Source organism: Tachypleus tridentatus, chromosome 3, assembly GCF_004210375.1.
Source record: "Tachypleus tridentatus isolate NWPU-2018 chromosome 3, ASM421037v1, whole genome shotgun sequence".
Lineage (NCBI taxonomy): Eukaryota > Metazoa > Arthropoda > Merostomata > Xiphosura > Limulidae > Tachypleus > Tachypleus tridentatus.
The window spans coordinates 8,812,892-8,919,787 of record NC_134827.1 but is presented as its reverse complement, the minus strand read 5'-3'; the positions used below and the strand labels follow the sequence as shown (position 1 = coordinate 8,919,787).

Here is a 106,896-nt window from a genome sequence, read left to right as displayed (position 1 = left end):
CATGGGCAATTGAAACTCGAGCCGTTGTGCCGAGATTTCTGGATAGAAGTTTATAACCGAGTTGTCAATCTTGTCAGATGTGATCATGTTCTCAAGTGCCAAATATTGCCTCAAGTCATTGTTGTCTGCATTGAATCTAGTGGTCAGATGTTCTATGACTGTGTTCACAAATTCAAAATATTAGCTTCTGTAGTAATCTCTAGCTGTTACAGAATGGTGTGCTGAGCCATCACTTGTGATCCTTCTGGGGGGTCTGTGAATGCGTGGTAGATCAATAGGCACCAGATCTAGGGAAGTTACCTTTTTCTCAGCTTCATCAAATATCTTGTTGTAATTTTCCTCTATTCGCAATACCCGCAATTGCTCAACTGTCATTGCAGATGCTTCAATCATGCAAGATACTGTCGCTGATTTTGCTTGGAATGCACGGTTTAGTTCCTCTAATGCAGCTAATGGACGCTGAGCCATCAACAATCCTAAAACTGTCTTTCCTTTGTCAAATCTGTCCAGCAGACCTCGTGCTTTCACTTCTACATCTGATTTTTATTTGCTAATTTAGACAAAGAATCAACAATGTCACTGTAGTGATCATTAGCACATGTGATTGCAGATAGGCGGCACAACCAGCGTGTTGGACACAGTGGGCGGATGTATTTAACTGGATCATTGTTGCTGTCTGACGATACAATATTTTCAAAGATTGTCTTGTATTCGCCTGACCTCTGAAGCAAGACACCAAGTTCATGTACCCACTGGATAGAATCTCGAACACATTCACAAGCTCCAACTGCATGTTGCATTATTAAATTAGCCTTGTGTGCTCCGCAGTGGAAAAACAAAGTTGACGGTTGCTTTTCTTTTATTTTTTTCTGGCATCCACAGTACGCACCACTCATGTTAACGGCTCCATCATAAGTTTGTGCTCTCAATCCTGACAGTGGTAAATTGAGTCTAGTCAGTACATGAAGTATAGTCGAGGATATTGTTTCACCAGTTGTATTGGAAACACTATACAAACCAAGAAGTATCTCATGGACATCAAGGTTCTCATCTACGTATCGTACACATATTGCTTCCTGTTCGGCACCTGGAACATCTTGAGTGCCATCAACCATTAACGCAAAGATTTGCTGCACTTCGTGTGCTATGTTCCTCAGTATTTGATGGCTGAACATCTCCATTATTTCATTCTGAGCCTGGGGTGATGTGAATGTGGTTTTCTTTGACAAGTAGGCGGTCAACTCAAGATCTTCCAGGAGCTTCATTAACTGCAGGAAGTTCCCCTCCAGATCAGTATGTTCACGTAATGCTAAACCTTGACGCAGTAAGAAACGTACACTTCTGAATATTTTGGCTAGACTTCTTTTGCTCCTTTTTTCCATCATCAGGCTGGACAGTCACTGGAGTTACATCAAGTGAACCTTCTGAAGATATAGCGAATCTGTGCTGAGAGGATGATTGGTGTTCGTTGAATTTCTGTTTTGCCTTTTTCCAGTTGCAAAAACTGATGGATATGAAGATATACTTCACTGGCCTCTCCAATTTCCTAAGGCCTCTATTTTCCGCCTTGGCACAATGAAAGCATATGACTTTTTGAGTCTGATTATTGAAGTGCAGTCATGGGAACTCATCAAACCACTTGCCCTGGAAGTTGATATTTTGAGATTTTTGCTTTCTGTTGTGGTATTAGTTGTGCGTCTGGATGATATGGCTTTTCACATTGTATCTGTGGAGTGTCAGATTTTTCATTACTGCACAAATTTGTTTCACAACTATCTGGTGGTTCATGATGTGCAATAGTTGCACAAGCATTTTCAGACTCGTTAGAAGATAGAACAGAATGGAAGTAGGACTGAACTGTACAATGTATTTGAGTCGAACGCGCGAACCTCGCAGTGACTACCGAACCGATTGATCGCCTGGGCATCGCTGGGACAATAATGTGTGCTAGTTACAACACAAGTAATTACAATTTTCTCGAAAAATACTTAAACAATCACAAATATATTATATTCCTGTTAAAGCTTATCAAAAGGCAAACACGTTGTGATATAATGTCTATAAGCATGTAGCTGCCCGCCAGTACAGTGGTATGTCTCCGCATTTACAACGCTAAAATCAGGGGTTCGATTCTTCTCGGTGGGCTGAGCAGATAGCCCTTTGTGACTTTGCTATACGAAACACACACACACACACACTATAAGCATGTATATGAAATAAATATACCTAAACAAAAACTACCAATACAATTCGAGTAGAGGCTTTAGGCCGCTGAAATCGCTCCTCATGTTTTCTAATTATACAATAAAATACAATATTTTTACTATCTATAATAAGAGAATATATTGTTCTTTTACCATAAAGCACCAGCACTTTATTAGAGGGCGGTGATAATCTGAAATTTCATGGATTAATGAGAGCCACAAACACAGGTCTAATGAGCCCTGTTGTAAAATTGAGGCTCAGACTAAAGGGAGCGGAGGGGGGTGATGTAGAGCTCGTCTGGATCCGAGCGGGCCGAACCTGTCATTAACTGTACACTAAACGTACACTATAGTCAGTGGCTTCAGTAGCTAAGGAGAGTAAGGCGTTCGACAATAAAACCAGCTAGACATGCTTAAGTACAAATGGCGCAGGAAAACCGCACAATATACACATAAGATTGATGCAGCTACAAGCTACAAATGGCCTGCCAAATCTAGATCACAGGAGTTTACGCTTGGGAGTAATATTTTCGAATTTCATGCTCTGTTCAACCTGTTGTGATGAAAATTTTACTTAATCTTTCACTACGTACAAGACGTAGGTGGATTCTGTGATTGTGCCTACTGACTGATACTTACGAACAATCGCTTAGATCGAAAAGCTTAGAAACTCTCCTTAATTAAAGATGTACATTTCGGCTACTGAAAGAGCCTACATCTAGGCCTAATTATGTAATTCGATTGGTGAGAACAAGAAAATCACAAGAACAAACACACAATTTGTAGGCCTGTGACGCAATAAAACAATTCAACAGACCAAACTGTAGGGGGGATGATTGTATCATATCCCCACCTAAAATGGAGGAGGGATGTATCCCCCATCCCCCAAGATCTACGCCCCTGCAGTCAAGGTATGTGTCCGTCATAAGTAGTTTTAGAACTTTTCGCAGACAATGCTGTCACAGAAGTATTTTTAGATCAGACATCTCTGGTAACGTTGCTATGTTGAAGTTTATAAATGATTAGAGTATAAATTATCTCTATTTTCATTTAGGACAACTAATAACGTTAACAGTGCTTTGAGAGATATTATGTTGTTCCTGTCTATATATTACCGTATTCTCTCACTCTGGAAGTCCTTCAGATTAAACTGGAGAATTCGAAGTCTCTTTCTATTATCTGAAAGCAATGTCCGATGTTTTGACCACTCGTCACACCAAACATGCTTGTTCTTTCAGCCGTGGGTGCATTATAATGTTACAGTCAATTTCACTATTCGTTGGTAAAAGAGTAGCCCGAGAGTTGGCGATGGGTAGTGATGACTAGATGCTTTCCCTTTAGTCTTCCACTGCTAAATTAGGGACAGCTAGCGCAGATAGCTTTGCGCGATTTCAAAACAAACAAACTCGTCTAATGTGACATGTAACTGATTTTCAGTTTTAACTTTATCATACATTTCCTAATCCAACTTTATTTGCAATGGTATTCTTACTTGTAAGGTAATTCGTGACCTTCAGCATACCTCAAAGTAAAGTAGTAAGGTTAAATTTAGAGCCATGATTACATGCTTTGTCACTGCAGAATTTTCTGATATTTATAAGTTTATTTTTCGAACCCCTGATTTTAGCGTTGTAAATCCGTAGACTTACCGCTGTACTAGCGGGGGCATTTTTTACTTTTTTGTAACATTTGTTTCATTATTTGGTAACATTTTTAAAAAATGAAAATTTCTACGTGATGATCTTGACCAAACGTGGAAAAATTTGACATTGATTGTAGATCATAATTCAAGGGAGAAATAAGTTCCAAAATAACTCTTCTTCTGTAAATAAACCTTTCGTTGGTGTTGAAAAGGGCTATATCTAAAACCCCGATTCAGACGAAAGCGGGAATAATAGTCATATAATGTAACCTCCACAGCTGCTAAACAGGTTTTCCTTTGAATATTATGCTCGAATTACCGAAGTTATAGATGGCTGAAGATCAGCGAAATGTTTTTTTGAACTGGAAGCCTCAGAGCAAGGTAATGTGTCTCTATAGAGTTCCTAGATGGTTTCCACTCAGTTCATTCTCACAGGTCACTGTCACTCAACACTATCGGAACAACATTAGAGGTGCTACATGACAGCGAATTCCACTAGTCAGAGCAGAACTAGCAGATGTAATAAAATATTGATGACAACAACAATGGATCATATAGGACCCTAGAGTTGCGTAGAAAGAGATCTCTACAGCAGCATCATTTTACGAGGGAATCCAAGACCCTAAATCAAATGTTTATCTTAGTGTAGAGGTCTCTCAGCATCAAATTAGCGCTGTGGCCCTAACGCCATGAGTGCCAGTCTAATGTTAACCAAGACATCACTAGATATGTCTTGTTTCCATGGTTACAAGTCCGTGAGCACATTTAAAGTAGATTTCATCTCTAGCATTCATGAGCATCGTCAAATAAGATCCGGACTGCTTGGAATGTTGAAACTGAAGGCTTTGTTTGTTTAAAGTTAAGCACAAAGTTACATAATAGGTTATCTCTGCCTTATCCACTAGGGTATCAAAACTTGGTTTCTAGTATTGTAAGTCTACAGATAAACAACTGTACCACTGGGAGTTTTGAACTGAAAAACAGATGGTACGATACTTATTGTCGATTCTCGATGAACCACTTCTTAATTCAGTTGAGTACTTACACATGAAAAAGTTCAGTACCTGAAATATTGTTGCAGTTAACTTGCACCAATTTTTGATCTGATGATATACTGAATTACCAATTGACCTGAGTATGAGCCTCGAAAGAGAATTTACTCAGAGAGATATCATCTAATAATGTTGACAACTTATATCACTTATTTGAAAAGATACATTCCAGCATGAAATCAGCAGCTCATAGGGATATACATAAGGAAAAGTTTTGTGGAATTACTTGAACGTTAAGAATATCAACATATATTATAGTCTCCAGAGCTGCTGAACAAATCCATCCGTTGGATATCATCCTGAATCACAGAAGTGATGGATTACTGAGGGTCAGCAAAATTATAAAGGGTTCCCTATAGAGTGGCTAGATGTAGTAACTGTGGCAACTAGATTTGAAGTGATAACTTTGAACAGGTTGCAGGAGGGAAGGAGTCTGTAGAAATGGCTTTAGTGGTGGCGCTTGCATCATTGTAAAATCGTGTTATATTATAGGATACCCAACTACAGATACATCCCAGTATTTCGTGATGACGAGAAACCCACCTGAAGTAAAAACATGCTCTCCCATTATAGCTGTTCCATAGCAAATGCCAGTAATTCCTTCCTTCATACATCACTGTTGAAGGAAGGACCAGCCGTGTCTGTTTTGTTTGTGTGCTAGTAGCGCACTGCAGAATAAATTGTCCAGATCTAGTCCAGACCCAGCTTATGTTAGGACTGCCCACTGGTTTGGGTTTCTCAATAGTCAGTTTTTATTAAAAGGTTCGATGGTCAGGCCAGTTCATTCAAGACTAGGCAATGCATAGTACGTGTCAACAAAGGTACAGAAGGTTGAAGTTAAGTTCTCGTTGGTACTAAAGCCACCAGAACCATGCTAAACACTGCTGTGTATCAGGTACTCAAATGAAATCACATCTCCAGCTAGTTGATACTGACTGTGTTCTTGTGAAAAATAAATAATTTGGGGTGAATGGAGGGCACATCTCTGGTAACATCTTCGTAATGTCTCCCATGATGCAAAGTAGTTGTTTCTGATTCTAGTTTAAGTATTGGAACCTTGGGAATAGACATACGATGTAAATACATTATTACAATAAATTATGAATTATTATTTTAATGTGTAATAATATTCAGTAAATAATAGTTTGAGTTCATCACAATATTTCACAATGAAAAATCTAATAAAATCTATGAAGAGTTCCAAGATTTGTTGTTTGCTGCTAAATTTCCTAAGCTATAAGTTACATTTCGCTGCTCTTTTTTGTGTGAGCTAGGTCTTGTTACTTCTCATGAAATCCTAAATTACTTCTCACACCAATTCATGCAATGTACATTGAAGTAAGTGTGTATAACCTGCTAAATTCAATACAATTTAAATTTTGCCTATAGTTCTTCTTCATTAATAATTGTTCCCACCATTTTATTGACTCATAGCATGTGATGTGAACAGAGAATGATAGTTTTTTAACAAATAGAAATCTATGCTTTGCGATCAACAGAAAATTCGAAAAAATAGATAAATGTACTGCTTACAGGCGAGATACCTTAGAGCTTTGCATAAATGTAACTTTCACCATGTTTTATATCTGCTTTGCGAATTAAACTAAATAAGGACCAGTGGTTAGGGTGCTCGACTCGTAATATAAGGGTCGCAGGTTTGAATCCTCTTCACACCAAACATGTTCGCCCTTTCAGCCGTGGGAGATTTATAATGTTTCGGTCAATCCCGCTATTTGTTGATAAAAGAGCAGCCCAAGAGTTGGCGGTAGGAGGTGATGACTTGCTCGTCTTACACTGCTAAATTAGGGCCGATGAGCGAAGGGACAACCTTGAGTAGCTTTGCGCGAAATTAAAAACAAAACAAACAAAAACAATACACTAAATAAGTGTTTCAGACGGCAAAATATCAATTCTAAAATATGTTTGAGTAAACCAATTGTTGAAATAATGTTGTAATAATTATGCTTTCAAATTTTAATATTTGGAATGCAGTTGTGCATTTGACATCTGAAAGGTGCTCACAAATTGTAGTACAGATAAATCTAATGCAATACCATCCTCTGTCACAGTCATAAAACCAATGTATGAAATACGAGGTCTGTTCAAAAAATACGCGGACTGACGTCATAAAACAAAATGTACTTTATTTAGAAGTTACAGGTCTGGGACCCCTTCAAAGTACTCTCCTTCCCAACGCACACACTTATCCCAACGGTGTTTCCACTTGTTGAAACAGTCCTGGTACGCTTCTTTTGTAATGACCTCCAGCTCCTTCGTCGCATTTGCCTTAATCTCGGGAATCGTCTCAAATCTTTTTCCTTTCAAGGGTCTTTTGAGTTTGGGGAACAAGAAAAAAATCGCAAGGAACAAGGTCAGGTGAGTAGGGGGGTGGGGAAGAACAGTGATCGAGTGTTTGGCCAAAACTCACGAGTTCTGAGGGTTGAATTTCGCAGCAACGCGGTGCATCTTCAATTTTTCGGTCAAAATCTCGTAACAAGATCCAACTGATATCCCACACTCTTCAGCAAGCTCCCTGACAGTCAGACGTCGATTTGTCCGCACCAGGGTGTTGATTTTCTCGACGTGTGGATCGTCAGTTGACGTGGAAGGGCGTCCAGGACGCTCATCATCTTCAATGGACTGTCGACCATTCTTAAAACGTTCATGCCACTTGAAACATGCCGTACGCTTCATAGCAACATCACCGTAAGCCGTGTTAAGCATAGCAAAAATTTCAGTCGCAGATTTTCCAAGTTTAACACAAAATTTCACAGCAAGTCATTGCTCCTTCATTCATTCGAATCCCAATCACACCAAGCATGCTCACCCTTTCAGCCGTGGGAGCGATATAATGTAACGATCAATCCCACTATTCGTTGGTAAAAGAGTAGCTCAAGAGTTGGCGGTGGGTAATGATGACTAGCTGCCTTCCATCTAATCTTACACTGCTAAATTAGGGACGACTAGAGCAGATAGCCCTCATGTAGCTTTGCGCATAATTAAAAACAAACTAAACTTTAATCTTTTTTTTTATTTTACAAATTTTCTGACATTATGCATGTATAATCAAACTGTTCAAAGTAACAACAGAAACAAAATAAGAATATTGATAATTAATAGGATAAAATTTTGCAAACCAAAACATAGAAAAGGAGATTTGTTTTTTTGTGTGTGGATTTCATCATTAATATATTTATTCCATTTTAAATTCTTGCATATATAAATGCGGCCCCTAAATTTAACTAAAATTTAATTTTATTGTACTGTTAGAAGATAGTCATGGCGGAGGTAAGACGTGTGATCTGTGATTTCCTGTATGAGTATTGCTAGGAATTGTTAAAATACTTACCTCGTTAAATTTATCGTGATAAATAATTCATCTTTTTATATTTCTTTATATTAATGTTTGTGTTCATAGTGTTTCAGGAACAACTGATTCATTTGCAATTACGAAATAATAACTTCTGATCAGAAGGAAAGTAAAAATCAATCTGCTTGATGTCATTATACGCTTAATATATTATAAATTACATCGAAGTTGTAAAAATTAGAATGTAGTATTGCATCTTTGTGTATGATATTTCTGCTTTTACTAGTTTTAAGTTTTACATCCTTATAAAGTGATACCGCCATTAGTTGGAAGGACCTGGTTCCTGTGCATCTTTCAAATAGCTTAAAACAAAAGTTGTTTAACATCTTACATTTTTAGTAATTACATATTTATGTACTTCGTATTTTAAAAGTTTGTTTGAAATTTATCATTTAAAAATTAAACGTTTCACCGACTATATGTAACAATGTCAAGATGTGTAGAATTTTCCTTTTCTTAGTGTTAGTAAACGGCTTACGGCAATAATTACGAAAGTAGTCCAACAGGTAGTAGTTAGATCTGTATAACTAGTATACAGTTCAATAAAGTAATTGGAATCTACTATTATACATTTTTGCAGATGCTTTGAGGCTTATACAAGATTATAGCACCATTTTGTTTGCAGTTATAATCATGATTATAGTAAACTGATATTTGTAGTTAGTCTTTTTTATTAACAGTTTCTCGCTGTACAACTATACTGCAGATGTCTATTATTTGCTCCATTTTTATATGTATTACACTGTGCTGATTAGGACTTAAACACAGGATTTCTACTGAAATTGGTGGTCTGATTTATGCAGCATTTTTTAACCTGCATATTATAACAGCATGCGGACAACAAAAGCCATTTCATCCTTCACGCTTATTCTTGAACAACTGCCATTGTAGAAAGTTAAAATTTAAATTAACACATTATTTTTAAACTTTATAAAGTGTTATCTCTACAATGGGTAACTACAACTCCTTCCACAAATAAATCACCCTGTTAGAAATACAAAACTGTCTTAACTGCAGCCTAGCTTTTTGTTTCTGAATTGTAAGCTTGTGGTGTCCTCTTATTCAGTTAATAATAGAGCATAAATCAATCTCTGCTTTTTTTCTTCTTTTTTAGTTGAAACATGTATCTTTAATTTTGATAGATAGTATTTTAATAATTTTCTGGATAACCTCTTGTAAGATTACATCTTATCCTCTTTTCTGACTTGTAATCTGAGGGTTGTGGGTTCAAATCCCAGTTGCACAAAACATGCTAACCCTTTCAGCCTTGGGAACATAAAAATGTGATGGTAATCCCACTAATCGTTGGTAAAAGAGTAGCCCAAGAGTTTGCGGTGGGTGGTGATGACTAGCTGCCTTCCCTCTAGTTTTATACTGCAAAATTAGGGACTTCTAGTGCAGATAGTCCTCATGTAGCTTTGTGAGAAATTCAAAAACAAACAATTCTCTTTTCTCTAGTGAAAATCATTGGAGAAATTTTACTGTCCCTGTACAGTAACTTCCATTCTTAAAATCAGGCAAGTATTTCTCCTTTGCCAAAATACTTTTAGATATTGAGTGCATTTCCATACATTTTAAATGTGTGATTTATATTCTGGTTATTTTCCATTTACTGTATGTAAAGGTAACTTGCAAAATATTTGATAACTTACCAATTGAACCAAGTCATTTTGTAATATGCCAACATTCTTAATATGACTGGAAATACATGCATTTAATGTCACCAGCAAACTTTATTAAGTTAATGATTATAATCCTATCAGTTTTGTTAATGTAAATAAGAAAGAGTAAAGGCCACTAGTCCCTGATAGGTAATACACTAGTATTAGTAATAAGGGTCCAGTTTGAGTAAATTTGATTCATCACAACCCTTTTGTCTAATGACCCTATAATCCAGTTTACTTGTCCTTCCCCAATCTATACAAATTTTATTTGCACAGCTAATTTTGTGTGCACCTCATCTAAAAGTGTGAGAATATAAGAAAACAAAGCATATAATATTATTTATATGAAGGTCTATAATCACGTGAGGTAGATATCAAATGTAAAATTATTAATTTTAGGTACTTGACATGTCAGAATTAAGGTTAGAATGAATAGCACAAACTTGTTTTATGCTTCAACCAGTGGCCCGGCATGGCCAAGCGTGTAAAGGTGTGGGACTCGTAATCTGAGGGTCGTGGGTTCGCATCTCGGGCGCGCCAAACATGCTCGCCCTTTCAACCGTGGAGGCGTTATAATGTAACAGTCAATCCCACTATTCGTTGGTAAAAGAGTAGCCCAAGAGTTGGCAGTGGGTGGTGATGACTAGCTGCCTTCCCTCTAGTCTTACACTGCTAAATTAGGGATGGCTAGCACAGATAGCCCTCGAGTAGCTTTGTGTGAAATTCCAAAAAAAAAAAAAAATGTTTCAACCATTAACTAATTTATTTATTTCAATTAACATTATTCTCTTGACAAAAAACTGGTAAACCAGCAGCTTGTTCCCAGTGTGTCAAACAACCACGACTTCAACACAAGCAAACTGTATTAATAATTCTAAGAACATAAGGGGTAAAAGCAAATAACAATACTTCAGTAACATGTTAATTACACTGTTAGCTGCTGTTATAATTTTTATGCCTTCAGCCCTTACAAGTTGTAGTTCATCTCTTGTATGAAAAGCTATCTCACCACTCTTGTCATGAAATATTTATTGCTATTAAATATTAAATAACCTTTAACTTTATAATAATTCTTGTCAATGATATTCCACAAATCAAAGAAAGTTTGGTAACTCCCATTATATTATATTTCAATTCAACTAGGCCCTGAACTTTTGTTTTGTTTCTCATATTCTGATGTTAATATATCAGCTGTGTCTTTTATTGATGCTATTGTTGTATTATTCTTTGAATTTTGTTTTTTCAATTGTTTCATTGCTGTAGCTTTGTTAACAGTTCCTCAAATCATCTAACTTGCTTTGTTAGAACCTATCTCTAGCATAAAATTCACCTTCATTCTGAAAACTACCTTGTTGCTTTATATCCCTAATAATCTTTCATTAAAGTATTGAATTCTGCTAAGTAATTCACTGTCTCATGTAGTATAAGGGAGCACGTTCTAAGGGTCGACATGTTTATTTCTGTCTAAATGTTTGAAGGAATTCTCTATATTCATTAAGCACCTCTACCAGTTTACAGTTTTTAACATCATTCGCTTCAAGCATGTTACAAAAAGAATGTTCTGTGGTACTAGCAACTAATGTATCAATATGTTTTATAATATGTGGTACTTTAGCACCTGGCAAGCAAATTCTTGTCCTACTCTTTTTGTGCTTCCTATTACAAAAAACTATCTGTAAACTTAAGAGAGTTCTCCACTATTCAGAACTCTTGTATTATCATGATAGGTTCTCAAGATAACTTATTAACATAAGCCATTATGCAGCAGTACTTCAGGAGAATCAATGATGGTAACTACCACAGTACCTCCAGAGTAACCATTCCAGAGATCTATAAAACTAGGTGCAGTCAATTGCTATAGGACTCTTGTCAGATGGGAGAGTGAATGTTTAAAGTACTAGTTTAAAACAGTCGCCCATGATGGATGAGTGGTAATTTTGAATTGGTAACACAAAGGTATTTATGTCGCTAAAGATGAGAAATGTGCATTTTCTCTCTTTGCTAAACAACAGCTGTTGAGCTTACATTGTTCTATCTGAATGTGGATGCACATTGCTAACTAAACTGTATGAGTGTAGAGGAATCTCAACTTTGTGCATATGAAATACAAAATAAGATCTGGTGTTTTCAGTAATTAAAGTTTTTTTATTAATTTTGAAGGCCAACTTCATTTCATCCCAACAGTGTGTACAGCTAAACTATGTGCTCTATGTGGATGTCTACAGTGCACAACAATGCTGTTTTTTTACCTGTAAATAGAAAAATAGCACAAACAAATTCATCAGATAATCAATTTTTTAAGAATTTATTCCTGATTTTTCTTGACAGTTGAGCTTACTTGTGTTTCTTAATTATGTTTCCCAGAAATTAATATAATTTTTAATATTCTTTTCTCAGGACAAATTTTGTATTCACATTTAAAAAAAAACCCAACAAAAAACAGTTATGGTAATGTTTTTGGAAACTTTTTTCTGGTTTTTATCCTAAGGCTAAATTACCTCAATGTTTGTATATCTGAATAACTATTTTTTTTTTTAAACAAGATCTGTTTTCCATTTCAGGAAATGAAGAAATACCTACACAAGATTATGTCTCAGTAAGTGTTTAGTTAGTGTTAGTAATTATACCAGTGTTGTTAATGAAATAGAAATAAGAGAGACGAGTGTAATGTCATTATTTTTTTTATTATTCACATTTGATGTGTCTGCTCAAATTAAGAATGTTCATAAGGTCACTTAGAATATACCACCAACAAGTAAATGAATGTGGTTTCATTCAAATGAACTTTAGTAAAATTATACAGGTGGTTGCACTAATTTTCATAAAACTGATCAGATGGAAGGAACTCTTAAAAGATAGAAAAATTGTTTTACATGTATCTAGGGTATGTACATCTTAATCCTTCTGCAATGGTCTCTGTTTTAAATACACAAGTTTGTCCACACACTTGCATACATTAAGTATTTGCATTAGAATGTTTGATACAGCATGTGTACCTTCACATAATTTGGTAGATTTTTAATTAATATTACATGCTTTTTGTACAAAAAAAAATCAGATGTTTCAATGAAATATTTTTACTGAGGATTTAATAATCAGAGATGTCGAGAAAACCCACTTGTAGAGAAATATATATGTAAAAATGGCTCGTTTGGATTGAGAAAATATTTTTACGTAGAGGGGTGAACAAATGTTTCGACCAAAGGTAAAAAAATTTTCTCAACCCAAACGAGCCATTTTTACATATATATGACTGAGGATTTGTTTGTGAAAATAGTATTTCATTGCTAATTTGAGTGCAAAGTGATTTTATGATATGATTAAGAAAACTATTCTTCATCCTAAGTCTCAAATATTTGCATTATCTGTGAAACCTCCTCAATACATTTCAAATGTTTTTTTTCAGTACGGCTATTTTCTATACTTTAACAATGTGGGGTCTGTCACTTGACCAACCTCATAATTTTTTTTTTTTTTATAAAAAAAGGAAATATAAATTGCTCTTTTCTATGATAGAATGAATACATATTGTAACTCAAAAATACAAGTGTTTAGTTCAATTAGTATAAGTCTTATAACATGTTAGCTGAGTATAACTAGAAGATCAATGTAATTTTATATATAAATTACATTGATCTTCTAGTTATACTCAGCTAACATTACATTAATTGATGCAGTTCATGCTATGTATTCAGTAATATAAAACTGACTGTTAGTCTTCTCTGTGTTGGCTGTGTTTTAGTAGACTAGTATTTTGTAATATAGTCACATTTCAATTGTTATACATTATATTTATGTAAATAATTATTATTTAGAAATAAATTATTTTTCTTAAAATACAGAACCTTTGAACTGGGTTGCTAATCCTTTTAAAATTTTGTATGTAGAGGATATCAAGCAATTTTTTTTCAAAGGTTTCATATGTACAGTTCAATAACCAAAAAATCTTGTATAACTATACTGAAACTATAAAATTTCTATAGTTAATTAAGCATACTAAGATTTGCCCTCTGTGTGGATTCCTGTATGTGGAAGGTTCTGTTCTTTCACTTCACTTCTTCCTCTGGGATCTAAACATCCTTCTATGTGTTTGTCTATGGGTTACCTATGCGTGGTAACCCATGAAGGGGAGGAGAGGATCCTGGTGGTTGAGGAACCCAACCTTAGCATACCACTTTGGCCTTCAATTCCTGTAGACAGGTAGCCTTTGGGTGGCTCTCCTTGGGTCAGTCAGCGGGTCCACTTCGGCTAATTTCAACAAAGTACCAGTGTTGGATGTTCTCAACAGGTGTTGTGGACATTATATCTGCTGGTGTTTGGATATAGTGCTCACAAAACCCTGGCTTTGTAGTGCGTCCCCTCTTTGGGCTCTATGGTGGGTGGTGTCAGGGGGCACCAAAAATATCTTTTATTATGGATCCTCCAAATAAAAACTTAAATAAAATAGTGAAAAAACAGCCCATAAATAAACGACCAGCAGCAATCATCAACATCTGTAGCACTTGTACTTCATTTTCTTATATTACATTCTCTTTTAGACAAACCTTTAGAGCAGATGTCTCCCTTTTTCATTTAGAAGGGACTAGAGGGACTTGCTAGCTTTGCTCTGGTGATGTATTAGTTAAAACATCCACATCTCAACACTGAACTTCTTTTACATTCAAAGGTGATTGGGGATACACCTATTAAAGTTATGCTTCTTGCTACTTTGAATTCGTCACGAGGAGTTATTTTTCAGAGGGATTTGAAGAACATTCATGAGTCTGTGATTCTCACTGGTTTCTCCACCCAAGGAATTTCTGCAGTGAGGTGTATCTCCACTTGCAAAGATGGAATTATGATGCCGACCATTGTCCTTGTTTTAACATTTACATCAACACGTTCACCTGCCACCATTAAGGCAAGTTATCTTAATTGCAAGATACAGCCATACATTCCAAACCCTCTCATATGTTTCTAGTGTCAACAGTTCGGTCACTCGAAGACATCATGTTGTGGTTCCATGATGTGCTTTTTGTGGTGGCAACAACCACAATGCCTTTGAATGTGAAACAGACTTGTTGCAATGGTTCTCACCCATCCTACTTTTGTTCTTGCCCTAAATCGTTGGAAGAAAAAGGAGTGCAGCATTTGAAGACAATTCAAAATATTACTTGCCCTAAGGCTCGTAAGTTGCTGTTTGCCACTTCGTCTCAGATATGTGCTGCTGCACTTCGTTCCACTACTACTGTTAGAGTGCAGACAGATCTCTGTGCCTCCAAAAGAATCGTTCTCAAACCAAATGAAAAGTATCCATAGTTAAAAGGTTGATGAATCAATTTCAACACCCATCTCTGTCCCTAACATTCATTCCAGCAAACCCCAGTGTCTACTTCCTTTGGTTCCAGGTACAGACATTTCTTTTAGTACATCTTCTCCCACCCCAAGATGCAAAATGATCATTCGTTCACATCCCTAGTCGCTGGAATCTCCTTCCAACAACAAAGACCTGCCCAATCGACCCACGGCAGGATCCGTGGAGGTTGACAGACCTCCCTTGAATAAAGACAAAAGACGTGGTCATAAACAAAGGGCTCTCCACCCAATTGGCCTCCACATAAATAAAAACTGCCACCTTGATACCTTGGAACTGTTGAGGTTTACGTTCTAATCTGGATGATATCAAAATACTGATTGCTTCCTACCATCCTGTATGTCTCTCCTTATAGGAAACATTTCTGAAACTTGCTGATACAGTCACCTTTCAGCAATTTCCTTTTTACAGAAATGACAGGCTGTATGATGGATGAGTGCATGGAGGGGTGGCTCTGTTGGTTGATCAGCATGTGCCCACCCTGTCTTTGGTACTCAACACACTCTTGGAGGCCGAGCCATCCATGTTTCCTTGAATCGTACCATCACTGTTTGTTCTTTCTACCTGGCACCTGGAGAGACATATGATCAATCAGCCCTTGAAGTTCTCATTGAACAGTTGCTGTCTCTTTTTAATCCTGAGGGACTTTAATGGACATCATCCACTCTAGGGAAGTGCTGATATTGATGGGAAGGATCACTCCATAGAGCGTATGCTCTCTGATCACAACCTTTCTCTTGTCAGTACTTGTTCTTATACTTATTTTCATACACCTAGTCAGTCCTTTACTGCCATTGATCTCTCAGTTTGCTCCCCTTTACTATTCTCCCATTTTTCATGGAGGGTTGACAGTAACCCACGAGGCAGTGATAATTTTCCTATAATTTTGAGGGAGACTGGCAGTGGTCAGTGTCACCTGACCCATGAGCCCCAATGGAAGCAAGATCAAGCAAACTGGCATACTTTCACTACTCTCTCAGAACTTGATCCTGCCATCATCTGTAAGCCATCAATAGATGACTGTGTGGCAGCAGTTACTGACTGTATTATACAGGCAGCTGCTCAAGGTATTCCTAAAATCTTGACATGTTTTCCATGATATCATTGTCTGTGGTGGAATCCTGCCTGCCACATGGCATGGACGGCTCAAAAACTTGCCTGGGATACTTTTCGTAGGTATCCTACACTCTTGCACTTCATCGCCTTCCAGCAAGCCTGTGCACATGCTCAGTGAGCAAGACGTCAAAGCCAGAAGAACTGTTGGATTAAGTTCACAACCAGCATATCTTCTATCAGCAGTTCCAAAGTCATATGGGACAAGATTCAAAAAGTCAGTGGGCAATATAATTCTGTCCACCTCTCGATCTAGCTCTGTGATGGCCAGGAAGTAGCTGATACCTACGACTATAATTGTCCCTTTACGCTGGTGAATTTCAAACTGGCTCTTCATCAGTCTGGCAGTACATTGGTTGGATTTGATGACATACACTATGAAATGCTGTGCCATCTATCTCTTGTTTCTCTTGCTATTTTTCTGATTTATTTTTAATCAGATCAGAAGAATGTTTTTCCTGATGCCTGGCACCAGGCTATTGTCCTATCTTTCTCTAAGCCTCAGAAGGATCCCAAGATTCCTTCAAACTACTGTCCAATTGCTTTGAGGAGCTGTCTCTGCAAGACCTTGGAGAGGACAGTTAATGTTTGTCTTGTTTGGTTCCTTGAATCAAGCAACCTCCTCTTGCCCACTCAGTGCGGATTCTGACGACAGGTTTTCTGGATACCAGGTTGCATTGGTATTTGCAATGTGTATTCAAGGCTCAGTTTCATGCCACTTGGCAGTCAACTTGTAGTGAGCAATGTGAAAACAAGCTTTTCCAAATATAACTCTATTTTGGGCTTTGGCTGTCTTGCTTCCATAAGGATCAGAAAGAGGAAGTTGTCCTAACTAATTACATATTGATCATTTTTTTAACTTATTGTTTTCTTTTATCTGGGACTGATGCATCAATGTGTTGTCTGTGTAACACTCAGATCACAATAAGCCATATTTTACTGTCTTGTTGTCATTATAACTATCAACAGTGGCACAATTTTAAATGTGTTTTATCCCAAGGTTTATCTATAATGTTAGACAATATTATTGGTGATGGTGACACTGTTCACCTTAGAAATGTTTTTAGTTTTTTAAAGACCATTAATCTTTAATGCTTTTGAGGTTGTTTTTTTAATTTTATATATTATATGTTTTTTTAATGTGATTCCATTTTAAGAATCAAAGTACATCTAGTTCAATTTGAAAATAGAAAATGGCCTTAACATTAAATAACTCAAAACCAGGACTGCAAAGGCCAACTTCAGGTGTCTGATGCTGATGTTTGAGCTACCTGTTAGTCATCCTGGCAAGTTATAATAATTACCATTATGCTACAGAAAGTCCTTTATAACTTGTATTACTGTAGTTTTTCTCTTACCACTGTAGATTAAATGTAAAAATCAGATTTAATGCTATTTGTTTTTGAATTCCAAAAATTAAACATTGTTTTGTTTTACATTAATTTCCTTTTGTGAATTTTAATAATTTTACTTTAATTATAACTTTTTACTGGATGTTTAGAGCATACAAGCAAGTTGCTTTGCACCATAAAACACAAAACTAAAATTTATTTAGATTTCATAGAATATGAAATTTTAAGAAGACTAAAGACACAACCTATCTCTTTGAAATTTTGGATTGAAAAAATGTGGAATCTTTTTTGAAGATTAAAATGGTGGGGAAAACCACTCTGGGGACATTCTAAACTGTTGATTGGTTATTCACATATATGCTGAACTACATGCATGTAAGAGGAATGTTTTGAAAAATGGAAATAGTTGAACTCAGTTATAAGCCATATCTCAGGAAAATAAAAAGATGAGGTTATTATTTTATATTCTAGCTTGTAAGTATTATTAATTTAATTCCAAACTTATTCACATAATTTCATAAAATAGTTCAATAAAATTTTGGATGCTGTCAAATGTTTGTAAAATGTATTAAGTGAGAATGTACATGTATAACATTTTTAGTGTTTGAGACATTAACTTTCAACTATTTGCTAAAAATATATTTTTATGGCTTTGTTTTTCATAAGAATTTTTCAATTTCTGATAAAAAATGGAAGAAAAAACAAATGATTATAAAAAAAAAAAATAATTAAAATTTAAAATGATTTAAACTTATAAACTACCTGTCCTGAAGAAACAATGTACCAGAAACATAGTATTCATAACTTTTAGACACATTTAGAGATGGTACAGTGTTCTTAAAGCTGCCATGGAAGGTGTTCAGCATGCTTTCTGTCTTAATATTCATATTATTTCTATCTCTAAACTAAGCAACTGTAAACACTAATCATTTTTAAGAGTGTCCTCTCATTTTCACAATATCCTAGAAACTGATTCGCATATTGTTCAAACCACCAATTTGGTATTGTTAAAATAATAGTTTGTAAGTAAAATATTTTGATGTACAGCATAATATAATTATAAAATGGCCCTATTTAATGGCTTGTAATCCCAAAGCTTATTCTGAATCCCAGAAATTGGGGTTGTGAGTGACTCAAATTTTGGCATTCAAAATGTTCTATTTGTTTAAATTTTATTTTGTATTAATGAAAAGTAATTAAATTATTTGTATTCCTTATCTAATTTAAATGGTGAAAAAATAGTGTGAAAATAAGAGATTGGTAAAACATTAAGCATTTGTACCAATATCTTTATTAATGAAACTTTTACCTCTATGAATGCTTGAATCAGTCCCCTTTTGTATGTATACCTGGGTGTGTAACATTCATTGAGCAAGAATTTTCAGCATTCAGTGTGTAAGTAATTAAATGTGAGTATAGGCAGCTTTTTAAGAGCTTTTACAGAACTTTAATAGAGAAACCATATTGGTTGAAATTACTTGTGTAATTTAAGTATCATCACTGGGAGGAGGAGACAGTTGAGACTGTGTCATCTCTGGTTCAGAAAGGATAAATAACACCTTTTGAAAATCTCAGGATTTAAGAAGCTCTCCTAGCATATGAGACGTGCATTGCAGTTAGTGATATTAATTTGCATCATTTACAGAGCAAATACTTGTATTGCACCTTAAGATATCAAAATAGTGTCTATAAAGTAAGTACTGTAAAAATTAAGATTTTGAATGAGGAACAATAGTCATCAGTAATTTAACATACATATTCTTACCTTATACTTTTACAGGTATATCATTTAATATGGCATTGGTTAAATATTTAGAAAAATTTCAGTTTGAAATTTACTTTATCACAAGAATACATATATATGTAAGTTCATTTTTGCTCTGCAGTGACTTATGATTGTTATTGGTTTTCTCATTTTTTTTAAAGATTATATTTTGTGTATCATTAGTAATATTTGTGCAAATGTTATTTTATTGATGCTTATGTTACAGTCTTGTGTATTATGTTTCCACAGTAAACTCTCTAACAGTTGTATTTATAGTAGCATATTGCAAATGTTTTTGGTGGATACAATTAAAGCATTAACTTTTAATGGATGGCTTAACATGAGAGTACAAATGCATGAATTGCTATGAAAACAGATGTCAACTCTTTCACTAAAATTTTTCTGATTTATTTTAAGTTTTAATTGTTTATTGTGCATTTATTTTTTTGAGACATAATTTGTGAATTTGTACACTTTGACTTAGTCTTGAAGTAATTTTGTTTACAGATGAAACATATATATTTTAATATAAACAAGCCCAAACAAAAAATCAAAGATGTTGCACAAATCAAAAGGATCCCTAGAGTACATGCTGTATTGTGGAATATAAAATGTACCCTAGGTTTAGTAGGTAACTTAGGGATTAGGACCCATGTTGTGGTGGGGATACACCGTCTGTTAGTCTTAGCCTCTGTTTGCCAGGCCCACATGAAGACATTTATAAAGATACTGTAAAATTGTGAAATTTAAATAATAATGAAATAAACTAAAGAAATAGAAATTAAGAGGGCGAGATATGTATGCTCAAGCCCACAACTTTCCTCACCTATATCACACTTTGCTGTTTGAAGACAGTTGTTGGACAGTGACTGCTATCCAGAGTAAAGACTGAGAAAATATAAGAGAAAAAAAAAAACATTAAAGAACACTAAAAAAGGTACTACTATGTGGGATAAGTAAAATAAACTTGCCTCCTGAAGTTGGCAGTCCAGCTCCTATTACAAAGTCAAGCATGAATTGGCAGCATGGTAGACTAATTATATTAGTATAAAATCCCAACCAAGTTATCTAAACAAATAGTACAACTCTCTACCACCATCTATTAAGCCCACTGTAACTACCAATTTTCAGACTAAACAAGCCTTTGCATATCATATGTTAAAGGTGTTCATCCATATAAAAGTAGTACCAAGTTGTCTAAATTACCTTATTAACAATAAAAAGTGTATTGGAAATTTCAATTAAAATCTCCTTCATTTTTACTTATAATTAATACATTCCTATATTTATCACAGAATATTTTAATTTTATTTACAGTTTCTTTAGTAAATCCATTAAATATTACATTTTGCATCAATATTTCAACATCAATAATAAAGTTGTGTAATTTATTATAAATATTACAAAATTTAAACTGAAGTTATAATGCTTAAAACAGAATAGTATGGTTCAATATTAGTAAGAGTGTAAACCGTATATTAGCAAAGAAAAAACATTCTTTTATCAAAAATGTTTAGATTGATATTATCAATTATTTTAATTTCTAGATCTAAATAATGTGCCTCTACATTAAAAATTGAAGTATTTTCAATTTTTAATTATACTGGATAAATAGTATTAATAAAATTTATCTTGGGACTGTTTATACTAATTAAGTCATCTATATATCTGTAAGCTAAATAAAAAGTGGGTTTATGTAATTTTCAGTAACCCTGTTATCATATAAATAAAGATGTATAAATTTGAGACAAAATAGTTCGCTTCAATTGAAACTCCTATTTGTTTAAATACCTGGTTATTAAAAAAACAAAAACTTGTAAATGCAGCAACTTAATATATATTGTGTTTTTGGGAGCTAAATTTTATTTCTTCCAGTACTATGAAAGGATAACCGAATTGTTCTTTTAGTGAATTTGTAATGGAAATTAAATTTTTATGAAATTGTGGTGCATTGTGTGGTAAAATCAAATGTTTTTGAATATTTTTTACTTGTTCAGTTTTTTCTAGACATTCTAAAATGAGTGAATTATTTTTTTATCCAAAATTTTTCTTATTATTAACACTTATTTTTTAATTTTATCAAGTATTAAATAATTAAGTTAATAAAATGGCTGGTGTATCCCCATTACAATATGGGTCCTACGTCTTCAGTCACCTTCAAAACATAAGGTACATTTTATATCTCTCAAAAACTGTGGGGATACTTTTGATTTGTGCAACATTTTTTATTTTTATTTGAGCTCTTTTATAGAATATTATTAGTTAGATTTGTATTTTGTTTTTAACACACTCCTTCCTTTTGATTTTGTTTCAGTTCAGTGTTAGTCGTGTGTGTGTGTGTATCAGACAAATGGCCCCAAACTAATTTTTTTTTTATTTTGAAATTACGTTAAAATTCCTGAAAGCTAACAAAAACTAACCATTATGTAAATACCATAGTTGTCAGATTTGTATGATTTGTTTTCCACAGTTTTGTTTGATTTGAAAAGAAATAAATGTGTTCATGACCACTAAAAAAATTTTTTTTTTACTTTTAGATAAATAAAAGTACTCAAATAAATATTTCTTTTGGTTAGATAACCGAATGTTGAATAATACTAGTAATTTTTAAACTTTTTTTATGGTATTTAATTGTCAGAATACATGGTGAAAGATTAACCTGGAATATTTGAGTCAAAATTTAAAATAATGCTCAGCATTTATAATAAAGAGAAAGTACTCTATTTTAGGTTTACAAGTGTAAAAATATCTTTATAGTTTTGGGAAATTTGTTTGTAATAAAGGATAAAGGAACAATGTTTAAAAGAAAAGTGTAATTTAATGTGTGAGAATGGTTTGTGTGTATTTCAGATGTAAAAATTTCTCATTTGTCAAACTCATTTAACAAGTTAATAATAAAATAGCATTAAAATGTTTTTCAATGTAACACATGTTTTGTAAGAAAATGTTTTTATTTTATCATTACATTTGTCTTTGCAGAATTGGTGGAATACATGCGGTTTTGATCACTGATCGGGATGGAGTTCCTGTATTAAAAGGTTATTTAATTAACTGCTGCCTTGAATATGTTTCTCAACAACAACCTGTTCTTATTCATTTGTCTGTGAATATAACTGTGAGAGATTGCAAGGGTGTTAACTAAAATTTTAGTTTCTTTTTTCTTTTTCTTTCTTATAATGATGGAATGTATAACTTTTTATCAGTGTTTGAAGCATTTTAGATTAGTGTATAATTTTGTTCCCTGTTGCAGTTGGGATATATATTTCCCAGTACTCCCACCCCTTCACACTGTGACTGGGCAAATGTTTTTCCATTGTCAATCCTGCTTATACCTTTCTCTGCTGGATCCAGGTTTATCATCTTGACTATCATCTTTAGATGAAGAACTAGCATCCTCTTGTCATTGCCTCTCCATCATGTATTTGACTCACTTTTTTTAAGTTATCTGAATAAGTATGATTACTAGTTGCCACTTTAGCAATGTGGGCATGGTAAGCACCAAGCTTTTGTACATTTCACTTAAGCATGTTGCTGGTTAATTGAAGTTTTGAATAGAAAACATTAAGTGAAATGCCAGTAAATACTTTCCAACTCATTTACTCCCATATATCATGTACTGTAATTTTGAATGACAATTGGAAGTGCTTCTCTTAGAGTGAAAGGGTGGAAGCACTGGTAAGTGTATGTTCTAACCACAGTGAAATATGAAAATACTCATTTAAATTACTTTTGCTTAACTCTGAGTTTGGCATGTAACTGAGTATTACGTAACTTTGTTATTTATGTTGGTAATCTGAACAGTTAAATTTTTTTTAATGGAAGTATTTAATATTTCGGGTAACTTAGGTACATCTATTACTTACTAAATTGTTTTTATAGTGCAGAAGAAAATCTATGGAATGCTTTCTTCATAAGAAAGTTAATTGAAATTAAAAATGATGCATCTAATATTTTGAAATTGATTCAATTTTTAAGTTTGATAAGATGCAGTTTCTTTAACTGCTTTTTATATATGAACAAATATAAATGGAATCTTTTTTTTTTCAGCTGCAACAGAAAATGCTCCAGAACTTGCAATGAGACCTAGCTTCTTAACAACAGTTGGCATGGCAACAGATCAAGCTGGAAAATTGGGCATGGGTAAAAGCCAAAGAATAGCTTGCATCTATGGCAAATATCAGGTAAAAATTAAGCAGTAGTTTTCTATTGTGGTTGTGAATAGTACATTTTAAAATATAGCAACAAAACTTAACCCTTTGTCGTAAAAAAGACCATTCTTGTAACCACTATAAAAAAAAAAAAGGAATTAAATATAAATTACTTTTATTTCTTTCTAGAATAACTGCAAATTATAACAAACACAAATGTTTGATAAAAATAGTTTAAATACAACAACATTATTCTTTTTTTATTATATTATACTTTTAGCCATTGCCTGCTAACCTGATAGTTACAATAACAGGGTGCATATGCACTCATTACTATATCCAGTAATATAAAACTGACCTTTACATAATGACCTGTCTTTGCTGTGTTTTAGTGGACTAATATTCTGTAAAATGCAGTCACATTTTAGCTGTGTGTGTATGTATATATTATTACTATTTACAAACAAGTTTTTCAACTTACTGTTCTATGTTTTAAGAAAAGTAAAGAAAACCAAACAGTTATTATTTGTAGGCAGTTACTGCTTGTCATTGGTTGCTAAGCCTCAAATTTTGCACATTGAGGATGTAAAAGGGGAAAACAAATTTTTTTATTTTTCATATATACAGTTGAATAACCAAAAAATAAATTACTATATCAATACTATAGAATTCCATCATAATTTATCAAGTTTAGTAAATGAGCTGTATTTGGATCTAAAAAAAAATTGAAATTTTGAACAAGCTAATTTTGAACTTATGAGCACAAGGGTTTGTTTACAAAAAAAAATTAAACAAAATATGCTGGCATCAATTGAAAAGATCCCAGGGTACAAGCTACAATGTGGGATTATAAAATGTACCCTAGGTTTTAGAGGTGATTGAAGAAGTAGGATCCACATTGCAATGGGGATGCACTGTCTGTCAGTATTAACCTCCACTTGCCAGTCTTATATAACAAATAAAGAGCAGTAATAGATATAGAATTAGAAATAGAAAGCAATGTGAGTGCTCAAGCTCACAATGTCTCACATCTATACCACCCTTCACTGCCTGCAGATAGTTGTGAGAAGGTTACTGCTCTCCCAAGTAAAGAATTAATTGAAATAAAAAAAGTATGGAAATAAGATGCTACTATTTGGGGTAAGTAAGATTAAAACGTTTCTCTTGATGTTCGTATTCCACTCCCCAAGATAGTATAAAGGCACTAACTGACAGCATGGCAAATGAACTATACCAGCATGAAGCATCCCATACAGGTGTCCAAACAATCTGGAATAGCTCCCATTCACAAAGTCAACTGTGACTGTCATGTTCTGAACAAGCCTTTATATGCAGCAAGTATATGCATGAAGTAGTACCAAGTTGTTAAATGACTATATTCTTAATTAAAAATAGTTGTTAGAGAAATTTTAAGCATTACTGATAAAATATTGTAATTTATTGTAAATTTTACAATATCTGAATAACTGAAGTTATGCTTATAACAGAAGGGTATGATAATTTTGAAATACTGATACAAAAATTAACAGTTAGTGGATTTAATAAAGAAACTTTAAATAAAATTATTAAATTATTCTGTAACAAATGCAAAAACAAATTTGTAGTTCTCCACAAAGTCGTTAATATCCATTTTAGAACTAAAAAAAGTACAAGACCCACCAGTATATGAAGTTTTAAGCCTTGACACAAGTTTGGGCATTTTCTAATTATTAGGTAACCATTAAAGCATACATACCATAATTTTATGTGCTATGTGTACCTTCACAAAATTTGGCAAACTTGTAGTAAACACTACATGTATCTTGTACACTTTCTATAGGATATGGGTAATGTATGATTAAACCAAAGACAAATCCTGAAAGTGAGTATTTGACTCTAACTGAACAAAATTTGAGGCTATAAATATTATGGTTTATCTGAGCAAGGCCTGGCATGGCCAAATGGTTAGGGCACTCAACTTGTAATCTGAGGTTCGTGGGTTCAATCCCCATCACACCAAACATGCTTGTCTTTTCAGCCATGGAGATGTTATAATGTGATGGTCAATCCCACTATTTGTCGGTAAAAGAGTAGCCCATGAGTTGGCAGTAGGTGGTGATGACTAGCTACCTTCCCTCTAGTCTTACACTGCTAAATTAGGAATGGCTAGTGCAGATAGCCCTTGTGTAGCTTTGCTCAAAATTCAAAAACTTATCTGAATATTGGTGGTTTTACATTTAATTTTATACTTTTTAGAGGTGTGGTGGTAAAAATAGAAAAGATAAGATGTTAGAGAAAATGTTATGTATCACACTAGGGAAAATCCAGGATTGTTTTTAATGTTAGGTACAACATAAACAAAAATTAGTTTAATAAAATTTTAAATATAAGATAATTATTGTAGTAAAGGTTACTTTGGGCAAAAGGGTTAATTAGTAATAGTACAGATTGCACATTGAGATTATAAAAAGCAGTATGAAAACATGGAGGAAAAATAGATAATAGAGTGGTAACTGGAACGTATTAGTTGATTAACAGTTTGAGTATATTAATTGATTATAGGTGCTCTGTAATAAAGCAATCTGTAAACTCTCATTGTAATTTTTTCATATGCAAGGAATATAGAATATCTAACAATGTATTAAAGCCTTGAAAACATAGGCTGCCAGTGTTATTTTGAAAAATATTATGTGCTGGAAATGTATTTCTTTCAAGTAGTAAGGGTGTTTTTTTTATGAGGATAAATGTTTTAATTTTACTGGAAGTTTAATCTTATTTTATAGCTGATTTAAAAAAAACAAACAAAAAAAAACTACTCAGATTTAGGAGTAAAGATATGGATGACCATCACAAGTTGAATGATATTTACCTACTTAAATTTTTGTTTTCAAGTAAAGTTCTCATTTATGTAGGTTGCTTTAATCCTATTTTGGTTGCAGGTCATCCACTTTAATAGATTTCCTCTTATGGTGAGCATGATTGCCAGCAGTTCTGCTAACACTGGTAAGTCAGCAAATATTTTTTCAGGTTGCAATAATGTGCAAATTTGATAGAACACTTCAACATTTGTCACCCTGTGAATTTTGTACAAAAATCATCAATAATATGCTAAATAAATTAACTTGTAATTATTGCAAGCATTGTTTAATATCTTGGATTCCTAACTGTAGGGAATACATTGAATTGTTGGAAAGGTTTCACAGGAGGGCTTCTAAGATGATACCTAAAATAGAAAGGTTGTCAGATTAAGACAAGTTACGATCTGAAGTAGCTTTTTCTTGCAAAAGAAGAGCAAGATGGGATGTGGCTGAGATATTTAAGATAATCAAGGGACAATCATAATTTTCCCTACTTAATATAGGGGGGATACATTTCAACAGGGCAGGAGTCATCTTCAGCTGCAAGTTTTATTTTTCTAACATGATGGTTGGTCTGTGGAATGTATTATGTTTTGATGTAGTGGTTCCATTAAATTGAGAGAATAAGGGAATACTTGATTGATTAAAATAGTAAGGACCATTTCCTTTATCCTCTAATATTGTTATATTATGTGCTAATCTTAGTGGAAACTTGTAAAATTAATTCACAGGCATAGTCTACGTTTTTAATGTTATTATTTAGTGTGGCCACATTTCGCATCAGTAATAGCTTTGCATCTTTGTTGCATTTTGATTTTGGATTTTCTTAACTTACCTGATGTAATTTGATTCTGAATTTTCCTGAAACTTTCTCAGTGACTTTCTTCAGTACAGTTGGAACTCTTATATATGCAAAAATGGCTCGTTTGGGTTGAGAAAATATTTTACATAGAAGGTCGATACGTTGTTCACTCTTCTATGTAAAATATTTTCTCAACCCAAACGAGCTGTTTTTGCATATATATTTCACTACAAGTGGGTTTTCTCAACATCACTGAGTTGGAATTCTTGTTAAGTGTATAGTCTCTAGCAAAGACAGACTTGTTCTATGGAGGTTAAACCTATGTACATGGGTCATTCAATTTGATTGACTTTGTAACGACCTGTAACTGTGAAACCATACACACTAACTTTGAACATAGTAAGCATATTTTCAATAAATATTGCAAAGTTTTCATCAAGGTAATGAATCAATTTTACACAAATAAGATATTTCAATGAATTATTGACCTGGTACTCTTCTGGCAATCTGATTGTCGTGGGTCCATATCCCCTGTTGCACCAAACATGCTTGCTTTTTCAACAGTGGGGGCATTATAAATTTCCCTACAAAAACAAATAAATGAATAGTGCCAACTATTTGTTGGCAAAAGAGTAGCCCAAGAGTTGGCAGTGAGTGGTGATGATTAGCTGCCTTCCCTCTAGTCTGGCACTGCTAAATTATGTATGGCTGGTTTAGATAGCCCTTGTATAGCTTTGCGCAAAATTCAAAACAAATTTTTGCTAAAGATTTGTCGGTAAATGTATGAAGCTTTCACTGAATCATTCAGAGTGAAAATGATTTTTACGTTAATAATTAAAATACTTTTTCAACTTAAATTTTATATTTCAATTTTAACTGCATCTAGAGCATGCATCTAACACATTATGTAATAAAGCTTATTGTTGAATAATGTCAAATGACCCTGTGGAAATGAACAATATATTTGTAGTTAGGATTTATTATTTAAACTATACTTGTCAATAATAGTTTGTTTTAGTGGAATGCTTCTGAAGAAGCTTTAAAGTAAAAGTTAGGTGTCCAACTAAAGAAAACTACTGAAATTAAATAATGAATTTGCATACTTCTTTTGCATAACTTCTAGAACCTTCTAAAGATCAAAAGCTTTTGGTGAAATTTTGTGCTTTATCTCATTTTTGCTACTGTAATACTAATTGCAGTAAAATTACAATTACAAATGTATATCCTAATAGTTTCTGACCTTTTACATTGCTTTTATTTAAGTTTATGGTTTTCTTGTCTTTCTCTAAGTAAAAATCACCAAACTTTAGTGTGAAAGCTTAAATAAACAGATAAAGCTATATCTTGTGACTTCAAAAACATGAATTGTGTGAGCTGAGTGAAATTTTAAATTCTGCCCAGTCAGCTTTTTATAAGTTATAGCATGATGGATTAAAAAACTCTTCCATCAGTTTTGTGAAGAGGGATAATACCACCCTTAAATATTGTGCTCTAAACCATCACAGAACCTCGTGCGTGCTTGACATATGACCCAAAATACACCCTCTGTCTCTCTCATTGATGCTTGCAAAGAGAAACATTTCATTTTGAACTAAATGGTTCAAATTTAGATTTGTGTATCCAGAGCAACTTGTGATACTCTTACAAAGGCAGGGTTCTGGTTCTCACAAAATCTAGTCTCTTTGCTGTATTATTTTTTGGCATTAAGGGATTTTTTTATTGCTACTGTTCCATAAAAGCTGCACTTCTGTAGCATCCTTGACATTTTTCATTTTGCAACTATCCGTGTATAACTTGTTAATGCCATCTGCAAGCTTTTTTCATGAGCTTCCTTCATGTTTTTATTAATTAGAAAATTGATTTTTAGATGATAATGAGGTGTTTTTTTTGTCTCCCAATTTGTCTAATAAGACTGAGTTTCCTTGTATATGTCCCTTGTGTATTTCACTGTATTTGATAAACAGCCAAAGTCTTGAAATGTTTTGTAAACTGCAACAAGCATCATGTAAAGATTTGACTATGAATAAAGGTGTTAATTCTTCCTGTTAGCATTTTAATGGAACAACACAACATTATATCTGCTGTATTAGACATTGCTTTTGAAAAAAACATCACAAACCCATTGTATACCTGTATGAAAAAGTGAAAATTCAAATATTTGTGACTGAGCAATTGGTACATGAACTAAAAGCTCTCATGTGCAACAGTATTGTTCCACTTTGAATTATGAGTAGACACCTCAAAGAATTATTAAAAAATTGACTTTCCAAAGTCATTTGTGACTAAAAGGATTTATAGTTTTGAATTAATTCAAAGTTAGGGGTAAAATGAGAAAAATCAGTAACTTGCCAATTTTGATATTTTTTGAAGTGGAATAGTTTTATTTCATATTTATAAGAAGTCAAAACTACAGTAGCAATTGGGTGTTCTAATAAATATTCACTTAACTCTAAATTTGTAACATAGAACTTACTAACTTAGAAAACCTAAAAATTTCATGCATTTCTATTTAGGATAATGCATTTTCTTTGTGGAATGGAAATTTTGTTTTAACTTGGATATTTCTTTAGTCTAATATAAAGCCTCTTCTGGACATGTTTGAGACATGGGCTAATTTTTTTTGGATGGTGGTAAACTTTGAGCTCCTATTTATTTTGCGTACGTTGACAAAATCTACCCTTGTAATTTTGTATAAATGGTTTTTAAATGATCATTAGGTATGAAGTTAATGCCTTGATGCCTCACTAAAGTAATTAGTAATGTAACATGATTTAGTTTTCACTGTTGATCATATCATATGCGAGTTATGTAAAACAGTACCATGTAAGAGGTTTGAGAAATGATCTGCAGGTAGAATAAAGCACAGAATAATGCTAGAAATTAATTATTTAGAAATATTGCACATAATGTTGAAATGAAAGAGTGCTGCATAGTTTCATTTCAGCAATGCCTGTTTAAAATATATCTACTTGTTGTTTGTAACTTTTATGTGAACTTGCACATTCTAGAGGATATTTATACATTTACCAGAGATTGTCACCAGTAAAAAGTTAGGCAGACAGTAAGTAAAAGTACTTGCTGTTTGTTATATGTACTGCATATATATAAGGAGGTTTAAAAGTTTTTGGATTCTTTAGTTAATGTATGCTTTCAGTCCTTTGCAGTTTAATTAAAAACAGAGAAAAAAAATAGGTTTGTGAACTTAATACATTCTTAAGTCAATTTTTAAGACAGATGAATTTTTCAGAATTAAGTTTTGTTTTAACACTTTGTTAAGAGCATTGTTTAACTTTGACTTTATTACTTGGATTAATACTGTTACTTTTTTTTTGTTGATATAGGAATGATTCTGGGATTAGAATCGGAATTGTCCAGTTTAATTCAAGACCTGAAAGCAGCAGTTGATGTAATTTAAGAGCAAATTGTTTGGAATATGGTATAGATAACCATGTATATATATATATCGAGTTGCTTAGGTTTTTGCCTTTCAATTACCAAGTCCAGTGGAGATCTTTACTGTTATCATATTTGTATTTGTTTTAATGTCAAGCTATAGTAAAAGCTGAAATTAAGTGAGATGGATATTGATGGTGTAAGGATCACGTAAATGTTATTAACAAAACCAAGGTTAAATAAGATGCTTTTGAAATAAGTACATGATTCTTGGAAAAATTGAATATTTGTTTAAAGTTGTGCAAATAAACTGAAGATCAACACTGTATTTTTTCTTATGTTTTTGTGGAATTGCTACATTCTCTTGTAAAAAATAAAAAATAAACTTGTATTCTATTTTTAGCACAATTTTTTTTATTTAAAACATTCTGAAAACAACATTGCAATTCCAGAATGTGTAGATTTGGTCCCCTTAGGTACCAAGATGGCATTTAGCAGTTACAACTGGAAAAGGAATAAAGCACTTGATGTAAGCAATAGGTAAATTTCAGTACTGGAGTTAGACATATTTTTCAGTTATGAATATACAAGAATACATAGTGTAACTTATTAAAAAAAAAAAAAAAGTGTGGTGAATATGCTAATGGTTACCTGATGCTAAGTGTTGTTACTGAAAAAAATAATTTGAAAATGTAGCCATTTGACATAAAACCATAATGAATATAAACTTCTTAAACATTAGCTTCACTATTTAGCAAAATAAAAAGGAACCAGCTTATCAAACATTTTGTATCAAGTATATATTAGCTAAAGTTATTTATTAACATGAATTAATCATAAGCTTATTATAATTGTCTAATAATCTGTAATAAAGTATCCATTTTTAACATAAGATTAATTTGAAAATAACTTGAGTAATGACAGGCTGGGTGAACATAATTGTGAATAAATCTTAAACAATTTCTTATCTTTTCAACAGTAATTGCATTTTTCTAAATATTATGCTTTAATTTTAGAACATAATTAGAAGAGAGAATCCAAGAAATGTGCTTGTTGTAAAGTATGTCTTAAAAGCTGTAGTAGTTTTTTTGTTGTGCATGTTTCTATGAAAGTCAAATAAACAGTATATTACTTCCAAAACTTCATTTTGTTTGTAATGACAAAATAGTTTCATAATAAACATTCACCTGTAATACTAAAAGAAAATAGTGAAGGTTATCAGAGCAGTCCTAATGATTCTTTAAGTTGGGTTTGATCAATGAAATATTTTAATTCCAGACTATCAATGAAAAAAGAAGGTATGACCTCAATCTTGTTAGCTGATAAATCTCAAATTCTAAGCCTAATTATTCTTCATTAATGCAAAATGAAATGTCATTCATGAGCTAAACTGAGTTTTTAATTAACAAGCTCAACATGGACAAGCAATTGCAAACAGTTGCCACTAAAAACAAAGGTTTGGTTTCTGGTCAGGTGTTTTTACAGACCTGATGCCTTTAGCAATACTTAGAAGTATAAGAATAAAGAATGTGACTTCTCTGAAGAAGTTCACTCTACTTCATCATGGATAAACTACATAGTAAATTGCATTTTGGTTATGTACAAGTCAATATAATTAAGCTTGAAGTTTGTATATTGAGGGAAAGCCATGTAAAATAGCTGCTTGATGAAATTAGATAGGTGATAGTGTGTGATACTTAAGTAGTCTTAACATAGGTTAAAGAACAAAAGTTGGCAACCTTTCTGAGGTTTTTTTCTTGCTAACACCAGAACAAACTTCTGTAGCATCAAAGATCTACCTACCCTCTAGCTGTTATATTTGGTATTTGAAGTCACTTCCACACTAATTTCCATTATTTTACATTCTAAGGTTACTGCAGCTGTGTATCAATAAATACAGGGTAGGCATTAAGCCTAGGCATCCCATTATTTAAAGCTTGTGATAATTCTCTATGTGGTTTTATCAAACAGATTGTAGCAAAGAAAAGATATGAAACAAAAACATTATTGAAAGTTTTGCTGAAGTTGATTCTAATACATCAAGGAGAATATCACATTGCACATGGAGATGTATCATCCTGTTATGAAAATGAAAACTACCATGAATCTTTTGTTAGTCTATCTGAAAACAAATCATTTCCTTCATGTGCACTATATTTGAGGGGAGGGCATCCAAACATTTTGCCTATCCTATACACACTGCTAAATCTTGTGAGTTTGTAAAATGCCAGAACTTGTTGGTCATATTCACTTGATGTGTGAATACTGCATTACTTGTCTTGGATATTGGCTGATTTGAGAAGTGAATGTTGTGTTTACATATGCAAATATATATCAATACAAAATTAAAAGATCTGTTTTTCAAGTTCATTTGATTTGTTCAGAATTGATATTAAACAATTATTGTTTAATAACTTGCTTTAGGTGTTTTTAAGTTGTCTTAAGTTAAAATATTTCTTGCCTGGAAGAGTTAGTGTAGAAATAAAATTACTTCTAAAGTTTATAGTGTAAGTATAAAGACATTTAACATATTCACTTGAATTATGTTTAGATAAGTAAATATGCAAGTTTTAATATCATAGTGGTTTTTTTTTTGTCCTTTTAAGACTCCTGGTAGGCCAATAAAAATGGATTTTTTTTTTAAATTTAAAGTCAGGTGTGTATTTTAAGGATAGCTTATGTAGATGAGTAATGTAGAACGATAATTACTTTATTATTTTATAATTTTTTTTTGTATGAATTAGTTTCCATTCTTGTAATTTTGTGGTTGCATAAGTCTACTAAGATGAGTAATAAATGTTATTAAATTTTAAATGAACAGTTTTGCACAATGTACTATTGTTTAAGTTGTTGACTATATAAATAATAGTAGTATGTGTTATAAATCATGTAGTTTTAAGTGCAGTACTTTGTATGATATTCGTATTTTTAGGAACTCCTTCCTTTTGTCCAAACTCGTTGGAGAACAGCTATAGAAAAATTTTTCTCAATCTGTTTTTAAACCCTAATTTGCATCCGAATGTAGTGCTTATTTTACATTTAGGTAAACTGTTTGTCAAAAACAATATTTCTGATCCTAAAGGCTTAGATACAATTTTAGTTTGATTTAAATTGTATATATTTCACACAATTATTTACAGCAAAAAATTATCTTATATTTTCTCATTATGTTTAATTATTTGGTATGATTATTATAGCTATGCAATAGGCTATCTCTGCTCTGCACCATTTACAATGTCATAAGTCTATACTATTGCTGCTGATCCCTTGGGAGAGGATGGGCATATGATTTAAATCAAAATGCATCATTGTTAATGACAGTGTGAACCTTTTCAAAACTTGCAATTTTTAATTTTGTGGAAAAAACAAAGCAAAGTTGAATATATATATATATATATAAAGAATATTTATGTATTAAACATTAAAATTTTAGATCTTAACAAATTGATGTGACACTTGTATTGCCTTTTATAATGTATTTTTATTTTAAAACACAAAATAATATTGATAAAATTTTAAAAAAAAGAAATTGGATTATGAAATATAGTTTAGCGTGAATCCGATAGATGGTAGCATAGGTAAATAACCACATTTAGGTTAGAAACTTTATTTTTCTATTTCAAAATGGGCCACCTTAGTGAGTTATCGGTTATTTTATAGAATTTCAAAACTCTCATATCCATAATTCGATTTCTTGTGTTGGTAAAAATGTAGATAACTTATTGTATAGCTCTGCACAAAAAAAAAGTTTAAAATTGTATCAAAGTGCTCATAAAAATGTTACATGAAATTAATTAATTAAAAGACATTTATATTTCTAATACTAGGATTTAAAATTTATTGAAGATATGTTTTGTTTTTTTACAATCCGTATGTTTCAATTTTTTTCGTTATGAGTAAAAACTTCAGAACACTAGAAGAAAGTTGTCTATTGTGTTATTATCCCATAAAGTTTAAAATTGTTTTATGAGCCTTTAAAATTCGATATATAGTTTGCAATTATAATATTTTTGCACTTTTAAGTCTTATTTGTATACGGTTAGTGGACCGATGTATGATTTAATTGGAGGCATATAATGCAGCCTGAAATTAGAAGAGTGTCCATAGTTTATGTGAAAATATATTTGTACATGTGTTGCAGATTTAGATATATTGTCGATTAAACCGTCAGTAATGAAATAGTTGTCGCAAAATATAGAAAAATCTTTATATTATGTAAATTTCAAGACTCTCCTTTCAGGTTATATTATACATTACCAATGTTTACTTCCCGCTCTGGTGGGGAGTAGCTGAAGTTAATATAATGGCTCAGGCGACGTTGCTGATTTCCTATGGTAGACTAGGTTAAGTCAGGCCATAGTGCTAGAGTTAGGCTTAACGTTAAACCAACAGGTTATTGCGTTTTTACTCTGTATGATTGTGTAGTTAGGAATTAGATTACACAAGACAGCGTAATTGGTTTTAATAATTTATGTTTCACAGGCAATGTTAATTGGAAGATCTTCACTTAGTAAGTTTTTACGAATTGTATATCACTATTTCTAGTTCTATTTCTCTCCCGGACTTATTTGTGCTAGTGTTATGGAAAATTAGGGTTAACTACAGTAGCATGTAAAGTACTCTCGAAAAAGTAGTGTTAATACTTGTGTTGTTATTGTTAACTTGGTTGTAAAACGCTTTCAACATTAATGAAGACTAAAGCTGGGATTTTGCTTTCCAGTTTTTCCAAAAGTTGAATACAATGAAAAATTATAGGTTTGATAAGTGGCAGAGTGTAGGTTTTCACACAAATGCTGTTTAATTCACTATTGTTGATTATTATAATTCCACTAAGCTATTGTCATATTCCTTTTACGTTTTAAAAAAAATCGAAGCCTTTCAACATCGTATGTAAATATCGCATATTGTCACACCTTTAATACTTTATTAAAATGGCCCCTACTTGTACAGCAGTAACAGAAGTTCTGAAATGACTTATATAGGCATAAGTCCAGTTATCACTCTGTACCATTTTTTCTTCTGTGTTCTAGTAGGTAGATCACATTCTAGAGCTAGCATATGGTATGGTTATGTGTGGGATATTTTATGTTTGAACAAATCTTAAAATGTGTTATGTTATTGGGAGGGAGAAGCAAATAATCTTTTGGGAGTTTGTGTTTTCTTTGATGTGGCCATTGTGATCTATTCAACAATGTAGACCTTCACATGGTTTGGTATATTTTTACTTGCAGAAGTAAAAGTGATAAAAAATATAATTCCTACATTTAAATATCAGTTTAATATTTAAAGTTAACATTATCAGGGGCAGCCAAATATGTTACATTTGGGAGTCAGGATACTAGTTTAGCCATTTGAGGACAAGGGAGGATTATGGTTGCCTGTTTTTAAAAAACAAATGTAACCAAATTTTCACTTTTATGCAAGTTGTGTATTTTAGACAAAATATTTACACATTGCATTTTCCATCCAGTTTAATGTTTATAGTCATGCAGTTTTTTGTATGCTGCAATGTAGAATTTGGAAAAACCTGCAGAAACCCAACAGTTGATCATATTTCATGAACTGAGACTTGATGGTGATCAAAACATTGAAAATCTAAAAGTGTTTTTAATGTATATATATTTTATAAAGACAACAAGAGATCTGTTGGTTTAGTGGATAGTCCTATCCATTAATCCAAAATAAAAATAAGATGGTCATAGTTAGCTTTTATCAAACAAATGTTCATCAGAAAAAAACTATCATAACTAAAGATGAATTCTATGCAGCCAATATTGAGAATTTTGTCCTATAATTCTACCATTTGCACTATCATTAAGTATAAAAAAACAAAAAGTAATGCATTGACACTAACAATTCCATTGACAAAATTAAACATTTCAGATGGCTTTTAACTTTTTTTTTCCAAGAGTAAAAAGTTTCAAAGTTGAAAACCATTCTATCCCAAATATCATTCCCTTTTTTTCCCAACAATTTAGTGTCCTTTTTGAGGTAAAGTATCCAAAACTAAGCATAAACCTTTTTAGAAAGGAGCAGTGCCCTTCTCACTCTCAGCAACACTCAAAGCCTTGGGTTCTTCAAGTAATGTAAATAATATATTGGCTGTTTCTTCATCTTTGTTGTTGATATAGATTGAAAAGAGCAAATATCCTCACACTATGCCTTGAAATACCCCAATTGTGATATCAGTCCAGTTTGACTGAACTCCATGTATAACAACCCTCTACTTTCTTCTATGCAACCATTTTTTCTGTTAATTGAGCCATTCTATCCCCTCCCCTCTCACATATACTTACTGATGTATTTTTGATAACAAGCTTTTATGTGGCACCTTGTCAAGTGCTTTCTGAAATTCCAGATACAAGAAATCCCAGTACACACATACGTAACTGGTAATCTCTTCAAAGAATGTCTGAGGCTCGAGGCAAGGTTTTTTTCTGGTGAAAGGCTATCCAACAACAAAGTTTTTATCAGGCGTATATTCATTAAGACATTATTGTATTTTAGTATTTTAAAACTTGCATGTTGTGCCAAATTTATTCTGTGATACATGATTATGTTGCAAGTATTATTGGACAAATAAAAAATGCATCTTGTTTTTAAGGAAAATGCATTGCAAGTTCCTAGACTACTGGTCACACGTTTAGGCATCATTTTTACCTGCCGTCTTAGGATGTTTCAAGCCCTTAACTTTATAATTTCATGTTTTCTAAATATATACATTTCCTTTAGACACATTAAGTTTGATTTGGTAACTATTAGTAGTTATGCAGTTATTTTAAAGAAGATTTAGAATTTAACATAAATTATCAAATGTAAAATACCTCCTCCACTCCAAAAACAAAACTAGTAGTAACTTGCACCAAATTTCTTTATGAGCAACATAATGTTAAGCACACTGGAATCAAAAGAATCAGTAAGTGCTTTAAAAATATTCTTGTTCTATTGTCAAAGGTTTAAAGTACTCATTCTACATTATTAAAAAAAGTATTGAGGGCTAAAGAATTTCATAGTGAAATATATACAAAACAAATATTCCTTTCTTTTTTTCTTTGGCAAAGTATGCAATATAAACTCATCTATTCCCAACACTGAAATTTAATACAACTTTTTATATGATAATGTGAAAATATTACCCTGTAAAAATGTTTTCACCTGTCCTTTGATATCTTTGCATTGTAAAAATATGGATATAATCTATTTCTAACTTTTTTTTGAGACAAAATGGAATAAGCTTATAAACTGTTTAATGGCTACTTAACTACATAGTTAAAAATAGTTTTGGGCTAGAAAAAAATGTTTAAATCTGAGCAGGAGTAACTTAAAATAGAATGTTTTTCTTTGTTATGAAAACTAATTCCTTAATCACCAGCTTCATTGTTTTATAAAATGGAGACAAAATATACAAAACATTTTGCTTTGTTTATTAGTGCATTTTAATTACTTTGTTGTTGTTTTTTGCAGGGTTTAAGAGTAAGCTTAGATCTTATATAAACTTTTGTTCATTAAGCATCTAAGATGATTATTTCAAGTTAAACAGGTTTGTTTTTTTTTTGCTGTTGATTTCATATGCTTGAGATAATCAAAAAATGTTATATAATAATTAATGTACAAGTTTTATGAGCAAAAATAAAAATGCAGTGCTTTATATACTTATCAAGTAAAATGTTGTGTAGTTGGTTAGGGTTTAAGTTGTTTTGATGAATGTAGATAAGAAATAATTATTAACATTTTTCCCTAGTAGTAGAATAAAATACATTTTTTGTACAGTATTAGTTTCAAACTGTATTTTAAATTTTTTTTTAAGTTTCAGACTTTGAAATATTCTAAGATGTCAAGACTAGGCACGAAGACTTACAGTCGAAAACAGGAATGCAAAACCAGTTTAAATTTTGATCAACTTCTTTCGGAAAAGTGTAACAAGCCTTCAACAGCCAAGGTATCAATGACATCAGTACATCGATGGGGAATGACTTCATTTACTTCACTTCGAAAGTCTCAGTTAAATGGCCGTTCTGAAAGTTCTTTAGAAGATAAAAATATTTTCAAAAAACCAAGAGTGGAATTAATGGGATCAAGTGGAAAGAGTGATTTAAATAGTTTCACTAAAGAAACAGATTTTTCTCCTTCTGTCTTTATTCCTGATGATGCAGTTGGTACAGTTTCTAGCAGTTTGTCAGTTGCAGATTCTAATATAACTGAGGAAAGAAAAAATATTGCAAAACCCAAAAAATTTTTTAAAAGTAGTGATCGCATTTTGAAAACGTATGGGTCTTTACCATTATCAAGGACAAATGAGATTTTAACTTCAAAACAACAGAGCAATTCAGAAAGTGGAGCTTTAAAACTAGATTCACTCTCTCTTCATACTGCCACTGCAAAAATAGTATCAGTTCAGAAAGTTGGTGACAATACCAACTTTTTAAATGAAGATGACAATAAGTGTGTGTCCAGTGAAATAACTAAAAATACTGAATTAGATCTCATAAAAAATGCATCACATCATAGTGCTTCCATCAATGTGTGTAATGACTTACCAAAACATAAGGATTTTGACAGGCTTATGGATGAAGAGTTCATTATAAAAAGAAAGATGGATGGAATAGACAGAAGTATCTTGTCTTGTACTCCTGATCAGGGTAATGATATTCCTGTTCCAGATTTTGATTCACAAGATCACCAAACATTCTCATCTAGTGATAATTTCATAAATTACAAATCAGAACAAGTGCCCCATGTTGTACAGACTTACTTTAAAAGAAAAGCAAAACAGGCAGTTGAAATGAATCAACTTCAACCAGTTTGTGGATACATTCATTCATCTAATTGTGAAGATGATACATCTCAGGGTAGCCAAAGATTGAAAACTGAAACATCTACTCTTTCAAGATGTAATTTATCTGAAGAAGAATATCATACAGATGAACTTACTGAAGCTAGAGATCTGAAGAAGGAGAATTCTGTAGATACAAATATGTTATTTGAATCCTTCAGACAAGATATTTCAAAAGAATCTATGCAGTCAAAACTTAGTCAACCACCTTTGCGCACAAAAAAGATCTTCAGCAGCCCAAAAAAGGTCTTTATCTTGTTTTCTTTTTCTTGATAATAGCAAGTTATTTTTGTTGCTTGAATAATTCTTTCTTTAGTTTTAATATATTAATTTAAATAATTAGTATTACTTACAGCTCAGTGGTACAGTATTTACTTTGCATTGATTACAATATTTTGAGTTTTTTATGTTTAAATGGATATAATTTTCAATTTATTCAAATGTGTTTTATGTAAGGAATACAATTTATATTTTTTACACACTTATAATAAATTTTGGGCCATTACTAGAATTTATAAAACTAAAAATCCAAATTATAGTTGGGAGGTGAGTTGAATTTGATAATCGTCTAATGGTAGGAGTTATTAATAGATCATATTGAACTAATTGATAATTCTCACATGAAATTTGAACAGTTATAATGATCCATTCTAATTTCATTTCTTATTTTCATGAATTGTGAAATTAATTGGTTAAAGTGAATAGTTTTACATTAGTCAAGAAGGATAATGAAAAATTATAATAGACATATTTTGATAACTTAGGTAGTTGGAATAATCAAACGGCATTAACTGGAAACTAATTTTGATTAGTTGATTATTTTATGTGACACTAATCAGTATAACTTGTATTCTTAGGTAACTGATTATATCAGGCTAATCACCATGTTACAAATCATACATGAAATAAAGTATTGATTAATGTAAACATTATTTCTAAAATTTGATTACTTTTATATTACAATGATTAAAGGATAAATAATTTGTGTGAATTTCTGTAAGCTTTTCATATTAGACCATTGGCAGTATGTGTAGCAAACTTGTTACTGGTTGAGTAAGATTAAGGTAACTTTAAGAGATTTGTTAGTTAAAAACATTTATCTTAAATATGCGAGTAAAACAGCTTCTTGAATATTTGCATATTTTTTAATAAAAAAAAATTGGGCTTTACAAACAAATTTGAATTAAAGATATTTTCTCCACATGCATTAACTCTATTGGACAGTTTTAACAAGAGAATTTACTCATTTGTGTATGATGATTGCAGTAAACCATAAAATGCCTGTTGATGTGATAGGATAAATTCTAATTATTGAAGTTACTCTTGATGGCCCTTTAAAGTTTTGTATAAAAATACAACTGGTATAGCAATTCTAATCATGCTGAAAAATGAAATAAATGGCAGTGGTATTTCAAAACATGGATTCAGAAAGTGTTATTAAAAACAGTCAAAGAATAAGTCATTCTACTACATAAACTTGTGAACAGAGAAGTTCATTGTTTTTTTTTAAGTAAATTGCAGAGTATTTTACCTTCATTATATTATTTCTCTTTCATTTATTCCATTTCAACACATTAGAATGCTACTTGTCATATGATTCATATTTTTTATTGGTTGTTTATTTTTCATTTATACTTTTAAAAGTTGTGGTTAATTTTATACCTGTATTTTTTATCATTAAAGTGAAGAGATTCAGAAAGATAAAAATAGAAGCATTTTTAAACGTGTGTGTGTTAAATACATTTACCATTATTTAATAGTAACATAAAATAGATTTAAGGGGGGGTACTGTTGTTTTGTTAAAATTAAATTTAGTACTGGGATGTGTTTTGATTATAAAAAAATTGTACATATAAAGGAAATTATTATGAAAATGATGAACATGTAAAAATATATTAGGAAATAGTATCTTAAACTTGGATATTGCTGTAGGAATTAAATGTTGTGATGAAGAGGTATTGAAAGAGAACAAATACAAAATAGTTTAAAAATATGTAAAATAGTTTTTGGTCATTATACATTAAAAAACATGAGCTTGTAAAAACTCAGCCAAAGATACACATGAAAATCTTGGTGTGTGTACCATGTGACATAAAATTGGTTTAAGAGACAGTTTTGAAGTTGATAATTTTCATGAATTTGGTAATGTTAGGGTGTCATATATGATTTAATTTTGTATTAATAATCATATTTTGCCACCTTTTAAACATTTGCATATGTATTCTTTTTAGCATAAAGCTGTATATAACCTCAGACACTGGCAGTCTTCTCAGGAAGCCCAGGAAATGACTGAGGTAAGTATTTTAAGTTACAGGGACTTGTAGCATCAAAATATTCAGATTTTGTAGTTAAGAGAGAAAAATCTGTCTTTGAAGCTTTAAAGGTATATGGGAAATATGAGGAATAAGATTGCTTTAGTATAAAGTTACTGTTATAATTTGCCACATCTTTGAAGTGGTTTTATTTACACACATTAACCCTTCTTGCTAGGCTCAAAGAAAATCTGTAATCCTTCAGTCTGTCAATAAAAGTAACTTAATAATTTATGAATGTAATGAAGACAAACTTATGTTTTGTTGAAACATATAAAAAACTTTCATTATTTATTACAAATTTTTATTGGTTTCTGTATTGTTGTATGAACGTGTTGTGGTTCCATACACAAGCAATAAAGGATCAGCTGTAACTGAAAACTACAAAATGCTTATTTAAAGTGTGGTACCTATTAACAATTTGTGCCAAGTTACCCCCCTTCCTCGCTAGTACAACGGTAAGTCGGTAAGTCTTTGGATTTACAACACTAAAATCGAGAGTTTGATTCGCCTCGGTAGGCTCAGCAGATAGCCCAATGTGACTTTGCTACGTAAAAAACACACCAAGTTACCTGTTGGCTGATCACATTTATTTCCATCCATTTGGGCTATTAATTGAGTACCAAAAGAAAACTAGGTCAGGTGGTGATTCCCACCCCACAATAAATTATATTTAGTTGAAGAATCTTTCAAAACGTATTTTGTGTAGAATAATGATTAATAGCTTTAAGCCCCAATAACTGAACTTTAAAGATTAATGTGTCATGTCTGATACTTAAAATTACACAAAAATTATGGGGGTGTGGGGGGAATAAGACTTCCTAAAGTCTTTTTTTAACTCCCATTTCAAGTAGCTGTTGTTAATATTAAGAACGGTACATGAGTTTTTAAATGTTCATAAAAACATTTGTACTTGAATGGCACAAGATTCTCTAATGATACTGTTGTGATGTAAGGTTGTGTGTTTTTTTTCAAAGTAGTTTTGATTTGATACATTTTTATAGTGGAAAGTTTTGAGAAACATATGTACTAGGTATTTTGTCATCTTTGTAAAATTTTGTTTTCATGAAAAAAAATGTTTTTGTGAAATGTTGTGAAATAACTTTGATTTGTCTTCATTTGTTAGGATGATACGTTTAAGAAGCCATCTGTAGCTGAAGAATTTGAAAATGAAGAGTTGTTAGAAACTACTTCACAGACAGTACTTTCAAGGCATGTTCAACAATCTACAAGACCATGGTATGATCCAGTGACCTCTGTTAAGTGCCCAAGGAAAGTAAAAGAGGTAAATTGAAATATTCTTTTTTTTTTAGTTATTATTATGGAAATAAATTAGACTTATCAAGAAATAGCCACATAATTATATTACCTTTTGTATTAAAGCTCTTGATATGGCTTCTAAGAACTGCATTAATTGTAAAGAAATATGTTTTGAAGAAAGGCTTTCTCTGTTTGTTACATAATGTAAAATCAGAATGTGTGGATCCTGTTACATCAGTTTTAAAGGTAGATTAGTGGGAAAAATATTCTATAAAAATATTTCATCAAGGGGTAGAGTGTTATTTAAATTTAGATGTGATGTATTAGTACTTAAGGTGGCTGTTTAAAAAAATATTAAAAATAAACTGAAATAAAACAGTGTGTTATCAGTATTTATATATTAAATGAAAATATAAATGAAATTGGTACATGAATCAAATGAAATTAGTGTATACATCTCTTGTACATGCAATATAAATAATACACTAGAATATTAATGGAATAAGTTGATTTTTTGTGTTAATATAATAAAATAATACTGATAATTGGAGATTGCATAACCTTTAAATATAAACAAGGTAATGTAGATGGTGAATTAGTAAAATGAACTTTGCCATTTCAGTCTTTATAATATAACAATTTTTTTTACCAATTTCACAAGGGGAAAGGTTTCAGTATATTACATGCTTTATCGATCGTGTACTATAGTTTTTATACATACGTAGTAGTTAAAGCAACTGCAAAGGACATGTGCAATACACAACAACATATTCAGCAGCCACAAGTGCTTTTTTGTTTTATAATTCTGAATGCAATTGAACATTATCCCTTTTAGAACTAGAGAGGTAGTAACTTATATCAATTTTTTCACTTCTCACAGTGGAAATATGTAACCAGAATGCTTGAAATTTAAAAAAGCTTACTAAGTAGTGTGGAATTTTTTGTTAAAAAATATATACAAATTGATTTGGCTTATCATTTGTTATGAGACACTTTTGAAAAAATAAAGAAGCTTCATTTTTTTATATTGTTGATCAGAAACTTTCATATTATATATTCAATGAACTTCAGTTTGAATTGTTTTCATTATTGTATTCTTTTAATGCTTTATTTTGTCAGTTACAGTATTCACTACTTTGAGCTATAAATTGTTAAAAATCCGACAAAGAATTTTCTGTAACCTAGTCAGGCCTTTCAAAATGCTATGTTAAGTTAGGTAACAGGATTTTGCTAATAATATTCTTGGTATATGTTGTATATTTAATATAATTTCTTTTTAATAAGTCATAAATTATTTTACTTACATTGTTCAAATGTGATAGACTTAAAAATAGTTCAGTAAATAAATGTTTGAGTCATTGGAATACTTTGCTATTGACAACTATACTTGTTAAATATAACCAATATTACCCAGGGTCTTGTTTGTAGCTTTTAAACAAATGTAGTTTAATATGAAAATATTTTCAGGAACAAAATTGTTTGTAATAGTTAAGCATATAGGCTGTAAGCCCATCAATGAATGAAAGTAGAAGCCTACACTAATGAAACCAGTAATGAGAAGTAAAAAAATATGTGAGGAATAAATGAGTAATTATGTTTTCAAGATATAACAATATCTTAGCTAATGTACATTCAACCTTTGGATGGATAGGAACATTATGAAAAAAAATTGATAAGTGCGTTGTGTACAAGTGTAACTACTCAGAGCTGTGTAAAATGAAAGTGAAAACTTAGTTGGTTTTCTCTTCAAATTGCACTATATAAATGTAACAAGATGACATATCAGTTCACAAATATTGAGCTGAAAACTGTTGAAATAGTTATTAGTTTGCTTAAATTTGGGAATTTATCAGACTTGCATTCAGTAGTGAATGATATTCTGGGGTTCACAAAGTATTCAAACCCAATGGCTCATGTAATGTTTTTATATGGTACAAACTTTGTTGACTATATTAGGAAGTAATGTATATAAGTATCCTTGAAGAAGATTAGAACAGTTGTAAACATTTTTGAAAAATATTAGTTAAAATTTATGAATGATCCATTAGAGGCTTGGATATAAAATTTTGTTCATTGTAAATTTATTTAAGAATTTTGTAAAAAAAATGCTCTCTAATTTTTTGGGATGATATCTTGTACTTTAATCAAATTAAATCTTCCATCCATTTTTTCTTCTTTGAATATTTAAAATGTTTTTGCAGTTAATATAATGTTACTTTGTTTGGTATTATATACATCTCATTCTACAAGTGTTAAATTTTAATGTTGTTTCTTGGGTTTTTTGCTAATGTCACAACATTTTATATAATTACTTCCAAAATTTGACCTAACTTTTTTGTTTGTATGTCAATACAGTTAGCATCAGAATGTAAGGTCTAGAATTAATTTTACATTGTATAGTTTAGTATCTTAGTTGCAAAAGTGTATATTTAAAACTTATAATAAATCTCCACTTTTATTGTCATGTAAGTTATGAGCACTCTGTTTTTTATTTACATAGTATGACTTTAAAATTGCAAACTTGCACTGTCTTATTTTAGATTTTATCACCTCATGGCACAGTTTTAATATTATATAAAGTTTAAGTTGCTAATTTTATAAAGAAATATTTTAAGAAATCCTCAGTCTTGCCTGTTACAAAATTTGTGGCATTTGCTCTCTAGGTCTACCCTTTTTATAGTTTGTTTACCAAATGTCTGAAATTTACAGAACTTAATGTAAGTTACCTATTACAATATAGAAACTTCTAAGGCAAAGTCTAATTTTTTTTATGGCCTTCAATCTTATTTTTTTTACAGAGCCTTAAACTAGAAAAATCAGACTCACCTACCTGTCACATCCCATTTTTCATAAATTGCCAGCAGTTATCTCTGATGTTTAATACTATATTATTTATAACTAACAGAAAGCCAAACTTTCAAAAAAAGTGTTACATTTTTTTGCTTTCAGTTTAATACTTTATTTAAATGGGAAACACCTTGACAAGCTTAGCTGAATTTTTATATGGCTCTTATTTTACAGTTAGAAAGCCAGAAAAATTATAATATTTATAGAGCATTGTTTGTTTTTACATGTTGTTATTCTATGTTCTTGGGTCATTATTTACTTAAATAAGAAATTTAGTAAAGCAGAACCGTTATACAAACCAGTATATAAACATAGGCTTAAGTTTCATGTACAGTCAGTAGCAAAAAAGAAGATGCAGTTAAATAACTATTTCTTGATTTACATTTATGATTTATATTTAGTATTATAAAAGTATAATCTAAAAATTAGAGACTTATTAGATTAGGTAATGTTAGATTATATATGATAATGAAAAACAAAAATTATTCACGAGGTATGATTTCAAGCAGTTGATGCATAACAATCCTGTATATTGACATGAGATGCCTTACATGATGGGACAATTAATTAGACACAGTATAAAGGGAAAAAAAAACAACAATAAAATTAACTACAAACCTGTGTAAATTGTTTTAAGTTTATGTTGTTTAGAATAAAACTATAATTTCATGCAGTCATTGTTGAAAGAGAAAAGGATAAGTTAGATTTATTTTGCTTTTTTTGTGGTGGTTACAAAGTTGATCAAATCGACTGAGTCAGTATAGAGTTAAAATACATAACGGAATGTTCATAGTTTTACTGAAAAAATCATTTTAATTTTGCTTAGGAGGTTTTAGATTTTATACAAATGAACTATGAAAACTTTTAAGGTGAAAAAATATTTTTAATCTTAACATGACAATTACCTTGTATTTGGACTAGTAAACACTTTGACTTCATATATTTGAAAGCAAATCTTTAGTAAAAATAATTCAAATTTTGATTTTTTATTTTGTATGTGTGTATGTACAAAAAGGTTGTCATATTTACTAAAAGTTTGCCAAATTTTATGAAGATACATGTGCTTTATTAGAACTTATAGTATGGATACTTTCATGGTTACCCGATTAACATTGGTTGTGATGACCTAGCTGGTTTTGAAAGAGTTAATTAAAATAAATATTTGAATGAGAAGTTAATTTTTCTGTCAACTAATACTTGGAGTGAATAAAAACTTCAGGCTGAGGTAACTATGAGTGCATGAGTCTAAAGCTGTGTATGTTTGTAATGTTCATAAAGAAGAATCATAGTGCCCTGTAAAACTGTGTGATTAAAGATAAAGTATGTAAAAAAGTAATCTTCAACAATTGTGAAAAGCATGAAGTCCTATGTTAAAGACATCAGTTATTAGTAAACAAAAGTAAATTTGTTTGATTTGATAATTCTCAAACTTTCAGCTTAACTATACATTGATGATTGAGCTACGGTTAGCATTAGGTAGAAGAAATAAACGTATAAAATATGAAGTTTTACCATAAAATATTTCTGATGTTAATTTAGGATGGTTCTACAAGCTATGTGAATTAAATATAGAAAGTGTTTTAATCACTTCACTTAGACTGGCCAGTCTGAGCCAGTCAGACTCTATAGATGTGCATAAAATATTTTAATAAAAATATTATAAATATGGCTTTTCTTGTATAACAGATGTGTAATCTTTTTTAAACATAAAAAAAATTGTCAAATTTTGTCAAAATTTTAAAGATAAACTTAGTGAATTTGTAATTATAGTATATGCTTTTATTTATTACTTCATGAGAATGGGATAATATTAAAGCCATCACCATTCCAATATAGTTAATGTATATAAATTGTGATTGCTCTGTTTGTCTAGTACAATCTTAACTGCATTGGCAGAAAATGCCTTACACTATAATGTAATAAGGTATATTTATGTAAATTTTGTTGCATTTGATTTGTGAAAATCTGTGTGTAATATTTTTTCAGATATGTTGTAAGACAAATTTTTCATGCTCTGTGTCAGTTCAATAAAACTTAATTTTACAAATGTCTAAAACCATACTAATTTGTATTTAAATCCAATACATTGCAATTATTTTTTATGAGAGTTTCTCTTGAGCGTGTAAATTTGTTTGATAATTATCAGATATGTTTTGCTAAGAACCCAGTTTAATAAAGCAACTTTATTCATATAGAAAAGGCAATTTATTATTCATTGGGTAGTGTAACACAAATTTGTATTCAAAAAATTGAAGTGTGGCAGAAGGTTCTAAAAGTAAAGTCTCTGTTCAAGTATCTATACATGATGTTTTTGAAGCTTTTCAGAACGTGATTTTTCCAAATATATTTAACCCTTTTGCGATGTTCGTATACAGGTCTGCACACATTAAGTGTTTGTACTATAACTTTTGATGTACTATGTGCAACTTCACAAAATTTGTTAGACATGTGGTGAAGGTTGAAAAATCAGATTTTTTAATGAAATATTTTTTACTAAAAATGTGTTTTTGAAGATACAGAGTCTGTTTTGTTACTAGTCCAAGTGCAAATATTTTTATGCTGTGATTAAAAAAGCTATTGTTCTTTCCCAAAATCTCAAATATTATTTGTGTAAGCTCTGAAACCTCCTAAATACATTTTAAACATCTGTTTTAAGTAACACTATATAGTTTGGCTGTTATTTTCTCCACCCTAACTTTGTGGGGTCTTTAAAATTGGCTGACCTCATGACCACTATAAAAAGATTAGGTAGTAATTATAAATTATGCCTCTTTTTTTTGAATGACTATAAATTATAAAATGAAAATACAAATATTTAATCTAAGTAGCTTAAGTCTCATGGTGTTATATACTTATTAGTTTGATTATATTGATCACCTAATCATAGGTGGCTAAAACTACAGAACATGCATTGATGTAGTGCAACTGCATATGTTACTGTATCTGGATAATATAAAACTGACCTTTAGTTTTTACAAAGTTACCTTCTCCTGGTTGTTTCAGGAGGTCTAGTATTTTGTCATATACTGTCGTATTTTAATTATTATGCATTATATATGTGTAATAATTATTACTATTGAGAAATAAGTTATAAAACTTGTTTTTCTTAAAATATAGAACAATAAAGAAGTAAAGCATACATTTATTTCTTCTAACTACGATTTTTAAACACAATTGCTGCTTCACTTAGCTTGCTAAGCCTTTTAAAATTTTTTAATGTGGGAGATATGAAACTTTTTTATTAGTTTTTATGTGTATAGTTAAATAACCCAAAAGTAATAAATTACAATATTGATACCTTAGAATTCCACTATAACATAATTAATTAAACTCAGCTGTGTTTAGATTTGAGGAAGAAAAAACAATTTTTGAGTAGACTAAAGACACAGCCTACCTCCTTGAAAGTTTGGTTCAAAAGAATGAGGTAGCCTTCTGACCAACTAACATGGCTGAGAAAACCACTATTCTAAGCTGTCAATTGGTTATTTACATGTCATATATTAAAAAAGTGCATATAAGGTACTGTTTCTAAAAAAAATGGGAAGAGGTTAGTGGGCCACTGTGTTTGATTTAGTACATACACCATACGCCATACGTTAGCAAAATAAAAAGATATGAGGTTTTTATTTTATATTCTAGCTTGTCAGTATTGGTAATTTGTATGAAACCACAGATTTAGTGTTTTGGCATCTAATTTGAACAACTGTTTCATTCAACATACTACATGGCTTATGAAAATAAATATTTAGGTGTATTCTTTTAATAATTACATTTAAGTCAAGAAATTAACTAATGTGTAATACATTAAATGTTGAATTAGGATCTACACTTTAATACCAAACGTACTGATGTAAATTCATAAAATAGTAATTGAACAAAATTTTGAATGCAAATCAACAAATGTGATAACATGGTCTTTGATCTGTGGCCCATTGTGATAGTTAATTTGTTTAACTATAAAACTTTGTTTAATTACTTTGTAATTATTTTTCTTTTATTTGCAAAGAAAATTATGTTCCTGAATAATTATTTTTTTATTTCATATTTATTTGGCCTACGTTTTGTCATCAAATGGAGCTGTTAAGTTGAAGTGGAATTTTCATTACTAGTGTAATAAAAGTAGTGTTTTAAAAATGTTCTCAGAGCAGTATATTTGTAATTAATGAAATTTTTAAATATCAATAGAAATTCACTTTGAAATTTTTAAAAAAACTTTATTTTTGCATTTTAGCTGTATACTGTGGTGAGAAATGTGAAACAAGCCCACCAGTGCCATGAATTTGGAGAAACACAGGAATTCAATGATGACATAGAATATCTCCTTGAAGGTGTACAGTCTTGTAATGGAATTGGAACAAGATGTTTAAGGTAAATCTATATCTTTAACAAGTGTTTCTGATGGTATAAATCTACAGCATTGTTAAGAAGTGAAAAATTAATGGACATTTCTGACTTTAATATAATTAACTTGAAAACTGAATTTGATAAGAAGTTACTTCCATTTTATTTTTATATATGGTGTTAATAGCTGTTCACCTTTGTAATAAAATATCTGAATTTGAACATTTTTAGTGGAAGGCTCTGGTGTATTATGTGCATAATACAACTATTTTTAACATCATTCACAATTTATTCAAGCAACTTTATTATAAATGTGAGTTTGTACTCTACACATGAAATTGTAGCTACCATTCGAATTTTTGTAGTATTATGCAAAATTTTCACTCCATTACTAGCTTTGAGATTTCCACTTAAAATCATGTTTCATGTGATATATGTGCTGTTTTATGCAAATGAGTATGTGACAATCCTCCACCAATAAAAGTGTGATGCATCCTTCTAATGTACCTGGTTCTCTCTACTGATTGTTAAGTCATTATTACTTAATTTGGCACTTGTTGATGTGTCTGTTTTTCACTCTTATGTGTGGAAGTATCAACAAAAACATTAGCTGTTGTGGAAATACTAAGTTTTCATTTTCCAACATTTCTACACCAACATATTTTTTTGTCTTTTTATTTCCACATTATTAATTTGCAAGTTAAGGTAACTTCTTTTCTGGTGTGGAACAAATAAAGGATTGTTCAAACAGATGTAACATTCTAAAATGGTGTTAGATTTGCCTGTTGGAGAAGTGATAGATATGGTGCAATGGGAAATGGAGTCTTTCATGTAGCCTGAACCTGATGCACTTTATCCAGTGTATTCCATTTGGAACTAAAGGGATTTTTACAGTTTTTATCACCACCTACCTTTTTCATATCTTCTACCCATGCTGTTGTGGAAGTGCAAAGGCCATTTCTGTAATTTTGGGACTAGATTTCTCAGGTTTTTTACTTTCACAATTTTTCTCCTTTCTTGTGTGATTTTTCTCCTTTACTTCTTAATTCATTTCCTATTTCCGACTTGTGTTTTTCCTCTCTCTTTAGATATTCCTGTTCATACTGAATAACTTTTATCTCAGCTTTGCTCTGGTACATGTGCTTGGGCTTAACATCAAACTATGTTCCCTTTCACTCCCTCCCTCATTCCTTTGCTCCCCTTTGTTCTTCCATTGTTTGTAGACTTTGGTGCCATCAGTCTCAGCAGTGATTGTCCTCTTGGCTCAGGAACTGCTTAGCTTGATTGCAGATCTGTGGAGTCTATTTTAAACCAAATGTTTGGTGTTGCATGTGTTATTAGATAGTATTACCCTTCATTTCTCTGGTTATCTTCCCTTTCTCCTGTTCCCATTCCTTTTCATCCTCTAATTTAACCAGTTTCTTACCAGCATCTGTCACTAATAGCATCATACAAAGTGACCAATGATGTTACTGAACTGGCTTTTGATTCTTTCTCTAGGATCTTGTTTCTGTCTCTTTGTTATTCCTGGAAAGATTAGGGATTGGCATTCAATCATAGATCTTTCACATCTCTCCTGTTTTCTTGATCTATATCAAATTACCATGGAGAGTTTTTTCAATCTCTAGTGGTTTTTGCTCCAATTACTTGGATGACCATGGCAGATGTGTTGAATGCTTATTTCCACATTCCTATCTCTCCTGCATGAAGACTTTACCTTCAGTACGTTCATCAAGGTTATGCATATTTGTTCTGGCCTGAGTTGGTTCTGTATGTTTTTTACTGAGTATTGAATGCTTTTGCTCATTACATTCATGGTTTGGGGTTGCAGTTCCACCATTATATAGATATTTGGCTTCTTTCAACAACCCAACTGAATTCATACAGCTATAATTTCCTCTTGGTTGATAATTCAAACTTGAGCAGTCTCATTTTACACATACTCAGTGTCTTGTTCATTTGATTCTCATCTTAGCAAGTCCTAGCTTTCTCCATTTAATTTTAGGGTCTTGGAATGATTGCTTTTAATTATTCATTTCTTTTCTTCTTTTTCTGTACTAGAGACTTTCTTTTTGGGGAACTTGGGCTTCTGTGGAATCCCTTATCCCCTTGGGTAGACTCTGCATAATCATTGTGACTCCACTCATTATCTTTTGTCTTCCCTCATTCATGTTTCCCTGGTGGCTCAACAAAATCCATTACCACTGAAGCTGCTTCTCATCCAAATCTCCATCTCTTTTCCAGGTGCTTCTCTGATGTGGTGGGGTTCTTCTGTCTACTCTGGAGATTTCAAATTGGTGATCTCCAGAGGAATCAACCCTTGTATCCATTAAAAATGACACATCAATCAAAGTGGTAGTATACTGGTAGTTTTTTGAGCTCTGGATCTTTTTCTTATGGTTGTATGTAGCTGTCTGTATGATTTGCATAGTAATTTGTGAATCAAAACAATTCCAGTTTTGAAGCACTTTCCTCTTTGCTCAGCTGCTATAATGTTGTGTGTGAGACCTTCAACCACACAGTGAAAGTGCCAAACATTTGATATGCCAATGCTGATATTTAATTTCTTCGAACTTCTTGCCAAATGGCATATACAGCATTTCCACATTTCATCATGCGCATATTACATGCACGTGTACTTTGCAGTAATCGTTCACTTTTGTAGTGCATCTGGTCAGTGCCTGCAGCCTAACCAACTAGGCTAGAGTACATACGTAAATACAGTACATGCACTGCTAATTTAGCATCGAGCTGGTTACAGACTTTTTATGGGCTTCATCCCAAGGGCTGACTATGTAACCATTTTTACTTGTATGTAGTTTTAATTCTCTTACTTGTAATACAGTATGTGTATTTTCACAAAATTTGCCAGATGTTTAGTAAATGTTATAGATTATTTGTGTTCATAAAAATCAATTTTTTAAAATATTGTTATGAAAGACTTGTACGTGAATTTGTCATCTTTCTTTGAGCAAGTCAAGTGCAAAATTATTTTCATGTTAAGATTAAAAGACTTTTCTTTATTTCAAAAATCTTCTAAATACATTTTAAATGTGTTTTTTTTCAGTAAAACTTTATTTTATTGCTGTTATTTTCTCTCTGCTAAATTTGTACAAAGTGGGTCAATATGACTGACTTTGTAACCACCAAAAAAGGAAATAAACCTTTTTTTCTTTCTGGAATGGCTTCAAATTATGACATGAAACTATATTTGTTGATTCTGTGTAGCTTTAAACTCATAACAGTATACATTTATTTGTACTTAAATTTTATTTTCTTACTGCTATTTGAACCATGTCTTAACTATTTGCACTATTATAAAATGTTAATGACTTGAGAATATGTGGTTGACTTTATGTTATTGAATTTCATTACCAATGATCTTATCCAAGTTGCTGATGTGCATGCCTCATGAAGAATTGTTACATTATTATTATTTGTCTTCTCTAATCAAACCTTAACTAGCCTAAAAAGTTTATTGTTTTTTGCATTTAAATTACTTTTATGATAATAAATAAAGAATACATACAGGGGTAGAAATATTCTAAATTTTCAGCAGGACATGTCCTGCTTTACAGTGAAACTTGCCGGACATTTGAAATTTTAGCAGGACACCTCAAAATTGTCACCAGACATTATCGAAAACAAGAAATTAAGTAGAGACAATTATTATATAAAACAGAATCATTTTATGTATGGCACTGAAACATCATTTCATAGCAAGTGGCAACAAGCCTTGTATCCATTAAAAATGACACATCAATCAAACTGGTAGATTTAGTCATCCAGCACTAAGACATCAGCTGATGTAGACTCAGTATCTCCATTGTCTCTACGTGTGTGAGTTCCATGTGGACTCACAAATCATCTGGTTTTTTTGCTGTCCTTCCACCAGGATTCTACAGACTTGCACAGTAATTCTGTGCTTGCAAGATCACAAGTCTTATTCTTAACTAATTTTATTGTCATCAAGTCATTAAGAGAATCATTTATTAGTTTGGACTGCCAGTCATCCTTAATAACTGCCATCTGCGAAAATCCACGTTCTGGTTCAGCAGATGACACAAAAATCACCTACATGAGACATACCAAGGCCAACACTGTTGATCCAGGGAAAGTTTTACCATCCTCAACAGTAATTTGACTTAACATGTGGGCCCACAATCCACTTGCACTACTAGTCAGGGACTCATCTGATTTGGTAAATCTTGTGGCTTTGAGCAGTGTCTCGTGTAACTCAGCTTGGCAAATATCAGCTGCATTGTTGAAACTTTTAGCTTCTAGCAGAGCACCAAAGTGGTCCAATAGTGTCTGGAGTTCATTATGGCCATAAGATGACAATGCTTTCTTGCTTTTAGGCCAGTTGCTTAGTTCAAAAATTTGAAAGGCACCAATAAAATCCTTATCAAATTCTTCAAATCTCTCATTCAGATATGTGACAGTTTTACCTATGAAGATTGCAGTTTCTTCAGCCACAGATTGAGCAACTGTCTCTTTTGTGGCACTTTTTGAGCCTCTGGCTCTTGTCTGACCACTAATAGCAATCACCTTTCCTCTGAGTAACCACTTGCCAGTTTATTCACATGTTGTGTGCTCTTGAACAATTTTCTGGGATCTCTCAGCATGATTCAGATTACCCAGCTTCTCTTTGCAAACAGCAAGTTTGTCAGAAACAATGTTCCCAGTAGCAGAATTGTCTTGCATTTTGAGACTAAGAGATGTCAAAACATGTGGAACTGTACATGTACATGATGAATTTAAGGCTTGTCAAAATACTGTATAATTCTGCAGCTTTACTTGATACAAATGCTCTGCTAAAGCTGGCCAGTTATGAGAAACTGACTCCAGAGCTCACTCTTTGAAGGCCACCCACCAGGTTTCTGTCCCTTTTGTTGGCTTTCTAACAACAATGTTGTTGGCTTTACCAGCTTCTTTGAGGCCAGCCCAGTTCTGTGGCAAATTGTCATAAAACTTCCATAGGTTTTCCTAAAAGGTTTGGATACTATCAAGGTAAGGGATGTCCTTGATGGTCTTCTTAATTGCAAGTTCCAGTCTGTGACTAACACAGTGGATTCCTATCAAATAAGGTTTTTGCACTTTCAATCTGTTGACAAGTCCTTTATTTGTTGCAAAATTGACAGTTTGCTTCATCAGCTGTCAGGCATATAATTGATTCAAGCCAGTCAGGAAACTTGCCATATATGGACAATGCTGCAAGTACAAAAAATTAGTACCTAATATTAATTACTTTCTCTACAAAAAAAATGTAAATTTGTATTTTGGAAAATTCAGTTGCTCCATTATCTATTACGCGAGTTGTGTTAGGTTAAGCTCCAATTCTGTCAGTGGTAAATACATGGTTCTTCTTGGTTTAAATCAATTGAAAAATGCTTGATTTTTCACTGATGTATATTAATAATGGAATGACTATGTAAACCTGAATTCAAACACAAATGTACATGAAATACTGTCCATTTTAATTTTTCTTAATTAGGAATTCAGGATAAATCGAGAAAATTCTCATCCCAGGTAATTAAGAAACCTTTACCTGAACTAAGTGCCTGTAGCAAGTGTTCAGAATCAGCCTTCTAAACTGACTGCAGACACAGGAAGTGGGTTACTGGGTAACAGTCACTGTCAAGTATCTTACATAGACTATCTCCTGCTCAATGTTGGTCATGTTTGTTGAGCCATCAGTCATAATGCCAAAGAATAATGAGGTGTGCTGCAGACGAGATCTGACGTTAATTTTAATTGTTTCTGCAATATACTTTGTAAAGATAACTGTTTGTTTGTCATTGACATAATGTTCTGTTACGTTCATACCAAAGTTGTGCTCCTGCAACAGCAAAAGCTGTTGAAACTTCCTGAATGGTTTGGCATTCAAAGCCATATAAAGGGCGGTCCTGAACAGCACAAGCAAACAGTCTTTCTCAGTCTGGTTAAGTTTGCTCAATTCTTTCATCATGGGAGTTAAATCAGGTGTTTCTTTTGCTGTCTTAGCTTGACAACTTAGACTGTGGGCGTGACTGTTTTCATGCTCCTTAACAGCACTTGCTCTCAGGTTGGAAGATCCTGTTATGAAGGTGTTCCTCTGCCTTCTGCTACTTTGGTTATATTCCTCACAAATTGATAAAACATCAGTCCAGTAGTATTATTATACTCCAGCCATTGTCGGCCTCTATTCCATTCATCCTGGAAACGACGAGTAGGCTTAGCGCCAGTACTAGTAGTAACAGATTTTGCTTTAACACTTGAGCTTGGGTTTTTTCATTCAGGGTTCCATAGTATTGTCTTCTGATTCATTAGTCTTGCTCGTGAAACCAAACTGAAATAGATCGTGAAACTTTTAGTTTTTTTTACTATCAGACACCATGGTCAGATCGTCGTGAATGTTTGGCAGTCATGCAACTATCCGGGACGGCATGGATAAGGCGACCAAAAAAGTGCATTTTGTGAGCATTCATGACTGTTTTTTTTAAATTTGCTTTTTTTTTGTCTTAAATTAAATCTTAAATTTTGTAAGTTATTTTCCACTCATTATAGAATATACGTTTAAGCAAAATCTTTGGGCTGTGCATACACAGCTTTTGCCTCACTTATTCTTGAGGGGACAATGTATTTGTGTCTGATATGTTAGGAATATGACCACCAGCCAAGATGTCCAGTGATAGATGGGAAAGTGCCAGTCAAACTTGACTTTTTAACGGACATGTCTGGCTTTAAATAGAAAATTTCGAACCCTGACATATGAAGAACAAGAAATAAAATACCTGTGCCTTCTTTTTATTTGCTGTTGACTGTTGTTATGTAACCTTACATTTTTATACTAATGGTAGTAGTGCACTAAATAACCTTTATTTAATCAAATGATGCACCAAAAAACACAGAATAATAACTTGCAAAAAGCAGACAATGTTCCATAACTGTCACAGTTTTTTTGGCTTTCTAACTATGTGAAAAGAGTTGTTACAAATTCATCCAAACTAGTCAGTGTGTTTCCTGTGGTAGTGAAACTTGTACTGATAAGAAAACAATGTAATATATGTAATTTGAGAGATTAAAACATTAGCTTTTTATTGGTAAAAAATAAATTGAAGGCAATGAAAATTATGCTGCATCTGAATAATGAAAACATTATAATAAGTAATTTACATTAAATTTCATTCTTGTAGGGATGATATATAAATTAGAGAAAAGGGGATGTCTATAGGAAATAAATCATATTTCTCACACTAGGGGAATTTAGAATTTTAAAAAAAATTCTTTTATAAAATAATTAAGAGCTTAAAAGTTGCTAATCAAATTCACTATTGATTAGCAGAAACTGATGATCAAATCAATGATATTCATATGGACTACTTGGCTGCGGTTTCTTATATCAATCATCAGTGAAACAATTGGCCTTTCAGTTTCTATTTTCACACCCTCATCCTTCTCTTTTGAACCCATTTCCTACAGGTATAAGTGGTATTGTATTTCAGGTGCCATAGATCATCTCTAAAGACCTGACAAGATTTTCACTGTGGTGTGGTCCCTTATTCCTGAGGTTTTCAAGTTGCTTTGCTCTTATGACTACTGTTCTTATAGATGCATTTACTACAATGCTGAACTTTCCTATCTGCATCCATCAAGCAGTAGATGCATTTAGTTAGAACTGGACTAACTTCTCTTTCAATGCTTATCCTCCTATTCCAATCACCAACACATTTTGGTTTGTGTAAAAGTGTCCCTGTAATACAATAACTCATTTGCTTCTTCCTCTCTTATATTTTGGATGAAGAGTATACACTAGTTGAGATGATATGCAGTCTCCCACAGATGTTTCCTAATAGAACCCATTGTTTTAGGTGCTTTCTGAAGGGAACTCATGTAGGTGACATACACTGGCCCCATCCACCTATTCAATATGTCATTCTAGGTTTTGTGCAAGTTATTGTCCCAGAACGTAACATTTTCTTAAGCTGAAGATGTATTTCCAATAGATGCGTTTTTATGCATTCCCATCTATTTTTTCCATTAATGGTGCACGTGTTTGGCTTGCCTAATTAATTAATTATGTTATCATGAATGAAATTCCATAGGTTAAGTTACTGCAAATTGATGCTGTGTTACCCTCCTATCGATGGAGAACTTTTGTCAGATCATAACGTCAAAGTGCACCAGTACAGTTCATATTAAAACACATGAAATTAGATGGAGGTTGCCTCAAGGCTTGTGACATGCAATTCTTTTGAACAGATGCCCAAGGAAAATAGCTTCTGTGTATTCTGAAATAAGTACTTATTGGAAATACATTTTTGGATTAAGAAAACAAAACTTTAATGACAATTTACAATAAACTAGAAATAAATTATACAAAATTACAAGTAATTATATAAAAATCAAACCTCATACCTTTTAATATCATGTTAAATATAATATGAACTTGTATATACTTCACAGTCAATATAATTATCAGCTATGCCTAAGAACAGTATAGCTACTAAGGGTTCTCACTTGATAAAGTGTGAGAGATGCCAGGAGAGTTTTATTTATAAACTCTGAGTTAAAATGTATTTTTTGGGAGGCTAGTGTTCAGGATATACAATTTATTTGCAGGGTTTACAGGTTAGAGAAGAAGTTGAAAGATATTTTGGGTAGAGTTGCAGAAGTGAAAACAGAAATATAAATGCTTTAAGTTGTAATGGGGCATAGTAAAGAACTTAAACTTCTATATGCAAAGGGTGCAGTTAGCAAACAGAATTTCAAGGGAGCTAAGAAAAGAAATAGGGCTAAAAGCTTGAAAAATAATGCATTTAGGGGCAAGGATAGGCTTTGGTTTAGTTTAAGCAACCTTTTCCAGGCACTTGTAATGAGAGGGGAGCAGGTGAGGGAAACAAATGGGGTCGCAAGGGATGATAATGTAAAGGATAGGGAAGCTATAGATGTAGATAGAGTAGTATTTGAACTAAATAGGAGCAAAATATTATGCTTATGTAATCCAGGAATAGGATTACAGGATATAACTAATAAAACAAGAGAGATGTTTAAGGGTGCTAGTACAATGTAGTTTTGTGGTATGTGTTGGAATTAGTGACATAAGGAAAGATGAATCTGAGTAGTTTATTGATAAGTATAAAAAACATACAAGAAAGTTTAATTAATGGAGACATAGCTTGATTTTGTCAGTGATATTGCCAAGAATAAATTGTGTTGTTGAGATACCAAATAGGCTTGATATCAGTATGTAGGGATGAGCAAATAGGCTGGTTCGATTTGTGGAATAATTCTAATGCACAAGTTGATTTTTTTGAAATGGGAAGCTTACACTTAAACAAGGCAGTAGCTAGCATGTTAGTAAGAGCTAATAATAATGCTTTTTGCATGGGTGTAGTCAGTTTCATCAACCATGTGACCTTGTACTAGATTAAAGTCATTATATATGTAATACTTCTAACTTTTAATATGATGTGTATATTTTCATAATATGCAACTTTCAGTTAATATTATAGTCTTTCACATGCAAAAAAAATCATATTTTTAGTGAAGTATTTTTAATAAACTAACATAAAGGTTTATCCATGAATATTTTGAGTATTTCTTTCATCTGTGTGCAAAGTGATTTTCATGTAAAGATTAAAAATACTTTTCTTTATCTCGGAATTCTTTAAATAATAAAACATCTTAAATATATTCCAAATGTTTGTTTTCAGTAAGTTTATTTTATCTGTTGTTGTTTCTTTCCCTTATCTGTATACTGGATCAGTAAGTTTGGCTGACCTCATAACTACAAAAAAAAAGAAAAAAGTAAATATATATTTCCCTTTTTTTCCTTTATAATGACTTCAAATTGTAACATGAAACTATATTTGTTTATCCTAAGTAGTTTAAGCTCGTAACAGTATCCATCTGTTTACAATTAAATTTTATTGCATTTTGAACTACTTTCCACACAGTTATAACTTGTAAATCACTCAGGGAACATAAAACTCGTGTTACACTATTGAATTACATTATGTATGAGCTATTTGTGTGTGCGACTTAAGAAACATTTTAAAGTTATTATTATTTATTTTACTTAATTTAATCTTAGCTAACTAAAAAGATTGCTATTTTTATTATAATAAAGAATAAACATTAAAAACCAAAACTAAAGTACTTACACACTCTTCTTTTTTCTTGTTAATGGCACTTAACTCTCTATTTCTTTATAAACTGATGGTAGTAATAAACTAAGTCCTTTTTATTTAATTAAATAATGCACCAAAGAATATGGAATAATAACATGCAAAAAGTAGACAATTTCTCCTAACTTTCAAAATATTTCTGGCTTTCTAACTATGCAACAAGTTTATTCATGCTAGTTATTAGTTTTGCATGGGAATGGAGCTTGTACTGTGACTGTTCACATTTATATTATATGTTCAGAACACAATGTTATACAATATATTGTTTAATAAATGAAATCTTTGGCATGTTGTTGGTTATAGGTAATATATAATTAAACATAAGAGAGAACTAGTAACAAATCCTGAAAGAGAAGATGTAACAGATGAGTGTGGCAGGAAGAGTTTTTCTGTTTAATAACTATGTAATTAAGCAATGATAATTTATAATGAGTAATTTATGTTTAATTCCGTACTTTGCCCGGCATGGCCAAGTGGGTTAAGACGTTCAACTCGTAATCTGAGGGTTGCAGGTTTGAATCCTGGTCACACTAAATATGCTCACTCTTTCAGCTGTGGAGGCATTATAATGTGATGGTAAATCCCACTATTCATTGGTAAAAGAGTAGCCCAAGAGTTGGTGGTGGGTGGTGATGAAGAGATCTGCCTTCCCTCTAGTCTTATACTGCAAAATTAGGGATGGCTATTGCAGATAGTTCTTGTGTAGCTTTGTGCAAAATTAAAAAAAAAAAGTACTTTTTGGAGAGGTGGTTGATAGAATAAAGATGCCTAGGGAAAATGTCACACTAAGGAAAATTATGGATTTTTTAAAATATTACATTGTAGAATTAAGAACCTAAGATTTCGTGCTATATTCATTGGTATAACAAAGAAAAAGTAGCTTAATAAAATTATGAATGTAAGACATTAAAACTTTGTGTTATGCAAAGTAAAGTTACCCATGGTAATATAGTGAACTCAGCTGTAGTGGTAGATTTACACTAACTTGAAAGAAGTAAAGGCTATGATATTAGTAAAATAGGAAATATTTAAAAGGTATAGAACATGGATACAATTTAAAATATAAGATAAATTGTTACTTTTGTAATGCTAGTAGTATTAGAAATAAAATTGATAAGTTCAAAACAGTTGTGGAAATTGAGGATTTTAATATTATGAATATCACAGATTAGATTTGAACAATTTTGATGTAAGATTTTTTTTTGTTAAATTCCAGGCTCAAGTTTATTTACTAGAGATAAGAGTACTGAGAAAAAGGAAAGGAATAGCTATATATATTTGAAGAGTGAATTGTATCATGTTAAGTTAGAACATATTAAAGAAAATAGCACTGAGGTGAAGTCAGTTTTGGTTAGTATTAGTGTATATAAAGGGAAACATCTTGTAACTGGGACCTTTCATAGGCCACCAGGTCAGAATGTGAATGTTAATGGGATCAGAATAGTAGCTGAAAAATATGTTTTCATTATGGGAGATTTTAATTTCAAGGGTATTGATTGGGAAAAATTTGAATCTGACAATGTTTGAAAATTGTTTGGGTACATGCAAGATAGGAAGCTATATTAGACTTAATATTAGCATCCGATATGAATATGACAGAGTTGTTGATGGGCATTTAAGTACAACTGGCCATTGTATGAGTTGGTTTGGGGTTTTGCTACATGTAAAATTGAGAAAGAAGGTTACTATGATTCCATATTTCAGGAAAGTCAATTTTGATGGAGTGAGATATGAACTATCTTCTGTAGACTGGACTGACAAGTTGGGAGGAGATCTTGAACAGATGAGAAGTATTTAGGAAAACTTTGACATACAAGCAGATCATACATATTCCCTACAGAAAACAAAAGGGGGAGAGGCAATGGAGCCATTAAGTATGGTTTAACAAAGATTTAAGAGATCATTTATGGGATAAACATAATAAATTTAAGACATTTAAACTTATTGGAAATAATGAGGACTTGGAGAACAGTAGAAGATCAAGAGAGCTGGTTGAAAAGGAAGTTAAAAGAGTAAAAACTGTATCTGAAAGAGGGTTGGCTAACAGAGCCTAAAACAAAAATAAGGATTTATTTAGGTGTATAATGGGTGAAGAAAATGTCAACACAGGGATTGGGCCTCTTAAAAATGATATTGGGGAGCTGATCTCAGAAGATTGAAATGTTCAGCTTATTAAATCATATGTTCTCTTCGGTTATTACAAAGGAGGATACAAGTATTGTGTCTCACACAAAGCACTTAATATATTGGGAAAATATTGATGTGAAAGATATTTTAAGTTCTGAAATTGTAAGAGAAAAGTTGATAAGTCTACTGGACCAGACAACTTTTATCCTCGGGTTTTAAAGGAACTTAAATATTTTATTTATGAATCACTTGCTAATATTTCTTGAGAGGTCACTGAGTAGTGGGAGGGTATTAGAAGATTGAAAGTTGGCTAATGTTAATCCAATATTTAAAGGAGGTGGTAAACATTTTCCAGACAGTTATAGGTCAGTTAGTCATAAGTGTTTGGAACGGTTTTGGAAAGTGTGATTAAAAGATGCATTGCGTAGTTTGATATATCAAAGAGGTAGCATAGTTTCATTAATTTGAAATCTTGTTTAACAAATCTTCCAACATTCTTTGAGGATGTTATTGCAAAAGTTGATGAAAGAAATACTTTGGATGTGGTTTACCTTGATTTTCAGGAAGCATTTAATAAGGTATCTCACAAAAGACTTTTTGCAAAAAATATTAAATTGGATAGAAAACTGGCTGAAGAGTAGAAAGCAGAGTAATAATAAATGGAGTTAGGTCTGACTAGACTGCAGTTACAAGTGGTGTGCTGGGCCCTCTGTTTGTGATTTAATATCAGTGATGCTGACTTGGGAGTGACTAAAAAAATATTTTGAAGTTTGTAGTTGACAGATTTTTGGATGTCTAACTGTATCAAAGATGCTGCAGGTTTACAGGGTGATACAGTGGGCAAATATGTGATAGGTGATGTTTAACTATCAAAAGTGTAAGGTGATGCCAGTAGGAATTTACAGTTCAAATTATTGTTATGATTTAAATGTGAGTACTGTGGTTAAAGAAAAAGATCTTGTTGGTCTTGTGATTGAAAAATCACTTTAGTCATCTAAACAGCATTGTAGCTAGCAGTAGGGCTAAGAGAAATAATGAATACAATACAAAGAATATTATTGTATTCATTATTTTGGCAGAGTAGGGGTCATCTGCAATTTAAACAGTATTAATTTTCAAACAGGGTTGTTGGCTTTTGGAATGAACTGCTTTCAAAAGTAATGGAGGCAGAAAATTTAACTGAGATCAAGAAAAGATTAGATGAATGCATGAATAATAAGAAATGGTTGTTGTTGGGAGCTGGCCTAAAAAGGTCCTTTTTGTCCCTTTCAAATTTATGAATTTGTTTTAGGAATTAATTTATTTGTTAAAATATGAATAAATGTGTCAAACCCACCAAAAGCCTCTCCTATCTCTAACATTAAACATTTGTTGATTATTAACTTTATATGTTTGATGGCCATGTTTATTACCAGTAGAAAAAATCAGATACTACTATATATAAGACTTGTGAACTTTTCCATTTGCTCAACAATAAAGCAATTGTTTGTTGGTGATCCTACTCTAAAAAATGTTCAAGTAATTTTTTTAACCTCTGTAACTTACTTTGAAAGCCAAATGAGTTATAATAGTGTTGAATCATTCTATTCTAGTGACTGAAATGTTTTTTTGTGTTCTAAAATGCATATATGAAAGCTACCTCAATTAATTTCTTTTGGAAGTCCAAATTTGTAAGAAACATGAGAAACAGTTACTAAACTACAAAACTGTTTGGATTTTATCTGAATACTAAATGTAATTTTGTGTGTATATTTTGTTAATGTTGTTTTAATAAAAGTATCTCAGATGAAAAGACGTTCCTTAGGTTAGGTAACAAAATGTAAAATAATAACCTATTTAAAATTTCATGAACTAAGTATATGGGAAAGGTGAGCTCATGATACTTGCATGGTGATAACCTGATTGTGTGTTTACATTACAGCTCCACAGAAAACAGTTAATGGGTTACTGCTGTGCTTTATTACTTGTCACTTGTACTTGTGGTAAATGGTCCAAATTACAGCAGTAAAACCATACAATTTAAAGAAAGCAGATGGAAAAATTTGAAGCTGTTAGGATAACTAACTTGTAATTGATGTTATTTTTGCAATCATTATAGACAAATATTTAGTATTTTCAACTCTTTCTTTCATCCTTGTATTAATGACTTTACCATAATTAATGATAGGGTTGAGAAAGGAAATAAAAAATAAAACTTAATGAAATATTTGATATTTGTTTGGAAGGCTTTAGGGATTATGCAAATTAAACATAAAAACTGTAGGATGAAAATAAGTATTATTATGCTTATTTATTACTCTTCACTCTGACTGAGTAAAGTCTAAGTTTATAGACATATATTTAATAAAAATACTTTATTAGAAAATTGATTTTTTGTGTGTACCATAGTACTGTAATGTTTACTTAAAGCTTGCTAAGTTTCATGAAGATGTACTTATTACATATTTTCTTGACTGTGTGGTTGGTTACAAGATCATTCAACAGGTCATTCATATGGGCTGTGTTACATATTCTGTATTGTACTACCTCAAACAGTGAGCTATTTATTCCTTGAATTACTGAATACTTGATCTGTTGCAAATAAATAGTCATTAAGTCTAGAGAAAAAATAAAGTTGATGTAAACATTCATTTAAGTTGAATAAACTAACTAGCATTTCTTGTTTTTCTCAAGGCAGTGGTGGTTGTATTTTTTGCTTTATTTTTATTATTTTTTTCGTTTTTGACTTTACAAAAGTAGTTAGAAATGCTTAACATACTGAGGAAAATACAAGAAATATCTAATAGAGTTGTGGACTGTGAAGGATAATTTCTTGAAGTTGCTAAATGAGACCTAGAATCTAAAAATTGTTTTATGTAAGTATAAATCTAAAAAATTAAATATTCTGTTTTGTTCTATATTAGTTACAAGAAGAGCTTCAGCCAATAATAAGAAATATCTGTAGTACATTAGAACTTCATCTGCTTCTGCTGTATTAGGTCAGAAGGCCATGTAATAGTTTCATTTCTCTTTTTATGTTTTGTTTACTATATGTAAAATAAACTTGTTTACAATTCAGAGAAAGTTTTCTTCATTAACAGGACAACTTGCTATTTTTATGGTATAAATTTAAATAATTTTGGTGTACATATCAAACTAAGTACAGCATAGAATATTGAATAAAAATAATATACTTTTGTCTTTCACGAAAAGCAAACTTTTAATATATAATGGTAATTGTTAATCTCATGTAATTTTTTTTTGTTTTTTGTACTGGAGTGTACAATTTTTTCAGAAACTGATAGTGTAAGAAGTTACCAAATGCTTTATAAGTTAGAGACAAAAAAATCCATAATATTTGTATCAGAAGATAATTATTGTTAATGAATCACTGCTTTTCTGTTTTGAAAAGCTTTTGTTTGATTGATCATAGTTCAAAAGCCTGTGTTTAAGATATTAAAACATTGTTTGAGGAATGAGTGATGTGAAATTAGTTTATTTGCTCTCAAATTGTTGACATCCTATGGTATTTCATTTGATCGTAAAACATAAATAGAATAAAAACTAGTTATCCAAAAAATTATAGTTGCTAATAACTGTTGAGTGAAAGTCATACCATATTTCCTGTATCCATTACTGATGGAGGACTCTTGCCTAGTACCAGGGCATTTCAAGGCAGTTGGTATAAGCATACCTGATAGTGGCTAAGACATTGTTCATGTTAGCAAACAGCTTGACAGTACCTTTTATGGTATAAACTGGATTAAGTTGGAAAAGTGTGATGTTATAATTTGGGATTTGATTCCTGTTATATGTACAACACAGATAATCCCTTATGTATTTTTGTGCTTAACATAAATATAAAAAAAAACTTTTATACAGAAAAAAATATACCATTTATAACTCTCATGTTTTGTATTAACTGTTAAATTGAATTAATTACATATTTTGTTTCAGGCTCTTGTCTTAACTTGTCTAATCAATAAGGATGCACAATTGGTGTTAATCCCAAACTTGATGTATAACTGATTTATTTAAATAACACAGTTTTAAGTGATATATCTTTAAGAAAAATTTTAAGTAGAGGAATGTAACCCCTGATCAAAGACTTAATAACATATCAAATTCCTATGAAGACCTACACTAGCTAATAGAAATGTCATCTGTAAACCATCTTAGTCAAATGTTTGAAGTCCATTAACTCTTTTAAGGTGTGTTTTTAATGTTGTTTTTTTTTTGTATTTGTATATGTATTTGGGCATTACACCTCATACTAATTGGTGTCTATGTAATATCTGTTATGTGAAGAACTTTAAACAAACATTTTGTGAGATTTATCTGGATACTCTTATTTCATACAGAATAAATGGTGTGTTATTTTTATATGTAAATTATAAAACGAACAACTATCTTACATGTTATATTTGAATTCCAGTGTTCTCAGCCTAGCTACCAAATGCATGGTTCCGTCATTTCGTATTCATGTACGTGCCCATGGAACTGCTCCCAAAATTTTCAGTGCCTTAATGGATGCTCCTTCAGACCCAGTAAGCATAACCTAAGTTTAAAAAAAAATGAGAGAGAGAGAAATAATCTGTACATGGAAATTTAGTATTTGTTTGTTATAAAAGTATTATTAAAACAAAAGGGGAGATATTGGTGAGTATGTTTTGTCACAACATTTGTTGTTTTCAGGAATATGGTAATTTACAACTTAATACTTTTCTGTGGTTTCCAACATCTATATTTAAGTCCTTGAAATTAAGATGTAATGGCCATGACAAATAAAATGCCACTCTAAAAACTTTAATAAGGATAACGTATTTCTTAGTATGTCCTGAATATGTTCTTCTACATAAAGACATGCTTAATATATGAGTGGGTTACAAGCATCCTTGTAAAGGTAAAATAAAAAATTGTATCAGGTTTATGTACATGTTAAATACTCTACTTGTACAATATTTAACTTCTATGACAAGGAAAGATGAAATTATTTAATGTTAGCAAGATGTATTTACACAGTCTTAATGTTTTTGTTTTTAATTGTTGGTATCTCTCATTCTTCAAATAACATAAAATTGATTTTGTGTTAGTTCTCTCTGAACCACATTTTAATTAAAAGGAGTTTTTAGTTAATTAGAGTGTAAAATCTCCCAGCTAGAGAATTATCAATACATTTAGTGAACAGTTTGTACTTGATAAAGATCAGTGCTTTACATAACTACCATCACTCAAAAATATATACATAGATACACCCATGCATTTGAAACTGTCAGAGGAACTTTTATAAATTTGATGTCTTCCTTGGTTTTTACAGAAATCCTGCTTAGTTTAATCCTAACTTAAATTTCAAATTATGTTATGTGAGTGTATTGTATCATTAAATATCCTAGTTATTTGTCAGCAGTTTATTTTCAATTGAAAACTTCCCATTTATTTTCAGGAAAAATTAAGAAACTAAAACAAAATATTTTTCTTGTTGTTTTGCATAAAAATAGCATTATTTTCTTAGTAGCTCCTCTGTAAATGATCACTGATTTCAAGAACTACAATGTGTGCATTTATTTGTGAGGAAATTTTACATTTGTTTAAAAAATGATTTCCTTTCCTTTTTTTATGTTTTTAAATAATTTTGCCTTTTAGTAGAACAAGCATACTTATACTGAATTTCAGTGTATCAGTTAAGACATTTGTGGCAGTGCTTACTTTTTGCTAGTAGTACTATTTGTAAACGTAATTAGTTGGATTTTATTTGCTTAAATTGGAGACGTTTACTGTATATGTCTATTTTTTTTAAATGTTTAAGTAGAATGTACTGAAAAATTAACTTAAATCTACCCATGGTAGATTTCTTCAATGTTTATCTGAATGGTTCATAATGTATTTACTAATATTTCATATACAATTCAAAATTTCATTTTTTTTATGGAACTCATAGTTCTAAACTTTTATCTTCAACATTAAGTAAGTGTGGTTATTCTTTTTAGTTCTTGAATTTTGGATAAATGTTAAGATAACTTTAAGGTTTAAAGTCAAAAGTCTTCCATGTTGTTTATTTATGCATTCATTGAAGGTTAGTAGTCCATTTGAAAACAAGTAGATTTACTGCATGTCATGTAAAAGTATAAAGTCAGAAAAACGAATACAACTTTCAGAGAGAGTAATAAGATAGTATTCTCACTGATATTTTACTGTTATTTATTGTAGTTCAGCTGTTCAAGACTGAAATGGTTATTGGAATATGTTGTATCATGCTACGATAGTATTATAAACAATATGAGCACCAAAAAGCTGTATATAGTTTGCTAAATGCCAGCTGGCCATTCCTATTATTTTCAGTGAACACTATATGCGTAATGTTTACAACCCATGTAATTAATTTCTAGTGTAGTTGAAAATAAATAAAATGTAGTGTTAATAATAATTGTAACAAGTATAGATCTAGATAAATTATTAATAGCACATATCATATAAAAATGTTTAGATGTATGAATAGACAAGCTTAAATGAGAAAGAATAATTTATAAAACCACTTGTTAATTGTCATAACTTTATTTTAACTGCAGTATGAATTTTAATAAATCTTTTTGAAAAGATGCATTATATATTAGCTAAAATAAATTAACTCTTTAATTTGTACATTTTTTTCTTTAGCATAACCAAAAAAACATTTCAGTTGATCCAATTTACTTAACTGATTTAAGTTGAGCTAAAATCAGTATACTAAACTTGCAAAATATGCTTTTTTTCAGTTTATGAAATTATCTTAAAGTCTGAGTACAAACTTATAACTTGGTAAAATTCAATATCAGTTATTTCTTGCATATTGTAAGAACACTAACCATTTGTTGTTTTGATATACATTTTATTCTGGTATACATAATAGAGTTATTAATCATTAGTTGTTTTGGTAAAGATAAAGCTAGAGTGCACAGTTGTGTAATATAGAGATAAAAGTCATAATATAGTTTCCTTGTGGCCAAACTTAAACAAATAACATACCTGTGAATATTTTCTAATTTGACTCCATAGTGCTATGGCTAAGGTTACAGAAAAGTATTTAAAAAAATATATATATATAATGGAAAATGAACTGCAAAGTATTCAAAATTTGAAATTATTTGTTTTATTCATTTCATATTTTAGTTAAGTTAAAGGTTTTTGGGTTCTAGATGAATATAAAAAGGTTGTTGATCCCATTGGTTGATGTCATTTATACTTTTGACTAGTGTCTAGTATGTTCTAGGAAATTATATTTGCTAGTAATTTTGTTAATAACAAGAACAAGTCTTAGCCATGATAAAGGATGAAAGTTTTGTCAGTGATTAGATTTTTTTGTTTATCATACCTCTAGTGTGTAGGGTTTGGTTTCTGCCTATATCAATATTAAAACAATCTATGAGTTCACAGAAAGTCACCAATCTTCTTTGCCAGATTTGAAATAAAGGCAACAGTGCTTACTTAAACTGTTATTAAAATTATGCTATTCATTTCAATGTTTGGTACTTTAAGTTTCTGGGTTTATCTCATGAAAGAGCTATGAATTTCAGAAGTTTTCCAGGTGTGAATCTTTAATGCAACTAAATATTCCTCACACATTAAGCTCTTGGTTGCACTATAAGAGTGACAGTCAGCTTGTTTATTGATTATAGCTTGATTTTATCAGATTTCACTTGATTTCTCCTTTTACAGTATGTATGCATATAATTTCAAGGCTGAAATTACTTTTTTTCCTAATAAGACTCATTTAATACATCAGAAATTTCAGCTTCATAATCAGTGGCAAAGAACAGTCAAGTGTCAAACATACCAGACTATGTTTATGAACTTTCATGGTTTGCTTCCTGTTACCACTATGGTTAGGTTGTAAGAGTGATGTTAAAATCCCATTATTTAGTCTGATAAGAGTAGCTTCAGAGTTGGTGGAGAGTAACTAGTTGACTGGCTGCTTTCACTTCAAAATTAAAGATGTCTAGTGCAAGTATACTTGGAGTAGCATCTAAATTTATTTTTAAATTTCTATTTACAACCATCCTATTTTTGTGCAGTTAGCTATGTAATTATTTCAGTTTTAGATATTGTGGAAGTACTAATACTTTACCCTTCTATAAATATTATAAAGTATAATCCTGTAATTTTTTTCTAAATGTTTGTGAAAATGTTCTGCCCCTGTAGTTATATTAGGTCGTCATTAAGTTAATGTTGCTTTTTTTAGATGAAAAACCAACTCGTACATTAAAACAAAATATTTATTAAATGAAATAGTTGTCAGTTTTATCTTTGATGCTTTTACATCTTACATCAGATTGTTAATGCCCTGATTGAAGAAATCACTTGATTTTGAAGCAGAAACATGTCCTCTTTAACACTTCACACATTTGCATATATTTTTCCATTAAGATGGTATAGTGAAGAGAAAAAATGGTCATCCGATGGTGCCTTATCTGAAGAATATGGTGGGTGGGGGAGAACTTTCACCCAAATTCCACAATCTTTTGCTGCATCTTTTGTTGTGGTTAAGAAAACACCTTTCTAATTGATGAATGAAGGACATTTTTGATGAAGGACTTGATTTTATTCCAATTGTGCTGACTATAGGTCTACATTGACAGTTCACTATGGATTGGAGAGTTTGGAATGAATTACTCCTTTGATGTTTCACCAAATGCAAACATCACTTTTTGTGGATGGAATCCAGGTTTTGAGATCAGAAGTAGTTTTTGTTTAGGCCACTGTTTATGGCATTTCATACTGGCATAGAGAACCCATTTCTCATTACCAGTGACAGTTCTGTCCAAAAGTGGTTCACATGCATTAAGTACTAGAAGAGATGAAACAATGTTCAAATGTTGGAAACAGTGATCATCAAAGAGTTTGTGAGGCACCCAAACAACTTCTTTCTGGTGTTTTTCCATATTCCTTAGATGTTTATGTATTGTTTTGTGAGAGATATGCAATTTCAGGACCATTTCATGAATGTCTTGCTTTGGGTAAGATTTATCAAGCATCTTCAGAGCATCAGTATCAGTTTCAACATGTTGGCTCCTGCCATCACAGTTTTTAGGGCTAAAGTCACACGAATGAAATTTACTGAACTATGATTAACATTTAGAAATGTTCAGAACACTTCCATAAACTACTTTTATATTTGTGGCTGCAGAGGCATTGTTTCCCTGCTTGTGTTCAGACAGCATTACATGCCAAATGTATGTCTCGTCATTGCCATCACTGAGTCATCAGTAGTATACTAAACATTATAAAGGATACACTAACTATTATAAGTAGTGTAAGGGAGGTGGTTGATGAAAGTGTTTAAAATGCGACATTAATTTCTTGATAACATAATACTTGTTTCAAGTAGTAGTTCAGGAACGTGCAAATAGGTATGGTTTGGATGTTTATTTCTTTAGTATATGTTTATATGGAATAATTGTTGATGTAGGTGATACGAGAATTGTGTGATACTGTACTAAAATCCTGATCTGATTTCAGATTATAGTATTTCATAAGCTGAGTCTTCTATCCTACATTTGGGATTATGTGGATTGAATGTAGAGCTTAAACTAATAAAATGAATAAAAAAATTGCATTTATGTACGTAATATATTTCATGCTTAACTCGCAACTATTTATTTTACATTACAGAAATAGATACAATTACTTTATTACATTTACTAACCCCTTTCTACAGCCTCATTGTTTGTTGATACTTTGAATGCTATTTGATAGACCACTTTAGATGCTCTCCTTTTTTCCTGTAGCCCCCCAAAAAAAAAAAAGTGATTCTACTCTTGAACTCCTAACTTAGAATTGAACATGTAAAAAGTAAGGGGTTTTTAGACATAAACCTGGCCCTTTGAGAATCTGACTGTGTGTTTTGGTTGCTGTTTTTCATGACAAAAATGTGAATGTTTGACATTTTTAACTAAAAAACTCCAAATTTTTAAATAAAATTGATATTTTTTCCAAGACTGGAGTCATTAACTAATAAAATACATTTTTGCTGTGGGCAGGGCCAGGTAATATTCACCCTATGGCAAGTTCCTTGCTCCAGTGTATCATTCTGTCAAGATTGGCTCAAAGGTCATGCAGTAATTTGTGGATAAACAAATATTTCACTTTTATTAGTATAGATTGTTCTTGTACTGTGGAGTAATGCTATTGAAATCCCCTTTACTGCAGCAGCTAAGTCATTAAGTGAATTATAAGCTAGTCGGTAAGTGAAACTTAAACTACACACACTGTTGTATTAACTTGTGCTACTTGTATTTCTTCTGCTGCTGAAGGTCATTTTTATTAGCTGCATGGTAATTCCCAGTGTCTGCATTTTGTAGATACATATATCTGTTTGGTATCAGTGAACAATAGTACACTGGTTATCATGTTACGTTTATGCTGCACCAAAGGATATGTTATTGCAGAGTGTATTTTGAAACTGCATGTTTTCTGTTTGATTTACATGAAACATTAAGTTGGTAAGATATTATGAATATGAAGGATAGAAAATACAGTTGATGTGAATAAATAATCAGAGAATACATTAAACTTAGACCAAATGCTTTTGCCAGCAGTGGTTGTGACAGTATTATCTGAATTCTTAGGCAGCAGTGGAAAATATGGTTGCTGTTATGTAACCTCTGTTGGTTACTTCATATATAAAAGAGTACAGAGCAGCAGAAATATTTTTGTAATTGCATTGGGCAGCCTAAACATCCTGAAACCTGGATAGAGTGTAGTTTTGCTTTAAGTGGGTGTCTTTTTGTGATAAGAAGTTAACATTCATTATTGGAATAATCTGTGCAGTTTCTTCTTTCTAACTAGCTTTTGTATTATACAGCACAAGTTTTGAGTTCTTTGTGAGTAAGGATGGTGATAAAACATGAGAGACAGATGTTGACTGCAAAGTGCTGTTTTTCTAACAGATGAAATAATCAGTGTCTTGCAGCAATTCACTAGCTCTGGTGAAATTCAATGATGTTGCCTCTATTTTAGAAGAAATTTAAGGGCATCCCCTGATGGTTGATAACATGTCAACTGAACACCTTTGAAGAAAGGTACTTGTGTGTATCATCATCTTCATGTAATTAGGACAGTAATGTAAAGCAATTGTGAACACTCCAGTGTTTAAATGGATGATGAAAAATGATTTGGACTATTTCAAGTCATATTCTAGTTGGAAAGCATGGTCTTAAGGAGAGGCATTTGAAGTTTGATATTGCGTTTAGATAGTGTAGAACTTCATGTTCTGGAGCACTTAAAGGAGGAGGAGCAACTTGATAATTGGGACATAGTTGTTAGTGAGTTGTTATAGATTCATCCTGTGGAGAACCAAATGATCCATAGAAAGAAAGCAAGAGACTCACAAGAACTTAGCAGTCATGTAAAAATTTAAGGAGATGAAAAATGGAAAGTCATCCCAAGCATGTTTTCTTATGATTGAAATGAAATACTTAAAAGTTTAATGTGAAGCTGATGAGCAAACCCATGAGGTACCATATTGCATCTGTCATGAAAGCAGCTTCTTTGTTAAGTTTGGTTTGTTCCCAGACTAGAATATTCACAGTCATGTGGTTTCTCACTGAGAGACAGTTTCTTTGACGTATATACTGCACCATTGTTTTCACTGATGCTGGTGAAGCAATATCTTGCATTTGGAATTGTTTGGATATTTATAGTTTATGTGACTTAGTCTTTCAAGATGAAATCATTTTTACTTGTTCATTTAAAATGAAACAAAATGTAACTATTATTTTTTAGTAATTTTGATATAGAACATCTTATTCCAATGATAATTTTGAACAAAGTAATTGTTTTACATAATTCATTGATTAGTAATGTTATGAATTAATTTAGGAAATCAAGCATTATTTTACATATTTGTTTGGATTATATTTGTGTTAGGAAACAAGTTGATTAAGAACAATGAGCACTGCATGAATCCCCGAGATAGGATAAACTTTTAGTTATATGGAAGGAGTCCAATTTACAGTATTTTTTCAACCACCTTCCTTCCCAAGTAGATATATGCTCTGCTAAGGCAAGCAGACACTGTTGAGTGGCATTGCCTTTATGATGGAATGGAAGCTGGCCACATGTGGAAGTATAAGAGGTCTCAGACACTAACCCTAAAAAGTGTGCTGGTTTGTGTATATAGAGGTGTTGAGACAGCATCTAACGAGAAAGGTGCTTGCATGTACCTGTACTCATCTTGTTACTGGACTCATTACTGATTGAACTCCTGACTTTCTTTCATTAGATACCTTGAACATTTCAAACTTGATTTCTCATTCAATCTGTGGATCTTCTAAATTGTTTGACACATTAGTTTATGATTCTTGAACTACCGTTTTGATCTGTAGGACAAGCCCAGTGCACAGTGGATGTGTTGTTGATGTAGTGTTACTAATGGGTAACAATCTTAGTAATCAGTGATGGTTTTGTTTTGTTGTTTTTTTATGGGTAAAGTATTGAAAATAACTTTGAAAATGGTGAGGAAAATGGGTGTAAAAGGCAGACTTTACAGGAATATCAATTTATTTCCCTTTAATGTGTTTAAATAGAATGATTATTGATTTTGATAGTTAAGTGTTGTGGGATACTGTAATTGGATTCTGAATTGACTTGAAAGTATAGTGTTTCCATTATTCTTGCTCCATTTTTGTCCTGTGTGGAGATTTTTTAAGTCTTTCTCCACCCTACTGTCCAGAAGTCACTCAGTGAGTTAGAATTTAGCCATAAGTCAAAATGTAAATACACACCCTGTTGTGAATAAAGTTTTATTGTGTTATTTTTATTTCTCTTCTATTCAAGTTTTATTTTAGTTCTAAGATTAACATTTCAAAAACTTAAGATTTGCAAATACTTTTTAACTTCCTGTCAGATAGTATTGTACCTGAATAACATGGATGTCAGATATGGTGATATACATTCATCTGTCTTAATTATTATTCATAATATATTGTTCAAGTCTTAAAATAGTTTATTCAGCATTTGTTGTAACTTATGTAGGTGTGTTTGTTTTGTCATTTTTGAAACTTCTTGATGTCCTTATATATTTTGAAGTACTGTAATTTTGGATGGGATGAAGTCTTGGTCTTTTTTGAAACAAATAATGGTTCTAAGTAATTTTTGTTACATTTTGCAATTTAATTACATCAGAAGAAATGCTGTCACAGAAAAGTCTACAATAGTATTATTGTTCTATATTTTTGCTTTAAAAACATTTTAGCTTACAGAATTTGATCACACTTGTGTAATTTATTCTATTACCATTATAGCTTTTAGAATTAATAGGCCAAATTAGATTTTTCTATGAAAGATATTGCTTGAATTTATGGTAATTTTAATTTCATGAGCATATTGTTGAAGTATGGCTATTTTCATGTGAAGTTGATAAATGTGATGTGTGTCCACCACACAATAGCACACATGCAAATGTGTACGTACATACATATTAAATAATTAAAATCTTAGTTTTGCAAATTGTGACAGTTGGGATTTTAGTTGAAAAAGTTATTTCTGTAATAAAATCCTAATAGGGAATAAACTGTGTAACATCCATTGAACTTTATCATATGTAAGAGGAGGGATGGTTTTAATGATGTTTTATTTAATGAAAGTTAACCATAATTTTTATAATTATGTACCAAGCACAGTGTAAACTTCTGTTTTGTTTCTACTTATTTCTCTGTTACTTTTATTTTTCTAAAACTTTTTTGTCAATCATATTGATATATATCGTGATTTTGCTGTTATATTCATAATTCTGGTCATGACAGTATTGTTTACTCATGTTCTTGTTTTCTGTTTATTTTTTTATATTTAAAAAAAAATAACTTTAATAAATGGCTTGTGTAATTCATATGACAAAATGTGAGGTAAAGTTCTTTAATTTAAATCAGTTAAACCAGACTTAAACTGTATGCTAAGAAATAGTCTGAAATACTTTAATATCATTATACATAGTAGTCCAAAGTTATTTTTCCTATTTCAAAATTGAATAAGTAATTGACTAAGAAAATACAGCCATGCAGTTTTCAATATTGTGTAGAACAATTCACACAATTTTTATAGACATTTCAACAAATTTCTTTGTGTTCACCATTCATTAGGAGCTCTCAGAAAATTTTACCAATGTTTGATTTCAGTAATCCACAGTGGCATCTGTTATCCTTGTCTTTAGCTTCATGATGTTTGTTGTATGTGTGCAATAATATATGGTGTACTTAGCATACACCCTTACTTCTTTCCTGTACTGGCTTCTATAATTATACTGCACCACAGTCACAAACTTGGTGTTTGAATTGGGCTACAAAAATTTGAAAACTGCACAGTTGTATTTTCTTAGGTATTTAAAATTTCTGATAACCTTGTATTTATGTGAAACGACAAACCTCTCTCTATTGACTCAGATTGTGATTGGATTTTTATAATAATTAAATTATCAACTAAAATCATTTTGAAGTATTTTGTTTGTGGATATGATTTTAATTAAAAATATAATTAATTAATCTTCTATTCTTTCTCTTGTGTTGTATTTACCGTATTCTTCTTCTTTCAAACAAAACTATCTCAGTCTTCCTCTGCCCTCTAAGTATTGCTAAAATAATATTTGTGAAAAAAATATTCAGATAGAGCAATGAATTTATATTATTGGTAGTAACATTAAAAAGAAGAAATTTCTGGCCAAACAGATTAAAGCCTGAACCTCCTTTGCAGGTAGTTGAACCCAATTCCTGGGAAGTTGTAGAAGTAGTGTTTTTGACTGTAACAGGGATTTCTGTAGTTGATACATTTATTGCAAATTCATGCCAAGCTCTTATAATTCAGTAACAAGAAATAAATGCAAAAAAAAAAAAAAATTTTGACCAAGTAAATGCAAACACAATAAAATAAGTGTTAAAAACAATTTGAAATGGCAAAGAAGCATTTTTGTAAATGGTAACCATGGGAAAACATATAAACAATGATGAGCCAGTGGAGAAAGTGAGGATTGAACAAAAATAGCAGAGGGAGTTAGCTGTGTCAATATAGTGTAATACTATTGATGGATAGTAGCTACGTGACACACACGTGTTCAGAAATGTTACAGACTTGATGGGGTATATAGACTGACATGCTGATTGCAAAAAAATTCTTAGAAGTTCTTAGAGAGCAGAAGAAGGTTGAGATAGTTTTGTGTGATTAGAGGTAAATACCTATTGTAAATACATTTGCAGTGTAAGAAAAGTTAACTTTCTAGTGATGATAGGTTGTCTGTATGATGATTGATTTATTGACAAATAATCATGAAATTTGCTATGTCAAATTAGATTATTTCTTGAGTAAAAGACTTTAACCACATAAGAATATTATGTATGTGTTGTCTTTTTTGTTCCTGATAAAATTTATTTATAGACAATATCGTATTTTTTTCACTCAGTATCAAATTTGAGTGCTTTAAACTGTTCAGAAACATTTTTTGTTCCAAGAGAATAAACTGTTGTAGAAATGACTGTTATTGTACATACTGTATGTTGTATGAGATAAAAAGTGAATGTTCTAAGAAAATCTTGTAGAAGGAAGCTTTTCCTTTCTAATGCATAATGTTTTATTTGTTCTGTTAAAGAACCTAGCATTGTGCACAGCCACTCTGCTGTTTATTCTCAGTCAAGATCGATTGACAATGGACCTTGATGCTGGATCACTCTCACTGATGCTGCAACTTTTGGAGACAGATCCTGAAGAAATTGACCCAGAAATGCTATCACAAAGTTCTTCAGAAGATGGGGATGTTCTTATTGGCAGAGTTCAGGTCTCTAAAAACCGTGAGAAGGTCAGACAGCTTTGTGAGCAAATGAAACAAAAAGGGCATGCAAGACATCTCAATTTAGACAAAATAAATGTAAGATCTTTTTATCAGTATATAAAATCCTTAGGGTTCTGTAGTATGTGTTGCAAAAATGTTATGTAAATAATATATATTCAAAAGAATAATTCTACGACACTGTGTTCCTTTATCTATTATATGCAGCTATTTAATCTAGTTATCCAATCATATACCAAACAAAGTTTAAATTGCTTAAGAGACTTAATATTAAACACAACCAAATATACATTATGCAAAAGTAATTCAAACTAATATTAATAAGCATTATACATTAAGTACCAAGAAATGGATAAAGAAAGAAATCTCTGGGTATTGTATTAAAGAGAAAGAAGAAACTTTTTAATATCAAATTGGTGTGTTGATTGCAATACACTGACGAAATGTAACTTAATTATTGAGAGAAATAAGACACTATTGAAGATGTATTTTGAATTTAATTTCAAAACAAGTAGATTATCTTGTGAAAAATTGTAAAATAATAGTTGATTACTACTTTGTAATTTCAGTTTCATTATTCTGTGAAATACATATTTTAGATATAAAAAAAGCAAAAAATAAGGAACATGAAGATTGTATATCAGGTTTTCAGCATTTTTATATTTGAATTAAAATAACCTGCAGATATAATTTGAATAAAATTAAACAACAGTGTGATATTCATTAAACTTTGATACTTTCAACCCAGTGTATTTAATTAAAGTGGATATTTAAGTGTTACAACTGAAAGACTTTTAATGTATAACTACAATATTAGGATACTGTGATACTGTATGATAAATACATTCTTGTTAAATTTCTACAGACAGGAAATTTGGCAATGGAAACGCTTTTGAGTTTGACCTCTCGAAAAGCAGGTGAATGGTTTAAGGAGGAAATGAGATCACTTGGTGGTTTGGATCATTTAGTGGATACAGGTATACAGTGTTGAAGTAAATTAAGTCTTGCATTAAAAGTTCTGAGTCCTATGAGTGGTAACTTGTATAGAAATATAACAGACTCTGTTGTTTGTATTATTTTTTTAAGATTGTGTTTAATGAGTTTCAGAAAATTATTGTATTTTCGTGAACACACTCACACAAACAAACAACAACAAATATAGTATTGTATGTATAGATAACCATATGGTAATATCCGATTTCTTATCTAATGTATAATTTGATTAACTCATTTACATTGGTCTCAATCGATGTGACTTAAATCTTGACCCCAAATTGACCATTATAGTTTCCATGTTATAACTTTAATATGTTTTGTGTATCTTAATGAAATTTTGCAAGCCTTTCAGTAATCCTTAAGTCTTTTATAGACAAAAAAATCAGAATTTTCATGAAATATTTTCACTAAAAAAATTTCCATAAATATATTGCATCAGAGTATTGACTGCCCAAAGTGCAAAGTGATTTTCATGTTAAGATTAAAAATACATTTCTTTACTTGAAAAAGTAAATTTTCATTTTCATAAAATCTCTTAAATAAACTTCAAAAATTTTTTGAAGAAAAACTTTATATTTTATCTTCTTTTTTCTCTTCTCTGACTCAGTTTGGTCACTTTAACTGACCTTGTTAACCACCATAAAAATATTAAATAAATCTAGTTTACTCCTTTTACCCTTCTAGAATTATTTTACATTATAACTTGAAACTACATTTGTTTATTCTACATAACTTTAAACTTGTAACAATATACATCTCTTTCTACTTCTGTTTTATTACCCTTCAAACCATGTCTAACTAATATTCCCACCACAAGTTGTAAGTAACTTGGCGAACAGGTATCTCATGTTACTCTCTCGATTTATGTAGCATACACCTTACTCAAGTTACTTACAAGCATATCTTATGTAAATTGTATGTTATTATTGCTTATTTTACTTCACCTTACCTTATTTAACCTAAAAAATATTATAATTTGTACAATTGTTATTTTTATAATAAAAGTAGAGAACACACATGAAAAACAAGAAATGTACTTACTTTTTTTTTCATTGTTGTCACTGTTGAGTGTCAATTAACTTTACTTTTTTATACTAATGGTACTACTACACTTAAGTATATTCATGTACCATGATACTAAAGTGCTTTAATCAAATATTGAATGTAGCTCAGTAAAACCTCATGATGTGTGTGAAAGGATGTTCATAGCAAGAGAGTTAAGGATGTTTTGTTCATCTTTCATTAATTTTCAGTTTAAGTAAATTACCTCACACTAGTGATTACTGTGATCTGTGTCATTTAGAATTACAGGAGTTAAGTACATTATATTAACATTATGTTGAAATCTCATCATGTCATTACAGCCCACTCAAAGATACCTCAGATTTTTATGTATGTGGGGGCCAGTTTCTTTGTGATAGATGTCTGTAACTTGTTAGTGATAAATTTTAACAATAAACAAACAGCACATAATCCACTTGTTTTAAAACAATATATTAAAACAAGTAAAATGTATATATGAATTTTTGTTGATTATCACAGTTGTATTCAGAACTTTAAATAATTCTCTTTTTGTGTGCCAAATTTCACACAGGTTGGTCAGTTGCTTTAGAACAAATTGTTCTAATTTCTCTTGTGATAATTTTACTTTAAAAACAAACAAACTATATCTCTTCATGGATAAACTCACAATCATACAGTTTAGTTCCAACTATCTATATAACTAATTTTGTTGTACTTCTTCAAACTACATTTTGTACATGTAATTATAGACTGACAGTGGCCTACATTGATCTGCACTGAAAGATACTATGATACAATAATACTCAATTCAAACAACAAGAAAAACTTTTAAGTTTCTAGTAACATGACCCAGCAGTGCTAGAAGTGCCAACATACAACAGTTGATCTGCACACCATATGAATTCATACGTAGTAGCATAAACAAATGTGGGATAAATTGATGCTTCCAAAAATAAATTTAACATTCCCATCAAACTTGCATTGAAAAAGTTGCATTTATCTAACTACACCTAGTTGCTTTATATCTGACAACTAACATCTTAACAATAGCCTTGCGGCATAGTTCCCATTGCAGAAGTCTCTTTCATGGGACTGTCATGTCCAAAGCTCGCCCCTCCTGCTTGCTGCATACCATAATCTGTGTATATGTATATGAAAATTATAGTTTCTCAGTTACAATTTCAACAATCTTATTACATAGAAATATGTTGGTCTTGCATCTGGTGACTTGAACAGTAAGTTTTGTGTTGAATAACATGAATACTTGTTTTTTTCTCTAGCTACTTGAAATATGCAACATATATCACTTTTCCAAATGAAGTATTTTTTTTATTGTTTTGTGTATTGTTGCCTGGTCCACTTGAATGGCTTTTGCCACTGATCTTTATTTTCTTAGATTCTCACCTGTTAAAAGATGCACTTTGTGTACCATGGCTGGAAAAACTACCTGTTGTATGTCTTTTGGAATGTCCCTGGTGACCTAAGTTGATTCATATTAATTTACTTTCCAGTACCATTAAGTACAATGGATATCACTGTCTCAAAATTTCTAAACCTTGAATTGGAACACTTCATTATGATCTTTGGATAAATATGTTGTGTCCAAAAGGTTTTTATTCATACTATTCCTAAAGTTATCCATTTTCAGCATACCACTTTACCTAAAATAAATGCTAAAAAATGTCAATTTTGATTCATGCCTTGCCATTGTGAGTTTTTATCAGCTGTGGATTTCATGTGACTTGCTAATTTGCATATTGAAAATTTTTTAACATGTTGTACACCTACAAACTACTAATATCAAAGATTAAATACAGGGTGTTTGGAAAGTCACTGTGCAGTTTTGTAATCATATGTTGTCATATTTCAAGCCAGCAACTGATAGCGGTGTTTAGAAACAAAAGAAGGATCCAAGCCTGTATTGATGCCAACTGGGGTCACTTTCAACATTGTTTATAATTATCATTCATATTTACCTCCTGTATTGAAACATGCCTGTTAATAAATATATAAGTGCACAGTGACTTTCTGAACACCATGTATTATTAACTTGTTCAATTTTCACTATAAACATTTTTCTAGTTATATTTTAATGCTTCCTGTTGCTGTTACTTAACTAAATACCATTTATTTTTAAAGTTTAACACAAAGTGATAAAAACAAATATGTTTCACAGAACATTAAAGTGTTTGCTGATTTACCAATTATGTGTATATACACATGTTTTAGTTCCTTATAACAGTTGGTATATAGTTTGTTTTTGTTGGTTTTGTCATCTATCCATACAGAATTGGGTTTGATTTATGTAATTGTCATTGTTATACAGTGCTGAATATTTGCATGTCTTGTAAAGGAAATTACTTCATGCTCAACAAAATTTTTTTTTTTTTAATAGTAAAAGCCTGTGTGGGATATTTTAGTCCAGAAGATCCAATGGAAGATCCAGAAGACATCCAGCTGGATAGGATAAGAAAAATTGACAGATGTCTTAGAGTTTTAGAGAATGTAAGTAGTTTTTGTATTTTTTGGATAATTTTCTAGTGTATTCTTGATGGATATGTTTGCCATTGCATATTTATGATATTAACTTGTATTAATTACCTATGCAAATTTATTAATAAAAATTATCTTATTTTATTGTAGTCATATATATAATTACAGCAATGATAACTGTTTTTATTTCTTTTTTTTAATCAACTCATTAAAGGCAGTTGGATGGAAAAATATTTAGTATAGTGGTGAATATTTGAGTTTAATGAGTGGTTAGGTGAGGAGTTGGTGGGTAATAAAGAAATGGATTAGTTTATTTTACTTTTCATGTCAAGATAGCACATTATCAAATATGTAAAGAGTTTGTCCTTTATTTGCATTTCAATTTAATGATAAACTGCTGTTTGGGATTTATAAAAAGCAACAGTTATGATAGACATCCAGATAGAGTAAAAATGCCAAGAAGAAAAGAAGCACATGGATGTTCTAATAGAATTGTTAATCATTCCATTTGATATTTGAAACATGGTGTGAAATAAAAATGTACAACTGTATTAAATATATTTTGCAGGATTGAACTTCCATCCTTTTTAGAAGTATTTATAGTTTTTTAAGTTCATAGGTAGTTGCAGTTTTTAAAAAAAAACTTGTATATGTTGAATAGTTAACAGTAGGTTGAAATGCTATAAACTGATTACATTTCCAAAATAAAAAGTTGTATTTTTTTAAGTAGTAATGAAATATAATGCATTATTTTTTCAATTAAATATGTTTTAGAAATTTTCAACAGGTAGTATGTTTAATATGTTGATATTTCAAAACACTGAGTGATAAAGGTTTAACACTTTTCACTGAACTAGCTGTAATTATAAGCTTAATTTCTGTACTATTTAGAAAAAATCTTCAGTTTTTTTTTTTTGTCTGATAACTGCAAAGCTTCATAAAGTTTGGTTTAAATACAATTTAGTATACTTGTAAAAATGTTATAAAATTAGAAATGCTTTGTACCAAAATGAATATGTACAACTTTGTTTTTTAGTCTTAAAACCATAATCAGAGACATATTTTCAGCCCTGTTATGACCTTTCAGGTGTCAAATCACATTTATGTGAGATTTCAAAAGTAAAATGCAATAATAATTATAACTGTATTTCAACCATTTTTAGCTAAAATATGTAAAAAACTGATATTTTATCAACTTATAACAGTTAATTAGCATAATTTACAAATATAAATGAAAAAAATGTAAACATATTTCTATTCAGCTTCAAGGAATCTTGTAAACAACATGCTTCTCAGTTTTCTTTTTTAGAATGTTTCTGCCCATTTAAAAGCATATGTCAAGAAATTATCCCTTCAGTATATAACTATTTATATTTTGTTTTTCAAATTATTTTGTTTTTCTTTCTCTTACACCAATTTTATGGTACAGCTATTTATGGTATTAAAGTGTCATCCAAACAACTGCTAATAAAACTCAGTTTTGAAAATATTTTTAAAAAATGTAATTATCATGGGATAGAACAGACAATAAGCTATTTACATCAACCTACAATTAATATAATAGCATAAAAAGGAATTCATAGTTTTATATGAAAATGACAAAGTAGATGTCAAAGAGGTGAACAATGGCATTTTAACCCTTTTACAGCAGATAGGTCAAAGTTTGCATGCTGTGACTTTTAGAGAGTTACTTTCCAAATATTATCAAACTACTTTATTATCATTGTTTACAAATAAATGTGGCATCCAAATATGGCTAGTTAATTAAACTTTAATATTATAAAAGTTTTAAGTTTTAAATCTGATAAGGAAATGTTTAAACAAATCCCCAGTCTTCCCTAGTATGAGAATTTTGACATTTAATTTGTAGGTCTTTCCTCATCTTTACTTTGTTTATTACACCTCTGAGAAGTGTGGAATTTAATGTAAATTATTCATTGTTATGTAGGTGTTACTAAAGCAAAGTATACTTTACAGACTTCAGTCTTACTTGGTTACGGAACCATAATCTCAAAAATAATACCCACTTGCCACACCCACCTCTAACGTCTTCTCTTTCAATTTGGCATAGTTATCTGATGTTTCTTATTATATTACTTATAATGAAAAGAAAGCTACAGTTTTAATCTATCTAATCACATTATATTAAGTTTATTTTGTTTCCACTTTAAACATTTTTCTAAGGCATTCATTGGACAAGCTTAAAGACTGTTATTACATTGGTAGAAAGCCAAATAATTTGATAGCTACAGGACATTTTTTGCATTTATTTCACTGAGTTCTTAGGTATACTGTGTAATTAAGTGATTGTTTAACTTACTGGTAGTAAATATGATTTATTAGTATAGAAAAAATAGGTTTAACTTTTGCTGACAGTCAGCAGCAAAAAAACAAGGACATGGATTGGACTTTATTTCTTGTTTTTCATGTGTATTCTTTATTATTGTAAAAGTAAGCAAAATTAGAAACTTATTAGAGTAGATTAGGATAAATAATATTCTTTATAAAGTATGCATTCTAGCAGCTTGTACATTGTATATTTTAATAGGGTAACTTGAGCTATATGCCTGCAGGGTGATGTATAACTTGTCTAGTGGAATTGTTAGTTAAACATGGGTCAAAAGGCAATAAAACCACAAGGTTTAAGTGTATACTGTTATGAGCTTTAAGTTATTTAGGACAAAGATTTTTAGTTTCCTGTTACACATTGCAGTTGTTCAAGATAGAAAAGAGGACAATTTAGATTTTTTTTAATAGTCATTAAGAGGCTGGTCATATTGACTGAATGCATATAGTGTTGTGGTAAAAAAATGTGTAAGGTTTTACTGAAGGAAAAATGTATTTGTGTAGGGAGTTTTGGAAGTAGCACAGATGAAATTTGACAATTATCATTTGAAGAAAAGTATTTTTAATCTTAACTTGAAAATCACTTTGCACTCAGAGTAATAAACACTAACATGGACAAGCTCTTAGTAAAAGTACTTAATTAAAAATCTGAATTTTTGTGTACAAAAGACTTGTAATATGTACTAAAAGTTTGCCAAGTGTTGTAAGATACACAAACATATTAAAAGTTATAATATAGTCACTTTGGGTTTATAAACTCTGTTGAATCAGCTGAGCCTGTAGTGAGAGGATTAATGGGTAGTTTAGATGACTTGGGAATAAACCACAGGTCTGTGATTTTTTGTAAATGATTGTTTCATTCTTGAAAGAATTTGATAACTCAAAGATTTATTTGTTAAGTATAATTCAAACAATATGCATAAATAACAGAAATGATTAGTTATTGAAAAGATGTAAGTTGATTTTCATCAAGAATACTGTTAGCAAAATTATTTTTTTGAAGTTTGTATCATTTTGACAGGTAGGTCCAAGGTCACTGATAAAGTTATATTGGTTTTATAATGTTTTTTTTATGATATGTAACTGGAAGTTATGACTTCTGAAATCAGCAAAGTAAGGTATGAAAAGGAATGTGTTTAAGAAAGCCAGTGAAGTAGAAATTGAGTAGATATATAACATAACATATAACAACCATATGAATACCAGATGTTTGGCCTTTAATTAAAAAAAGGAAATTGTATGTGAATTACAAATAAATAATGTTTTTCTGTGCTGAATATGTAATATAAAGTTGAACTTAAATATTAAAGAATTTGTAATTTTCCCATCACCTGAGGTTTCAAACCAGATTCTTCAGGTTTTGCTTCTTGAAATGGGTTCCTGCACATGGTGAGAAGACCTCCCCAAAAAAGTTCTTTATCTTCATTTTACTTCCTTTGGGATCTAAATATTCATCCACGTGTTTGCTGTTTATGACGTTCTGTGAAGGGGAAGAGAGGATCCTTGTGGTTAAGGAATGTCATCTTGATTGGTGGGTTTAGTTCCTAGTTTAGTCTTGGAGTGGCTCATCAATAGTCATTTGACTGATCCTGTTGGACTAAGGTCAACTAAGTACCAGTGTTAGATGTTCTCAGTGGGTGTTGTGGATATTTTGTAGTGGTAGAAGTTGTAGCAGCCTGATTGGCTCTCCTTCACTGCTCTCTCAGTACTTGATCTTGCTGTTATTAGTTTTTCATCTATTAACAACTGTGTATTTTTCATGCAGCTGTTCATTATTTTCCCAAAACTTTGACACGTTTCTCACAATATACTCATCCGTGGTGGTTTCCTTCCAGCCAACAGGCACAGAAGGTTCTAAAATGGATGTAGGATATCTTTTGTAGGTATTCCACTTTTTCCAGCCACATTGCCTTGCAACAGGTGTCAAAGCCAGAAGGAATCCTGGACTAATTAAGTTCATTACCAACATCTTTTATACCATCAGTTCTGAAGTTATTTGGGACAAGATTTGGAAGATCATTGCATTGGGAGTATACTTTTATCTCCTTTCCATATTACTCTCCAATGGCTTGGAAGTTGCTGATACTCTTGGGAAGTGATTTTTTTTTCACCTTTTCTGCTTCCTTAGCTATCAAGTCTCAAGTTGAGAGATCACCACTTTCCTTTTGGGGAGATCAACTCTATGATTATAATCACCCATTTGTAATTGTGGAATTTAAATTTGCTCTTTATTTGTTTTGTCAGTGCATCAGTTACCTCTGGTGATGTTTTCTGTGAGATGCTGCACCATCGCTCTCCTTCCTCTCTTGCTCTTCTTCTGGTTGTTTTTAATTTGATTTGGCAGGAGCATGTTTTTCCAGGTGCATGGCATGGCACAAGGTATTGGTCTTTTCTCAAAGTCTTGGAAAGATCCTAAGATTTATTCTAATTATTATTCAGATTCTTTGACTAGTTGTCTCTGTAAGGTTTCAAGAGAGGATGGTTAATGCACATTTTGTTTGGTTCCTTGAATCTAACAACCTCCTTTTACTCACCCAGTGTGTTTTTTGAAGACAGTGCTTTTAATTCAGAAATGATTAGGTCACTTTGTCAAATCTGTCATGAAACCTTGATCAGGGAAGCATTCCTCCAGAGGGAGTATCTTGTTTCTATCTTGAGAAGGTTTATGACACTATATGGAAGTTTTGCATTTTGCATGACCTACATTCATGTTGGTTGCATGACCATTTACCCATTTTTATTTGTAACTTTTTACATGACCAGAGTTCCCAAGTCTGTATGGGTTCAATCCTGTTCCGATCCTGTCTGTCAGGGCCGTGTCTTGAGTGTCAATGGTATTACAGTACAACTCCCTTTCACTATTGCAAACAGCCTCTGTGTTGACAACTTTCACATTTCCTGTTGGTCAATGAGAATGTGATTTATTTAGGTGCACCTTCAGACTGCTATCACTCACTTGTTTGAGTGGACCATGGCAAACAGTGTTACATTTTTTCCTTCTAAGACCATTTGCATACATTTTTGCCCCTGGTGGAGTTTACATCCTGAACCACAGCTCAGTCTTAGTGGTGATGTTTTATAGTAGTGGCTGAGACTATGTTCCTGGAATTTATCTTTGACTGGAAGCTTACTTTTATATTCAAGTGTATAAGAGCACCGAACATCCTTTCTTCCACATCTTGGGGTGCAGGTAGATGTTTCATGCTCAAAATCTATTGTACCCTCATGTGATCAAAGCCGGACAGTGTGTCAATGGTCTGTGATTCAGCTATGGACTCTGGCTTAAAAATGTTGGAGTTTTTGCACAGTCTGAGGCTTAAGCTCTGTACAGGAGCTTTCATCACCGTGCCAGTCCACATTCTGTATATTGAGTCCCATGAACTCTTTTCACCTTGGATATTTGCAATTTGATTTGCAGTATAGTACAAAGCTTGAGTCTGTACTATAAGGTTGCATTTTTCTTCCCCTGTGAGCTTTGCTTGTTGGTAATTGGCAATGTACCATTCCTCCATTTAGTCTTTGTATCCATGCACAGCTTGCTGAATTGGGTCTGTCATTGGATGATGCTTGTGATTCTTATGACCATCCCATTTCTACATGGCTTGTTTCCACCCCATCTATGACTTTTCTTTGAGTCATCTTGAAGAAGATCGATACCTCCAGTTGAAAATACCACTTTCTTTTTGCTAATCATCTTTCAAACTATTTTTCTATTCACATTTTTCAGATGGTTCTAAACAGGGTGACTCTTTGAGCTTTCCTGTGGCTCAGTGGTTGCTCACAGGGTCCCATTTGCAGTTTTTATTTAAATGCTGAGTTGTGTGCCATTTCTCTTGCCTTGAATCACATAGAAGCTAAGCATTACACTAACTGTGGTATTTGCAGATTCTATATTACCCTGTTGGCGCTGCTCTGATGCTGTGCCTGCCCTATGTGTGGGCTTACAGTCCTGTGGTCAGTCAACTTAGGGTGAACATATTCATAACAAGCTTTTACAGATCAAACCTATTGTTGTTGGTTTTTTTGTCATCTGGTTTACAGAAGGATTGTAAGGAGGAAGTTGCCTTTAGAAGGCTTTGCATTGTTTTCTTTTTTGTGGGACTGATCTACCAATGCATGGCTTTCATGATGCTCATGCTGTCACTATGAATGCAAATAGCAGCACCATTTTAGGCATGTTTTTTCATGAGGTTTACACCTGTAGTTGGACAGGGTCATTGGCAGTGGTGACACTGTTCAGCCCGGCTATGCTTTTAGCTTTTTCAGTCTATTTAATTATATTACTTGACTTTTGGGCAATTTTTAGCTTTTAAGTTATTTTTTACATTTTAGTCATTAACTTCTAGTATTTTCACCTGTTTGGCACACATAGCCCCTGTTTCTTTGGATCAGTGACTAATCAACCAATTCCAGATTTCAGACAAAACTGAATAATAATTATGTGCCAGTGAAGTAAATAAAAAAAAAAAAAAATTTCAGTGTAGGAATAGTTTATTCTAGTGTTTCTCATTATATTTTTAGTTTATCCATTAAATAGTACCAGTAACTGTATTATAAACCTCATTTACAAATGTTATTGAAACATTTTGTAAGATGTTTGTGGTATCATATGCCATCTAACATATTCTCTTATTTATAGAATCTACAAAGATACACCACTGATAGATAATTTCACTGGAGCATTCAAAAGTTTGTTTTGTTTTTTGTTGATATATGTGTGTATATCAGTTTTTATTAGCTTGTGTTGCTAATAGCTTTATTTTTTGCATATAGGTGTGTAAACATGTATCTGTATTTTTGTGTTGTCTTAGGTAACATACATGAATGGTGATAATCAGGCATATCTTCTTCACTATAAGGAATCAGCCCTTGTGTCATCATGTGTTAGGTAAGCTGTGCAACTTTATCATTTCATGTGCTGTTTATACTTGCAATTATTTTTAGGTGTAAAATAGGTTTTGTGTTTGTTGAAAATCATTTGTCAGTTTTGAATAATTTATTATTCTTTCAATTTAGAACAAATTTGCATACAGATATGAAAATTTATTTCAAAAAGCTAGCATTCTTTCAGTTATAAATTGCTTGTTAGTTTTCAAAATGTCTAGAAATACCTATTAATTTATTAATTTGTTTTTTTAATCTTAAGACAATACATATCTTACCAGGTAATGATTAAGTTAAATCTATTTTAAATGGAATATTTTAAACAGTATTTGTTTTTGCAATTGAATGTACCTAATGCTGGTGTACACTGTATTGTTCAGTAGTACAGTTAATATTTTTTTTGTACAAACTTCAAACTATTTTGTTATATTTTTGTATGTTATGAATCCATTTCACCTTAACTAATCTAGTGTAATATGATTATTCAGAAATCTGTTTCATGTGTTTTATTAAAAAATGTACATTTGTATAATTTTGTGTTCAGAGTAATGTTTTTATATGAATTTTTATTGTTATCAGAATAAATTAAACATGCATTGATTCATGAATCTAACAGAGATATTGCTGTATAGCATCACCTAATACTTAGCTTATTTTGATGAGTCACTGAGTCATAATTGCATTTGTGCCTGGAGGGTTAATGTGGAAAAGTAACATGCATATATTGTATTCACTACCCTTCAGTCATGTAAGTGAACAGTGTCTTTAAATTAGAAAATATACTGAAAGCATCTTAAATTATAGGTTTGATGTATAAACTATACAGGACAAGCCTTATCCTCTGTTTATTATGAGTTTAATTCATTATGCTTCTGTTTGTGTAGCTCTGACCATTTAATAATACAAACACCTTGGTTTTGAGAAATTATGATGCATAATTCTGTGTATAAGGGGTTAAGAAAATACTTTTCTAGTTAAATGTGGGTTAATATAATAATTGTTTAAAGTGGAAATGACAAATAAAAAATTTTAAACAACACTGTTTTATGGAAAGAGGCTAATTATTTTGTACAGAAACAAGTATTGAGAATGAGTGTTTCCAATCACTAATTTTATAAGATAACTGGTTAATAAGTGATACAGAAGAAAAAGCAGATAGTTTTGATTGTGTTTTATTTTTAATATAAAATAGTCTGAGAACTAGTTTGCTAATATAATTATATATATTTTATATCAATGCCTTTTAGGATGATGAGAGCGTGCAGAGTTAGTATCCCTCACCACCCCCCTCCAGTCTTCACCAGCCATCAGTGACACAGTACCTCTCAGTAGTCTTGAGGGGGCTGGAGCTGCCCTTTTGTCTTGTGTTTTGACACTTCTGAAAGTCCTTCTTAATCTGACGCATGAGAATTGTGAGTTTAAAAAGAATACTTTTCCATTTACTAAAAATGTAATCTCATTGGAAGAAACGTTTTTAACTGCTGTACGTTTAGTTAGTTTAGCTATTGTGAGTTGTTCATTCTAGTCTAAATTCATGTAAACCATGTTAAATAACCACAGTTATCTTCTTTCATCATTTAATAATTGTTATTAATATTTCAGATTTTATATTTTGAAGGTGTGTACTGGTTAAGACGTTGTTTGTGCGTCTATAGCATTGTTTTTAGTTGATTAGTTTCTTATTATTTTGCTGCTTGTCAGGCTTAGGTAGTCAGTTGGTGGGCTCACAATATGGCTTGTTGGACTGTGCTTTGTCATGCATCCTTCAGTTGCCACACTACATGCCTCTAGAACAAAAGTTTGATCTTTTAGTGTTGGTAAGTTGTCTTTATTAAATATTGTGTAATATTTTTAGGAACATTATTACGAATTGCAAAATTTATTAATGTTTTCAAAATACTGCTAAAAAAACATTGTATGCTTGTCTGTATATGACATTAAATTGTGTTTTTTGAATGTAAGTAACCCATATGGAATTACCAATATAAGAATGTCTTGTGTTATATTTCAAGAAAATTATTTGAGTTGTCTTTAGATCTTATATTTATTGTTTCTCTTCAGTGATTGAAATAAATTAATCTTAAAATAAATGAGAACTCTTAGAATCATAATTATTGTGATATCTACTACTGGTACACTAAAGTTTGATTTTGAAAATTAGGGTACTAGATTAGGTGTGTGATATTAATGGAATCTTATGATATTTTGAAAATTAGTGATATAAGTGCAACAAGTAAATATATCAACTTATTTTTTTTTATTATGTGAGATGCAGGTTGACCCTGTGGTAGAGCTCTGGTTTATGAAGCTAGTGAACAGGTTTTGAATCCATGCAATACCAAAAAATATTTTCCACACTTTAAGTTGTATAAGATTGACAGTGTGGATGATTGGTTGAATTGTATTGCTGACTGGCAGCCTTCCCTCTGATCAGTAGCTCAAAATTAGGAAGGGCAGCAGATAATTTTTCTAATTTTATCATAAAAACAAACTGTACATGTATCAAAAACGTTTTTGTGAATATATGCAAACTGCTAGTTAAATTGTTCTCTAATATCAACTAAATATGTTTTTCAGTCTTTGGGTCTGATGATCAACCTGATGGAAAATTGTAGTGATAACAGAGAGAAGTTTATTGTTGCTCAAACTCTTGGGTCATTTGACTCACAGAATAATGGGGAAATGGTGTCTGCAGTTGAGGCATTTGTTGACGTGAGTGGCTTTTATGGTTACTCTTATTTACTGTATATATATATTTAAAAAAAAAACTAAACATAAAAGTATTAGTGGACAGTTAACTTTTAGCCTCTAATGTTTAATCATCTTTAGCAAGTTATAAAATAAGTGCTGTAGTGTCATATTTTATTATTTTTTGTAAAAGTGTTAAAATTTGTAAATATTAAGTGCAGTTTTCAGTCAATTAAATTCCCTTACAAATACTTTTATTTGTATCTGAATATTTAAAATTATAAAAATACTTTCTATTCATTGATTTATGTGTACTATTGATATTATCCATAACACTAATAGATTTTTATTACTTTATATGAAATAACCTTTTGTGCTTGAATTTTGTATAAGCACCTGAGAAAAATTTAATGCAAGTGCAAACAAAAAATTTTGAGATACTTGCTGAACAAAATTTAATTTCCATGCATTGATAACTAGAAGTAAGAAAAAGTTAATTATGTTTATAATAAAATAAGAGAAGAGGTTTGTATTAAGAAGAGCTATATTTTTTATTTTAAATAAATCCATTTTTTTCAACTGCAGGTTTTTGTGGATCGGATAGATGCTGCACGTCAGTCTGAGGAACAAGCAGATGCTCTTTTAAGCACACCCGAAGAAAAAAAGCAACAGGCTCAAAGTGAAAATACAGAAGACAAAACTCAAGAAAGTGGAGCATCTTCATCTCAGTCTTCACAAGCTGATGACTTGGAAGAAACTTTAATGAAAGGTTTTTGTGACTCATATTGTATTTAACTTTTAATTGAGAACCAACTCATCTTTTATTATAATGAGATAAAAGTTTATTTTCAGAAACTTTAAACTCTAGTAGTTTTGCCAGATGTATGGAATGAAAGCCACAAACACAAGGGTGTTTATATTTCAATTATGATAACAAAATAATTACTGAAGAATATTATTAAAATATTATTGTTTTAATAAAGTTCTTTCTTAAAATTGTGGTACTTTTAAAATACTAAGAAAGGTTTAAATGCTCATAGAGATAGTTGTATAAAAACAAAATGTGGGCAGAAGAAATAATCACATCACTCTATTTAGTGTCAATGTGGACAATGCCTGAGAGAGTTTTATTATGACTAAGTTGTACTTTGATTAAGGAAAGTAATTTTGTTTTTCTATAAAATGGAAATATGATATTAAAACTAGTTATGCCATTTGTAAAGATTTAGATTATATGCTGATTGTATCTGTTTCAGATACCTTCTGAGATTATTCAGGATTAGTCAGAGGAGGAGGAACACATAATTCATTACATGATGGAGATTAAATAAGTTAATCTAATGTAATATAGAACTTAGTAAAGCAAAAATATTGTAATTTACATATTTTAATTAAATAAAATCAAATTATCTTACAAATATATATATATGTGTATATACACACTTATTGTTTTTCATGATTTATTAATTCAAATATAATTTTTATGAAAATGATGTCATTTTTATTAAACATTTCATGTATATGTGAATTTTATAATTTCTTTTCGTAATTCAGCTCTTCAAAAAGCAGGAAAGAATATGGAACACAGTATCATTGCAGCCTATATTGCTATTCTGTTGGGCTGTGTAATCCAGCATAGTAAGGTGAGTTTGATTGCAGTAACAAATTCTCAACATATTTTAGGATAAAAATATATGTGTATCTGTAAGCATGTAATATTTCTCATTCTGACTTATCCTTTGGATAATAATTAACTAGCTGCATAAAAATTGAACTGTCAGCTCTTAAATTCTTTGAATGTGATAACTCTACAGATGAACTGAATTACTGACTTACTGTGTTTGATATAATAGGGAAATAATGTGTATATTCTGACTGACTTTTTTACCCATCTAATAATTTGTTTTTCCTTTTTGACAAAACAAATGACTTAAATTAGTTATGTCATATTTTGTAATAAGAACTAAAATTCTCAGTGTATATCAGTTTTTAGAATAGCTTTATGTATTATACTCCATATTGAATTGTTAATAAACCATTCAGTGGGGTTTTGTATAACACTAGATCACAATAAGACTGCTAATATTGATAACCTGTTTTTCATTATTGGCCATATATGGGTTTGCAGGAATAAGAATAGTTTTCACACCACACTGTGTGTTTTACATATACTTAACAAACCTGATAAGCTTGGTATTAATTTAAATAGTTTGTTAGCAGTGATATGAAGTATGCAGATTGTAGTTGAGGTGTAACTTTACTGGCTTAATACAAGTTTCCCATAAGAGAACACATTAGTATCTTGACCATGTGCTTTGAGACAGACTTTCACTGAATATGAAAAGTAAACATATGTGAGTGAGATTTTTTTGTGTTCTTCCTACTGGAAATATATATTTATTTGTTGTCAATAAAGAAAGAATTGTTGTTAAAAGTTATTATTTGTTGTATTTTGATGTAATGTCTTGCAAAAAAAAAAATCTGAAGAACATGATATAACAATATTGAAGTATTATATGTCATCATAAAGATGCCAAATTAAAAAAATAAACAGTTGTTAAGTACAAAGGAAAGGATGTCATGGAACTTAAAATGCACTCTCCCCTGCATTAAAAAACAGTAATATCAGATGGAGATTGGTTTAAATTGCTGAAAGTAATCTTGAACAAGTGTGTCATAAACAGTAACATAAAAATTGTACCACATTGATGGGAACATGCTCTAACATCATGTTTTAAGATGTAGAAGTTTCTGAAGAAATGATGTGATTTGAAATGGTTCTGAGTTACATAAATGATATTTGTAGGGAATGTTATGTGTAAATGGTGGTGATATTTTATGTAGGATATGTTGTACTAAGTATATTCATGTGGTTGAGTTGCATTGCTTCAACCACAAAAATCACAGTACATTAAGTGCCTTATCTGATACTGTTTCCAGCAGTATTTTCATGAGGAAGGGGCTTCCTGATAATATATATCATTGGAACAGTCATATCTTTTTCCAGGTGATTGAAGCATGGATCTAGTTTGTAAGGAAAAGACACAAATCTTTTACAACAAAGAACACTGGGTGAACTGTGGCCCTAGAGTGTCATCCATTGTGCCAGAAGATTTTACTTGTCTAATTCTGGTTTGTGCAAGACACATTGTCACAGCTTATACTAAAGTTGTATTAGACCTGATGAACCATGCTAAGAAGGCTGTGAAGTGCACTGAAGCAGGAGTAATATAGTCCTGACCCAAGTTTCTTCAGTTCTGCTGAGAATGCAGTCTAAGCTGTAATATGTAACAGTACCCCAAACTGTTGTGTGTAACCAAAAGTATATTTTGTTAAACCCAAATGTGTTTTGTACCAAAGATCTTTGACTTCATCAGTCAACTGTGTAGTTTTGGTCAAAGAAGGGTATCCAGACATGGTGCTACGTGTGGAGAAACTAAAAAGAGGAAAATGATTGAACAAAGAGCTGTCAGTGATGTAGATGGAGACAGGTTTTACTAGAACAGAGAATATAGACAGGAGGATGACTGTTATCCACAGTGTTATTCATATTCTTTCCAGCTTCAAATTACAAATGACAAAAACAAATATTTCCTACAACAAATGATTCTTATTTAATGCTAACTAAGGCAGTGTAGTAATGGTTGTTAGTGAAAGTGCATAAGATGTCTGTTTTTAGATAATTTTATAATGTTGGAGTAGACAAACTGCTTAATCTGCTTATGGCACATGATGTAATTCAGCTTGGTAGAAATGACCTGTTATGCAACATAGCTAATTAATTATACTTATTTTATGTACATATTTATAAAGGTTAAAATTCATTGTTTCCTCAGATGGATATGCCTGCTATTAACTATATTTGGCTATGAACCCAATAATATGTCATGAGGTTTGGCAGCTTAGGAAATTTAGGATTGTCCCAAATACCAATTCTAAGCTAAGAGTGCAAATTAGTTTTTGAAATAAAAGACAAAAGTAAAATAAAAGTAATTACACTTGATGTAGTGACTAGTGAATTATGTAATAAATGTAAAAACTAAATAAAATAATAAACCTTACTCAGGTAACCCACTTTTTGGAAACATGCCATTCATCTAACAGTGCACTTAATAAAAGAAATTCAGCATGGCATTCCTACTACATGGTGTCCTAACTGGAACAATTAATTTATTTTAAATAAAAGCATATCAGGTTAGATGCATCAGTTTTCTTACAAAATTGTAATTAGTTAGTTAAATTTCAACCCAGGTACTTTTCATATTTTTGTTTATTGATTAAATTATTGTGATTCCCCCCCCCTACTATGCTTCCAGTTTTGATGTCCATCTTTATAACAGTATTTTAGCTGTTTAAACATACAATGAAAATTCCTCAATAAGTGGAGAATTTAATGTTAATAGATTAGTTCTTGATTGTGAAATGTTTTTAAATGCACATTTGACAGTTTTATTTCAAATATATTTTGATTAGTTCTTTTCCTCATAATCACTTATTTAATCATTTTTTCAGGATTATGCTGATCTTCTGAGAAGTCACATGCCAGATGGAAACTTTGATGTCATGGTAGAAGTGCTCAGAAAGTTCTACAATTTTGTTAATTTGACAGTAAGTAGCTTACAATTGTAATATTAAATGTTTATGCTCAGATTAAGTAGCAAATCCCATACCATGACCAATTGAGTTATAACTTTGAGTAATTTCAATTTTCATCATACTTTTTAGTGACAGAGATTGTCACATTATTGGTTTATATAACTTATATCGTTTTAGGTGTGAAAGAACAAACAAAAATTACTCATTGTAGAACACATTATACCAGATCAGTAACTGAACTAATTGTTGCATAGATTCCAGTAGGTGCTGGAAAGTGTTTTGATCTGTTATTGCCTACATGTCAGGAAATGTGGTCTGCAGTTTAATAGATGTTGAAAGAGACTTTCATTAGCGAATTTGACATTGAAGTCCATCCATGTTTGCTCAATTGAATTGTAAATCTGGTGATGTACTAGCCAAAAATTCAGTGAAATCATGCTCTATGAATAAAACATTATTCTTTGGGATTCAAAGAACTCAACACATACTTAAATTTACTGTTAATACAGAAAAAAATGAATCATGAGTTGTCAAACCACATCATGTATTTTTATTTTGTGTATTTATGTATGGGATAAAGAAACAAGCTGGTGTAACATTGAATGTTTCTTTAACTTAATATCCAAATAAGTGAACACCTTATCAGGTTTCAAAATTTAAGTATGAGTAATGATTCTAACCATTTCATTTTTTTTACTTACAAATGTTTTAGAATTGATGTTTTGTGGCATTTAGAATATAATTTACAAAAAAAATATTCTCAGTTTACATTTCTGCACAAGTTCTAGTTGTCTTACATGCAAAAAAACACTTAGATTTTGTTTAGAATTTTCACAACAAATCCAAAAAATAGGTTTACATTTTTTAATAATCTATCGTCTTCTTAAAATGTAATTCTCAGGTTTTTCTTGTCACGTTTTTTCCTTTTTTTCCCTGATACCACAGCCTTTTGTTGTCACTTTTCTGATCACACACCATGTAATGTGAACAAAACTATTAAATGAAGTTCAGCTTCAAATATAGCTGCAGGAATAGCATACATACCATTTTTGAGAACAGATTATAAACTATTAATTGCATTGTAAAGTGAATATAGCAGCATGGGAAGTCATCTGTGGTTTCATTCAGAATTGATAAGATGTTACTTCTGCAGAGTAGAACAGTGGAATACAGTAGGTCATGTTTATTATATTTTTACAGCATAAATATATAAAATAAGTTATTTATTGGTGAGAAACTGCATTTGTTAGGTATAAGTAGGACTCAATGAAGAATATTATTTTCCAAAAGTTTCTGCCTAACTATACCAGAAGCTATTGTGACAAGTCAGTTCATGGGTCACTTTTTTTTTTCACCAAGCTTTTACAAGTTTCAACTGGAAGTGGGAAAATGTAAATTTGAAACTTACTGTATGTATAAAATGAACTTTCTAATCAAAAATCTAAAAAATAAAGTTTATGGCAAAATGAAGTATTTTTAATGTATTGTTTTAACATGTTGCAGCAGAGTTTTAGACATTTCACAGCATAAATAATTCCCATCCTGTAATAATAATAATAACAATTGTCTTTTCGACTTTTCTCAGTGATTTGATCATTTACTGATTTGGTCATAAACACCTTATCAAGAAACTTCTTTATCATAGTTGTTGCACTGAAGTAAAAAGAAACAAATATGTTATAGAAATTAAGACTTAGGTAAGGAAATCCAATAAAGTGACCATGAATGTAAACAGCTATGCTCCATGTTACTGAAAATTTTAACATATGAGATGAAAGTTTTATATATAAACAAAATTCTGGATAGCACTTCTGTGTGAAAAACTATATATTTTGGTAATACTTTACTGTAAAGTTGAACTAAAAATATTTGTTTTTAAGAATTGATTGAACATTACAAGTGTAGAAATCCTTGAGTAATAGATTTTTTAAAAATATTTTGAAGCAATATCTTTTGCAGCAAAGTTTACTTTGGTATTACTGTTGTAAAAATATTCTTTGAATATATACTTGCAGCTATAAACTTTAGTAGTCACTCTGTAAACTATTTAGAAGAATTGTTACAGATGTTAAAATTACAACTCTAAGATCTTGATGAAACATTTTCTATAAGAATGTTTTAATACTTGAATTTAATATATATTTTTAGGTTATAAATTTAGGAATGACATTTTGCTATAAATAACATTCTTATAAATATGTCATCAAGGTTTTAGTTTGTATTAAAATGTTTCAACAAGGTAATCAAATGTTATAGTAACTATGGCTTGTTAAATTACAGTGATTTTTGTGCAGAATGAAAAAGTATGCAAAGAAGTTGAGAATAGGTATTAATTTTGATTTACTATTTGTGACTTTCAGGGTGTGGTGGGAAATACTGGTGTCAAATCTATACATCGTGTGATTAATATTCTAGAAAGTAGCTGATTGGTGAAGAGAGAAATTATTGAAGGTTTTAGTCCATTAATCAAATCTGCATGACTTGTTGGAATTAACTGCAGTGCTGCTATCTAAAGGTATACATGGAACAGATAACCAAAGAATCCAAAAGAAATTGTAAGAGTCGTACATACATACATACATGTAGTTATGAGGAATGTTTCAAAAGGTTTATAAAAAGTGGATTCTAGAAATATGACTTCAAAGCAGAAGCTCCTTGGGGAAAAGAACCACTTGTATAATGTTTGTGGATACCTTTTGAAATGTGGCTCAGCTTGATGTTGTGCCTTTTTTAAAAATAGGTCATCCACCTGTTTGATTGTTTTGTGAGTGCAAACTTGTTATCATTCTGATTTTCAGTTATGTCCTCACAGATGATAAATGATACCCATTTTCCGAACTTGCTGTTACTTTTCATTTGGTTTTTATTTAACTTACTATAGGTAGTTGCAACATTGGTATTATCTTCAAGGTGAAGGTACTTCTGTTTCTGAAAGATCCAAACTTAGTTTCTTTTGTAAAATGAGTCAGCTGTGAAACTCCTTTACTGTTTTACTGTTAAATTTTTTAATTAATTTAAAGTATCTTACTGGTGTAGTTGTTTATATGCAAAAAATAACTTTCACAAGTGAAGGTTACATTTTCTTTAAATTGATCCAGACTTAATGGATATACAAGTTTTTTTTAAAATTTGTATGATGTTTTGCGTCTACCCACGTCATGTTTTGTGTTTGCCCGTAGTATAAACTTTCAGCATAAATCACACTGTTTTTAAAGACCTTTACTTTTATTTTAGTATGTGTTTTTGGTTATGAAAATTCCATAAATTCTGTGTTATTTGTTCATTTTTATGTTCCCTTCCTTAATATTCTGGTTGGGGTAAAAGAAAAGGTGATTTGGTTAATTAGAGAATATTAAAAAAGAGATAATTACCTGAAACTGCTCTTCTTTCTGATGGATTAGTATTTTTACAGAACTTTGTTGTTTTTTAGAAGAAAGAAAATATATGTACAGTTTTTGTTTGTAAATATTAAGGTTAAAATATGAAGAAAAAATTAATAAAGCTTCAGTAGTATAGACAGTTTCATCACTATAGTAAAAGCATACGATGTACATTATCTTGTGCATTCATGGAGTTCTTGTATGTGTAGATGTTTCATTTTATATTTTCATTTGGATAGTGTGAATCACATTACTTTTTGTAAAGTTATTTTCATAACCACAGCAAAATGACAACGTTTTTAATATGTATTGAAAAAAAAAGACAGTTCATAAGAGAAAGAATAAATACTTTTTTCTTTCTGATTTATAACAATTTTGAATTAGTTACTTGAGTTTCACTGAGAATTCAAGGTATTCCAGTTACACATATAGCCTGTTAAGTGAGAATATATATTTTCCTAAACTTTGTGAAATAGGCTAAACATCATAGCATATATTTATGCATTATTATTAAGATTTTAAATTCATTTTAAAATTTCATTCATGAAAAATCTACAATTATATATGCACATACATATATATTCTCTGTTTTATTTCAAATTGAAAATTTCTTTTGGCTTTTTTTTTCTCTGTTTGAATTAGTGTCATTTTCCTATCAGTGTGAGCGTTCAACACTGTTGTGCTTTGTAAACGCTAATGCAAAGTACACAAAGTTTATAGAAATTGCAAATTTTTACATTATTACATTGAGGTTGAAGTTTGCCATGTTGATTTAGTATAATTATGGAATAACAATCTACATAGTAAATGGGATCAAAAATTATTGTTTCTGTCTTAACATAAGTATCTCAGTATGGTCTGTTGTAATTAAGGAAAGATGAAATACTTTGTGTGGGTATGTTCAAGTAAGGCTGTTTTATTAAATGTTTGGTTACTTTGATAGCTTATGTTTTTGCCTTTCATGTTATGTTTAATTTAGATGAATTGTTTTAAGAATTTGTTGAGTTCCCAGGGTGAATAACACAAGTAAAAAAAAAAATAGAGAACTTCTTTGATTAGGTGAATATTAAAGTGTTAAAGTATTTTAAAGGCTGCTTACCAAGGTAAGGTATTAATTCTTTTGGGCTTTTTAAATTAACATAATGTTTAAAATCTGTTAGAATGATGTAAGTTTATCTCTACTTGTTTGAAAGCATTACTTAATGAAGATATTAACATCACAGATTTTGAAACATAATCTATGTATAAGAAGTGTGTTAGGTTACAATGGCACTTTGTTTCATTCTTTATATACAGGAAAAAAAAAACAAGAAAAAGTGATAGTTTTATAAGTTCAATTGCAATGTAATCAGTTTAAATAATTGGACAAAATTACCAAATATGTAGATTAAACACATTCACAATTTTGTATTTCGTCTCAGATTTCTCTAAGTCATATTGAAGTAGTTTGAATACACTGGTAATTTTGTTTTTTATACTTTGGATATTTTTTACCGTAAAAAAAATTGCTTGTTATAGTTTACTGACGTGTATTTGAAAGGATGTTGTTATTGCCATTCTTAGTACAAAATGCACCATGGATTAGGTGGAGCTATTTTATCTTCAATATTACGAAGACATTGCATCTTGGGGATATCAGCATTGAAATGTTGCCTGTCCTTTCTAATTCATTAAATGGAAAACAACAATATTTGTATATAATCGTATGGACCTTTCCTTACTTTTGACGGTCTTGAAATGTGAAGTTATTCTTTCCCATTTTTATGGAGCCACATTTATCGCCCACAGAGACTAAATTCTGCAAATTATAAATTGAATAAAATGTTTATAGATTCCATGGGCTTGTTAGTGTTTTTTGTTTTTGCGACTTTGTTTTTCTTTTGACACTTGGTATTTTTATGAATTATTAAAAACAGGCTGTATTATTAAAAAAGGATAGTTTTTAATACAGAGAAAATTTCTGGTAATATAGGTTTGACAAGAGGCACCTGTTATGCAGGGTTCTTTGTAGAGAATCTTGGATACAATAGTTAAATCTTTTAGTTAAACAAAGATAATTGACGACTAAGAGATAAAAAAGAAAACTTTCAGAATGAAATTGTGAATTTCAGCGTTTATCACACATAACTTGAGGAAGATATCAAGATGAAATATCTAAATTTTAGATAAAATATATTTAAAACACGTAAATTTTACACAAAATATATTAATCAAAAAATCTTGTTCAATTTTAATACTTTAGAATCATATTTTTTCATAACAGAGGAACTATTTGTTAGACATGCATTTACCTTAAGTGAATTTTTGTCAAATAAATGAGCTGACCATAGTCTTGAAATGTGCGGATTGTGATAGTTCGCGTCCGCAAAAATATTGTTCGTACTTTAGAATGATTTGGGATGTTTAAATTCCATTTATAAGACAGAAGCGAGCAGTTCAAGAGCTGGTAATGGGTGCTGTTTAGTGATTACCTCCGATCTCTCGGGAAAGGCTGTGTCCAAGTAACTATTGTGTAACTTTATACGAAAATTCTAAATGAGTAAAAATATTGAATAATTAAAAAAAGCTATTCTCTACAATTTTATGCTTTTCAGTGTACGAGTCTAGTGAATGTTAGTTACTGAAGTCGAAATGGTCCTTGATGAATATAAAATTAAGGTGATTATTATGATATAAATCTGCAACCTTGCATCCCTTCTCGAGCTTAAAGCTTCAAATGTTGAGCTTTGTAAATCAGTAGTATAAGCTTATCCATGCTGTATTTAAAACTAAATTTATATTTACGTTATTCAAATATCTCGGGACATATTCAATTATTCCATGGTAGATAGAGTACTAAAAACCTCGACTAAACTTCGTTATTTTTATTAAAACTAGTAAAGTTTAATGAAAATGTTTGTGTGTAATAAATTTCACGTTTCTTAGCCCTGAGGCCCACGTGCAGTTCCAAACAAGTTCTAAAGAATGTTCTTTATCCTGTTTTCTCATTTTCCAGACGATAGTTGGCATTCAAGTCAAACAGAACCTTATTTTTTAAACTATCATACCTTTTGCTCACAGCGTTCTTTCTTCACGAAACTTCAATAGAACAAAAACGGTTCTTTTACAAAAAGAGTTACAGAGCATCGATTGGCTGCCTTTCTTTGATGATGGCGGGTCTTGGTTGTACAAGAAAGAGTCTACAGTATTTGATAAATGCGCATATGACACTACTTGAGGGCCCGTATAATAGAAGCAATTTTTCTTAAAAGGAGATTGGGCTTTTGTTAGAGCACAAGTCTGTTTCTTCAAGTTCTTTCGCATAGGACTTAAATCACTGGACTGAGTATTCCACAGAATAAGGATATTCATTTATTGCACATTAACAGTTCTTTTGAATGACTTAAGCCTGTTTGATGTAACACCAAACTGATACAACTGTAGCGTTATTAGAAGCGTAATTTCAATCGAAATATTATGCTGAGAGTTGAAAAACAGAAATGACTCCTGGTTGTACTGTGTTTTCTGATGATATAAATCGGGGATCAAAATAAATATTTACAGGTTTTCAGAATTACGAATAAACATCGCAAGTTGCGAAATGTTAGAACATTTAAAACATCTTAAAAAAATACCATACAATATCCAACCACTTCATAATACTTGTGATAGCCACTTAAAGTTTCAAGATTAAAGCTGTGTGTAATTGTTTTTCAGTTTTAAACTAGCGGTGTCTGTCTACTTCTGTGAATCGTTGTGGAAAAACGCAATGCTATGCTGGTATGCATCTAATATTTTTACAGATCGTAATAACTTACTGAAAAAAGTATAAAGAGCCGATATTAGGTATGCAGATAATCGGACGTAAATGAGGTTTATCCTTCTGTTAATAAATTAATACTGCTGATCAACTTCCAAACTGAAAAACATGCAGGAAATGAATATAACACTTTTGAGTGTAACTTTAGGACCGGACGAAGAGGATTTCACAATTCCTGGTTGTCGTCCAAAAGTGATAATTAGCCTATCTTGAATGTAAACAGCAGTTCCAGAGTATAAAAGTTTCACAATTTCTGGTTGTCGTTCAAGAATGATAATTAGCCTTGCTTGCTTGGATGTAGCGACATTTTCGTGTATAAAAAATGTGTTATTTGCTCTGTACTTTTGCTTTTGTCTGATGCGTGTTATGTAAGATGTGATTCTTTGTATACGCAAAATTTCAAAGGTCCAAAGTACTTTGACAAAGAACACAGACTTTACGTGTTCTGTTTATGTGTCACTTGATATCAGCTTCGTGTATAAAAAGAATAAGCTTCGGGCCTTCTCTAATAAAATCTTAAATGTCAGGTACTAATTATTTAGGTCTCTAGTGGCACAGCTGTATATCTGCTGACTTAAAATGCTAGAAACCGAGTTTCGATACCCAGGGTGGGAAGAGTACAGACAGCCCTTTGTGCTTAAATGAACTAATTATTGAATTTTGTACTTCAACTAATATAATTCATAACGTTTACACAATTTTAAACAAAAAATAACCTCTTAACAGGCAAATATTAACCAGAAACAGTGCTGTATCTAGCCTATAACATATTTAAACTTGCGTTTACAAAGTTAAGACTTGCATTATAAAATAATGTTTGCTATTTAAATTACAATGTACTTTAAAGGCCTCTGCTCGGAAAAGCTCCCCTCCCAGTGGTTACTGACTTATAACGCTAGAAACTGGGTTTCGATACTCGTAATGGGCAGGGCACAAACAGCCCATTGTGTAGCTTTGTGCTTAATTACAAACAAACTGGAAAACGCTCGCTAATAGTTTCCGAATTTGCTTTTTCGATAACATTAACAGCGAAATAGATGAAACTAACTTTTCATCTTAGACTTTCTGTTTTATTAGTGAGCTAGATATTTAATATTTGGCGTTTATTTCTGGACGTATATTTTACCTTTCACAAGAGCTAAGAATGGTGTCACACATAATTAAGAATTTTTTCAGCGATAGCTGCCAACACGAATAGCTGTTCTTGTATATCTAACCGTTGAAACATGATATTCAGTGAACGAGACGGTGTTGATGTAACGTCCTGCCTGTAGCTCTATATGTGTCAACTCACTGCGAATCAGCATGATGTGTGAGGCTTCTGTCAGTTTTTGCGTGTAGACGACGATAACCAAATTGTATGCGCAATTTGTATTTTAAAGCGTTACCAACGTTCAGAAAAGAATACGTTTTTGGAATGTTCATTGTCTAAGAAATTAGAAGGTAAATATACTAGTTGTCACAGCTCAGCGCCTTTCATAAAATTGTAAAGTTATTAACAAACATACATATATAATAAAATTAAACAGTTATTCTATTTTAACATTCATAGGAAAGAGAGTGGCTAAATAACTTCCTCATTCACTCAGTGAAGTTTCATCTTACCAAATAACCAAGCTAAATCTAGTCCGGGGGCTTAGCGTTAAGTCTGTGATCTCATAACTCTAAATATTGAATTTTGATATCGGCATTCGGCGGTGGGTAGAGCAACAGATAGCCCATTGTGGGGCTTGTGTTTTGCAACTGGCAAAGAAATAGTACAACTAAAGAGCGATTTATAAACAAATCGGTTGCAAACTTACAGAGAGGGAAAAATAAAAAGCCTCAGGTGTGGTTCGTTTTGAAGTGAAGCACAGAGCTATAAAATAGGCTATATGTGCTCTGCCAACCACGGGGATCGAAACCCAGTTTCTAGAGTTGCAAGTCTGCACACATACTACTATACCACTAGAGGCCTTCAGTGTTGAATAAAACCGAAGTATAAGAACAGGTATTCAAGATAAACATGACGCACAACATATCATTCGACCCACCACTTGTCACGGTGGTTATACCGGTTTCGGAGAATACCGCCCCTTATGAGTAACCCTGGATAAGGGCAAATTAAAAGAACAAGATCATATAGGCTTCACAATGCTTTAAAATTATAGTGGCGGAGTATGTATGAATGGTGTTTTGTGTTGTCTGTTATTCACCAAGTGAACCTCCTTTATTTATACAGGATTTAAATAATATATAGCATTCATACTACTAATTTATTCTGCTGAATTGTTTAACAGGCCAGCTGTGATCTGTATAAACATGGGTTCGCTGCAAGTAGTTA

The 106,896-nt window shown here is 31.3% G+C and overlaps 1 protein-coding gene and 1 pseudogene across 3 annotated transcripts; both read left to right on the top strand.

Annotated features, from left to right (window-relative positions):
- The first annotated feature begins 8,126 nt into the window (after window positions 1-8,126).
- On the top strand, window positions 8,127-31,835 carry Lamtor3 (Late endosomal/lysosomal adaptor, MAPK and MTOR activator 3). 2 transcript variants are annotated; one of them, XM_076492798.1, is made up of 6 exons: window positions 8,127-8,186; window positions 12,494-12,528; window positions 22,495-22,553; window positions 23,563-23,696; window positions 26,582-26,645; window positions 30,644-31,835. In XM_076492798.1, exons 1-6 carry the CDS (start codon window positions 8,178-8,180, stop codon window positions 30,715-30,717), a joined length of 375 nt encoding a protein of 124 aa, XP_076348913.1. In that variant the 5' UTR covers window positions 8,127-8,177; the 3' UTR covers window positions 30,718-31,835. The 2 variants fall into 2 exon arrangements, with proteins under 2 accessions (XP_076348913.1, XP_076348914.1); XM_076492799.1 differs by lacking the exon at window positions 8,127-8,186 and adding an exon at window positions 9,732-9,785.
- A 3,170-nt stretch (window positions 31,836-35,005) lies between these two features.
- LOC143246304 (wings apart-like protein homolog) lies at window positions 35,006-102,606 on the top strand (annotated as a pseudogene). Its single transcript, XR_013025908.1, has 17 exons — window positions 35,006-35,205; window positions 38,503-39,774; window positions 41,760-41,822; window positions 42,967-43,125; window positions 50,179-50,315; window positions 66,999-67,110; window positions 78,171-78,446; window positions 79,234-79,345; window positions 82,783-82,892; window positions 90,038-90,114; window positions 91,358-91,522; window positions 91,812-91,927; window positions 92,688-92,822; window positions 93,384-93,567; window positions 94,353-94,441; window positions 97,311-97,406; window positions 99,755-102,606. The product of XR_013025908.1 is annotated as a wings apart-like protein homolog (transcript).
- Window positions 102,607-106,896: the final 4,290 nt, after the last annotated feature.

What these genes read in the sequence shown, in the direction of transcription:
- Lamtor3 (XM_076492798.1), top strand. An exon ending in TGGAGTTCCTGTATTAAAAG is followed by an intron (nt 22,554 to 23,562) that starts GTTATTTAATTA and finishes TTTTTTTTTCAG; the next exon opens with CTGCAACAGAAAATGCTCCA. An exon ending in CAGCAGTTCTGCTAACACTG is followed by an intron (nt 26,646 to 30,643) that starts GTAAGTCAGCAA and finishes TTGTTGATATAG; the next exon opens with GAATGATTCTGGGATTAGAA.